Here is a 144179-nt window from a genome sequence, read left to right on the forward strand (position 1 = left end):
CATTAGGGTTTCTTTGACAACTCACAAAATAGTGTTTCTCAACACTTCCCCCACTTTGACATCAAGTGTTTTTCAACACTTTACAGATAGTTTACCTACGGTCTCCGATGTCGCGATATTTCTCACTATCAAAATCAAGTCTGGAAGAAATGGCCAAGTGACTTACACATGCGCACTTTAACACTTAAACAACTGAGCTATGCTGACATTTATCTACTTTTTGTGCTATCTATGATGATTTCTTTGCCATGTATTCCCTCCCTAATAGTCTTTCAAGGATGTCATTGACTAGAAGACTGGGGGCATGGGACATATTTTCTTGATTTCTGCTTGTGGGTATACTTTTGTTTGTCTATAGTGTTGTAAGCATTCATGCTTGTCCTATTCAACACTTTGACTTATAAATGTATCATCCTTGATTGTTTTGCAAGACCGCACTCAGGGTTTATCCTGGCGCTTATGCCTTGATATAGGTGTAATCTTGCTAAATTAAACTTAGGGAATCTAATCGTGTAGTTATCTTGACTTACATGTCTCTGATGCTTAGATTGGATTTCCACATACCTATCTAATATCGATCATATTCATATCCTCATAGTTATACTAGTGATGGTTGTATGATCTCATGATGTCCCTAATAAATGCTCAATGATGAAATTAAGAGTCTAAATGTTATGCACTTCTTGCTGGTAAACCACTTTGCATATTAGCTTGCATTTTAGGTTCATTTTCTAGCTTAGTCTTTCATTCTTGCATATGGGGAGAGCTCTCTTTCTTCATCTTTTTGTGGACATATCAGCTAACTCCTTTCATATATTTCTTTATTTTCTTCTTGTTCATGTCTTTTCACCTTCTTAATCTTTCACTTCATCTCTTTTCTATCTTATCATCACATTATATAAAGTTTTGACCTCTTCAATAATTTCAACGTCCTAGATTCATTTTCAGGATCGAAATCCAAATTCGAGTTCATCTTGATGGTCAAAATTGTCTTTTAAAATTCTACTTTCTTCTGAGCAGTTAGCTGACCTTTTGAGGTCTAATCTCTGAATCATCACTGGGGCATCTTCATTTCTTCATGTCTTCATCATTTTCATACTTCATATCTACTTCAATTCACTGTTTCATGTCTAAAATCACCTTTCTACTCATTTTGACCTAATTTTTATGCTATATCCTTCAAGGTCAACTCTAGTCAAACTGGGGCATTTTATCAATTTCTTATAGTCATTCTTGGGTTCTAATCATTTATCTGTCATTTTGGACATTGCTATATTCTACTTTTCTCATGTCTAGCCAGTTTCTGCATCCCCTTACCTCATTTCAATTTCGATCCCGAGGGGGCAGAAATACTCTATTGTTGATTGTTACAGCTATCTATTTCTTAGGAGCATTTGTTTGACCTTATCACTTGCCCTTGATCTATTCGCTTTGCTAGGTGTTAAAATTCTTTTTTGATCCTAACATCATCTTCCTAATGTTCAGTACTACTGCTATCAGGCTGTGCATTTAGGACTTGCTATCTATTTTTGCATTTCATTCTTTGGAATCAGACGTCTATATCTATCACCGCCTACTTGGCTTTCTATTTTCTTTGACATAATGTGTTCCTAGATCGATCACACATTAGTCAAAGAGGGGCAAATGTAATCACCTAAAAATGGTCATCTAGACTATTAGCCCCCTTCTCAGCATTTTGGCTAAATTAATTTAATCATTTATCTAGACCAAATTGCTAATAATCAATTTATTTGATTATAACCTATAGTTTGACTATGCTATCCTAAGTTCATTATTTGATTAAAAGAACATGTCCCCTTTTAATTAAATAAAATACCCCATTCTTCTAACCCACTTAAAGTGCACACATAAAGTCCTTTTTCTATTTTGCAATTAAAAGAAAAGGCTTTGTGACTTTTGTCTTATATGACAAGTCAACTTATATTCTATTGGTTGATTTGTGTGTGCACATGGATCACTCCTCTTTTCAAATTCCACCATTGATCATCCACCATCTTCATCTTGATCTCTACTGTCCATACATCTTTAAAAAGGAGAGAGCTTTCCCCCTCAATCAATCCATCTTTTGAATATTGTTATGCTGCAGGTTTTCTAACAGATTTCTTTGGAGCTTTGTGGAGAACTTCTATTTCTTGTCTACATTCTCTCATACCATAGCATCTTAGCTTAGCTTTCATTTTTACATGTAGCTTAATCTCACATAGTCTAATAGTTGGATAGTAACACTCTCATCCATTCTTAGAATAGCTGCACTTTTCATATTCATTTTAGCTTAATCTTTAGTTGCATTGCATTCTTGAGGAACTCCTTGAGACATTTGCATTCTTGCATCTTTTCTTTGGAACCTCCCATTGCATGGTTTACTAGCAAGAAGAGTATCTCTAAGGCTCATCTGAGAGCTTTCTTATTCTTGAAATATACTCTCTTGCACTCCATGGATAGGGAGCTCTAAGCCGACATCCGAACATTCCAACTCATGGAATCGTTTGGATAGAAGGGTTTAGAGTGGGACACTTTCGAGTGTACAGTTATCACCTCCTTAAAGTTAAAAAGAACTTGATTCTCTCTTTGGGAAGATAAATTTTGTATAAAAATTCATAAGTGGATTTGTAGAGATTGTTCATCCCCTTAATGATTTACTCAAAAAGGGAGCTAAAACAGAATGGGTTCTAGAGATTAAGAAATTGTTTGAGGATATCAAAGTGGCCATTTCTATGGCTCTAGTATTGGTTAGTCTAGATCATAGACTACATTTCAAAATATACTCTTTTTCTTCAGAACATTCATGTGCTAGGATTCTAACAAAGAAGAAAGAAAAAGAAGATAAAAGATCTATTTCCTTTATGAATATCCCTCTAAAAAATGCCTAGTTAAATTATTCCAACCTTAATAAACAATCTTTTTCTTTAATCAAAGTGGTAAGAAGTTCTACCATTATATAATAAGGAGCAAGGTATATGTGATTGTGTCTGATCTAGTGGTTAAGACATTATTGATGTAAAATGAACTTGGAGAAAGACGAGGGAAATGAATTACAATCCTTTAAGAATTTAATTTAGAGATTCAACCCTTGAGGTTAGTAAGAGGCCAAGGATTATAAAAACTAATAGTGGATAATTAGATAAAGGATGAAAAGAAGGTTAGATTTGATAGTGAAATAGATATGGAAGATCAGAAGAAGATTGTAGTATCTCAAGCTGCTATTGACTAGGATGTAATAATAGATGTCTGGTACCAGGATATTGTTTACTATCTTTCACAAAATCAATACCTCAGTTGGATGAATAGTTCATAGTGTAGAGGACTTAAAATAAAGTGTGAGTCCTACATGTTGCAGGATAGAAAATTATACAAAAGGAACTACAAATAGATTTACCTAAAATGTTTGGGATGTGAGGAAGTAAAAGAAGTTTTAGAATAGTTTCATGATAAGTGTGGAATAGGGCATGTTTCAATAGGAGTAATTGCTCATATGATTTTAAGATTGGGTTATTTTTGGCCCATGATATTAAAATATAATTTTGAACATGTGCCTAGTTGTCATATTTATTAGACCAGTGCTAATAAAGAAAGACATTCTTTAATACCATTATAACTAGTATTTGAGATATGCCCCTTCACAAAGTGGGGGCTAGATTTTATTGGTTCAGTCAATCCACCATCATCAACTAGACACACTTTTATTCTTATATCTATTGATTATCATATGTGTTGGATAGAAGTAGAGATATTTATAAATTGCATGGCTAAGGTGGTTATGGACTTCTTGGAAGAACATATTGTTACTAGATTTGGGGTGCCATTTTGCCTAGTAGATGATAATGGATCAGCTTTTTGCATTAGTACTCCTAACTCAATAGGCACTAGAAAATAAAGTCATTATCAAGTTCTCTTCAAATAATCATCCACAAGGAAATGGTGTAGTTGAATCTATGAAAAAGAACTTGATCACAATAATAAGATGTTTGTTGAAGGAGAATCCTAAAGATTGGCATACACAACTCAAATATGCTCTATGGATAGACTGAGTAAGGGTCAAGAATGCTTTGGCAACATCCCCATATCTGCTAGTCTATGGACAAGAGCCAGTATTCCCACTTAGCTTGCTATTTTGAAATTCATGAGTGGGTATGTTGAAGATGCTAAGTGAGTACAAATTAGATTGATGAATCTTTTAGAGATGGATGAAAAATGGATAACTACTTTGGAGCATATGGTGAAATATCAAGCTATCATCAAGAGGTGGTTTGACAAGAGGACCATGATAAAGTCTTTCAAAATATTTGTCCTTGTTCCACTTTCAGACAAGACAAAAGAAAAGTCAGACAACCACACTAAGTTTCAACACTTGTGGATTGATCCTTATCAGATCACAAAATTTTTGAGAGAAATATATATATATATATATATATATATATATATATATTATATATGTATGTATGTATGTATGTATGTATGTATGTATGTATGTATGTATGTATGTATATACATATATATATATATATACATATATATATATATGTATGTATGTATACATATACATATACATAAATGTATGTATGTATATATATATATATATATATATATGTATACATACACATATATATATATATATGTATATGTATACATATACATATATATATATATATGTATGTATGTATGTATATGTATATATATATGTATATGTATACATATATACATATATATATGTATATGTATACATATACATACATATATATATACATATACATGTATACATATACATATATATATGTATATATGTATACATATACATATATATATACATATACATACATACATACATACATATATATATATATATATATATATATATATATATATATATATATATATATATATATTGCAAGTGTTTTTATTTATGCATGTGTGTTTCATTTCAATTGTGTGTTTTCTTTTAGTCATGTGTTTGTTTTCAAAGTTGCATCAGTCTAGGGGGTAGGTGCACTCAAGATTTTATCTTGGAGTATCTTACTAACTACTCTTTTGGTTTTGCTTTTTAGGAAGAGGTGTTTTTTTGTGAAAACATTTTTATGATTTTGTGTCTTATACCAACTAAGGAATGGATGTTACTTGCAGTAATAGGGGGCTTTCAAGTCTTGAATTTAGAATTGTAGATCAACAAGTTCTCAACACTTTGAAAATTTAAAAATCAATTATCTTAGGTTTTTTCAAACCAAGGTTGAAGGCAGCAAGAGATATTCCAAATCCTCACTATTTCAAATAGAAGGATCTTCTCAAATGAATTGCTAAGATCATTGTTTGGCGTGAGAGTTTCTAAAAAGTTCTTAAAAGAGAAATGCAAGGGATGTACACAAAATATTTAATCTAAGAAATGACACCAATGTCTTGGCCACACAGTCTAAGAATGGTTAGAATATAGAAAAAAAAATTAAAAAAGGAAAGAAAAGTGTTAAGAATGAAGGATTCTACAAAGTTTGAGAAAGGTAATCTAACTATAGGGATATATACTCTAAATAAGTTATCTAGTATCAAAACTATTGCTCCATCAAAGAATAAAATGGTGACATTATGAGATACATAAAGAAAGTATTCAAAGAGTTACCCAGGACTTCAAATAAAATGTGATAACCTGCTAAGAGCTCTCAGAACTAATTCTCTCATCTGATCAAACAAAGGATTCATAAAAAATTTTGTGAAGATTCTTGACAAATGGATTAGATGGGGTGGAAGATTGTTTCCAAGTTGTAATTTTGATAGAACACATTTTGAGATGTCAAAGGAAATGGATACATTAAACATACACTAAACTTGGAGATTCAAGATTCTGAGGATTTAACTAAAAGTGACTTAAAAAATGCTTAGAATGTTTGAGATTTAGTTGGTGTTTGATACATATTAGAAGGAATATTTTCTGATGAAGAAATGTCTTAATCATTTTTTCCTTTTTGTTAGGTCTATTTTTTGTGGTTTCATAATGTACACCCCATTTTGACTAGAAATAGGCACCCACTACTTTATTTTTTTGGCTTTCCATAACCCTAGTCCAGGGTCTGAGTTTTTTTAGGATTTTAATCTATTGTTTCTCATCAAAAGATTGGGTCCCAACTCAGGAACCCAAATCTCAAAAATCAAGTTTTGGAGGGATTAAGTCAATTTTGCAAAGAAGAAAGATGCACTAGTGCACCTACCCAAGTGTGCTAGTGCACCAAAGTACTCAGAAGAAAGCATCACCACTTGTTGATGCAAAGCTACACAACACCAAATGGTGTGTTGGGTCCTAGGTCTATATAACCCAAGGACCCCCACACCTCTTTGCACTATATTCTTTGTCTTCATTTCCTCTCTGATTGACCACAACTACACACTAGTTGAGATGCACATCCTCACCTACTTCCTACACACGAACACAATAAAAAAAACACTTAGAACACTAATAAATGGTGTGCAATTGTGCACCCTTTTTTAAGCAAAACCTTTAAAAGGCTTAAACACTTAAACAAAAACATCCATTTAAGGTGCATAGTAGTGCATCTAATTAGGTGCACTACTGCACACCATTTATTAATGATTAATTAAAAGTATAAAGGTGCACCAAGTGCACTTGTTAGGTGTACCAAGTGCACTCCTTTTGTAAAAAAGTGATAAAATTAGGGTTTTAAGAGGTTTGCAAATAATTAGGTTTTTAGGGTTGTGTTCATGTCAATTTTAAGGTTTGATTTAATCATTTTTCTTTATTATAAACTAATGGACATCATTTTTATGTAGATTCAATGGCCTCCTCATCACCCTCCCTCACCACAAAGATGGTACCAAAGCCTATAGTATTCAAGTTTCAAGGTGTTTTGACCAAGTCATGGTTTCAAGATGACTATTTAGAGATTCAAGACACTGAATTGGGTCACACAGGTTTGGGGGCATTCTTGCCATTATGCAATAAACCCACAGAAAGGTCTCTAATGATATCTTCCTTGATTTGATCAAGATTGGTTCATGCAACATCACATCCAATTTTAGTACAGTCCTCATAATTGGTCATGACACTAGCAAAAAAATATGTTCCCAAAGAAAGGGTCGTGAAGAGCATAACTAGAGAGATCATCCTAGATCTCTAACCCAACAATATAGAGAAGGTGTTCCATCTTCTAATGGTAGATCAATTTATCAAATTAACCTATCACCAAGCTAAGAGATGGTACAAGGAACATATTGATGAAGCTTCTGAGATCATACAGTCATCATATCTCATCAAGGAGACTTCTCTAGGGTGGAAAATTGGAAAAGTCTATATGAAAAGAGGATATATGAAGGAGGATATTGGATATTCAATCATTCTCTTTAGTAGAGTCATGGGTTTTTCATATTTAGGAAATTTGAACATATGGATGGTCGATTTCATTGAGACCATCAAGATAACAAAGATGTTGATTAATTAGGATTAACTCTTAGTGAGAACTTGAGTGAGCAGCTGGTGGTGGTTAGGAGTAATCATAAATTTTACATGATATCATACTTGGTATAATTATTAGCCACAAGAGCAATAGATTATCCAAGGCTCTATAAGAAGGGTAGCATGCAGGATGCAAGTGCATGGCCCTATATTTTATATCCTTAGTTGTTAAAGAAGAGGCTTCCAGAACAAAGCAAGAAATATAGGATCATAAATGATTCTTTCATATTAACAATAATCTAGTTCATAGAGGAGGATTATATGAAAATGACATCAAAAGAAGAAGCTACTAAGATATCAAAGGTTGGAGCCTTCTACATCCAATTTTGAACATTTACATATTTGAGGGTATTAGGTACAACTATCAACCCTAAATAGCTCCCTAGGTATCCTAGTGATAGACTTATTCTATCAGAGATCATTTAGGAAATATTGTCCGCATATGATAGAGTTAGGAAGTAGCACTAAATATGTTGGATAAGGCCTATTACTATAGGATGTTCTAGTGTGGTGCAAAGAAAAGACATTCCATCTTTTGAGTTTCAATGGGAATAGTATCCCTTAGAAGAATATAATTCTCCTCGGCCCTATTTTGATAACATCAAAATAGAGCAACATCTAGTTGGTGAGACATTTCAACATGAGGATGCAATTGAGGATCACTAGATGAATGCAATAGATGACTATGATGTTCACATAAGGGATTATTGTAGGATGGCTTTGTATCTAGAAAAGAGTTATTTGAAGGTGAATATTCCATTGAAGATTGTGCAACAAGATATGGAGGATCTTCTTGTCCATTATTCAACAGGGATAAGATTGGTGATTGGCCTATCATGAATTCCAAGATTTACAAAGAAGAGAACTTGGACATTAATTGTTCAGAGAGGCACATCATCAAATTGATAATGGATTGTATCAAGAGACCTTTCAAACTTGATCCAATTCTTCAAACAATGGTTTTTCATGTGCAAGCCTACCCAACTAAAGGTTTAGGAATAAAGGTCATTGTGCCTACATTTATAACCCAATTGCCAATGAGACCCAAGATAGTACACCAACTTGATAGACTAGTTGGATATTATAGCCTCAAAAGGGTAAAGAGAAGAGGAAAAGAACTTCTCCTCAATGAGCCAAGCCAAAAGAAGAAGTGACTCAAGCACCTCCAAATTAAGGAGAAGAAAATGTTCAAAGGTTGTAGAATGTGGAAGCCACACAAGCTCAACATGATCCTCAAGTGCCACCAACTAAACAAGGCCAGGGAGAAGCTGAGATTGAAATACAAGAAGTGCCTTCACAAGAAGTACAAGCCTCCCCTTCCCCACCTAAGAAGAGAAAGATAAAGACTCAGGTAAGGAGGAGAGAAAAGGTCACTAGGAAATTGATTCCTTTTCCATCAGTCCTCAAACCTATCCCAAAAGAAGTAGAAGAAGAGGATGAGGAGGAGGAAGAGGATAATCTATCTTTGAATTGGAAGACTCATCTTGCAAGATCTATAGAGTTATAAAGGAGAAAAAGCTCCACAATCACATTGCCATCTATCTCTGAGCAATCCATTTAGACTACAACATCAGAAGATGAAATGCAATAGTGGGTAGATGAGTAGGTCATGGATGGAATTGATGTCTTTTCGATGTCATATTTTGATTTCATGCCCATGGGTACTAAATTGGTCAGGGATAAGATAAGAGATATCCAACCAATCAACTTCAATAGGAGGATTGGAGTTAGCTACCACCTAAGACATAAAGACCTAAGGTATCTCCATCATCCCTAGTATAAGCCACTTTTTTGTAGAAAAGGGATGAAATACCCCTCTACCTCCAAGTACTGAAGAAGAATAGGTTTAGGTAGAATAAGAGGAAGAGCTACAACAAGAATCTACTGAGGAAGTGTCAAGAAGAATGGAAAATAAGTGAACATTCTCAAAAAAATTCTCAACACATTGAGGTAAGGACTATGGACTTTACAGACATAGAGACTCTCAATAAAGATCTCATACAAATGGAGAGGACTCAAGAAAGTGGAGATAAGGGAAAGGGCATAACAGAGTAGATTCCTTTATCCTTAAAAGGAAAGTCTTTATTGGAGCATATCCCAAGGTGGCTAAGGAAAGAAGTAATAAGAAATAAAAGCAATAATTCACCATAGAGGAGGAGGATAGGATGGAGTTGATTGAATTCCTAAGGAAACCTAAATCACCCCTAAAGGATGCATGGGCATTAGTCTTTGTCATGAGTGATCAAAACTAGGACCTATTTGCTCATATAGTTATCTCTCCTCCACATTCAAACATTTCCATAGGATTATCAAATAAGGGAGGTTATGCTTGGGAAACCTACCTTAGATACTGCTAAGCTAATGGTTACAATAGAAATAAAAGAGGTATTTAGGAGCTTAGAATAGGATGGGGCAGAATTAATAACACTTTGATAGGAAAATGAGATCCTTGAAGGATATCTAAGAAAAGTTGTTGGTCTCTTAGATCCCACAAACCTTGAAGAAATCTTGAATGCAATAATCAAGAGAACAGATAGGGTTATAGTACAAATGGATCCATTTTTGAAAGCTTGTTAGCAATGGTAGGATAGTTTTGAGGAGAGAAGTGTATAGATTATACAGGGAAATCTAAAGCTATTACACCATATGCAAGATAATATGGATAGGATAGTCACCATTTAATCAAGATTTTAGTCTGATGGATAAAATACATACCTGGGGCAAGGATTTGCAAGCATTACAAGCAATTAAAGGCCAAAGGTATCAAATGTTGATGGAAATATATACGATAGATGAGTGAGATAAAATTGATGATCGGATAGAAAAAATTGTGGATGGAAATAAAGTAATGGAGACATTACGTGTGGAGATTCTCAAGCTCAAGGACCAAACCCAAGAGAGAATTTTAGAAGAAAAGAGGTATTATAGTGATGTGTTTAGACATTTTTGAGGATGATTCTAGGAAAAAGTTGATATTAGTAGAGGTAGTAGTTGAGTAGTTTTAGAAAACTTTTGAGGACGCTTGTAATGATGATGACATTAGGCAAGCATTTAGAATAGAAGCATTGTTAGAAATGGATGTTAAATTTAGAGATTTTGTAGAGACTTGTATCGAGGTGGACAACTATAGGCAAAAAGTAAAAGACAAATATAAAGCCTTATATTTTCCAGATGTGGTTCAAGTCACTAAGGTTATAAAGAAATTCAAGGGTGAATACCTAGACATAACTCTGGTATAAAGGGGAACAAAACCTAGAAGCCAAAATTTCAATTTTGACACTTAGTGAAATTTTGCAATTTTTGTAACCTGCTTCTGAGGGGTACTAGTGCACCAAGTGTGCTGGTATGCTGATTGTATAGGTGCACTTTTTCAGTAGTGTTCTAGAATATTTAGAGGAATTTAGAGTTGTGTCAATAGTTAACTACCAATTCTAAAATTAGAGCTTTCCATACATCGAAAACACTTTTTGATAGCAATTTAACATTGACAGATGCCTAGTAAAGATGGAGCTTCTATTTTTGGCACTTCCAGACACTCCTACATTGACTGATGTCTCTCTCTTTCTTATTTTTTCATGCTTTTTTTTTTTTTTAAGACATGCAAAGGCTCATGCATCCTTGAAATGATGTAAATGTGGATGCAATCTTACTTAGCACTAGTTAGAGAGTTAGTTTGTACATAAATAGATTTGTTTTATTATTTTAGAAGCATATGATTACATAAAGATATCTCTCACTCTCAACAAAAATTGAGGAGAATATTTCTTATAACTTGAGGAATGTAATATGTATTCTAGGCCACCATTATTTTGATGCAATAATATATGCTATTGGTGCTCGCATTTGGAGTGTAGTGATTCTTGCCTAATTGTGTTATATTTTGTGAATTTATGTTCATGAAGTGTAATTGAGCTAATAGTTTTATTGCATTATTCTGATTGTGCAATCTTTTAATTCTAGTGTTTGCTACAAGTTTAAAAATTCCATTGACATACTTAGTTCGAGAAGAGATCACCATATTGTTCCTGCATAGCTTTTTGTCTCACATGAGCACACTTTCCATGGCCTTGTGATTTGATGAAAAGTAAAACATCTTATGATTATTGAATTCTCATCAATGATTGCATCAATGGAGTTAAGGAAGCATTTCTCCTATTCTCATTGGTTACCCATCGATCTTTTCGAAAGCTTAACTCCTAGACACATTGTTTCCCTAGCTTATGTATGTTAGGATTTTACTTTTCATGTTATTTTCTTAAACTTATTGTTCCCCTAGCTTCATTATTTTCTTTACTAACCCCTTGTTTAAATTAGGAATTCATATAGGTTCATTGTTAGATTGCATTCATCATAAAAATAGAAAAATACAAAATTATATTTCATTTTTGTGTGTTTATTTTTTTGAGATAGCAAGAAAATTCAAAATTTTATCTAAATTGTTAAATGAACCAGCAAAGTCCTCCTCATGAATACTCACATTTATCTTCAATTGAGCAGATTCTAGTAGGTTGTGAGATCATCCAAAACCTTGGAGTTGATCATGGATTAACTTTTGAAGAGAGGAGTTCAAAAGGATTCATGCCATTAAGCATTGTGCAAAATGGCAGCTCAACATGTCCTAGATTAAATAAAATTTAAGATTTCACCATTCCAAAATCTGAAACAACCAACCTAAAAGTGGAAACATGAAACTTTCTCAAGCTTGATATCTTGAAACCTCCAAAACTTGAAATTTGAACTTGGTTTTAGGGTCAAGATTGACTCTACCCTAGGTCAAGGTCAAGGTCATCCTTGACCTAGGTTAGGGTTGAGGTCAACCTTGACCCTTCAGGTCATCATTGACCTAGAAAGTCAAAGTATTCACTTTCTTAGAGAAAGTTGTCAGAAAGAGGTTGGAAATAGGGGGAGAAAAGAAGAATAGGGGGGAAATAGGTAGATCCATGCAAAGACCTATTTTAGGCACTTGAAATGACCCCAAACCACTTACTCAGAGGGCTAAAGTCTCTTATCATGGAAGTGATTCCATTTTAAGATGATACACTAACTTATATAGTGTGAGTTGTGAAAAGCTTTAGTTCTAGAGGGAAAGGAAAACTGTCCTTAGAATAAAAAAATTTACAAAATGACAAAACTATCATTATCAAAATTTGCATGAGAAGAGACAAAATTGGCGATCTTTTACTTTTGGTAATAGATTGACTTCTTGATTAGTTGCTTTGTGGTGGGGCCAATTCTATTGTAATCATTTCTTGGACATCCACTACACCAAATTATTAATCTTGTTTCACTTTCTGTTCCTTAGGTTGTGGGACCACCTACTCCTCATGTATTGTACTAGGTTCTAATATCTAGATATTTATTACAATTAGTTTCTCACATGCCAAATCATCAATTTGGGTAGCTATGCTCATTTTTGTAGTTTGTTTCTCTTCCTCTCTTTCTTCTATTTGAACTATTTCATTAGATAATTGCACTTTCTCTATGGCAACTTCTTTGTCTACACTCTCCTTTTCAACAACCATTTACAACAACTATGTTGCTGGGGAATAATATATCATCCACTTGTCAAAAAGTGTGTCATCTGGCTAGTTGAAAGTTAATATTTCTTGCTTTCTCTTCAAGATATCCTTTCCAATCTTCTTTATTTCAACAAAATCTTGTTTGAAAGAGTCAAAAAATATTTTCACTTGTATAATTTCCTAAGTGGTTCTAGAAAACTAGATGTAAGCCTCTTTATTTACTACTTTTTTCAGCCTAATGCTCATTAATTTTTTCAATTCATTTGCCCACTCTTCCTTGTATTTTATCTTTCCTCTACCTTTTAGTGCATGAGGAAAGATATTAAAACTTTTGCTAAGATATTTTAAAAAGAAATTATTTATTACCCTTTGCAACAAGTTCCTCTTATGGTCAAAATCAAGGAGATCATTGGTCTAATCAAATATTTTTCTATCTAATCATTAGAGTGATCAATAATCAAGGAACATAAGGTTGTGATAGAATTACCCTATTGATACATTTACTTAGAATTGGTCTCAAGGTGGATTTATTATTGTTCAAATCATTCCATATTTCCTCTAGTCTTGACAATTCTAAGTAGAAAAGGAGCCAACCTACCTTATCCACTAGATACAAGATCGTATCCTTGATACTATCTTCCTATTGGATTCCTAGTTCCACATGCAGTGACCATATTTTGGCCTTTTCTTCTTCAAGCTCCTAAGCTATATAGAAATATGGCCTTTAACTCATGGGTTGAGTTTCCATAATTGTCATAGTGTTAAAGGGTGACACATAGGGAGGAGGAGCAAAAATTCTAAGTTGGCTAGACTACCTACCTGCTTATCTCTTCCCAAATTGCTTTTCAAATTGTGCAATTTTATTTTCCAATTGGTAGATCTGTCTACCCCTTTCATCATAGGCCTCTAGTACCTTTTAACATTTCTCATTTAACTCAAGGAATTTATTTTTATCATTGGCAAAAACCACTACCCCAAAATCTTCAATTTCTTTATTCATTAGGGTTACCTTCTCACTATCAACCTCTTCAACCTTGTATACCATGAGACTACCCATGTGCTTAGGAATCTAAGACTTCCTAAATTCTAGCCTTGTCTCTTTTTTGGATGAACTACATAACCAAAGCTTTATGGTCATCACTATATTTAACCCCTTTATGAGCCTATACTACCTCATCCTTAATCATGACCTTGGTTTTTGTCTCCTTCCTCACTACATCAAAGATCATTTCATTAGCAATGTCCCATTCAAGTAGTTAAGACTCTTGACTCTTTAAGAAATTGCCTTCCTCATGTAGTGGTTATCTATACAAACTCTTCCATAAGGCTAGCTTTAATCTCCTATTCAATGTTAGAGTCATGATTATTAAGTTGCTCTATCTTTATATTCTTACATTTAGCCTCAAAATTTTCAATATTATTTTTCCATAAAAAATTAATAAAATCTCTAAATCTAACAAAACTTTCATCATCCAAAAATTTCTTTGATGCCTGCTCCACCATAGGATCAATTTATTTTCCCCTAAATCCTCCATAGTGAGGACTAAAAGTGTCATGGGAGGCTTTGTAGGTGTTCCTTCCTCCATTTCTATTATATTCATGACAATATCTCCTTGGAAACCCATATGTTCTAGTTGGTTACTCAAAGAGTCTTCATCATCTATATGTATGGGGGTCTATGAAGGGGAATATCCTCAACCTTAGATGAGAAGCCCTATTCTAGTTTTTGCCTCTTAGTAGTAGGTGTAGTAGGTGGACATTTTGAAAGCTATCTCTTGTGGCCACCACATATCCAACCTTTTTCTATAATTTATATTTCCCTAGGCTTATGACATCTCTGCTAGCCAATCTCTTTTCTATTTTAATAGCTTGTCTAGTTAGGCTTGAGCCAAAATTTCTTTCTTCTCATTTAGGGTTTGCATGAACCTAGAAAAATTATTCATAAGCATGTTTATTTTTATTACCCTAGTATTTTACATCAAATAGGGGGTCATATTTTGGCTCTAAAGCATTAATGAATTCAAGAACCCTAGTATACACTTTCCATTTCTCCTTTCTAACCTCTTATTCTTGCAACAAAAATTCATTTCTAATTATATCTTTAGGAAGATTAAAAAATGTTCATAAAATATATCCTCTGTTCTATCTTTGAACATATCATATGATCCTTCATGATCAATAAAATGGGGGTGGGACACCATCTGATATCTATCTAGAAATTTACCTAAATGTTTCCATCCTCCCTTTGTAATGAAAAAATTGTGGACTATAGTAAAAAAGGAAAAATAGTGCCTTTGGATCTACCCAAGAGCTTTTTCTCTTTCAGTCCTCCTATTTGCTAGAGGAATTATGTAATTCCAACTTTTAGTGGCACTTGATAGGGAAAGACATGGGGTTTCCCTTGGAAACCATATACTCATAACATAGTGGAGATTGAATAATGGATGATGTCCCCCTAGTTGTGGCTAACCTTAAATCCCTTAGCATGATTCTCTGGCTTGATCAATTCCAGTAAGGTTTGAGGAATTCTAGGATTATTTCTAGTCAAAAAAATCCTTAATTTGGAGGCAAAATATCTATCAAACCTAACAAAATTGGCATCATTGACCTCCCAAGTCATATCAACACTCCACAATTAGACTGGTAGTTTCTTTCCATCCTTCTCCAACTTTAACTTCATGATACCAATTAATCTATTGTATATTTCTTCTACTAAATATGTGGTAAAATCAAAAATTGAACTCATGTCATATTGCAGTGTCTAGGAAATGATGAAAAATATGGATCCTTAGATGTGATCTTGCTCATCCATTCTAAAAAGATTGCAGAGGGAGAAATACAATGCTTGTGCCCTAGGATTGAAATATTTCCTTAGTAATGACTCTAGGTTATTTATTGTCACTAGTGGCAAATGCCCTATCTTCACAAAGTGCTCTTTCAGTGGCCCTCTCCTTAGGTATATCTTTTGGACATCATACCTAGCTTATAGATCATCCAAATCAACCTTCTCATGCAATGCATGATTAGGGTTTAATCTAAAAACTTCCCTAATCACATCTGGTGTAACCCTTAAAAGGTTATCTCCCACATTATTTTTGACTACCCTTAGTATTGGGTCGTACCTTTTTCTATCATTGTTAGGAGGTCATCATTGAAGAAAACACTAGAAATAATTAATTTGTCAATGTATAACTCCTAGACATTTCTCAGAGGGGTGTCATGTTTTCTCCCAAAAAACCAGTTTTGAAAAATCTATAAACCTTGAGTTGTTGTTTCAAAAACTCTTAGCCAACTAGATTTATCATAAATCTTAAATGATGTATATGTTCAATCTTTTAACTCACTCTCTAGGCTTGTAAGTTTATAATAACCTACAACTTTAATTTACATTGGCTATGATTTCAAAGGATGTGATTCTTGATAAATAGTCATTTGAAATAATGAGGAAACAAATTAGAAGAGGGTTTTTAGGGACCGACTCTTTCCCCTTAGTTGTTTCATTAGTAGACAAGAGAAATTGTTCTATAAAGTTGTCATGAACTGATGGGGACACAACCCAAGCATAGAATGGACACAACAAGAAAGGGAAAATTTTATTCACTATGTAAATATGATAATACATTTAGTACAGAGAAAATAGACTTCAAAACATGCCCTAAAGGCTTACAATATCATAAATTTGGGGATAAATTCTTCTCCTAGTACCTTCTCTCAACCTCCACTCTGAACTGCCTTTTACAATGCCAGAAATGTTCTTAAATAGACCCCAAAGGGTTAAGGATTAGGAATATATTCTAGAAAGTTCTAGTAGGCATCCACTGACCAAATAGAAGGCTCTATAAGTTGCATTAGAAGTTAGTGCAAAATTAGAAGAATCTAGAAACGGTAACCAAACTTTCGGGAGGCATAACTTTTGAACCGTAGCTCTGATTGACGAACCGTTTACATTTTTAGAAAGATCTCAAAGTGCTCTATAGCCTTATGTTACCAGCTTCACTCATCCCCCATTTTTTGGCCCTATTAAAGGTCATTTAATTCCCCTAACCTGACTTTGAAGCATTCTTAGGATGTCTCTAGAAACGGAAAAACTGTGATAACTTTCAAATTGTGGGGCCTTTTGACCTTATTCTTTTTTTGGAATGCTCTAAATTACAATTAGAATCATCTGACCAATTTACACCTTCTAGTTCACCAAAATGATGGCTCAATTACATATTCTTATTTTTTTAACATTTACACGTATCCCAAAGTGTTCAAATTCTCTATCCTAGAACACTGATAGTGGAACTATGAGAGTTGGAACCTTTATTTGACCCAAATGGGTATCCAGAAATGAAAACACATGAAATAGAAACTAAGTCTAAGTATATTTTTTTTTGTTGACACAGGATTGCCCTTATACATCTGGATGCTCCTACATCATGAACATTTCTATGTTGATAATCTACTTTTCTAGAAAAATCCCATCATGGAGGTGTCTTGTCTAATTTATTCAATTCAGACTATAATTTCCAGATAATCAAGTGTTTCAAACACTTACCCACAAATTTTCTTATTTTACTAGAAAATTCTATCTACAATAATTCATGGCATGAGAAAATGCAATCTAAGCTCTAGTTCTTTTGCAATCAAACTCTCTTTCATTGGGTACTCAATAGTGAATTTAATTACAAGTTTTATGAAAATTTTCTCCACGTGCACTTGCATCAATCAACATAAATATTCTAACAGTTATATTCTAGGTAGTGCCAAAAATTTAAAATCTGGTCATTGATGTGGCCAAGATAAAATAATTCTCTTGTAAAATTAAATGGCTACATTACCCTTTTGGAAAGCTAAACACATGTCAATGAATCACTTTCTCACTTTAGCTAAACTCCATGCAACTTTATAAAGCGAGAAAGTGATGATCATTGATCTGCATTTGATCAACAATCCTAAAAAATCCTAGTTGTTGTTGTATTTCCTTTTTAATTTTGGGCTTACTAAGACTCGTGTCAAGCACTCACATTCTTGCTTTGGTTTAACTTTATGGAACTTCAAATTAAAACTCACCACCTAGAACCTTTTACTAACAACAACCTTTGGAAAATCATAACCTGAGATGGCCCTACCATTTCCACATGTCATCACGTTACAATCTTGTTTTGGTTAAACTCTGTGCACCTTCAAAAAGTGAAAATATGATAAGCATCAATCAAACAAGACATGAAGGCTTCTAGAAAATGAAGTTTTTTGGTTGTAGTCAGTGCCTTCAACCAACTAGAAAATTCCATTTGGACAACTTAGTCTGACACAGTCCTTTTTGTGGCCCACAACTGAGTCTGGTCCCACTATGTCAACATGAAAAGATGTCACTTTCTTTCTTTATTTAAACCTTGGGCATTTTCAAAGTGTGAGAAAGTGACAATCACTGATCTACATTTAATTGATGGCTTGTAAGATGCACTAATTTATACCACTTGGAAACCAAGAAGAGAGGCCCATAGGGACAAGTGTCAACTCATCACTTTATTGCTTTAGTTAAACTCCATAAAACTTTTTAAAAAATGAAAGTGACAATCATCAATCTTCATCTGATCAATGATACTAAAACTAACTCATGTAGGGTTAAGAACTTAAAACAAAACAATTGGCAGGCTAACCCAAGGAAAGCCTAGGTTGAAACAGAGTCATGTGCTAGGGTAAAATAGATTTTTGGAAAAAAGATTAAAAGCCTACACAAAAACTATATAATAAAAGGATTTTCAAAGGTCTTAGGGCTTTATTTAAAATCTTTTCATGCATATTTGAAAACATGGACAATGTCAACCAATTTTTTAGAAACCTAGGGCAGGGAAATAAAATTAGGGATTTTTCTAGGGCATAATCAATCAAAAGACACACAATCCATAATTACAAAAGGAAAACTAGTTTTTTCCATAATAATTTTATAGAATTTTTAACATGTGAAAAACCAGACTAACATATAGATTATGTGATTATGTATGATGAAATATGGTATTCTTTTCATTCTACATTAATGGGGTAGTGTTCCTATAGCCACATGATGAGGATAATGCTAAAGTAGGAAAACTTATTATGAATCTTTATCTTTGGTATGTGTTGTGGTTTTTGTGTGTGCTAATCTCTTGTAGAAAAGGATAAGTTAGTGTGAAAAGAAGACTCAACATTGAAGTGGCATCATTAAGACAATGAACTGCTTTCAAGATTCATAATGGCTCCATCATTTCCAATCAATGGTGGTTGCAATTTTAGATCGAGTCAATTCATTTAATATTTTTTTTGAGGGAAATTTAGTGGTCATGTGTTGCTATATTTTTGTGTATTTGAATGTGGTTTAATCCTACATTAAATGTTTTTATTTCTCTTATAACTGAAATTTATTGTATTCTTGAATGGGAGGATCCTAGTTCTTGGTAGATCAATTTTCTAGTTGTAAATAAATAAAATGGAGTTCATGATTACATATATAGAAAAATGTTCAAGAAATCCATTTTATAATCTAGCAAGTAGTCAAAACAACTTTATTATCTTCATCTTGTATACTTATGTTTTCATGAATGAATGAATGATATTTTTAGATCTTAGTCTTTGAGTTTCCAATTTAGTCACTCTTCCATGGGGTCCCACATGGAAGGTGAAATTAGCTCATGATTAAGTAGGAATTAGACTTAAGCTTTCTTGAATTATTTATACTTTGTCTCTTCTGTAGCCACATGGTAACAAAACCATTGGTTGTTTCATGTAGCATAGGTTCACAAATAGGTTTACCATCTGCAGCATTACCTTAAGTTCCAAGTTAAGTTTTTATTTCCATTCTTAGTATATATTTCCTTCAGTAATCATCTTTTCTTTAGTTCTAATGACTTTAAAGGTAAACTAGAGCATATACTTTGCAGTCACCATTTCAAGTTTATGCTCGCAGATTGATAAATTAATTAAGTTTAGTATTTTGTTTTAAGTAAGATATTAGATGTCATTTAACCATAGAACCATTGTAAAAATATGTTCAATCCTTCATTACTAAGTTATTGTACTAACCAATCATTTTTTGCACTATTTTTGGGGATGGTGTCAATCTAGTTCAACCCTAAATTTATTATGTTAGTTTAAATTCTTCATTATTTTGCATGCATGGAAGAAGAGAACATCTTGGGAGATTCCTTCCTTGCATCATTCAAGATGAACCATTTGAGGTTTTTAACCCAGAGCCTAAGAAACCCCAAGTGAAGAACATACAAGAAGAAGAACCATTTGAGAACATATTCGTTGATGCATATGAACAATTTCCTTCACCTCCATCCTCTAAAGAGTTCAATATGCTATTTTTAGTAAGACATTAGATGTTGTTTAACCATAGAACCATTGTAAAAATATGTTCAATCCTTCATTACTAAGGTATTGTACTAACCAGTCATTTTTGGCACCATTGTTGGGGATGGTGCCAATCTAGTTCAACCCTAAAGTCATTATGTTAGTTTAAATTCTACATTATTTTGCATGAATATAAGAAGAGACCATCTTGAGAGATTCCTTCCTTGCATCATTCAGGATGAACCATTTGAGGTTTTTAACCCAGAGCCTAAGGAACCCCAAGTTAATAACATACAAGAAGAAGAACCATTTGAGAACATATTTGCTGATGCATATGTATTCACCTCCATCCTCTAAAGAATCAAGACAACCCACTTGCCCTTGTTATCTATGTAGCACCATTGCTAGGTCCTCCTCCAAGAATGGCTCAACCTCAATCTCAACATATATTTTGATTTCCTATTCCCTCTCAGTAAGGTAACTAAATTTTGAAGAACATACCTATCACTACATTAACTAAATTCTATGGCCTCATCATAGAAGACCCTAAGACATTCCTCTTTGAGTTTGACATCCTTTGTAGGAGTTATGACTATACAACTTATGCCCACAAGTTGAAGTTATTTCCATCTACTCTAAAGGAAGCTACTCTAAGATGGTTCATGGGGTTGGGTGCCAATGTTGTACAAGATTTCCCTATAATGGGAAATCTATTTCTTTCAAAGTTCAAAGAATACTATAGGGGTTGAAATTTGAAAGGGGATGGCATTTTTAAAATGTTCCAAAAGGAAGGTGAAACCTTCAAAGATTATGTCTCGATGTTCATATTCAACCTACAACATAATTCACAACACCAATTGAATGAGGAATCGCAAAAGCATCTTTTTCTAAAGGATGTGACCTATGGAAGTATTGAGGCCTTAGATCTTATGGTGAGAGGAGACATTAATCAATAAAATTGGGAAAACATAAAGAACATATGTCTGAATTATTCAAGGGCTACTGTGAAAAAAGGTGGGGGATGTAAAGACCTACCACATAAGTATAATAGTGGTTCAAGAATATCTAAGATGGAGATATTCAATCTTCTATATAATTTCAAACAAGATATCATTACTAATGTAGCTACATAGCTAGACACCATGAAAACAAGAAGGAAGAAGGACAAAGTTGATGCCATGTTAGTTGAATACTATCCACATTATAGAGAGAAGAAAAGGAATTGTAGATGCAAGTCTATTACAATCCTAGAGTCATAACCAATGCCTATTAAGCTTAAATTCATCAATGAAAATGGAAAGGTGCCTTACATTACTCAATGGAGGCCATGGGCCTAAATACCAGGTATGCCACAAGGTTGGAAATAGCCTCAATAAGGTTGGAAACAACCTTAGTGAGGGTGGTAGAAACATCAACAAGGGTGGTAGCAACCTCATAATTGGAGAAACCAATCTATTTAGCAGGCCTTAATGCCACCACCTTAGCAACAAGCTCTAATGCCTCCTCTTGTAGCCACTAATACTCTCCCTAAGAAGACTCAGTTGCCAATTTAGTCTAATCCTAATCCCAACAATACCAAACAACTAGTACAAAAAAGCTATGATATTTCCTTGAATGATATCCACTTAAGGTCAAACACCACTCTTCCTTCATCACAAAATCTCATAATAACCAAAGTTAAAGATTCCTCAGCAAAATTGTTAGAAACAATATTCCACGAAGATAACTGAGAGGGGGGGGGGGGGGGGGGAGCGAATCAATTATCCAACAATTAAAACATTTATCTTCTTTAAAAAAACTAAACCATTTAACCAAAGTAAATAGCCACCATAATAAGATGCACATAGACAATTACACTAGATATGTTGACTAGGGAAACCCTTGATTAGATGGAAAACCCTAGTGGGAATGATGCCCACAAGATGATGTACTAATATAAATATTCCTTGTTAGAGGATGGACCCTGTTAGGAGTCTATTACACATTCAATACATATGAGTCCCTATTAGGATACTTTGAATTCCTATTAGGAGATTCCAACCCTATTAGGACTTGTAGTATAATGTATGCAAGAAGAGCCCATTGCCCAAACATGCAATTTCAACTACAAGAAGAGCTTACTGCTCAAACATGCAATTTATTGTTATGTTCTTCTTTCCTCTCTTTTTTCAACTAAACCAACAATTTTTAGACCTTGTAGATGATTTCACTAACCTTTGATCCAAATATCAAACCTCAGATCACTCAACAAAACCTCAAAAATGAAGTTTCCTTCACTTTCACTCTGCTTTGCTCAACTTCACATTCTACTCTTACTGCTTCTTATAATCACTTCACATCCATACTCATGATAAAGGAAAATTTCCTTCCTTTATATCAAATATCAAATTCATAAAAAAATTCCCTGAGTTAGCTATTAGACCTTCTCAATTAATCATTATAGGACTACGTTAAGAACACATTACACTTAGTGATAACATTAATCTTTTGCCTTGAAACTTGAATATCTATCCATACATGTAATATTATTATGAGTGAACTTAGCCACATCATCAAAAACATGTCTTCTTCACATCCTCAACCTTGATTCTCAAAATAACAACTCTGCTAAGAGATATAACAAGTTTAACAAAACATGCCTTTGTAAACTCTATCTCAGAATAGACATCACCAAAACTTACATAACTTCTTCCAGACTTATCATATCTTCATCCAACATTAACTTCATCTACTAGATACTTAGAAGCGTCTACCATAACCTCAGATAATAAGAATACTCAAGTAATCATTTATACCAACTTGATCTTTCTACTATTCTTTTGTCAGATACCATAGAAGACTACTATGTTGAAATCAATGAAAAACTTAGTCATGAATGTAACATATCATCATGGTAACATATCTACAATACTCCCTCATAGGAATATCATTAGCATTCATGCCTCCAACAATATCCCCCTTTGGCATTATGGCAATATAGATGAAAAACATCTAGTTCCAAGAATACCAACAAGATTGTTAATCTTCTTTTTCAAATCCTCTTCATCAATAATTCTCCCCCATTGATATACCTCAATGTGATTTCTGTCAAACTATCATTCCATGTTTTACTTCTTTGAACATGATGTACTTGTTCTTGCTTGTCTTTGCTTCTCCCCATTATGTTCTTTCTCATGATCTTCTCTCATGATGTTTTTCATGCCAAAATTCTCCCCCATTGACATCAATGTCAAAGGTTTCAGAAACCATCAAACTCTACAACAACTAATTCTTACTTAGCTCAAGTGTCCAGATTCATTGTTAAAAACATCCAAGAAGAGTCCTACATGACTCTTTCCATCACAAATACTCCCCCATACAAGAAGCATCAACATTTAGTCTAGACAACTATGGTGCTCTATTACACTGGAATGATGCACTCTTGCATCATCTACTCTAATGTAGGAAGGGACATAACCCCTAGCATACCTTGCAAATACTCAAAAGTCTCTTTGGGAAGAGGCTTAGTGAATATATCTACAATATTCTTTTTAGTACTCACATACTCCAATCTAATTTCCTTTTCTGTAACTTTTTATCTCAACATGTGATACTTAATAGAAATGTAATTGGTCTTTGAATGCAACACTAGATTCTTAGACATATTTATTGTACTTGTGTTGTCACAATGTATGACAATAGGTTTACTAATTTCTATCCTTATATCCTTCAGCATCTACTTCATCCAAATAACTTGATTGCAATTGTTTGCTACTACAACATATTCTACTTCTGCTATACTTTTGGATGTACAATCCTACTTCTTACTTAACAAAGAAACCAATCTTCCTCCAAGAAAGAAGGCTCTACCACTAGTTCTTTTTTTTTTATCCATACTACCTACCCAATCAGCATTAGTATAAGTACTTAGAGTAAAATCATTAGATTTTTCATACCATAATCCAAACTCTAATGTTCCTTTCAAATATCTAAATATCCTTTTCACTATTGCATAATGTGCTTCTTTGGGACCAACTTGGAATATTGTAACAATTCCAACTGCATTTGCTATATTTGGCCTTGTGTGAGTCAAATATTTTAATCCTCCAATCATAGATCTATACTTTTTCTACTCAACAGTAGGTGTCTCATCCTTTGTAAATAACCTGTGTCTAGTTACCATAGGTGTTCTAATGGGTTTGCATGTTTCCAAACCAAACCTTTTCAATAAATCCTTCAAATACTTAGTTTGAGAAATAAAGATTCCTTCTTTATTCTGTACAATCTGTAATCCTAGAAAATATTTTATTTCTCCTATCATACTCATTTAAAATTATTTCTTCATCTCTTTAGCAAATCTGTTACTTTCATCATCATTTCCTCCAAATATTATATCATCAAAAAATATTACCAAAATCATCAAACCATCATCAATTTCTTTCTTGTAGAGATTACTATTTTCCATGCCTTTGTTATATCTAAACGTTTCCAGATGCTTGTCCAACATTAGATACAAGGCTTTGGGTGCTTGCTTCAAGCCATACAATGCTTTCTTCAGTTTGTATACTATGTCCTTATCATCTATTAAAGGACAACCTTTAGGCTATTATATATATGTACACTTCTTCTTTAAGTTCTCCATTTAGAAATGTGAACTTGACATCCATCTGATACACTTTGAATTTATTTTATGCTACATAGGCTAAAAATAGTCTTACTACTTCTATTCTAGCCACAAGAGCATAGGTCTCATCATGGTCCATTCCTTCTTGTTGTGAGTAACCTTTACATACCAATCTTGCCTTGTTCCTTACAACTTCACCTTGTTCATTCATCTTGTTCCTGATTACCCATTTAGTTCTTGATTACCCATTTGGTTCCTATTAGATTCTTATCGATTAGTCTGAGGACTAATTCCCATGTCTCATTCTTTACTATCTAATCCAATTCCTCTTTCATAGCTTGTTTTCAATAGCCACCTTTACATGCTTCATCTACATTCTTAGGTTCAACTTGAGATATCAAATATAGTTCTTTATTGAATTTGCTTCTTTTCATCACACCTTTATCTTTACTTTCAATGATTTTCTCAAATGGGTGATTCTTTATCATATTCTTTCCCAAAGTATGAGTTTCTATCTCAACTCTTGGCTCTACTTAAGGTTCTAAGCTTTGTTCCTACCTTGGATATTGTTCATTCTACAAATCATTGTTAGTCTCAAGAAATACCTCATCATTCCTTGGCTTAGTAACAACATGATCATCTAAATTGTAATAAACTATTCTCTCCTGTATCCTAAATTTTTCATAAATTCTCAAATTTGCACTTTCCATAATAGTTACCAAAGTTATCTCTTCTGATACTTGCTCTACATTAATCAATCTAGAATCATTAACACAGTCTTTCAAGGATATTTCCATACTTGCTCTAAATTCTTTAGCTTTATTAGAGAGTAGATTATTTCTAGCTTGTTTCAATCTCTTAAGACATCTACTCAAAAAATGACCAAATTCTTTACATGTCCAACAAAAAAAAAAAATTCATACCTTCTAGTTCTCTCTTTGTAAGTAGATTAATACCTTCCTTTATCTTTATTTCTTCTTCTAATATGGATTTATCTTGACTTGTGCTAGTGTTCCCTTGTATGTAATAGGAGTCTAGATCTAAAAACTCAATATATAGCTCCTTACACAATTTTGATCTCTTACCAAGAAGCTCCATCTTCTGGGTGTCAAAATTTCCTCCATTAGATTTAGGACTATATTTTTATGAAATAACTTGTCATTGACCTCCCAAAGCTATTAAGCTTATTCTTCAAGGACTTGATGCTTTGATACCAATTATTAGAATCAATAGTCCAACAAGATAACTTGGGGGCGAGGGGTGGGTGAATTAGTTATCCAACAATTAAAAAATTTATATTCTTTAAGCAAAGTTAACCTTTCAATCAAAGTAAACAACAATTATAATAAGCTAAACATATACCATTACACTAGATATGTTGACTAGGGAAACCATTGATTAGAGGAAAAACCTGGGTGGAAATGATGCCCACAAGATGATGTACTTGTTGGAGTTTTAAAACTACTGAGCAACAAACTGCTTCAATACCAAAATGATAATACTTATGCAACTTAAGGATTAGTCATTTCCTATTTTTAGTTATACATGCAAACCATTTGGATCCAACATTAACAAAACCAAGAATGGTTTTCTTCTCTTTAGGCTCTGCAAAATCAAGGTGGGTATACCTAAGGGATGATTTAATCTAACTATTGTTGTATGAAAACTATCTTAATTTCATTTTGATTTTCATACTCAATCCATAAACACACAACTAATTGTGACATTTTAAATAGAATACATCCCACATAATAGATTTGGTCGTAAAGTATTTTGTAGGACTGCAAGTATTCTTTGCAACAGTGGCTAACGAAGGCTAGAATATTTCATGCAAACAAGTATTGACCAACTTTGAAGATCTTCAATTAATAAAAATAAAATTGATTGTAATTATGCATTTGATACCCATTTATGATCTATTTCTCTTTTAGCTAAATTACTTTGACCAATTCCTAATCCATTGGGGCTTAGAGTCTACTACAAATCTATAAATCTAATTTGTTTCCTTACAAAAAATATTATCAGCAATTCTTACTGGAATCCATCATTCAAAATCCTTCCCATTACTATAGCAACCTTATCAAATTCATCAAAGCTCTTACTTAATTCATTGAACTAATAGCAGTGATGAAAAGATATATAACCTAAATGATTGCATTCAATTGCATAAGTTTTTACTCATACAACATCAAGATAACTAAGTAACCAAAAAGAGACAAAATTTAGAAAGAATTGATATGGGGATAACTCATAATTTGTATTCATTTTATTTGAAAATTGTATACATTTTGCAGTAAACTTAGAATGACCATAGGAAGAAACACATAGATCATTTTGTATTAATGTATTCCCATAAACTTATGGAGAAAATACATAATAAAGCTTGTTCAAATTACTTGGACTGAAAACAAACTAAGTATGACTAAAAGCATCAGAAATAGGACCCTTGTTCCAGCCCTAGGATCTCACTTAAATATGCGAGATGCAAAAAGCTTCAAGCATGGAAAACTTGACAAGTGTCTAGAAAAAACAAAACTCAATATAATAGAAAGTTAACTCAACAAAATGCACTTTAGGTAGGCCCATTTGTGTTACATCAAAATAAGTTATTGGCTTTTTAGTCACCACCACTATTCTAAATCCTCTAAATATGCTGCCCTCAAGCTGGTCAATGATGAGTCCTGTGGTATTTATATATCAAACTTTACCTTTGAATTTTCACTATTTTCACCTTGGATGGACAACATTACTTTTATCCTTGATTATTTCTCTTTCATGTCCACATCTTGGGCTTCTATAACTGTAATTGCAGCTAGCTGAACATTCTTGTCCTCTTCTTTCTATTGGCCTTGTGTATTGACAGTGTCAATGATTTGGATCTCATCATCCTGCACTTCATCACTGTCAGTTTCAACTTCCCCAAATTGTTCACCAGGAGCAATTTCTGCCATCCATTTGACAAATAATGTGTCATTCGGCCAATCAAATTATAGAATATCTTGTTGCCTTTTGATAACATATTATGCCTCCTTGTTAATATCAAAAAATTCTTGTTTTAAAGAATCAAAGAATATTTGGGCTTACACTATCTCTTTAGTTGTGGTAGCCCACCATGCATGCCTTGTTTCATTCATAATTCTATTCATACTTAAACAAAATATATAATTAAGTTCTTTTCCCATTCATCTTTGTTTTTCAAATTATTTTTCCTATCTAGGGCATGAGGAAACAAACTAAACTTTTGGCTCTTGTACTTTTTCAAGTAGCGTACTATTATTCTTTGTAAATGAATCCTCCTATTGTCAAAATAAAAAATATTAGAAAAAATATCAAAGGTCTTCTCAATTTGATCATAAGAAGTTTTTATGATAGAGTAACATAAAAATATCATTTCTTTCTTCCTTCTCACCCACTTATTCATAATAGGCTTCAAAGCCTCATCACTGGCTTTCAATTCCTCCCAGATACTAATCACTCTAGCTAACTGATCATAGACTAGTGGCCATTCAATTTTGTCCCCCAAATATGTGAGATCTTTTCTTAATTTATCTTCATATTTTTCCTCCAACTCCTCATGCAATGCCCACAGCTTGCCTTTTTCTTCTTCAAAGTCTTTTTTTGTGTAGTATTTCAGCCTTTCTAGTGTATTTGGTATTTCTATGAGTGGGGTGGATTTTAAAGGTTCAACTAGGGGGTGAGGGTATGTTATTCTTGGTGTTGTAGACATTCCCATTAATTTATTCTCAAGCTCAATTCTCTTTTTCACCTATTTATTGTAAGCCTCCAGAAGTGTTTCATATTTACTTTGTAATTCAAACATGGCCTGTTCTTCCTTGTTAGCAATGCCCAAAACAAATCAGAATGAATCCACATTCCAACATGCTACCTGTACATGAGAAGTGCTAGCAACTCTCCTTACAATTATGTTTCCCATCAATCCAGACTCATCTGGTTGTAATAGTGTGGCTCTAGAATTCTTCTTAATAACCAGGTAACCAATGTGGCTTGATCCTCAAAAAATGTAGTACCGTGGAAGTCCTTTTTATTTTGATCTTGCAAATTCAATTTATTTGAAACAAAATTAAAAAATAAGGCATAAGCAATGTCCTAATTTGGTAACAACAAAATGCTAGATGCCTTCACTATTTGCCTTCCCTCTTCAAGGCTTATATTCTGAAACTCTCTTATCATTTCTTCTTTTGTTTGGTTCTCAATGGAGGCTTCATCCATTTTTAGATGCTCTATTTTCACCCTTTTACACCTTTCTTCAAAATTATTCATGTTTATCCTCCATGCAAATTGCTAGAAAGCCCTAGACTTTACAAAATTGTCATCAGCCAAAAATTGATGACTTGCCTATTCTAACACAAGGTCCAATTCCCTACCTCTATAGTCAACTATTGTTAGATCCAAACTTGGTGGAGGAGGTTCTTGATGGTTACCCTCATCTAATTCTACTTGAGTAATGAAAATGTCTCCCTATGATCCAATTTTCTCAATTTTCTCACCAGTGAGTTGCTCTTCTCCAATCCTTAAAGGGGATTGAGTAGGAGAATATTCCTCAACTTGAGGACTCTTTTCTTTCATTACCTTCTACCTCTTGGGAGAAGGTTCATCAGGTCTCTCCTCTTGGACAATACTGGTGGATCCCATTATTTGTTTGCCCTTATCCACAGGAGCCCTTTTATTCTAAATCACAATATAACTTGGTTTCTTTTGAACAATTATTTGACCAACTCCTATATTGGGAGTGAAAGCCAACCTCCTCATGACCTCTCTGGCCTTATCAAGGTAAGAATCAATAAAAAATTATTTCTTCTCATTCATAGCTTCCATTATTTTAGGGAAGATATTCATGAGCTTATTTACTTTATCAACCTCTATATTAGCATTATCTAGAGGATCATATTTCTGATCAAAACAATGAATGAATTCTAAAACCCAAGAATAAACCCTCCATTTTTCCTTTTTAGTTTCCTATTCCTACAATGAGAATTCATTCCTTATAATGTCCTCTGGATAGTATGAATCATGTTTGATCTGACCTAATTTAATCCTATGCCTCAAAGTTTGATTAAAAAATCCTTCAGTATCACAAAAATGGGGATGGGAGACAACCATTTTATATTGATCCAAAATTCTATGTAAAAATATGTGACCCCCTTTGGTAATCACAAACTAGTGTGTCATAGTGCAAGTAGGAAAAATGGACCCCAGTGACCTTTCAGCAGAAACAAATCCTCCACTCCTCCTAACTACCACAAAACTTTAGCCATTCCTACTTTTAAAGGTACTTGGTAGGGAAAAACATGAGGGCTCCCCCTAAAACCATAGATTCTGAAAATAGTAGAAATAGAGTAAGGAATGATATCTCCCCAATTGTGTGAAACTTTCAAATTATGGGGGTTGTCCATAGGCCTAATGAGGTTCATTAATGCCTTAGGGATCCTGGTATTGTCACTTAATATGAGGCATCTCAATTTAGAAGCAAAATACTTATCAAATCTGACAAAACTGGCATTATCTGCATCCTAGGTCATATCTGCACTCCATAACTAGACTAGCAATGCTTCCCCATTCTCCTCTTTGTTCAATTCCATCTCTTTACCAAAATATGCCACTCCTTTAAACAAGAACATATGCATCAATAGAGAATAGTGCCCAAATGTCTTATGCACTTTCCCTTTGGCAATTCCAACCAAACCAACATGGATTTCTTCAACTAAAAAGGAAGCAAAATCAAAAATAATATCTACACCAAAAGAGGCAATTTGCACCATCATATACATAAGGCCAATAGGCATGGAATCTTGTTCGTTCTCACCAAAAACATGACACAGGGTCTTGTATATCTCTATAGCCCGAGAAGTTAAAAGACTCTTCTTAAAAGGTTCCCTCGAGGCTACAGTGATCACTAGAAAAGTTCCTATTGTGCTAATGTGTGCCCTTAGTGCACCTCCCCTAATCACATCCTTCTTTGTCTTGTATTCATTTTCTAGTTCTAATAGATTAATTGGCACATGATAATTTGACAATGGCTCTAGGTGAAAAACTTGCCTAATTTCCTTAGGATTGATTGAGATCAGAGGCACACCATCGGTTCTTCTCACCACCCTAATAGCTTGGTCATAATTTTGGCAATGGTTTCAAGAAAATCATAATCCATGAAAACACTTGGAACTACTAGCTTTCCCAAATCAAAATTCTAGATGTTAGCATGAGGGGCAAACAAATTCCTTTTTGAAAACCATTTTTTGAACAAAACAAGACCAGTTTGCATAGTTTTTGCATCTCTAACCCAATTCCCTTTGTCATATAGGCCATCAACAATCTTAAGCCTAGGGTTTAAGGAAATTAACTTCTTAACTTGTTTAGGTTCAGTGGTGGATCCTGAGAGTAATTCTAGCATATCATCATGAACATTCCTATCCATATAATTTACTTGCCAAGAAAATGCTTTCTTAGGAGGCATATTGATTGTAATTCATAAGGACTGGAAGGCTACAAAGGTTATAATATGAGTACTTACTTGATTTGCCAAACTTTTTCTCCTCCAAACCTCTTTAATAGCTCATGAATAGGGAGGATTGCTTCATGTCTTTGCTAGGCTTATCACAATATCATCAGTAGGCTCTGGTGCTCAAAAAATGTGAAATCTTTGTTTGTGTGAGACTGGAAATGGTAAAATCTCCTATATTATACTCTATTTTTCTCACATGTGAAGCTTTCATTCATCATAAATGCACAAAATTGAAAAATAGGGTGGCACCATATTTCCTTTTAAATTTGTACCATTGATCCTCAAAAAATCCTACGATCCAGGAAATAAAATTGGGCTAACTCACCTTTCTCCCTAACATGCTTGCAATCAAACTAATAAAATGCTTCCATCTGTACCTTTCCTTCAATACTGACATTTTAGTCTAGGCCCACTAATGACTGGGGACATGTGTCATCAAGTTGCTACCTTGCTATGCATAACTTTCAAGCATCTTGCCATAGCAAGATAGTGATAACCATTGATGCTGCTTTGATTGTGTGGTAGATATTTGATGTGAATCTTACAGGAAATATGGTGAGTCCCCCATTTTCTATCTCACTATACATAATCTTCATGCAACTCTTCATAGCGAGATAGCGACACCAGTAGATTGGAGGTTGATCAGAGGGCATGGAAATTGCATGAATCTTTTAAGTTATGGTGGGACCCATACTCACTACCTCGCTATAAATAAAAAGTGCACATATTTCCAGTGAAATAGTGAGTATCGTTGATCCATGCTTGATTTGACGGTTAGAATTCTTCACATGTTTTATGCATGGGGTGTGGGTCCAAGTTATTGCTGATGCAGAGCTGGCTTAACATGCTAGCATATATATATATATATATATATATATAATTCTAACTTCCAGTGACATCACTCCCCCTTGGCTTTGTCGTGTTGTTGTTTTTTCAATCAAGTCGCTACTTTTCTACTAGGGAAAATCACTTACTTTTAGGTAGTGACATAGTGACTTCTGGAAACCCATCAAAAAATCAATACCAAGAAAATTAAAAATAGAATAATCATAGCTGATTCAACTATCACAAAAATAAAGGCATATTTTGTATGATATCTTCCTCAGGATCCTCAAAATCACTGCCCATTTTAAAAGAACGCCATCTTTTGTAATATTTGAGCACTCGCTATGTCGCTACCAGGAAAATTGATGATTTTCTGGTTGCAAAGTAGTGACCTCTAGTAGATAATGAATCTAGTGACAAAGAACATGCAATGCAATAATTTAAACTTCACCAATTAATATTGTTGTCAGAGAAGATGGTCATGCATATTTATGAAACTACATGGGAATACCATGGTCACATCAACATTTGAAAAATATGGTTTTTTTCTTTATATTCCAAGCACTTGCTATGTCACTACTAGGAAAATTGATGATTTTCCAGTCGTGATATAGTGACTCGCCAAAATATCTTAGGTTCTGGTGAGACCACTTGTGAATTGTTCTATGTGCGTCCTTTTTGATACTGACAACCCTAGGACAGAGCACATGACCATAATGTTTTCAAATTGATACACTTCTTTGGTGCCAAACTACAATTTTTAGTACCATGATAGAGTTTTCTGATGGTCACTACATTGCTATAGTAAATAGCCTTACAACTTTTTATAGTGAGCACGCGACATCCATGGATCCAAACAAGATCCAAAAGTAGGACAAGACCTTTTCAAAAGGACACAACAATGACTTTGAAGTATGTGGGAAAAGAATATTCGACTATTTTAAAAGATTTATGCCTAGTTGATTTAGAAAAGGGCAAGACCTAGGGTTTTACACAGATTCTAAAAGATATAAAAATACAAAACCCAGAACCTAAAACCCTAGGATCAAATAAAAGGACTCACATCTGATTTTCTATACCATGATTTTAAGAGAAGTTACTATGTAAAAATTAGACCAACAGTACTAATATAAATATTCCTTGTTAGAGGATGGACCATGTTAGGAGTCTATTACAAAATTTAATACATATAAGTCACAATTAAGAGACTTTGAATCCTTGTTAGGAGATTCCAACTCTATTAAGAGTTGTGTCAACCCTGTTACAACTTGTAGTACAATGTATGCAAGAAGAGTCTGTTGTCCAAACATGCAATTTCAACTACAAGAAGAGCTCATTGCTCAAATATGCAATTTACTATTATGTTCTTCTTTCCTTTTTTCTAGCAACCAAACCAATCACTATCAAACCTTGTAGACTAGGTCATAAACCTTGGATCCAAATATCAAACCTCAGATCACCTAGCAAAACCTTGGTAATGAAATTTCCTTCACATCCACTCTACTTTGCTCAAATTCATACTCTACTCTCACTATTTATTATAATAATTTCACATCCATACTCATGATAAAGGAAAATGTCATTCCTTTATATCAAATCCATAAAATAATTCCCTGAGTTAGCTAGTATACCTTCTCAATTAATCATTATAGGACCACATTAAGAACATGTTACACTTAGCGATAACATTAATCTTCCCTTCGTACATGTAATATTATGATGAGGAAACTTACCCATGTCATCACCAATATGTCTTCTTTACATCCTCAACCTTGATTCTCAGAATAAAAACTCTACTAAGAGATATAACAAGATTACCAAAACATGCCTCCGTAAACTCTATCTCAGAATAGGCATCACTGAAACTTACATAACTCCATCTAAACTTATAATTTCTTCATCTAACATTAACTACTTATACTAGATACTTAGAAGTATCTCCCATAACCTTGTTTAGTGAGAACACTCAACTAGCCATCTATGCCAACTTGATCTTTTTTTTGTTCTTTTGTCAAATACCATAGAAGACTACTATGTTGACATCAATGACAAACTCAATCATGAATGTAACATATCATCATAGTAACATATCTACAATACTCCCCTATAGGAATATCATTAGCATTCATCCTTCCAACATAAACAAGTGGAATTGTTAGTCTATTAGACCTCTCCTATAGATAAAGAGCCCCCTTTTCCTCATAGGTTGGTAGAATTTTGTTAGCCTACATAAAACCAAGTAGTAACTAATTTTCTTAATTTGCTAAAATAAATGATAGTAAAGATATTATTACTTGATGCTATTAAAGAAGTTCCTATTTATACTAAAGTCATTAAGGAAACATGTATTAAACAACTAGGAAGAAGGAATGAAGGATCCAAAAACTATTCATGTTTTAGGATAATTATCTAATTTGATGTTGGAAAAATGTATTATACTCTAATATTTTGACCCTAGGATTCATCTAGTTAATGTCACCATTCATGGAATGCAAGTTCAAAATGATTTCATTGACCTAGGAGAATCCATAAATGTCATAAAAAAAGAGATATTGTCTCAACTACATATCATTAGTATCTAATAAATACCAACCATACTTTAGCTTGTTGATAGTTCTTCTATCAAGCTATATGGGATGATAGAAGATGTCATAGTCATGTTAAACTCTTGGGACTATCTGGTAGACTTTTTTGTCCTCTTCCCAAAGGCTAACATGGGTGGGTATCCTTTAGTTATACGGTGACCATGGTTAGCTACTACAAATTCCTATATAGGTTGTCAATCTAGGAAGATGACAATATCTGATGGTATCTATAATAAGAACCTAACTCTATATTCCCCTACTTAGCCACTATTGTAAGATGATCAACTAATCTAGCCAAATTTGGGTGATGATGATCTAGAGGTCAATTCCATCCATTAGCTAATGATGATAGACCAAGAGTCATTTGTAGCTTCTTGGGAAGAAGATGAGATAATTTCATCCATTCTCATTAGTGAGTATAGAGTAGAGTCTCAATTGTGTCCCCAAGCTGACTGTATCCTAGAAACCATATTGCCATCTTTGAACACACCTCAGCATTCATAAGCCTCCCAATTCCTTCACTCATTACTACCTTATGGGGTGGATTCTCCTCTAGTTGCTCAGTTATTCATGGTAGATAAGGTCATCAAGGTGGAAGTTGGTCTAGGGAGAGAGTTGAATGTTAGCAATGCTTTATCATCTCCCCATCAAAAAATTGTATTGTAGATACTATAGGAGAATCAATGAAAATTTGATTGGTACTACATGAACATGAAAGGATTGGATCCTAAGATCTGCACTCACAAGATCTACATCAGTCTTGTCCATTAGCCCCAAAGGAGAGTCAATACTATTTTGAGGGATATAGTTAAGAATGAACTGTAGAAGTTGTTAAGTGCTTGTTTTATCTACCCCATCTCTAATAGCCAATGGATCTCACCTTGAGTTATAGTACCAAATAAAGGAGAGAAATGGAGAGTTTTTGTGGATTATAGGGAGCTTCATTTAGCCACTAAGAAAGACCACTTCCCATTTCTATTTATAGATCAAGTTCTTGACAACCTAGCTGGCAAGAAATATTTTCCTTTCCTAGAAGGTTTTAGTGGTTATAATCAGATAGAAATAGCTCCTAAGGACCAAGACAAAACAACTTTCACATGTCCATGAGGAACATTTTCCTACTTAGTCCTACCTTTTGGCTTGTGCAATGCTCTAGTCACATTCCAACAAGTTTTCATAAGTATATTTTCTAATATATATGTTGACTATGTGGAGAATTACATGGATGATTTTACTATTTATGGGACTACTTTTGATGAAACAAAAGAAAACCTAGAAAAGGTACTCAAGAGATGCCAAGACTATAACCCTTCCCTAAATAGTGAGAAATGGTTCATAATGATGGAAGGAGTTGTACTTGGTCATTTCATTTAATCACAAGGCATCCAAGTAGACCCAAAAAAGATTGAGGTAATCAGTACCTTAGCCATGCCAGAGAAGTGGAAGGATGTGCAAAGTTTCCTTTGACATGCTAGGTATTACATAATATTCATAAAAGAATTTAGTCAACTTGCAACACCCCTTTATAACTTTTAAAAATATATATTTTGAATTTTCCTAAGACTCTAATTGTACTACATCTTTCCTATAACTTAAAGAGGTTCTCACCACAACACCAATTTTGAGAAGGTTGAATTGGAAAATGCCTTTTCACATTCATGTAGATGCCTTAGACTATGCTGTAAGAGTCATGCTAGGTCAAAAGATAGACTTAGTTGAGCATGCTATTAATTTCATTAGTAAGAATATGAAAGGTGCAGAGTTCAACTACACAGTCACTAAAAAGGAGTTGCTTGCAGTTATCTATGCACTAAATAAATTTAGGCACTATATTATTGGATATGAAATATTTTTTCATACTAACAACTTTTCTATTAAGCACTTGATGAATAAGCCTGTAGTATTAGGAAGATTGTCTTGTTAGTTGCTACTTATGTAGGCATTTGATATCACAATAATAGATAAGCCCAAAAAGTCTAATGTAGTAGCTAATTTTCTCTCTCGGTTGCATGTCCCTAATGATATTGCAACCATTGATGATAAATTTCTAGGTGAACATCTCTTTCTATTTTTAGCACAAAATCCATGGTATGTAGATATTGCCAATTACCTAACCATAGGAAAGATGCCAATTCACTTCTCTGCTAAAGAAAGGAAGTTTTTAGCTAAAAAGAGCTTTAACTATTCTTAGATTTTAGGATTTATGTTTTATACATGTCTTAATCAAGTAATGCACTAGTGTATAAGGAAAGATGAAACATATGATATCTTATGGGAATGCCATGATGAGCCCTATGGAGGTTATTTTGTAGCTAAATGGATGACCTTTAAAAGATTAATTATTAGGTACTATTGGCCAAGATTACACAAGGATGCAACTTAGTACACCAAGAAATGTGATAAATGCCAATGTATGGGGTGACCCACTAAGTCTGATGAGATATCCTTGCAACCTCAAATAGTTGTTGTACCCTTCAATAAATGGTCGATGGATTGACTTTGTAGGTCCTATTGAACCTTCTTCACAAGGAAAGTCCTATATTCTAGTTTGCACTAATTATATCACAAAGTGGGCAGACACAAAACTAATGAAGCAACCAAGGGATAACAATGTTGCTAAATTCTATTCTAGTCTCTTGTTTTATCTTTTCTCTTTTGGCTATTAGGCCTTCTATTGTCTAAGCTTCTCTACTCTTATTTCTATGATACTTTGTACAAGGTTTTGAGTTCTTTAAAACATGTTTTTATGTAATAAAAAATGTTGCTAAATTCTTGTATAAATTTATTATTGCAAGATTTGGGGTTCCTAGGGAATTGATATCTAATCAATGAGTTTAGTTTACCTCTAATCTGATAGTTTCTTTGATGGAGGAATATACCATTCAACATGGTAAATCATTACCCTACCATCCACAAGATAATGGCCTAGTAGAGGTTAACAAAAAGGAACTAGAAGCCATTCTTACCAAAATAGTAGCACTCCATAAGAAATATTAGGCCATACATCTTCCTAAAGCTCTCTAGGCTTATAGAACCACCTGAAAATCTACAACAGGCTTCACTCCTTTCAAGCTAGTCTATGGTAGGTTAGTTGTAATGCTTGTGGAGGTTGAACATAAGACATTGAGGATTTCTCTAAAGCTTGGTACAGATCTTACTTATTTCCAACAGGAGAAAATTTTGAGTTTAAACAACCTTAATGAATGGCATAAGTTTGCATTGAATAATACATAACTCATCTAGCACCAAAGGAAATAGGAGCATGATAAGTTTATCAAAGATAAAATGTTTGTTGTTGGTGATTGGGAACTTTTTTATGATTCTAAGTATCAATACAATCTAGGGTAGTTTCAAACTTGTTGGTTAGGACCATATGAAATCATTGTTGTATTTCCTAATGGAGCACTCCAATTATCTATTGTTGATCTTGTTTGATTCAAGTTACTAGTCAATAGTCAATGGTTGAAATTGTATCACAAACTATAGAGTAAAAAAGAGTTCTTGCAACAATTCTTTTTTTCCATCAGCAATATCTCTCCTATAGCCTCTAAAAATGAGCCCTTCACTCATTTAAGTTCTTCTCTTTAAAAATTGTTCCCATCACCCATAATAAGTGCTTTCTTCATGAAAGTAGTTTCTCCAAAATAAATTCCACCTCATCATTTCTTTTCTTTTCACCCATCCACTTCATCAATCTCCACCCATGGATGATGACAATAGATATCCTCAACAAATTTTTAGGTTTGTACACTACCCAAAGTATTTATTTCTTTTCTTTTCTTTTTTTACACTTTTAGCTATGCCTCATCACATCTGCAATTATGGGACCAATTGCTAAATTAAGTTGGGGGAGAAAGATATATCATTTTTTTGTCTTATGTATTCATAAAATTATTATATTTTATTATTATATTCTTTTCAAATCTTACTTGTACTTTTTAACACTTCTTTCCATCCTTTGTTTTGAGTGATGTGATAGTCTTTAAAAAACTATGATTTTATTTCACACATATCATGCAAGGAGGGCTAGTACAAAGTCTATTGTTGTGTAATTATGAGAAGTTAATGTGTGATATATTCTTGATTTGCACTCATATTTACTTAAGAGCTAATTCACCAAATACTAGAACCTTTTGCACTAAAATTTTCTTATTTCTTTCCATTTCAAAAAATCCTTGTCTAAGCCTTGTTTTAGTGTGTCTAAATTTCCTACAACATTATTTTGAGGTAATTTGACAACCTGAAGATGGGAGGTGGCCTTACCTGGTATGTACCCAAAGTGTACAACATTTTGTTAAATGATCAAGCTTGTATGCCATACTTCCAAGAAAGAGGGTAGCTTGATTACATTCAAAGGCTCACCAATTGGGATGGTGAGGTTACATTGCAATTTCTAAGTACATTAAAGGAAGGAGTGGCCACAGTCAAGGGATTAAGGGTGCCATTTTCACCACATAATCTGATCTAGTTGCATGCATGAAAGACTAAAAGAAATAAAACATTCATAACACTTTGACACAATATTAGTAACCCAAAAACCTTCCAGATAGAAAGTAAAATTGGGGTTTGGATGATGCCCAAAAGCTTTATGACTGCAGTATAAAGTTGGCCTATTAAGACTTACAATTGATTACTTCTAATGACCTACCCTATCAGGAGAAATAAGGACTATTAGGTCCACCTTATTAAAGAATTCACAAACATACAATGGATTATGTACTCTATTGGGAGATTTTGAATGAGAGTGTTAAGTCCACCTTGTGAAAGGATTTGACCAATGCACCTATTAGGATGAACTAGTGATTGATCTCTGATCTGCAACTTTGATTTGTTGAATGAGATTCCTTGAATCACAATGATCAACTAATTGTGGTAGATAAGTCTCTTCTTTTACTTATACTACTTGTAGCCTTCTTCAATATGTACTTATTTTCTTCTTACGTGTTCACATACTTTCTTACTTCTTACTTTTGGATATGCTATAATACATTACATATATACTAATCCACTTAATTACTTTCTAGAGTTCACTACAATACTAAATTCATCATAATTCAAAAAGTTGGCCCACTATTATAACTTAGGTTTTGAAGAGAACTCAGTGATGTTCTAACACTCAAAAAACATTGTCAACACTTAGTAAACCTCTACAATCATTTGAAATTGAAGCTTAGTCCATACTAATCACTTTGAGTAGTAGGAACTTGGTCATCACTGTATAACTTGGTGAGCACTGAGAAACTTAATAGACATTGAATCACTCAATTGACAATTCACTTTGTTAACACTGTGAGCTTGGTAGACATTGATATACCTAGTTAACACTATAGAGCTTAATTAACACTAATATCTTTATCACTTGCACTAGAAAGCTCAGTAGACTTTGTTATGCTTGGGCAATACTATAAACTATCTTAGCTTCTTGGTACATACTATGAAGTTTGTCTTGAACTGTAGTCTAATTGATTAGCTCGGTAGGAACTGAAACACTTGGTTTAGCACTACTAGAAGTATGGTAATCTTAGTAGCAGTGAAACCAACTAAGTGTTAAGTCACTAATAGAAAAATTGACCTTAATGTCAATAGTACCTTGGTGTATTGTATGCCAATCCCCTTACTCTCTTAATTATTGTGTTGTTGCTCAATCTTTTTCTACAAATCAATAAGTACAAAATGAAGAAGGAAAGGAAGAAAAGAACCATGAGGATCTAGCATGCAACATCATAAATCTATGTGATAATGGTGAATAATTTGATTTAGAATATTCTAAAAATGATGTAATAAATTAGAGCAATATATATCAATTACACCATCAATAAGTATTTTAGATAAAGATCAAGAGGAGGATAGGATGTGTAATATGATATTAGATGTAAATCACATGAATTTGAGGAAAACATCAAATGAAGAGATTGATAGGATCATTGCTGAAATAATAGTACAAATGCATATTACTTAAAATATTAGAAATAGGACTATGAACAATATTGTTGGCAAGCCATCTGGTATTTTCATCAAATATATTACTCACAAAATGAATAATGAAAACAAAAAGAATAGTCCAGTGACTTTAAAGATCAAGGATAGTAAGAACAAGAAGTGGGAACCAAAAAATAAAGTGTAGTTTCAAGGAGCTAAAAATATCAAGGTCAATGAACAAGAGAAGAATTCAAGTCCTAATATTACTAAGAAAATGGAGGAACCTATTGTTCAAGCACTAGCAGTGAGAGGTAATTTTTTAAGCCTATTGTATATGATCTTGTTGATATGATTGTAATGTTGTCTCAAATTACTATCAAGGTTTACTTATCTAAAATGTTTAGGATAGAGGAACACAAGAATAAGGCCCTCTCTTGGTTAGGTGGAATAGGGAGTAGTACTATTATTGAACAAGAACTATTTTTAATGCAACAATTACCAATTGTAATAAAAGACAAGGAAGACAATGGAGTTATGTTCCAAATACCTCATATGTATTTGGATAATTCATCTACAACCTACATAGAAAACATTGACCCATTTTTTTGAGTTTGATTAATTTATTGACAAGGTACATACATGTTTTTTCTTGGTCCTATGATGATCTAAAAGCCTATAAAGAGGATCTCTTTCAGCATGAAGTCCCATTGAAGGAAGGGGCTAAGCCTTTTAGACAAAAAAAAAGACCTATCAATCCAACACTAGCTCCAAAGATGCAAGAGAAACTAACAAAATCAAGAGATGTTGGGATCATCAAGCCAATTATCACTCTTCCTGGGTGTCAAATTTAGTCCCTGTTAGGAAAAAGAATGGTGACATAAGACTATGTGTTGATTTCATAAATCTAAATATCTCTTCACTAAAGGATAATTATGGTTTACCAAATATGAAAGCCATGTTTCAAAGAGTTACTGAATCAGAGTTGATTTCTATGATGAATGGATTCTTTGGATATAATCAAGTAGTTAAGGAATCAGAGTAGTACAAGACAATATTTACAACTTGGGGAACATATGTCTACAACAAAATTCCTTTTGGCCTCACTAATGTTGGTGCTACTTTTTAGAGAGCTATGGATGTGGCCTTTGTAGATATAATTGATAAGTTTTTAGTGGTGTATCAAGATGACTTGACATGATATTTAAAGGATGAAAATGACCACTATATGCATCTTGAAAGGGTATTTATCAAATGGTATTTCTTTGAATCCTAAGAATTGTGCCTTTGCTATTATTTAAGGTAAATTGTTAGGCCACTTGGTAGGGAAAGAAGGAATTAGGATAGACCTTGAAAGAGTAGAAGCTATAGAAAAAATTTAAAAGCCTAAGAATGTAAAGGGGATTCAATCCTTATTTGGGAAAATTATTTTCCTTAGAAGATTTGTTACAAACTTTGCTAAAATAAGTAGACCAATCTCTAAAATGTTGAAGATAAGTTCTAAGATCATATGGGATGAAGAACCAAGCATGACTTTTCAAAAAATCAAATAAGCAATAAAAGATTCCCCTATTTTAAGAGCCCCTGATTATTCTAAGCCAATGCACATATTTTCATTTTCCTCATTCCATATTGTTGTAACAATTTTATTGCATAAAAATGAGGATGGGTATGAAAAACCAATAGAATTTATAAGTAAATCATTGGAGGCTACAAAATTGAAATATGACATAAGTAAAAATCAAGCTTATGTATTGGTCAAGGTAGTTAAGGCATTTAGGTGTTACCTAATGGGTGCTATAGTGATTGTATTTGTTCCAAGTGCTATAATCAAGGACATCTTCTCACAAAAAGAAGTTTTAGGAAGTAGATGTAGGTGGATTAACAAGCTCCAAGAATTCAATATAGATATTTGAATCACTAAGTTGGTGAGAGGTCAAGGGATTTCCAAGCTAATGGTAGAGGCAAACCTTGAAGCATAGCAGATAAATCAACTTGATGGTGATGACATAGATGGATTATGTGATATGGATATCTATGATTGGTATAAGGATATCATATTTTACTTGCAATACATGCAATCTCCACTAGGCTGAAGTGATAATCAGAGAAGGGCCTTGAAGTTATAGGCTATCAAGTATGTCATTGTGAGTGGATAGCTATGGTGGAGAAGTATGGAAGGTGTACTACACAAATGTGTTGATAAAGATTATCCAGTCACAATCCTAAATGAAATGCATAGTGGAGTATGTGGGGGGCATTATATGGCTAAAATAATAGCTTGCAAAGTGATCAGAGAAGGATTTTGGTGGCCTAATATTTTCAAAGATGCATGTGAACTTGTGAGAAAGTGTGATCCCTATCAAAGATTCAGTAAAAAGTTAAATTTTTTTAGAAACATGGCATTGAAACCAATAAAAGTACAAGAATCTTTCCAACAATGGGGATTGGATTTCATAGGAGAAATTTCAACCAAATCAAGTACTCATAACTCATGGATACTAGTGGTAAGAAACTATTTTACAAAGTAGGTAGAAGCTATTCCTACTAGGAATGCTACTAGTAAGGTGGTGAATAACTTTCTACTAAATAACATTGTAACTATATTTGGATGTCCTAAAAAGATTGTGACTAGTAATGCCATATGTTTTAGGTCTAAAGAATTTATAAAATTTTGTGACAAGTATGGTATTACTAGATTAACATCTTCCCCATACCATTCCCAAGGAAATAGGTAGGCAAAATCAAGAAAACAATAGTCTACTAAAGATTATCAAGAGGATCCTAGAAGAAAAGAAAAAGGTTGGGACTCCAAATTTTCATTGGCACTCTAGGCTAATAGAGTAACAATGAAGAAAGTTATAGGATGTGCACCATTTGATCTAGTATATGGAATACAAGTTGGGCTACCTCAAAATAATTTAAGGGGTATGTACAATTTTTCTCAACATTATGATTATGATCTCATTGATGAGATGGAGATTAGGATGGATGACATAATGTAGTTAGATGAGAAAAGAAGAGATGCTTCTGCCAAAAAAAGCATTTTTATGACAAAAGGACAATATCAATAAATTTTTACCCTGAAGATATGGTGTTGTTATGGAATGCTAGATTAGAAGACAAAGGAAAAGATGAAAATTTTGATTTCATTTGGTTAGGACCATATTTGGTTCATGACAATTTGGGAGAAGACTATTATTTCATAAAGGATTTATTAGGTGATATTCTAGAATTGGCAGTTCATGGAAAATTCTTGAAAAGGTATTTCTATTAAAATTTTTATCTTTCCATGAACATTAGTTAGGTATTGTATTATATGTAAATCTATGTACAATCTAGTATTTTCCTATGTGTTCTATTGTTTTCCCTCTACTTGGTAGGGTGTTGCTCTCCAAAGTTGTCAGAAGTTGTAATGTATGTGATCTAATCATCCTAGAAATTTTGAATTCTTGCATGGATTCAAGTTATCCATCATCCCTAGATAGGGCCACTAATTGTCTAATTTTTCACCCAAAAAAATATTTTGTGACTTAGGAAGAAATTATGTTTTAGTTGCTTAGGATTTTCTAAGAATGTGTCACTCCTTGTGAAAAAACCCTAGAAAATTAAAATGTCTCATGTTTTGTTGAGTTTCTCATAAAGTGACATGCAAGTATAAAATATGGAGCATTAAAAACCTTGGTTATAAATTTATTTCTTTTATAGCCATAAGTCCTTTGATCATTTTCATATTATAAGTCAATGTCTCTAAAGTGTTTCTAGTTGTGATGTCATGAAATTCTATCAATTGTTTCATCGCTCTTGTTTGAGATCTAACTATTTTGGAGGATGCAAAGGTGTGAAAAAATTAGGTTAAAGATCACGACATCATAGATGGTAGTGCTAACTTTCAAGCTTGGGTTGTAAAGGAGTGATTCACTAAAGATCATGTGATTTCACCTTTATTTTGGCTTAAAGAAATTTAAGTTGTGAAGGTGTAGGAGATAATAATGATAGTCAAGGTTTGAGCCATTACAATGTCACACATAGTTAAGGTTAACCTATGGTTAAGGTAGTGAAGTAGTGGAAGCCTATAATCATGGCTTCATAAGGTTAAGAGATGAGTCAAAGCTTTAAGTTGTGAGGTTGTGATCAAAGTAATAGTTAACTTCAAATGGTTATTGTAGCTTTGTGTGGTTAAGCTATGAGTAAAAATTTTGAGTTGTGAAGCTGCAAAGAGAATTTAATAGTTAAAAGAAATAGTTATTGTACCATTGCAAGGTCTGAGTTGCAATTAAAGTTTTTGATCTCAAAGTCATGAAATCGAATAAAAGATCATTCAAAGTAGTCATTGCAGCATTGAAAAAGAAAAAAATGTTAAGTCCTTAACTATAGATAAGTTGCAAAAAGGTCAGTCTAAACGGTTTCACTACTTCACAGGTGAAAGTGATAGTTAAGAATGTAAAGAGCTATGTTGCAATAAGATGTCAAATAGTTGTTTGCTAGGTTGTTGTAGTTAATAAAGTAAAAACATAATAGGTCACAAAGATGCAAGTGACAAACAATTGTGAGGAAGCAATAAAGGATAAAATAAAGAGATCAAGCACAACATCACAATCTTGGCCTAGTAGTTAGGAATTCAAGTGATGAAGCCACCAAATAGTTAAGATGACCTTTCTTGCATGATCGTAGTCAGAAATAAAGAAAGATAAGAAATTATGGAAAAGAAGAGATAAAAGGGTGTCACAACTTCATAACCTTTATTTGTAAAAGTATAATTTTTTTTTAAACTGGCCATGTCTAAGATGGAAAAGGAGATTTGAGTTGGAAGTATGAATAGTGAAAAAGTGAAGATATCACTAGCTTTTTAAGGACTTGTAAGATTTCAAGCATGCTAGTTTTTAATGTCATTAATTCCATGCTCAATTTGTAGAAATAGATAAATTCTAAGAAGAATAGAGATTTCATTACCAATTGCATAAGTGTTTGAAATTTTAGAGTAGAATTCGAGTTGTAGAGTGAATTTGAGTGAATTTCTAGCATAGAAAAATTTAAGTTTATCGATATATTTTGAAGAAATGACGTAGAAAGAAGGTGAATTGATTGAATAGGCAAAGATTGAGGAATCTACTTCAAAAAAAAAATCCCTACCCCATTCATAGGTGAATGAATGCAAATTCTACCTAGTTCTTCCAATGCATAGTATATCGATGATCATGTGTTTAGAGATCCCTGTGTGTTTTGTAGAGATGCAAAGGTTCTTGATAGGAATGGAAGTGAATTGATTTTTTTCTTCTACAAAATAGAATGGAGAAGGTCCCAATTTCTAATCCTTAGACTAGAAATTTGGGAAATTTAATTATGCCTAAGGTCTTTGTGGATATTGAACTAGTAAAGACATTGATAAAGTCTTATAATCCAATTAGCAAGTCCTTCCATAGCAAAGATAGAAGTATATTCTTGGCATTGGATAAGGAGACATTTATAGAAGCCTTTGATTTGGGAGGTCCAATTTTATTGCCTATTGATATGGACAAATTGAATGAAAACTTTAAGAATCAGAAGAACTTCTACATGGGTAGAACAATGACAAGGCACATCCCAATGTCCAAGAAAGTGAAAGGGGAAATTACAAAGAAGAAGGAAGTATAAGACCTTATGCCCTCAAAATTATTTCAAAGATATATGCAGAACACTATTTTTGGTCTAAACAAAGCCCTAAGTTTAGGTGGAACTATGAATGCTCTAAGTGGGCATTACATCATAGAATTGAATATCTAGGACACAAACACAAATGTTGGATATGATTTTGTGACCAACATCATTACTAAGTTCCATGATGAAATTTTTGTTGCATAGGAGGGAAAATTGGAGAATTTCAAGTGCAGAGCTTCCACAATAGATAAAGAAAATCACACTATTATTCCTCTCAAGGATACTATGTCTATTTTGAGAATTATCTCTTCCATCATGAACTTCAGTTAAATTGTCAACCCAGGGATGTAGAACTTGAAATGTGTCAACACAATATGTGCACTAAGTTCCTTTAAGTCTTAACATTTATGTTGTAGGAAAGTAAAATGCATGAAAGGAATCTATACTACTGATACAGAACAATAAACATGCTTGGACTAACAAAAGATAATTGTAGAAAACTTTAGAAAAGGAATTCTAAGCTAGTTTACAACTCAAACTTCTACTATCATTGCTTCCCACAAGTGTTGTAGGAACTTTCACTGTAAGTATGTTGCAGGACTAATACATTTAATCTATCTTAAAATAGGAAACTCCAATAAATGAGTTCACTCTACCTAAATCTATTCCACCCCCCAAGTGGACCCCCTTGGTTGGATTCAACTAACTAAAAACACAATAGGTATTCCAAAATCATCAAGTTCCATCATTACTCCTTGATCATGCATCTAATCCTATTAAAAAATGTATAATTATTTGATGAAATCTTCTTTGAGTGTATAGAGGAGTGGGGAGAAATGCTACCTATACAAAGATGGACAAGGGAATGGAAAATATCCTACCCATATTCAAATTTTATTTCTTTTTATAATGACTTTGTGCACCCTATTCTAAATATGATAGGAGTTGTTAATGAAAGGATACTTAGAAGTGTTAGAAAGTTGGTTAATCTGAACGTATGTTTTGATGTGGGGAAATAGTTAGGGCATAATTGGGGAATTTTTTTCTATTTGAATATTATAATATTATTAGAATTGATAGGTTTCCTCAATCACCTCACCTTCTACCAAAGTATGTCCTAGAGAGACTAGGAATTATAGAACTATTTTGGTAGTTAAATTCATTAAATAGAGAATATCTAGACCAAACTATCAAGAAGGGAATATTTTTGTGTATATGTACCAAAGTATGATATTTTGACATAGGGAAGAATGTAATAGAGGAAACTCATGCTTTCCTAAGAAGCTATAAGTTTCCAACTGGGCCTGCAAGAACATATGACCCCTACAATGTAGTCAGAAATGCTTAAAAGAAAATGAGGGGTTATAATTTACCTCCAACAAATAATTTATGGGAGGAGAATGTCATTGTTGACCATTTAGATGAGAATTTGTATAGAGAAAAGATGATTAAATATAAAGATGTGCTAAGTTTTGAATAGGAGATGAAAAAGGCAGATCCATCATTTAAGGGATTCTATTTAGAAGTAGACTACTAGTCTAGGTTTGACAAATGTATTCAAAACTTTGATGAGATATCAACACAAGTACCAAAAGAGATAAGAAAGAAGGTAGATCCTAAGTCCCCTAATGAGGAAATTTTTGTAGAGGTCAGTAATGATGATGAAGATTAAGCCAAAAGTTCAAAATGGGCTTAGCAGAGGAGCAAGAAGAAATCAATGGTGGAGATTCCACAAAAGGCCCAACAGAAAGCCTTGCAGATCCTACTAAGGAACAACTAATACTTTAATACTATAAGGAGAAATTATCTTATGGCTAAAGCCACTGAGGATGAGCAAAGGGGTATAACATTATTGCTATAGGCTCAAATAACTAATGAAAGAATCATTGAAGCCAATGAATTCATGAGTGGTGAAAATTTCATCAAAATTAAAGAATTCAAAAGCTTTTTGTTCAAACTAAAGTAGAATGAGTTGTCTCTGCAAATGAAACCAAGTGACTCTAATGAGGTAATTGCTAAGATGGTACAAAAACTACAAGAGTATGATCCTACTAGTGAAACCATCACTATGGAAGAGGCTAGAGAGCTAATAAAAAGGAGTGGAATGATTGGATTCCCATGATGGGATATCAGTTCCTCATTTTTGCTGGATCAAACAAGGAGGGAGGAAAAAATAATCTCATTTGAAGATGAGAATCAGCAGGGGGAGTTGAGAGGGTCTAGATGTAACATTGATGCCTAGATTGTGAAAATATGGAGTTTAGCTCCAAAGCATAAAAAGCCCATTCTCATGGATATTAAAGAGTCCCCAAAGGGAAATGTCATATTTTAGAATGTTCATTCTACCTCCAACAACCAGATTTATGGGTTGCAAACTTCAGCATCGCTGTTAGGGAAGAACATAATTGATGTCTTATAATAATAGCTAGAAGGAGCCTATGAAAAGTACATCAAGACTAGGAGAAAATATGAGGAGGAAATGAATAAAAACTACATCCTCAAACAAAAGAACCTCTAGTTGGAAAATAAGATGGTCGCATTGAAAAACATTGTCAAATCTAGTATAGAGATTGAAGACAAGGGAAAACAAACAAAGGGCTATGTACCTAACATAAAGGATATGAGAGGCCAAGCTATGGTATTGGGTGAAGAGGAATAAGAGTCTAGTAAGGAGATTGAAATTAGAACCATCAAGAATTCACTAACTCATAAGATAAATTCCTTGAAGTTTTTTTCTTAGAATGTGCATAGCAACTTTCTGGTTTTGCAGGGGGCAATGAATACATGTTTTGAGGCAATTTCCTTGTTTTCTCCCTAGTTCACTACATGGGGTCCTTATACCCAATTTTTTGATAACCTTATACCTATTCTAATATAGAAGAAAGACTTTTCAAAAGTGATGATCATTTCTATCAAAAAATTGGTTAATAAAGCAAAATAATTGAATGGTTTCTTTGTGGACAAGTTACAGTTGATCCAAAATAAGATGAAAACCATTGGAATAGGAACAAAAAAATTTTTATCTTTCCATTTTGGGTAATTATGGAGAAGTAAAGGAATGGCTAGAGTGGTCATCCTCCTTTGAAAACATCTTGAGTCACTCTAGATTTTTGGCATACTGCAATGGCGAAACTAACATTGTAATAGTGTATGATTTAATAGGTATGTTATATAAACTAGGGGAAAAGATTGGAAAGATAAATGTAGAGATTAAAGCCATAAATGATGCTGAATGAAATAAATTCCTTGAAGAATTAAATGGTATCAAAGATGCCACATGGTCTAATGTGGATACTAACATAGCAATATGGGAGGTTATAGCAGGAATAAAGGCTTTACCATCAAGGGAATATGATTGAGCAGTTCAAGTCATAGTTAGGGGTAGTAGAAGATAAAATAGACAAAAAGGCAAGGAAAGTAATAGGCAGTTAGAGTGTAAAAATATTCAAGATAAAGGAATCTAAAGAAAGTACCAGCTACCAATTTTGCAACTATTTCCCCAAATTTTGAACTAATACCAAGAATCTTTTGCAAAAGTAACATGTAGAAATATCTTTGTATTTTATTTTCAAATCATTTTTTGACATGTGTCCTCTCATCTAAAGCTTTTTGCAATCATTTTTTATAAAAGGATTTCAAAGATGTGGAGTAGAGGTCTAAGTCTTGTAGAATTTTAGTATTATGCTAGTCACAGTTGATCCAAGTTTTGCGTCAATTGTATATTATATTTGATTTTGCAAATCTAAGAATAAAATAAAAATTGAATGACTAAGATTGTCATATTTTGAGTTATGTTTTGAGATTTACACCATTGATGTATAGTTTTAAAGGAAAATTAATACAAAAAGGAAGTTATGTCCCTTTTTGATACAATGTGATTTAGAGTATTTTGTCAAATAATACTAAAGAAAAAGCCATAAAAAGCATGCCTTAGTAAGGGTGGTATATATGGGTTCCCCTCAAGAAATTGACCAAGATAAGCATATGATAGGTCAATTTGTAGATGATGAGAAGATAAAGCCATAACAACTAATGGATCACAAAGCATAGCTAAAATGTGAAAGCTATAGGGTCTAGGGTGTCAAAAGCAATGTGACTAGTACAAAAAATGTCTCTTGCACATCCATATAGGAAAAAAAAGGGATACAAAAGGGCTTAGAGAGGGCTTTGAGGTCATTTTCACCCTCTCAGTTGGAAGAAAAGGCTCTAGAGCAAGGAAGATGGACTAACTACCTAGGGAGCAACACCATGGCAAATGAGTGTGTACCTACCAAAAATAGGTAGATGTAGGACCATCAATGAGTAAATGGAGGTCATATTTATGTATTTTATGTTATATTATGCTTTTCACACATTTAGGGATTAGTTAGAGGTCAAACAAAGCCAGTCTGGGGTCCTAGAGGTAATTTAGGGCATCCAAATGGTCCAACTATGTTCAAAACATAACCAAATGTGCTCAGTGTGCACTTGGAATGGCCAATTATACACTAAGCACACTTGGCATGTCCAAGTGTGCCCTAGGTATAGTTGGGGGCCCCAACTATGCCCTAGGATGCTCTAGGCTTTGAAAAGGGTCCAGATGGGCCTAGATCAACCCAAAACTTGGAGCACATGACCATGAGCCTAGGATAATATCAAAACACATGGTAAATTAGTCAAACATGGCTAAATTGGTCAAACTTGGTCAAACATAGAGCACATTTAGGTCAAACCTAGTTGAATGCTAACAAAGAGTAATGCAAAGGGATGGAAAGGGTGCAGATGAGCTTATGAGAATATAGCTATGTCCAAGCCATGTGTGGAGAGGGAGCTAGTTGAGTACATGCCCTATGTATATATGTACAAAGGGATATTAGAATGAGGACCACTAGTATACGCCTAATTCTTCAAACATCAATTGATCACCATGACATAATTCATATGGAGACCATAGAGGGATTTCCCAAGGTAGGATGATGATGAGATCCACCTCCCATACTACAAACAAGAGTGCTATCTAGTAGGGTGTACTTTGATTGGACAATTTGTGATTGCATTGTACCTTCCAGAGTGGGTACATCAATAGTTTGGGTAGACAGGAGGTGTTGATAGGTTTGACATTATTTACATGGTCTAAAGAAGATTTCAAGGAGTAGGGAGCACTAATCAGGATGTAGGTGGCCTACACCCAATTTGAGGAGTTGTAGCCTAGGTTGTGGGGATTAGTGAAAGATGTGGTAGATGTAGGTATGACAACAATATATGACAGGTAGTTTTCTCAGCATTGTCTGAGGTCATTGGTAGATCCAATAGTTTTGTACCACAAGCAAGATCACAAGAAGAGCAAAGTGAGGAGGAGGATGAGGAGGGGGATGGGGAGGAGGATGATGAGGAGAGAGGAGATGAGGAGGAGGATGGGGAGGATGGGGAGGAGGATGGGGGAGTGTTGATGCAGGGAATGATGATGTGGGGGATGGTGATGAGGATGATAAGTGAGATGATGAGGGAGATGAGGATGAGGGATATGATGATGAGGAGGGGTCTGACGAGGAAAATGAGAGAGATGATGAGGATGATATAGGTGTGGATGTAGTAGTGATAGATATAGAGTAGGATCTAATGGATGGCATAGTGGGGATATTAGTCCTAGTACAAACAGAGTTGAGCAAGTTAGAACTAATAGAGGTGATTAGAGGATTGAGAGGTTAGTTAGACTAGTTACAATAGAGAGGGATGTAATGTTAGTGAAAGGGACCAAACTATGGTAGAGAGGGATACATCAATGTGTAGGGAAAATAATATGGTGTAGGAGTCATGAGAGTTTATTAGCAGCATCAGGGATCCTTTCTTCTAAGAGATGACTATGATGATGACTAGGGTGCATGTAGAGACACAATACTAGAGGAATCATTATGAGATGGTGGTGCCACTAGGGTAGAGGGTAGAGAGTGTATTGAGATCAAATTCATAGTGGACATAAAGGACAAAGAGTAGTGTAGAGGTGATGGGACAAATGAGGCCACCATAGATAGTGGAGGGATCATCCTTGAGGCCAGATAGGGGCCATAAGGCTAGGGTCAACACAAGGTGACATGGACATACTTAGGTATAGAGGAGCTTCTCTATTTATTTTTTCTGTTATGCCCTTTCATGGTTCATGTCTATGGGCAATTAGTATTGATGTAAACCATGGCCATGTACTCTAATACTTTTGTGAAACATTTATGATATATACCTATGTTATGATGACTATATGAGATGGACTATGCACTTTTTTTATATTCTTTGTATGGATGTATTTATGCTTTTCTATGTGGACTTTATACAATGACATCATGCATTGATTTATCACATATTATACTTAGGAAATGACATATTTATTTTTGCCACATATTTTTCTCATGAATGAATACCAATGAAATGTAAAATGATATGGAATGAATTCAAATGATATGTAAAATGATATGAATTCCATGTTTATGCATATATGTATTGTGTTGAGTTTTTAGACTTTTGACATATGTAGGAATATAGGATGATAGTGTTTTTGGTGTATCGTATGAGACCATGGCAGTGGATGAAATGAATGTCAAAAGATAGAGGAGACAAGATCTCATTTAGTTAGTATGAGGTGAGGACTTTTTCTTTTATAAAGTGGACTATATGTTGATGCAACTTTATATTGATATGGCAGATGGAATGCAACAAATCATGGCATAAAGGGCTAGAGTGAAAATGCAAACCTTTTGTATAAACAAGCACAATGCAGATAGAAAATGACCCTATCCTTCTTGAGGCATATATACATGCCCTAGACTCTCAAAGGTACATTCAACAAATAGAAAATAAAAGATGACCATGAAGCATCCTTGACCATTATCATAGATTAGTTTATAGCATTGAGTAGCATAGGAACATGATTGAAGAAAAAAAAAATATAAATCATTCACTAAAAAATGCGAGCCAATAGCTATTCTTGTCCATTATTACTTTCCTTTTAGTGTTTTAGGTCTTCAAATAGTGTTTGATAGATTGTTAATGTGGTAGGTTGCCAAGGTACTGAGAGACATCACAATGAGTGAGGTTTGACATATGATGACTGATTTGAGACATTTGACATGTTTCAAGTTGATTATGGTTGATTTGGGATAGTTTTGGATTGATTAGAGATCATTCTAGGTTTATTTGGGATGATTTTGAGTTGATTTGGATGATTTTAGGTTGATTTGGGATGATTTTGAGTTGATTGTAAAGGATTTTGATGATGTCAAAGTGATTTTGGGTTAAGGGGATGAGATTATGAAATTATCTACAATTGATGTGAAAAGGGATACAAATCATGGAGGATATTGTTGAAATAATATCATATGACAATCAAGTTGGCCAAAAGATCAAAATTAGTAAAATGAGAAAATGGGACAAGTTAGTGCAAAAAAGTGATGAAACCATAGACATGAACCATTTTTTATTGTCTACATTTTAAGGGTTAATATGTAACATACTATGAGAAATAAAAAAACTCAATAATCAAATGCTAATAACCTTTTAATCTATAGTAAAAGTCAACTAAAAAAATAAAGAAACATATGTAAAAACTCCCTCTTTTAGTTATAGCTCTTATGTCCTTTTTTCTTCTCCATTTGATGTAGCTCCAACTACCTATAATGCATAAAATTGAAAGAAAAATCTTATTGATGAGATGATGCTATTGAGAATACTAGAAGAGTGATCTCAAGCCTGATGGATGCTAAGAGATGTAGATGTTGAAGATAAATATTGAAAACAAATGTTGAGGACCCTAAGGGATAAAAAATGAGAGCAGTGTGAATCAATTTATAGCCAAAATGCAAGAGGAGAGAATTGAATGAGAGGATGGACACTTGTCAATGCAAATGAGAAACTTGGAATGATATTCCTTAGGATATACATAATGCATATGACACAAGATGCCAAATTTGAGATTCTATGACACATGAAAGTCAACATGCCTAAAAGTGAAAGAGAATTTATGACGTGGATATGCCACCTCAAAGCCACTTGTAGGATTCTATGATGCATAGAATTAAACATGGCTAAAAGTGGAGGAGAATCTATCATGTACACATGACACCTCAAAGCCACTTATAGTAGAGAATTTATGATAATGGAGGCTTATTATAGACATACATAAGGAATAAAATATATGGATTATGACACATTTTAGCCAAGTGTAAGGAGAGAATCTATGACGTAAGGTGTCCATGTGGAAAGATTGTGTGGAATATTCAAATTAAAAATTCATATATCCACACAAATGAAATTAGTAAAATGGAAATTAGAGGCAAAAAATAGAACTTAGGAAACTGAGAATTTCCATAGTTAGTGAAGAAAGATGAATCAATTAATTAACAAATATGAATTAATTGAGAGTTTTAGCTAGGAAAAATAATTTGTAATATGTGATGGAAATGATTGAAATGATATAGGATTAGATTATGGATTATCTAATATCATAAGATAAATTAGTAAATGATTGCCCAATTTGATAACATAAATGTGATAATATCCTTTGATGAAATATGGTGATTATGTAGATTGACTAGGGTGATGACTGATAGATCAAAGCCATGATCAAATTGAATGATTGATTAGGATCGATAACATGCCAAGGACACATGACATGGATTTAGAACATGTAACATTTAACACACTATAAATTATACATTATCAAAATTTATTGATAAGGTTGACCATAATAACATCGACACACGTTTTCAATGTTATTAAATTGGTTTTTTTGATGTCATGATCTGATACTGAAGGACTCAACAATGTTAATGATCAGATGATAAGGATGATAATTTGACCTAGTACTAAGGGACATGATAGTACTAAGGTCAAATTTGACAAGTTTGATAAGATTTGATAGGTTTCCAAGGCACTGAGAGACACAACAGTGCCTAGGGTTTGACAGATGATGATTGATTTAAGAAATCTGACATATTTTAGGTTAACTATGGTTGATTTGGGATGGTTTTGGGTTGATTAGGGATGATTTGGATAAAATGGGAATCAAATTCAAAGCGATCTATAATTGATTTGAAAGGGAATACAAATGATGGAAGATATTGTCAAAAAATGCTCAAATGATAATCAAGTTGGCCAAAAGATAAAAATTAGTAAAATGAGAGAATGGGATGAGTTAGTGTGAAAAGGTGATTAAACTATACATGTGATCCAATTTTGAGCATCTATAGTTGTGATCCTTTCTAATAACAAGATTTCCAAGATGTGGAGTAGAGGTCTAAGTCTTGTATGATTTTAGTATTATGCTAGTTATAGTCAATCCAGGTTTTTTTGTCAATTGTATGTTGTATTCAATTTTTAAAATATGAGAATACAGAGAACATTGAATGACTAAGATTTTCATATTTTGAGATAAGTTTTGAGCTTTATACAAGTAACATATAGTTTTCAAGAAAATTAATACAAAGAGGAAGTTATGCATATTTATGTCTCTAAGTTTTGTCCCCATTTTTATGTATCTATCATTTTGAGATTGAAATTGATTTCTTTTAATTCAAGGAATTAAGTAAATGCTTCCATTAATTGATATGGTTTCTAAGTATATGGGAGGGATATCATAAGAATGAAATTCAGGGTTAATAGCTTACAAGTTTAATTACAAGTCAATTAAATAGGTCTAGGGTTATTGGTCTAACTCTGTATAACAATGGATAAGGAACTAATCATTCATTTAGATGCAAGTTGATATATTTGTATGGTTTTACAATATAGATATAAATCAATTTATTTTTTCCATTTTTGTAATAAAGAACTAAATTGTTGGTCATTCCCTTGTTGTGACAATTTTCTGTGATTTTATAGTGAGTTGTTGTAAATCAACAAGTTGATTACATTTCAAGAAGTTTTTTGACCATATTTCTTCTATAAGGGATAAATATGAGAAGGATAATATTATTGAATAAGTATCAAAGAAGAAAATAAAAGAAGAAGTCAATAAATCCCTAGGTGCACCCACCTTGGCCTTGTAGAGCCTAAAGAGTAGAAAGCCTTTATCTGCTTTATTGAAGTTAGTCCAGATTTGAATGAAGCTTATGTTGAACTGGGAACTAGCTAATACTTAGGAATTTATCCTTTTTCTACATCCTATTACTGGTTGTTGGAACCTATAGTTTCAAAAAACCAATAATGTTTATCCTATATTGGTAGTTCATCAAGATCAAAGATGTGGACAAGACCATAGGAGCTATCGAGATCATCAATGTTGGGTTCAATTTCTGTGGTGCTAGGTTGTGTGTTCTTAGATGCATTTTCATTGGTCAAAGCATTCACATTGTTAGATGAGGATGACTCAATATTAGGGAGGCCCAATACAAATGTCTTGAATCCATGTTCCAAGCTACAAGGTTGTCCTACTATAGTAATAGGCTCAGTAATGCTTTGTTTTTGATATCCTAGGCCACTACATCTTACCCCTTTTTTTGCATGATGGTGAATCCAATCCCATACTTTTATGAGGATATAGAGTTAGGTTCTTGTTCTTCTTTAGCCTTTTCAATCCATGTAGATGTATTTTTGTAAACATTCTCTTCATGTAGGCCACCTCCACTAGTAAAATTCATAGAAGGTTTCTTCTATAATGTAAATTTAGGTCTAATCTTCATAATTGTGGTTTGCCATAGGATTTGGGAGAAAGGGGTAATTTCCTAATTGAAAGGCCTATAACATGGAATACTCAATACAACCTTGACCTTCAATTTTGAGATTTTTCTAGATGTGGTTGTGAATTTGGCAAGATCAATATATTTGGAGGAATCAAGTGGATTTGCCTCATTATTTGTTGGGACTTGGTATGTAGTAGTTCCTCTGAGACTTCCACAAAATTGGAATGGGTCTAGATCACCAAGGATGGTAACCTCTACATTGTTATAGATAAATTTTAAGCACTGGTGGTATATATAAGATACCACCTTTATAGCATGAATCCAAGGGTATCCTAGTATCATGTTGCAATTAATTTTGATATCTAGGACCTGGAATAATGTATTCTCAACAACTAGACTAACTCTTATGGGTAATATGATAACACCCTTGGAGAAGCATTCACAATCATCATAGGCCTTTATTATGATTCTACAAGAGGGATCCACATCTTCTTTAGAGTAACCCAGACCATTTTCAACTTTAAAGGTATCGATATTCAGTCCCACTCCTCCATCTATCAAGACATGACTGACCTTGGCATTATGGATAAAGACTTTGAGATGAAGGGGGTCATTATGGTTGGGTCTATCTTTAGGATTATCTCAATGTGAAAAGGTGATATGTTGTGATGTAGATAGGTTCATGTCCTAGAACTAGGCAACATTAATGTTACCTAGTACTACTAACTCTTTTAAAGCTTAGTCAAGGATCTTCTAATGCTAGGCTGATGCACACAAAAAATCTAGGATGAAGATTTACACAAGGGTTTTTCCAAGCGAGTCTACAAGGCTATAATCTAAAGAAGTAGGATTAGTAGCTCTATCAAGATTCATGGCTCTAGAAGAGGTGGTAGGTCTAACTAGGGCCATAGGTCTAGCTAGGGCTTCAGATAAGGTAATCTAAGTGTAGGGGGTGGCAACATCATAGTGAGGGTCTTCATATTTTAAGGTGAATGTGGATATGTGGGAGTTAGACTCACTAAAATAGTTGGTGTTGTATTCATATCCAATGTGTGTGTAATTAACATTAGCCTAGGATCTTAAGTTTGAACTAGAGGCTTTTCCTTTTTCATGATTACCCAAAGGATCTTTAAATATAATATGATCATAATTAGATGCTAGTAGTGACTGATCGACTATGATCACATTGCCATTGATAAGGTCTTGGATTTCATGTAAAGATGGAAATATGAAGTGGTCTTGTGTCCTTTGGTGTCATGGTAATCACACACAAAAATTCATCCCACCAAGAGGGTTTTGTTGAGGGTTCATTGTTGATTAGAGGTAACTACAAGAAGTTATTGCTTAGTAATTGTTGAAGTGTAATCTCGAGTGGTATCCCTAGGGGTGTAAATTTTTTGTCTTTATTTCTATGTTGTCTTCACAGTCTGTCTTATGTCAAGGCCTTAGTTTTTTGTTGTTGAGGTGGTGTTTGGTTATGATTTTTTATGTTTGCATGGTTTTCAACTTCAAGAGTAATTTGAGGTTGTGTTAAGATGATCATTCATGCATCCACAATACCATCATTAGTTACATTCTTGTTCTTGGAAAAAAAACTGCCTTGTCATTAGACAATGTTTGCATTGGTGTTTTCCTTGTTTATTTTGAGGATGTCTTTATGGATGAGAGGATCTTCAATGCTAGCTCCCTTTTCCTTTAACTTAAAAATGGTGCTCAGACTTTTGATCTTGTATTTATACATTGAATTAGGGACTAAGTATAGATTAACTTGTTGTTCTTTGGGAATATTCAATGTGTTAGATTATGGTGACTGATTAGAAAAGTACTGTACATACTTCATAATTAGTGGCTGACATATGGCCGACATATTATGGCTAATGTTGTAGCTGACATATTATGGTTGACATATGGCCAACATGTTGTAACCCTAAAATGGATAAAATGCTTGTATAAAAGGGTTTAGGGTTAGATATTTTCATTATGTTGTGATGCAAAATTGGTTCTTGCAGTGGTATTGAGCTATAAGGGATTACAGATTGTAATCAAGTTGTAATCACTGGATTGTAATAAGATCGAACTTGTTGTTTGGTGGACATAGCCCAGGGATTGGGTGAACCACGTTAAATCTTGGTGCCTTGTGTTCATTTTTGTGTGATCTATTATTTTTCTATTATTGGTTATATTTGCATGTAGTTTTTATTTCTGTCCATGGTTTATCCTAACAAGAGGTATTAGAGCGAGGTTGTCTTTCAGTTATCCTCTGCAAGAAAGTCTCATGGTTAAGTGGGAGTCTCACGGTTGAGTGGAAGAGATGGCAAATGAGGGTAAGCTGAGGGTTGACAGGTTTAATGGGCAAAACTTCCAGTTATGGAAGATGCAAATGGAAGACTATCTATATCAAAAGGATTTATAGAAGCCATTAGAAGATAAAGCCAAGAATTAGGGAACTATGTCAGAGGCTGAATGGAATCTTTTGGATAGAAAGGTGTTAGTGTAGTTTTTTGTTTTTCCTATTTTGCTAAGTTTTTCCTACACTTTTAGTAATCTCGCTTAGGTTAATAAAGCATGTCTTATTAGGTGAATGATTGTGAGGTGTCACCTTCCTACATGTGAGCATCCATTAGCTATCTTAGGAAGATACTTTTCTATCTTTAGTCTGATAGATGGTTGCTCCTCATTGGTTAGTGTTGCCACCTCCTCCCTCTTCCTAGCCTATATAAGCATGCTACCTGGCTTGTATTTGCATCTCTTATTTTTGCATCCTCTTAATGTTATTTTGCTTCCAGCATTTGCATTACTCTCTTGGAGACTAACTCTATGATGCTATTTTTATTTTGTATCATTTGCATTCATAGTTTAGATATTTACTCTTTGCACTAGTTTTCTGGGTTGTTAATTTTTTCAGATTCTACCATGGTATCAGAGCTTTTCTATGTGCAAGAGTAGATTTTAGTTTCCTTATTTGAGAGATTCGGGAGGGGCAAATAAACTTTATTGTAGTTTTTTGAAAAATGAAGTATGCTCTTCTCTTGCATCTTTGGATGATCCTGAGAATCAGAAAAGTTTTGATAAAAAAAACAATTTCTCTAGGGTTTCAATCTCAAATCTGACAACCAACTTGCATATTTGGAATTTTCAATCAGTATTGCAGGTTCCAACATGCCATTGATGGACTTAGGAAGCTGATCCAGCATTTTCATGTCATATTCTGGTTGTTGGGGTCTTTTTTTAATTTTTGGAGCCATTTTTAACTGTTAAAGGCGTTTGATTTACACTACAGCAACATCTTCTATACATCAGCAAGAAAAATGCTTTCTGGGTTTTGTTCGCAGCCCCGAAAAACCATCTGGATATCTTTTAGATTTTGCATGAAAGTTGTATATTTTTCAAAATCGAGCATGCAAAGCTACAGCCATACCCCTCTCCATTGGCAGTCGCAGATTTGAATGCAGTTTTCAAATGTCTTGTTCTTGCTCATATGGACTCCAATTTTGATGATTCTTGTTATGAACTTGGCTATTTTTTTGTGCTCTATCCACTAGTGGAGTTGTTTTTTGATTTTCATGCATGAATTCTTCAGAAATTGCAGATTTTCAGCCATGACTGTGCACAATTCTCGTTTTGGAAACTTTGGAGGATCATAACTTTCTCATACGACCTCGTATCGAGGTGATTGTTTTTTTGAAAGTGTATGATTTTTTGAGTAGATCACAGTGGTGCTATTTGTTTCCTTGATTATTGTGCCCAAGTTTCACTTTTAGCATATGCTCTTCATGAGGGTTTGTAATGCATTGAAATCAAGACCACTAAGTATCTCTTTCTAGTGGTAGTTGTAAATGCACTAAAATAAAGTGACAAAATCATATTTCTTGGGGGGGGGGGGGGGGGGGGGGGCAGGTTCTTTGATTGAGTAAAAAGGGGGGGGGGGGGGCATTGTTGTGGCTAGTTTCTCTTCTTTTTAGCATTTCTTTGCATTTCTTCACCATGGATCAAACAAATATGTCCATCCTAACTCCATATAATTACTTTGAGTGGAAATCACGAATGATAATTCACTTAAGGAAAGCTGGATTAAATAGGATAACTATGGGACTTGAAACTGAACCTGCTAAAGATGAAGACAAGCCTAAGTGGTTTAACAAATGTGATGAGGCATATGGAACATTGTGTTTGTCTATTTCTCCTGACTTGCTATTTCACATTAAGTCTTTGGATACACCAAATGAAGTATGGACAAAGCTAGAAATATTATTTGGCACACAAGATTCAATGAGGGGTCATATGTTGAAAAATGAATTAATTAGTTTGAGTCCAGGAAATTTCAACACAATCCAAGATTTCTTCACCAAATTGAAATCACTAAGGCTGCAGTTAAAACAATGTGGAATTGAAAAGAAAGATGAACAACTAATTCTTAGTATTCTCTCTAAGTTAAGTTCAGAATATTCTGTGTTTGTCTCTACCTTCTATGCTACTAAGGGTGCACTTGGTGCTCAATTCACCATGCCATCTTTAGATGATTTTGCTATCAATCTCACTCGAGAATAGGAAAAGCTAATCTAGATGGGCACTCTTAAGTCCTCTAAGTCACATGCCTTGGCTGCCAACCAAGGCACAAAAGAACAACAAGGACAAGTAGTAACAACAATAGTAAGGATAAGAAACAAAAGAATACCGAGGAGAAGAATGATCAAATATCAATTTCTTCAAAAGAAACTATTGATACACCATCTTCCAAGGGCGATAAGCCTAAGAAAGAAAAGGTCAAATGTGCCTATTGTAAAAGACCTGGTCATGATGAACATAAATGTTTGCAGAAACAACTTGATCACTTGATATACATTCTTGAGAAGAATAATATCAGTGTTCCTGAGTCTATCAAACAAAGTTCTAATGAAGGGTCTAACAAAGAAAAAGAAAATAGCAAGGGGAAAGGAAAGGGCAAGGCCCTTTTTGTAGTTGCTTCATCACCATCCACTTGGGTTCTTGATTCGGGTGCTTCACACCACATGGCTTCATCTAAGGAAGAACTTGCATCCTTAGAGTCGTGTACTATGCCTTCTATTTTGATGGGTGATAACACTCCTGTTGAGGTGTGTGGGAGAGGGTCTGTTGATGTGGGGGTTGGCACATTCCATAATGTTCCTTGTGTACCCTCATTGTCAACTAATCTCCTATTGGTATACCAGATCACTCACACAGGTTTAGACAAGCGGGTTGAGTTCACTCCTGATTCAGTGGAGATATGTGACTTGCACAATGATTCTATAGCTGTAGTTGGGAGAGCAAATCATCAATCATGACTCTATATGTTTTCTCACTTTGTTCCTGATCCTCCTTTGACTGTTTCACTCATTCACTCTAATGATGTGAGCAGGTTATGGCATGAGCAGTTTGGCCATCTTAACTTCCACTACTTGCATCAACTTAACCAGCAGAGCATGGTCATAGGGTTGCCTTCTACTTTGACATTGGAGTCACTTGGAATACATGATAGATCTTCTAATGGGTTAGATTCACTTGAGCAGTCTTCTACCTCCACTTTTGATGCAGAGAGTGATTCAGAGGACTCACCTCCTTCCTCTCCTAGTCATCATTTACAGGTTGATGATTCTCCTCTAGATTTTCCATCTTTTGGTCCACTTTGGGCTAGACAGACCTTGCAGTTTGCAAGTGATTGGGTTGGGGATCCATCAGACACCAAATAGACTCGTTCAAAATTCTAGGATGCTCTACATATCTTCATTGCTACTACCTCAAATCCACAGTCCTTTCATGAGGCTTCTAGTATTTTTGAGTGGGATACAGCTATGTAGGAAGAGTATAGTTCCTTGATGAGGAACCACACTTGGGATCTTGTCCCTTTTCCTAAGGGAAGAAAACTTGTTCGATGTAAGTGGATCTATCGAACAAAATTTGCAAGCTTTGCTGGAGGTGTAGGATGCTACATCTTTTGGGGGGGCCTCTTCCTCTCACTTGGAGTCCTAATTTTCTTTGGGGAGTCTCTTTTCTCTCTCTTTTGGGGGAATTTTATGTACATGGGTACCTCATCAGGCTTGAATTACATGACCTATTTCTACATCCACCTAAGCTTCGCTTATGGGGGGTGTTAGTGTTGTTTTTTATTTTTCCTATTTTGCTAGGTTTTTCCTACACTTTTAGTAATCTTGCTTAGGTTAATAAAGCATGTCTTACTAGGTGAATGATTGTGAGGTGTCACCTTCCTACATGTGAGCATCCATTAGCTATCTTGGGAAGATACTTTTCTATCTTTAGTTTGATAGATGGTTGCTCCTCATTGGTTAGTGTTGCCACCTCCTCCCTCTTCCTAGCCTATATAAGCATGCTACCTGGCTTGTATTTGCATCTCTTGTTTTTGCATCCTCTTAATGCTATTTTTCTTCCAACATTTGCATTACTCTCTTGGAGACTAACTCTATGATGCTATTTTGATTTTGTATCATTTGCATTCATAGTTTAGATATTTACTCTTTGCACTAGTTTTCTAGGTTGTTAATCTTTTTAGATTCTAACAAAAGGCACTTGGAAGCATTCATTTATGCTTGGCACCATCAGTGGCATTTAATATTACAAAAGTGAAGATGATAAAAGATTTGATGAAAACCCTAGCGACATTGTATGAAAAGCCCTCTACTCCAAACAAGGTATTTCTCATGAAGCATTTATTTAATATGAAAATGGTAGAAGGTGGATCTATTGCAGATCATTTAAATGAGTTTAATACTATTAGTAGTCATTTATCTTCTATGGGTATCAATTTTGATGAAGAAATTAGGGCTCTCTTGATTTTGTGTTTTTTGCCTGAAAGCTGGAATGGCTTGGTAATGGCGGTGAGTAATTCTGTTCCTAGATCTAGTACCCTAAAATATGATGATGTGATCAGTGTTGTTTTGAGTGAGGAAACTTGTAGAAAATCCTCAAGTGGATCTAGATCAGGAAGTGCTTTGAATGCACAAAGCAGGGGTAGAATGACTGAGAGAGGAAGTAACTTTGGAAATCATGGGAAATCAAGAGGAAAGTCAAAGGGGAGGAGGTCTCAATCGAGAGGACCAAATGATTGCTAGTACTATGGGAAACTAGGGCACAAAAAGAAAGATTATTGGAATTGAAAGAAAAATGAAGGAGATAAATCAGATGGAGACAAGGAGCAAAATGTGGTAAGTAATAAATCCGAAGAGGATGCTTTGCTTCTGTCTTTAAAAAGTGTAGATGATTCATGGGTTTTAGATTCTGGTGCTTCATTTCATGATACACCTCATAGAGGTTATTTCATTGATTATGTCCAAGGGGATTTTGGGTTTGTTTATTTGGGGGCTCTACTACTAATTTACAGGGCTATGTTGACTCAAATTTGGTAGGGGATATCGATACCAGGCGAAGTACTATAGGTTATGTCTTTACTATTGGTGGGGCAGCCGTGAGCTAGGTTTCTAGGTTACAAGGACATCGTTAGAAGGATAATTATTTGTTCATAGATAGTCAAAGTGTCATTCATCTTGCAAAGAATTCAGCTCTGCATTCTAAGACCAAACACATACAGTTGTGTTACCATTTCATTCAATCAGTTTTGGAGGATGGATAGTTAAAGTTGGATAAGATCCATACAAATGACAATCCAGCAGATATGTTGAAAAAGGTTGTAACAAGGGAGAAGCTGAACTCCTCTTCAATTTTAGTTGATCTTCTTGACTAAACATGAATAAAAGAACAACAAAGTCTAGGGTGGTTTGATCCAGTGGGAGCCCCATGTGGTAGTGGTCTTGCTATAGGATCAGTCTCCAAGTAGGAGATTGTTGTTTAGTGTGGATCCTGATCAGTCCCCAAGTGGGAGATTGTTAGATTATGGTGACTAATTAGGAAAGTACTTTACATACTTCATAATTAGTTGGGTTTGGGCTATGGCTGATGTTGTAGCTGACATATTATGGCTGACATATGGCCGACATGTTGTAACCCTAAAATAGATAAAATACTTATATAAAAGGGTTTAGGGTTAGGTATTTTCATTATGTTGTGATGCAAAATTGGTTCTTGCAACGGTATTGAGCTGTAAGGGATTACAGATTGTAATCAGGTTGTAATCACTGGATTGTAATAAGATCGGACTTGTTGTTTGGTGGATGTAGCCCAGGGATTGGGTGAACCATGTTAAATCTTGGTGCCTTGTGTTCATTTATGTGTGATCTATTATTTTTCTATTATTGGTTATATTTGCATGTAGTTTTTATTTCTGTCTATGGTTTATCCTAACACAATGAGCATTGACTGACAAGGTTTCTCCAATGTAATAGGAATTTTATGAATGGTTCTCCCATCTTTTTTTTAGTTAAGAATAGATCAAATAATGTCACCTCATTTGTTATGTAGAAGGGGAAGTGGAAGATGAACTTATTTCTAGTTCAAACCAAGATTTGATATTACCAAGTAGTTTCAAGCACCACTCAAGTGTAGTCCCATCGAGAGAATGAGGGAATAGTCTCATGAGATATATGGGCTCATCACTAAGTTTGGTACAAGAGGCATAGAATTCCTTGATGTGGTCAACTGGGTTGCCTTTTCCTCGATACTTTTCAAATCTTGGTGCTTGAAAATGTTCTAGGAATGAAGGCATATAAAATTTTTTGTCAAAGGGATTAGACATAAATCACTTTCTTTGTATAGGACTTGTTTGTTCTAGACTCCCAATGCTTGACTTGTTTGGCTAATTGTTTGAACTATTGTAGTAAATTCTCATTAGAGTGTTGAGTGTTAATCCTTTCTTTAAGTATTTTATGTCTACAAGTAGATCATTGGCTATGGAAAGAACTATATTTACTTGCTTCAAAAATTTCTATATTTGAAGACTCAGGTGATGTGTTGCTAGGTGGTGGAGGTACATTGGCATCTCAAAGACTAAAAGGTCCTTGTTGTGGTACTTTTTTTTATATAGGTTTTTATTGTTGTACCATGGGGTATTGTTGCATCACTTTTTGTGGCTGTTGTTTTACTATTTGTTGGGGTTTTTGTTGAGATACCTCAGTTGGTTGAATGTGAGGCCATATATTAAACTGTTGCTGTGGATTTATCTATTAAGGCCATTGTGGCACATGTTATTGTAGAAAACAATTATTGTTGATAGGAAATTTATTACTCTAGACATCTTTGGTATTCCAACTATTGTTTTAGTTACTCTTGTTGTTTAGCAAACATAGCTTGTTGTTGTTGGAGTTGTTGCTAGTACATCACATGTGAGTTAAGTGGAATTAAACTAGTTTTTTTGTTAGGGACATTTGGTCCTTACACCACTTGAGGTTGTTGTTATTTTTGTTGATGTGTATGTTGATATTTTTTGTACACGTTAGGTGGATTTTGACTTCCTTGCCCCACTTGATTTTGGTGTTGTCCTAGAAGTTTATTATATCCTTTAGAGGTGAATATCATGTTAGGGTCTTTGTTTTGATACTTTTGGGTGTTTGATGTTTCACCTATAGATATCATATTGATATGAAAATGGGCCACATTCCTTTGGGGAATGGGTGAAATGTTGATAAGACTATTCCTTTGTCTATCAGTAGGGGTTTTGTAATGAGTGTTGATGTTTCACATGGTGTACTCATAGGATGCTCCATTGTATTTGATTTCATAATAGTTAGTAGAATTAGGAGCAATGGTACACTTTTTTTATTTTCCTCCAAAGGAAGTACATTTGGAATCTTTATGGTGCAAGTCACCTTAGACACTTCTTGTTATTACACTATTTGATTGAGGTCAATTCTTAACATCCTTTTGGGGTACTTTGGAAGAGTTTTCTTGCCATTGATTGATCAAAGTTCATCACACAAGGGGTTGATATTAATGTGTTCAAAAGTACTTTGGATAATTTCAATGGTTGGTTCTTGGTGAGACCTTATGAATCTTCTCTTTGTCTTTGAAAAAACCAAAGGTTATTTCCCTTTGTCCAAGTCTAAATTAATCATAGATTTTATGTTTTCAAATGTTAGATTATCTTGATATTTATACCTAGGTCTTCCAAATTTGGATTAAATTAGACAATTTCTTGGGCCATCAAGAGTTTAAAGTTCTTTCAAAAAGTCTTGTCTTAGAAATCCCTAGCCATTTCTTTGTCAATGATGTCATAGTTAGTGTCAAAATTTTCATTTGGTTGTAAAGTATCATGTTGTATGTTCGAAGGATTGAAGGTACTTGTGCTAGTTTATTGAATTTTAATGAGTGAGTTTCTTCATCTTCTGGTGTTGTAGGTCCACTTCCACATCTAGATAGTATAGGTATGAATATGGATTCAAAATTAGGGCTCCATTGAACCATTCCATGTGTAGGGAATTTTTTTTGAGGGAAATTCATGGTAGACATGTTGTTGATGATTGGTTGTGTTGTTTCTTGATGATTAGGATTTGGCAGCTACATGCTTAATGGGTGCATAAGAAAAGGTTGTGAGGCTTTGGTTTGATCGATGTCAAGTGTTTTGTGGGGTTTCTTAGTTTTCTTCTCCATTGGATGATCTTTAGGTTATGTTTTCACTTCCAAAAACAAAGGTTGATATAACTCTTCTAGTTTGTGAACTTCTTGTGTCCTAATAAGTGTTGGCATGATATCTAAGCATGCATATGCAATGGGGAAATTTCAATTTTAACTCTATACCTCCCAAGTGTGCACCTAAACCACCAACTGCACCCTTTTGGGCCCTAAGAAAACTAGGGATGCACTATGCACTATCTTAGCACACTTCATTGCATAGCTTTTAGTTTTTCAAGTTCTAGATATTGTTTTTGGCTTCATTTACATAGTTTGCATCTAGTCTCCCAATTGCTCCATGAAACTACCAATTCTACTCTAACTAGAACCAACTACAGTAGGGGCATAGTTGGTAGTGTTTGAGCATACTTGGGGACCTCTTGAGTTTTTTAGCATTCTGAGGTGTAGTTTTCTATGTTAGAGTGTAGTTGGTTCATAGAAAGCTAATGTTTCAATCACAGTCTGCATCTAGGGTTTTAATTTCAATCTAGGACCTAGAGTAGATGTTTTTTGTGTTGTTGATGATCTCTTTGTAGCTTGGGACAAGCAATATTCATTAAAACCTACTAATTCCTTTTTGTAAGATGTTGTTGAAGACCCATGTGCTTGTACAAACTTTGTGTGTGGCTTTCTTAGATTGGATAACACTTTGTTTGGTACTTTAAAATGAATTTTCTCTTTTGTTTGGTGTATATGCATTTTTTAGAACCCTAGGATTTTTATGGACATATAATCTCCCCTCATGATTCATGGAACTTGGGTGCAAGAGAAATTTGTGCAACTTCTTTAGAGAGGCCTACCTTGGAACCAAGAATCACCACTTGGTGAGTCTCGAGGTTGACCTGAAGTGGTAACATTCCAAAGCTAGGTCTACACTCTAGCCACAATAATAGATTCAATATGTTTAATGTTATTTTGGTGGTAATTATATGTGATATCTCTCCTCTAGTACCCTAATGGTGCATCAAACCCCATTCTCGAGGCTAGGAAACCTCTTGTAGAAGTTTACATTCATTCACCAAATGGAGTACTTGAACTAAATATCTTGTTTTAGTGGCCAAAATCCTTTCTATCCACTAGCTTAGGGGATCATCCATGCCCATGAAGACATCCCACATTCTTTTTGTCCTTAGTAGAACAACAATCCCTTGGGAAGTGATGACCCTTGGGAAGAAGATCTTGGTAGCCCTGAGAAGTGAGTGTGTTGGTTCAACTGGGAATTTAGTGTATACAATCTTAAAGCCTGGGTTGTGATGTGTCTTTTAAGTTTAACAATAGTTATTCTTGTTTATTATGTCTTGTGTGTGTGAATAAAATTAATCAAGATAATAAAAAATCTATAAAATTACACCAAAACACACCTTGAATCTTGGATACTATCAAACTTTATCAAAACATTGCAAACCAATTTGTCAAACACTTGAGAAATTGGAAAGATGGAGACTTGTAACCTTAGGAGTCCTTGGCATGATCTAGGTTTCATCCTTGCATAACACATCATTGCATTTGTCATTCTTTAAGCCACATAATTGAATCCTATAGGCCTCATCTTGCATCATTTAGTCCTAATTTTTCATTTCTTAGCATTTATATTACATTCCTTAGGCTTCAAATTACATCTCCTAGTCTTTACATTTCAGCCCTAAATCTTCATCTTGCATTCTTGCATCCCCTAACTCTCATTTTGCATGACTTAACGATCATTCCTCATATCCTAACCTTCATTTTTCATCCTCATTCTAATCATAACATTATCTCCTATCATCTTGGTCTCTGGAAAATCAATCTAGAAGCCACCAAGTCCAAAATGACTCTAGTTTCATACCACTTTACCAATTGTTCTCTAAGTGGCCCCAACTACACCATCAGTGCAGTTGATAATATTGTATCATGACATTTTATAATTTTTATCAATTTTCCAGGACATTTTATGATTTTTATTAATTTTTTAGGACATTTTATTATTTTTATGGATTTGTTCAAGATGTTTTATGATTTTTATGGGTTTGTTCAGGACATTTTATGATTTTTATGGATTTGTTCAAGATATTTTATGTCTTTTATGGATTTTTTTAGGATCACATCTACATTTTTAGGATTTTTTTAGGATCATATTTGAATTTTTAGGGGTTCTTCAACATCATAAAGAATTCACAAATGTTAGCTCCAATATGATATGTGATAAGTCCAATGGATAACGTGTTCTTAGGCACATGCCCCTAGTTTAATTTCAAACTTGAGTGCTATATAGCTTATATGCCCCCAAAAAAGACACAAACTATGTACAAAGCCCAAAGATAGAGTAAGTATAGATTGGTAATGTTTGGATAAGATGACAATAGATATTAACCAGTTCATGGTCCATGATCAAGGACAAGGGATGTCTTGCAATATGAAAGATATGATCAAGGAATGACAAAAGGGGGGGAAACAAGATGGAATTCCAATAGATGGAGGAGCAACAACTAATTACACATGACACTTGTTTGCCAATTTTTCACCATGGTACTTACCCAAAGCACTTGTTTTCCACGTTTTCACTTTTGGATGGAATTTTTTCTTGACTTAAATTTTCATGCCAAGATGCCTATTTTCTAGGTTTTTATCAAGGAATCCATTTTTTCATGACATTTTTCCATTTTTTTAATAGTTTTTTAGAAATTTTAGATAGAATCATGGATGTTGCTGATAAATGATAGCAATGAATTTATTGTCAATGTTGCTAGCTAATAACCTTTGAACCCATAAGTGACTATAACTACGTAGGATTCATTTCCAATTTTTAACTAAAATCAAACCACTAGAATGGCCTCGAGATATACCATCATGTACCATTTATAAGATAGTATTTAATTGGGTCAATAGATGCTTTGTATAGAATTTCATCGATGATGACATACTCAAAGGCTTGTTGGATAGAGGTTTGATTTTGGGTTTTGGACAAATTAATTAGTAGGATTTGGGTATAAGTAGCTAGATACAAGGAAGAACTAGGAGGATTGAGATCAATGACTTCCAACATGAAGGCTAATCAAGAGAGCTCAAAAAGACTTTGTGGTATGTTGAACACTTGAATACTTATATTCATGGCATTAGCTTGTTTATTTTGTATCCTTGGGAGATGCTTAGATTTTTCTCTTTCACAATCTAATGGTTCCTTTTAGTTTTCACCAAGAGACCTATTCTTATTATTATTTTCCTTTGGTTTTAGTTATGCAACTAGAAGATGGAGTTGACTCCCCAAAATATTCCAATGTGTTCAATTCAAGAGAAATTTCTTCTTTATGACCATCAATTGTAATGCCTTCATAGAATTCCAAGATATTTATAAGAGCATCATCTTTTTCAAATTCATAAAATATCAGTGGTCCATGTTGGTCCCAATCCAATAGCTCAATATAACTTGAGGGGATGTCATCATCATTGTTAAAAGGGCTCTAGTAAAAGGTATATATATGGGTATTAGATTCAATGGTATTATTGGGGTCATGTTCAGAGGTTGGAGGACTTGGATCCCAAAATGTTTTGTTCTAAGGTGTAGGGTTGGTTTGAGTGATAGGTGGAGTTATAGAAACATGTTTATTCTCCATCGATGGGCTATTAGAGTTGAAAAAGATGTAGATAAGTGCATAACAACTATCAAGATTATTAGTTTTAGGTTGGGTATCCTTAGATGCCTTTTCATCATTTAAAACATTCACAATCTTACATGAGGGTACCTTAGTACTAAGAGGACTTATTTGTAACAGTTTGAATCCAAGCCACAAACTAGGAGGTCGTCATTTTGTAGTGATAGGTTCAATCATTCCTTCTTTTTTAGATCCAAGACTACTACATCCATCATAGCCTTGTTTTTGCATGATAGTAAACCTAGGTCCATACTTGCTAGGAGATATCAAAGTGGGTTCTTGTTCTTCTTTTTCTTTCTCAATACATATGGATGTATTCTCATTGACATGTTCTTCAAGTAGGCCACCTTTTCTAATAAAATTGATAGAAGTGGAATTTTTTCTACTAATCTTAGGTTTTTGTGCTTGAAATAGTTGTGATTTATCATAAGATTGGGGAGAAAATGTTGACTCCCTAATGTGGAACACTTGAGACATAAAGTATTCTCCACACCCTTTGTCCTCAATCTTCAGATTTTCCTTGGTCTTAGTGGGGAGTATATTAGGGTCAACATATTTAGAGGAATATTTTAGTTGTGCTTCATTATTTATTGGGACTTGGTATACAATAGCATCTCTTAGATTAACACAAAACTAGAGAGAATTTGGATCACCAAGGATGGTAACCTCCACATTGTTGTAGGTGAATTTCAAACACTAATGATATGTAGAAGGCACTACTTTCATATCATGAATCCAAGGGCATCCTACTATTATGTTGCAATTCATTTCAATATCTAGGACCTAGAATAATGTATTCTCAATAGTCGGACCAACTCTTATAGGTACTATGATAATGCCCTTGGAGAAGTGTTCACCATCATCATAGACCTTTACTGTAATTTGATAAGAGGGATCCACATCTTCGTTAGAGTAACCCATACCCTTGATAATGTTAAGGGTATAGATGTTCATTCCCACTCTTCAATCTATAAAGACACATCTAACCTTGGCATTATGGATAAAGACTTTGAGATGAAGGAAGTCATTCTAGTTAGGTTTGTCTTTAAGAACATCTCAGGGTAAAAATGCGATATGTTGTGATGCAGATAGGTTCCCAACCATGGCTTGGGACTAGGAAACATCAATGTTTTATGGTACTACAAATTATTTTAAAGCTTGGTCAAGGATCTTCTAATGTTGGGGTGATACACATGGAAAATCTAGGATGGATATTTGTGCAGGGGTTTTTCCAAGCTAGTCTACAAGTTTCTAATCTAAATAAGTAGAATCAATAGCTCTACTAAGGACCATGGGTCCAACAGAGCTGGTAGGTATAACTGGGTTCATAGGCCTAATTGGGCCTTAGGTAAGGTAATTTGAGTGCAATAGGTGGAAAAATTACAATGAGGGTCTTCATCTTTTAAGGTGAATGTGGATATGCAGGAGTCAAAATCATTGAAATAGTTGATGGTGTAGTCATATCCAATGTGTGTGTAATTTGCATTAGCTTGGGAGCTTGAGTTTGAACTAGAGGCTTTCCCTTTTCCATGATTACTCAAAGGATCTTTAAACATAGTATGATCAAATTGGATGCTAGTAGTGGTGGATCAACTATGATCACACCATCATTGATAAGGTCTTGGATTTCATGTTTAAGTAGGAAACATAGAGTGGTCTTATGTCCTTTGGTGCAGTGGTAATCACATAATTTTTTGTCATCTCACCAAGGAGGTTTAGTTGATGATTCATCTTTGATTGGAGGTAACTAAAATAAGCTATTACTCAATAACTATTGAAGTGTAGTCTTTAGTGGTATCCCTAGGGGTGTTAATTTTATTTCTTTATTTCTAGGGTCTCTTCATAATTTTTCTTGTGTTAAGGCCTCAATTTTATGTTATTAAGGTGGTGTTTAGTTAGGAGTTTGTGTGTTTGTATGGTTTGTCCATTTAAGATTCATTTGAAGTTGTACTACACTAATCATTTATGCATCCACAATGTCGTCATTGGTTTCATTCTTGTTTTTGGAAAAAAAATTCACCTTGTCATTAGAAAAGTTTGTATTGGTGTTTTCATTTATTTTTTAAGGATGCCCTTAAGGAAAATAGAATCTTCAATGCTAGCTCCCTTTTTCATTAACATGGCAATGGTGCTTGGACTTTTGTATATTGAATCAAGGGCTAGGTTTTCAATGTACAAATTAATTTTTTGTTCTTTGGGAATATTTAGTGAGCATTAACTGACAAGATTTCTCCAACATAATAAGAATGTTATGAATGGTTCTCCATTTTCTTTTTGTTGAGCATAGATCAGATAGTGTCACCTCATTTTTTATGTTGAAGGAAAAGTGGGATATGAATTTTTCTACTAATTCTGACCAAGATTTGATATTACTAGGTAGTTTGAAGTACCATTCAAGTGTGGGGCCATCGATAATATGAGGGAATAGTCTCATGAGATATGTGGTCTCATCACTAAGTTTGGTACAAGAGACAAAATTCCCTAATGTGGTCAATTAGGTTACCTTTTCCTTGATACTTTTCAAATCTTAGTGCCTTGAAATTTTTTGGAAATGGAGGCATATGCAAAATTTTGTCAAAGGGATTAGGACATAAATCCTTTTTTATGTGTAGGACTTGTTTCTTCTTAACTCCCAATGCATCAAGTTGTTTGGCTGGTTTTTTGAACTATTGTAGTAAATCCTTATTAGGGTGTTGAGTTTTAAGCCTTTCTTTGAATATTTTATGTCTATGAGTAGATCATTTTCTATGGCATTAACTATGAAGACTTGGGTGATGTGTTGCTACATGGTAGAGGTATGTTGGCACCTAAAAGACAAAAAAATCATAGTTGTGGTACTTATTGTTGAAATCACCTAAAAATGGTCATCTAGACTATTAGCCCCCTTTTCAACATTTTGGCTAAATTAATTTAATCATTAACCTAGACCAAATTGCTAATAATCAATTTATTTGATTATAACCTATAGTTTGACTATGCTATCCTAAGTTCATTATTTGATTAAAAGAACATGTCCCCTTTTAATTGAATAAAAAACCCCATTCTTCTAACCCACTTAAAGTGCACACATAAAGTCATTTTTTTATTTTGCAATTAAAAGAAAAAGCTTTGTGAATTTTGTCTTATATGACAAGTCAACTTATATTCTATTGGTTGACTTGTGTGTGCACATGGATCACTCCTCTTTTCAAATTCCATCGTTGATCATCCACCATTTTCATCTTGATCTCTACTATCCATACAACTTTAAAAGGGAGAGAGCTTTCCACCTCAAAGGATCCATCTTTTGAGTATTGTTATGCTATGGGTTTTCTAATAGGTTTCTTTGGAGCTTTGTGGAGAACTTCTCTTTCTTGTCTACATTCTCTCATCCATGGCATTCTAGCTTAGCTTAGCTTTCATTTTTACATGTAGCTTAAATCATATAATCTAATAGTTGGATTGTAACACTCTCATACATGTTTTAGCATAGCTACATTTTGCATTATCATCTTAGCTTAGTTTCCATACTTGCATTGAATTCTTGAGGAACTCCTTGAGACATTTGCATTCTTGCATCTTGTCTTTGGAACCTCCCATTGCATGGTTTACTAGCAAGAAGAGTATTCCTAAGGCTCAGTTGAGAGCCCTTGAACTTGAAATACACTCTCTTGCACTTTGTGGATAGGGAGCTCTAAGCCGACATCCAAGCATTCCAAACTCATGGAATCGTTTGGATAGAAGGGTTTAGAGTGGGACACTTTTGAGTGTACATTTTTGGTACCCACCGTGAGGCATGAATCAAGTTTTTAGCTTGATTTTCTTTCATTTCTTATCTCTAATTTTTCTATAGTAGCATATTGGATCTAATCAAGTGCTTTTGTAGAATTATGACTTTGGTTTTAAGGCCAACCCATAAGTAGATTGGTTTGAAGGCCAAAAATCTAGTTAGTTTAAAGATTTGATCATATCTTTTAAACCGCTCAGATTTTGGTTCTGATTTTTTTTTTTAGGTTGGTTATGTGTCCAACATCTCTCAGTCCAATTTTTAGAGCATTTTAACATGATTTGCGGGAGTTGAGATTTTTTTTTTTCATAAAAAAGTCATTTCTGATCGCAAATCAGTGTAATTTTCATAAAAACTTACATTTTCAAATTTTTTTTTTGAATTCTAAGGGGGTTACTTTCTAATTTTGAGGTCATATTAAGGATCAAAAACTTGCTTTGATAAATCTAGCCTATTTTGGAAAAATGGGTCTCTAGGGCACAAATGAAGAGATTTTTTTGAATTTCTTGCATTTTTGGAAAGCTCTCAGATTTTTAGTAGGGGTCTTTTCTTTTCATTTCTATTTTTGGATCCAAAATCATAGCAAAAAAGTCTAATCTTTTTTACTAGGTCAAAAGAAAAGAGTAAAAATGAGAGCATTTGTGATTAGTTTGCACTTTCTTTGCATACACTTGATTGGAAGATAACTTGGATATTTGAGGCAACTAACCACTTTTTATTGTAGTATTTTATGTTATTTCACACTAACTTTTGGTGCCAACAAGTTGTGATTGTAGGTTGCCATCCTTGTGAAAAAAATTGAAACATTGCATAAAAAGAATGCATGTCAAAGCTTCAAATGCACAAGGACTGCTAACGATTGTTTGCAGCGCTGCCCAGCAGATAAAAACCCAATTTTTCTTGTTCTTTACTTTTACATGTGTGGCATATACTAATTTTTTGTTTTTAGGCACATTAAAACTTACAATTGAGATCTTTTGGTGATAGGAGAGTATGCTCTTCACTGTTGTGGTGAGTCAAAAATCTTGACTTACCATTTGGATTCAAGAGTAAGAGGCAACTGAATCTTCTTGGCATGTTTGGGAGAAAATGATTGGAATAGGAGAGTATGCTCTTCACCCTTGTGGTGAATCAAAAATCTTGACTTCCAAAAGTTGATCCACTCTTTGTGTAGTTTAGAATCCTTTAGAGGTCCTGCTCTCGGACAACCTGAGAGGAATGACCCAAGTGAAGACAAGCAGATTACCTAGCTCTTCTAACCCACTATAAACTCAAGGCTATCAAGGACACAAAACCTTGGTAGATGTAGTGTTTATCTTCATCTAGTGTGATCGCTTATGGGATTTCAACCATAGGGAGATCACTAGGCAAGAATGCTTAAAGTACTCTTGTGGTCACAAGATTGGTTACTCATCGCAAGGTGAGGTGTCCTGTAATTGGGAGCAAGAGGAACACTATGAATGGAAGCCCTATCTAAACACCCTAAGTTAGTAACTACCTTTTTTAGCCGGTCAACTTCTTGGTGCAAGGATCAATCCTAGTGGACTACTCGGATCACCCCAAGATTTTACACTCACCATATTTGTTCCCTTGGTTGTGCTTATGGAACTTCCATGAAAAAGCCAATATCTCTTGTGGGAAACCACTTGGTGTGAGGTGAAGGAGCATCAAGCATGGGCCAAGTTGTTGAGTAATGAACTATGACTTTAAGATAGATTGCTTGGTTACTATTTTCGATGTGTTGACCTATGTTAACATTCTTACAACATAAACATTTTAGTAAAATTGCTAGGAAGGTTGTTTTGATATCACAAATGTGTGTTGACAAGGTTGTTTTTACCCTTGCTCAATTGTTTTAAGACATGTTGAAACACCTACTGTTTACAAATCTTGCTGATAACCGATACAAACTGGAAAAAAATATTGTCTAACTTGAAAAACCATCTAATTGATGAATTGAAACAAACACTTTAAGTCAAAAATTGATCTTTTTGTGCATAAAACTAGAACTCTTTCACTTGCTTCCTAAGAAAGTATCACTTGATCTTATTTCTTTTTGCCAAAATAGTGTTTGCAGTCAAATTTTTTTGGTCTAAGGTATGTCACATTAGTCTCCCTTGATTCTAGTTGTGTATTAGTGAGTTAAGAATTTGTCCTAAGTCAAAAAAATGGGTTTAGTCTATTGAATGTAAGTCTTGAAATATCCTTGATGAATCACTTCTCAAAATCTTGTTATTGTTCTATTCTAGCTATTTGCTATTGAGCTTCTTTCACACTCCCTCAGCTCGAGTCACCAGTGTTGTATTCTCTTGAGCACTATTTGACAAGCCATCTATTACACTTTGACAAGTGACTAGTCCTGGTTGTAAAAGCTTCAAATTTGACATACTTCTCTTTTCCTATTAAACAAAGACAAATCTTTACATGTCGATAACAACTAGATATCAATTTGGTAATAGTGATCATACACCTTTCATTTTCAAGCAATTGGAAACATCACCCAAACGTCCTTGCAAACAACCTTGTGATAAGAATCGCAAATTTTCTCAAACACAAATGGCCAACGTTTGGCACAACCCACTTTATAGTTTTAAAAATCCATTTGGAACACCCTTTGAGACACCCAAGGATACAAGTGGTATAGTCACTATGGTGCACCCTAATGAAATTAACATCTCTTAGAAGAACAAGCATGTGAAACCCAAAAGACTTTGGAGGCTATATACACTATGGAAAGAGAAAACCAACAAGTCGACACTGACAATCAGGCACACTATGAAGGACATAAAGGAACTTGTCCTCAAAATCCTTTTGATAACAATGATGGCAATTACATGCCACCAAGGACTCCTAGAACTACCATTGGCACATGTCCTTCACCACCTAAACCATCCCATCATGATAGTGATGAAGAAGTAACTAGTGAAGATGTGATCAAATTTCAACAAGATGGCTTTGCCCAAAAACTAATACATAGAGCTTGAGAGGAAAATGGAGACCAATACTTTTGATACATGGCAGCTAGGGGATGGAAACTCCCTCAATGTTTTGATGTTGAGCATATAATTCCAAAATAAGAGCCCACTAAGGCTGAAATCTTAAGGGAAGAAATACAAGAACTAAGGAAATCATTTGCACAACTGCAAACTTCAAAAGAGCCACCTAAAACATCATTTGTTGAATCAATTTGCGCTCTTCCATTTGATAGGAGTCTATACATGCTGCCATTTCCTAAGGATATAGAGGTTCATAAGTATGAAAAATATGATGGAAATGGTGACCCTCATGACCATGTGAGACATTTCTATGCTATTAGCATGGACTTTATGCATGAATACACTTTTCTTATGCATTTGTTTCCTAGAAGTCTAAGAGGAAAAGCTATGGAATGGTTCACAAAACTAAGTCCTCCTCTTAAAAAATTTGATGAACTTGCACAATGCTTCATCCAAAAATATTCATACAACATTCAACATCCTGTGACTGTGCTAGACTTATGCAACATCAAACAAAAACTAGGAGAATCTTTTGCAATATACCTTCAACAATGGAGATATTTATACTCTCGGTATCCTCAGCAAGTGCCTGAGGTTGAAAAATTTGACAATTTTGTCAATAAGCTTGTACCTAAGTTATACATTGATCTACAAAAATAGTTATTCACATCCTTCAACACCATGGTGGAGAGTACAAATCACATTTAGGATGTTGCTATCAAAAGAGGTGACATTTTTATAAACAAAGATAAAACTAACAATGGGAATGGTAAAGACAAAGGAAAACCTTGGAATAAGAACAAGTACATTGTCAATGATGGAGTAGTGGACACTCCTAAGACCAAGGAACCTGTGTTTAACCTTTCTAGCACCATCTATGCTACGAAACAACAAGAAAGTTCAAAACCACAAACATTTGACAAGAGCTCTAAGTTTACCAAGAAATGACGTGTTTACACACCTATGGTTGAGCCTTATGAGGTGGCTCTGAAAACTTTGATTGTGAACAAACTGGTTACTTTATCAAAAAACTCTCATCCTTATGATCCACCTATCAGACCTCCATGGTGGAGAGAAGACCATACTTGTAGTTATCACTGAAGCAAGGGTCATAACACTGAAAACTATTTTAAGCTCAAAGACATAATTCAAGATCTCATTGAGGAAGGAAAAGTTCCCACAGATGGCCTCATTAAAAATGTTGACCACAAATCTTTTAAACAATGCTTGCTATAATATGAGAAGGGTGAAACCTCAAGAGCTTCCAAAAAGAATCATGACACCAAAATTAGTTATGCTTATGCTAACACTGATAATGTTATAAGAATTCTTGAGCCCATTGAATACATATGTATGGCAAGCTCCAACAATGACAACTAGCCAAATTATGATGTTGAAGATGAACAACCAAAAGTGGTCTTAAGGACACGATCCACTCCTCAAGAATTTACTAATACTAGACCCAAGGTGGTACTCTGAGTGGCTGAGCCTTCATCTTCTCAAAGTGAACCACTTAATGCTGTTACTAGGGGGCAATCTAAGGTTGTCCTAAAAGTTGCTCATGACCCTAAAAATGCTTCATCATCTAAGAAACCAATTACTTCCAAGATCTCCAAGTATGATCTTGTTATCCAACTACAATGCACACAAGCACAAATCTCCATTTTTGAATTGCTAGAGTTATCTCCTTTGCATAATGATATCCTTGAGAAAGCTTTACGCTCTGCCAACATTCCCACAAATATTGATGTAGAAAAATTCCAAGCTATGGTGAACCACATCTCCTCACCTCACTATCTCACCTTTTCTAAAGAAGATGACCAAGCTCTCAATCATCCCCATAACCTTTCTCTCCACGTCAAAGTTCAAATCTTTCATACTCGCATCCATCGAGTCCTGATAGACAATGGTGCAAGGTTAAATATTAAATATTATCTCATTTAGTGTGATACAATAGTTGGGCATGTCATAATTTTCCATTGACCCTAGGCAAAAGATCACCATAAAAGCCTATGATGAGGTTGAATGCTCTTCTAAGGGTTTAATTGTGCTACCAATTAAAGTTGGTCCAATAGAAAAAGATGTTGTCTTCCAAGTCCTAGATATACCTCTCACATATAACTTGTTGTTGGGATGATTATGGGTTCACGACATGCAAGCGGTGCCCTCTACATACCATCAATGCATCAAGTTCCCATTCAATGGTACTGAGATAGTTGTCCCCGGTGACAACTCGATGTCCATTAACACATTGTGAACTGCTAACATGCTAGTCCCACATAACTACTCTTCTCATGAGATAGCACCATCTTTCATAGAGTGTGAACAAAAACTAAAAATGATGAGCCTTGGTATGGGCGAGTACACTTTGGACTCTATTGCTGCCTTACCAACTTCCCATCGGTCCTATGGGAAACCAACTACCACAAAGAAGCCTTCTGCTTCTGCTATGACACTTTTTGGCACTTTTGTGCAATCATCACTACCTCTATAAGTAGAGAAGGAATAACATGCCATTAAGGACTAGATCTACAAAGAAGAGGAAGACAAGGAAGTTACACTGACTACTCCTATTTCTCCTAAAATATATGGAAAAGGCTATACATTTCTAACAAAAATGGGCTGTCAAGGCCATGGGTCCTTAACTGGTCATAAAAATTCTCTAGTTGAACCTTTAAGTCACACTCAAGGTCATGATACTCAAGAAAATTTTGGTCTAGGCTTTGGGCTAGACAATGATACACCAACATGTGATCAAAGATTGCCCACATCTAACGAATCAGAGAGTGATGACCCTCCCATAATTGTGACCACTTCACAAGATGAAGACTTTGGCCCTCTCACTTCCCTCCTTTGGGGAGAAGGAATTTTGACTACTAATAATAATGAGGAAGCTTATACCTCCCAATAATAGGAACAAGAAGAATCTACTCCTAAGGTCACGAATAGAGGATGAATCAGACAGAATATTGCTCATCTCAAAGCTAGAGATTAGAGTACAAATTCTCATGAGTATGAGTGGGAAAGTCTCTCAGACACATGTTGTGAGCTAGGGGTGGATGTAATTCATGCCTATACAACCCAACCAAATGTAGTTGAATGGTCTAGTATAGGGTCAGATGAGTTTGACTCACAACATGTCTCAATGGATCATGCTAGTTCCTCTAGGTCTATTCCTGAGCTAGACTCCTTTGTGACATTCTCTATAGGATCAACTTCACAAGTCACCAAAGATGACTCCTTCCATATCAATCACATTGAAACTTCTACCTCACTATTGTTAATTCACCCAAATCTCATAGATTGGTCTCTTCAAAATCAAAGACCTGAAATACGATCTTTCCAAAATGACTATGAGATCGCTTGTTACCTGAATGCCATTTAACTTGTCACTTCTTCCACTAGAAAACCCATAGTTAACATGAAAAAATTAGATATCAAGTACCTCAGTCAAAAAATTAAAAGAAAAAATAAGTAGTCAAATGGCAAAAACCACATTGTGGTAGTGTTTGATCCTCAAAAAAGTAAAATAAAGGTGTATTTAATGGTGAAAACCTCCCTGAGGCACCTACAGATGAGGTACTTGGTAGTATACCAAGCTATTTCTAGGATAGATCTTCAATTCTCATTGAACCTATGCAGCCTATCAACTTGGGTATAGAAGAATGTCCTAAGATTATTCATGTAGCTCAGTCCTTGTCAAACAAAGAAAAGACATAATTTGCTCAATTCTTTCAAGACAAGAAGGTCAACTTCACATGGACATACTCTGATATGCCAGGGCTTGATACAAATCTCATCATGCATCACTTATCAATCTCACTAGATGTTAAGCCTATCAAATAGAAGTTGAGAAAAATGCATCCACATGTGGCCCTACTGGTCAAGGCAAAGTTAGAAAAACTCTTAAGTGCAAACTTCATTAAGGCCATTGATTATGTGGAGTGAATTTCTAACATTGTACCTATCTCTAAGCACGACAAATCCATATGAGTTTGTACTAATTTTAGAGATCTCAAAAAAGTATGCCCCAAGGATGACTTTACACTACCAAATATCAATATGATAGTGGACATGACTGCGGGTTATGAGATGTACTCGCTCATGGATGGATTTTTTGGGTATAACCAAATCAAGATAGCTCTAGTAGACCAAGAAAAGACAAATTGTACATGTGCATGGGGTACCTTTTGCTGGAATGTCATGCCTTTTGGGCTTAAAAATGCTAGCGCTACATATCAAAGACCAATAACAACCATCTTTCATGATATGATGCATAAAAACATGGAAGACTATGTTGATGAAACACTAGCTAAATCTAAAAAATGAGACACACATCTCGGAGACCTTAGTCTGATATTGGACCGTATGGAACAATTTCAACTTAGGCTAAATCCAAAAAAATGTGTCTTTGGTGTCACTTTTGGGAAATTGCTAGGGTATATCATTTCAGCAAAAGGCATTGAGGTTGATCTTGAGAAAGTCCAAGCTATCTTGGATATGACTCCACCAAAAAATACCAGTTAGCTTAGAAGTCTACAAGGGTGTCTACAATCCATAAGAATATTTATCTCTCAATTGGTTGATAAGGCTCAAGCTTTCAATAAAAATCTGCATAAAGAGTCTACCCATATTTGGAACGGTGATTGTCAACAAAGTTTAGATCAAATCAAAGGCTACTTGGCAAAACCTCTAGTTTTGATGCCACCCATTCTGGGAAAACCTTTGATTTTGTATATTTTAGCTATGAATTCTTCTCTAGGAGCACTCTTAGCCCAAAGTGATGAGACGGGTAAAGAAAGAGCCATATACTATATTAGTCAAACTTTTGCAACTTATGAAATAAACTATATAATTATAGAGAAGGCATGCCTTGCTGTAGTATTTGCCTCTCAAAAGCTTCAACATTATATGTTGGTGCATACAGTCCAATTGATTGCTAAGATAGATCCTTTGAAATATTTGTTAAGTAAAGCTGCACTTACTAGTCATTTTTCTAAATGCATGATGATTCTTTCTAAATTTGACATTCAGTATGTTGAATGTAAGGCAATCAATGGATAGGCCATAGATAACTAGTTGGCTAACTTTCCACTTGAAGATACAATGCCTATGGAAATTGAGTTTCCAGATGCCTCAATCATGTATATTACTGAGAGGACATGGATGATTTTTTTGATGGGTCTCATACTCAAAATGGAGCCAGAGCAGGTGTTTTGTTTGTTTCCCCTTACGGTTATACAATCCCAAAGTCCTACAAACTCTTGTTCCCATGTACAAACAACATTGCAGAATACGAGGCACTCACAAATGGAATCAAAATGGCTCTTGAATGGAGAATAACTAAATTGCATATCTATGGAGACTCTCAACTTGTTATAAACCAAGTGAAAAATAACTATCAAACAAAAGATGGCAAGTTGATCCCTTATAAGAAGTTGATAGATGTTCTAAGGAACTATTTCACTTTTGTGACATTCCAGCAAATTCCTACAGCAAAAAACAAGGCTATTGATGCTATGGCTACCTTAGCATCTATCCTCCAACTACAAGAACATGAATCACGATTTGAGTTCTTGGTGGAAGAACTACGTCATCTAGCCTATGATTCTTTAGACAACCAAGTGATCTGCACTATTGTGGGTCATGATTCCTCCTACTATGCGGCTATCTTCTCCTACCTGCATGATCAGGTTATTCTTGAAACCCTCACACACAACCAAAAATGCCAACTCCTCCACAATACTTCACATTACACCTTGGTCTTTGGTGACTTGTATAGGAAAGGTCTAGACAGAATGTTGCTTAGGTGTTTAGAGCTAGAAGAGTCTGAGAAGGCACTTGCCAAAGTCCATGATGGCATTTGTGGGGCACATTCTAATGGCCTTGCACTTGCTCAAAAATTGCATAGGACGGGTTATGACTTGCCCACCATGCAAGCTGATGTTGTGCACTATGCGAAGTCCTATTAGAAATGTCAGCTCCATGGCAACTTGTTACATGCTCCTAGGTGAGAGTTAATCCCTTCTATGACATATTGGCCATTTCAGCAATGGGCCTTTGACTTGGTAGGAAAGATTCATCCGAGCTCATCCAACGGTCATAAATTCCTCATCACATCAATAGAGTATTTCACTAAATGGGTTAAAGTTGTACCATTATCTGCTGCTATAATAAAACATGTTGCCCTATTTATACTGAATCACATCATTTGCCAATATGGTATCCCATCCTCTATTGTTATGGATGCAGTTCAAGAATAAGGACTTAAAGCAGTTGTGCAAAAAGTTTTGAATTAAGCAACACTAATCCTCTATTTACTATCCCCAAGGGAATGGCCAAGCTGAGGCCTCTAATAAAACACTGCTAAAAATCCTACACTGCACAGTTCACAAGTTTGGGAAAGATTGGCACCTGGAAATAAATCTGGCACTTTGGGACTATAGAACCTCTATTCGTACTCCTACAAGGGCTATGACCTTTTCTCTAGTCTATGGCTTTGAGGCTGTTCTCCCATTAGAAGTTGAGATGCCCTCCTTGTGAGTCTCCTTACATGGGTTGATAATTGATGAGGACCATAGAGCTATGCAAGCACAAGAATTAGAGACTCTTGATGAACACTGTAAGGCTGCTTTTGTTCACATGAGGGCTTATCAGAAGTGCATGTCTACTCAATATAACAAGAAAGTTCACCCTCATGAGTTTCAAGTAGGTTAACTCATGCTTAGAGAGAATCCAAAAAGTTAGCAACATCAAGAGTAGAAAGGGAAATTTGAACCTAACTGGTTGGGTACTTACATTATCACAACAAAATTCAAGTTTGGTGCTTATCAGTTGTCTACTCCTAAAGGCGAAGAGCTTGTAGAGCCTATCAACATCCTACATTTGAAGAAGTTCTATTCTTAGAGGCTTGCTACTTAGTTATCTTGTATATATCTATGATCCTTAAAAAAATCCTAAAAATCAAAAAATGTCCTAAAAAATGATCATCTTAGTGAAAACCTAGCAATAGGCACTTTGATGTATCACCAAAATTTTTAAAAAAATTTAAAAAAATTGAAAAAATTCCTAAAATTTTTTTTCAAGTGGTGAAAACCTAGAAACAAGAACTACTTGAGACCCTTGCACCTATGTCTATCAGTCTCAATCACCTATTTCACTACACATTTCCTAGCTTGGAATTATTTCTTGTCCTCCTCTTGGGGGAACAACTTCTTATCCTATTGAGGTATTCTTGTGCATTAGGGTTTCTTAGACAACTTACAAAGTAGTGTTTCTCAACACTTCCCCCACCTTGACATCAATTGTTTTTCAACACTTTTCAAATAGTTTACCTATGGTCTCCGATGTCACGATATTTCTCACTATCATAATCAAGTCTTGAAGAAATGGCCAAGTGACTTACACACACACACTTTAACACTTAAACAAATGAGCTATGCTGATCTTTATCTACTTTGTGTGTTGTCTATGATGATTTCTTTACTATATGTTCCATCCCTAATAGTCTTTCAAGGATGTCATTGACTAGAAGACTAGGGGCATGGGGCATGTTTTCTTGATTTCTACTTGTGGGTATACTTTGTTTGTCTATAGTGTTGTAAGCATTTATGCTTGACTTATTCAACATTTTGACTTACAAATGTATCATCCTTGAATATTTTTGCAAGACCTCACTCGAGGTTTATCCTGGCACTTATGCCTTGATACAGGTGTAATCTTGCTAAATTAAACTTAGGGAATCTAATCGCGTAGTTATCTTGACTTACATGTCTCTGATGCTTAGATTGGATTTTCACATACCTCTCTGATATCAATCATATTCATATCATCATAAGTTATACTAGTGATGGTTGTATGATCTCATGATGTCCCTAATAAATCCTCAATGATGAAACTAAGAGTGTAAATGTCATGCACTTCTTGTTGGTAAACCACTTTTCATATTAGCTTGCATTTTAGGTTCATTTTCTAGCTTAGTCTTGCATTCTTACATATGGGGAGAGCTCTCTCTTCATCTTTTCATGGACATATCGGCTAACTCCTTTCATATATTTCTTTACTTTCTTCTTGTTCATGTCTTTTCACCTTCTTAATCTTTCGCTTCATCTATTTTCTATCTTATCATCACATTATATAAATTTTTGAATTCTTAAATAATTTTGACGTGCTAGATTCATTTTCAGGATCAAAATCCAAATTTGAGTTCATCTTGATGGTCAAAATTGTCTTTTAGAATTCTACTTTCTTCTAAGTAGTTAGCTAACCTTTTGAGGTCTAATCTTTGAATCATCACTGGGGCATCTTCATTTCTTCATGTCTTCATCATTTCCATACTTCATATCTACTTCAATTCACTATTTCATGTCTAAAATCACCTTTCTACTCATTTCAACCTAATTTTTATGCTATATCCTTCAAGGTCAACTCTAGTCAAACTAGGGCATTTTATCAATTTCTTATAGTCATTCTTGGGTTCTAATGATCTATCTATCATCTTGGAAATTTCTATATTCTAATTTACTCATGTCTTGCCAGTTTTTGCATCCCCTTACCTCATTTCAATTTTGATCCCAAGGGGGCAGAAATACTCTATCACTGATTACTGCAGCTATCTATTTCTTAGGAGCATTTGTTTTATCTTCTCACTTGTTCTCAATCTATCTACTTTGCTAAGTGTTAGCATTCTTCTTGAATTCTAACATCATCTTTTCCTAGTGTTTAGTACTACCACTATCAAGCTATACATTTAAGACTTGCTATCTTTTTCTACATTTTGTTCTTCAAAATCAGATATCTATATCTATCACCGCCTACTTGGCTTTTTTATTTTCTTTGACATAATTTGTTCCTAGATCGATCATGCATTAGTCAAAGAGGGGCAAATGTAATCACCTAAAAATGGTCATCTAGACTATTAGCCCCCTTTTCAACATTTTGGCTAAATTAACTTAATCATTTACCTAGAGCAAATTGCTAATAATCAATTTATTTGATTATAACCTATAGTTTGACTATGCTATCCTAAGTTCATTATTTGATTAAAAGAAAATGTCCCCTTTTAATTAAATAAAAGACCCCATTCTTCTAACCCACTTAAAGTGCACACATAAAGTCCTTTTTCTATTTTGCAATTAAAAAAAAAGGCTGTGACTTTTGTCTTATATGACAAGTCAATTTATATTCTATTGGTTGACTTGTGTGTGCACATGGATCACTCCTCTTTTCAAATTCCACCATTGATCATCCACCATCTTCATCTTGATCTCTACCGTCCATATGACTTTAAAAGGGAGAGAGCTTTCCCCCTCAAAGGATCCATCTTTTGAGTATTGTTATGTTGTAGGTTTTCTAATAGGTTTCTTTGGAACTTTGTGGAGAACTTCTCTTTCTTGTCTACATTCTCTCATCCATTGCATTCTAGCTTAGCTTAGCTTTCATTTTTACATGTAGCTTAAATCATATAATCTAATAGTTGGATTGTAACACTCTCATACATGTTTTAGCATAGCTACATTTTGCATTATCATCTTAGCTTAGTTTCCATACTTGCATTGCATTCTTGAGGAACTCCTTGAGACATTTTCATTCTTGCATCTTGTCTTTGGAACCTCCCATTGCATGGTTTACTAGCAAGAAGAGTATTCCTAAGGCTCAGTTGAGAGCCTTTGAACTTGAAATACACTCTCTTGCACTCTGTGGATAGAGAGCTCTAAGTCGACATCCAAGCATTCCAAACTCATGGAATCATTTGGATAGAAGGGTTTAGAGTGGGACACTTTTGAGTGTACAATTGTGATACTTGTTATGGTATTGATTGTGATTTTTGTACCATGGACTTTTGTTGCATCACTTTTTGTGGTTGTTATGATGCCATTTGTTGTGGTTGTTATTGAGATACCTCTGTTGGTTGAATTTGAGGCCATGTATGTGACTTTTTTTGTGAAGGTATCTAATGAGTTTTTTGTGGCACATGTTGTTGTTGAAATAATTGTTATTGATAAGAAATTTTTTTCTCTAGGTGTCTTTAGTATTCCAACTATTCTTTTAGTTTCTCTTGTTTCTTAGCAATCATGGCTTGTTGTTTTTGTAATTTTTGTTGGTACATTGTATATAAGTCAAGTGGATTTAGATTACTTTGTGCATCAATGATGTTAGGTCCTTGAACCACTTGAGATTGTTGTTTTTGTAGATGTTGATATGTTTTGTACATGTTAGGTGGATTTGGATTTTATTGTGCATTATCAATGTTGTTTCCTTTCCCCACTTGAGGTTGTTATTAGCTTGGAAGTCAATTATGTCTTTTAGAGATGAACATCATGTTTGGGTATTTGTTTTGATATTTTTGGGTGTTTGATGTTTCACCTTGAGACATCATATTGATATGGAAATGGGCCACATTTGGTGTAGGGGAACTTAATCCACTCCAAGAATACATGGGCAACTACAGGGCTCCAACCATGAAGATGAATCATCCATACCATGGTGAAATCAACTATGCAATCTTTAAACCCATCATGGCATTAAAAATGCAAAATTATGTAAATCCCAGGTCCTAAAGGCCCAAAAAGAGGCTAAATGGTCATAAGGATGTAAAAGGGATCATATTAGGATATGTTAGTCTTTAATAATGCTTAATAAGACCATCTAAGTCATTTGGAAAGGTTGAATTAGTCTAACTGATTTTTAAAGCCAAAATTTGTAATGTTGTAAATTCAAATTTTTGAATTACAACGATTAGTAGGTTTTAGGAGGGAAAAGTGTTTTAGTAGTTTTTTAAGCTTTTAATCATTCCTATACCAACCATGGTTGGTTGGGAAAGTTATTTGGAAGGTTATATATTATAGGGAATCCATTTGTATCCAGAAGAGAAGTGATTTTGCATAGATTACACATAGATTTGATAAGGAAGACCTCTATTTTTCCAAAGTTCATGTGTTTTCTTATTTCTTTGGGTGTTATTTGAAAACCATTGGATCTTGGATGAATAAAATACATTGTTTCATGTTTTTATCTTCCATTACACACTTGGTTTGAAGTTTCAATAGTTTCTCAATTCATACTGTGCTGACTATCATAGCATTGTTCAAATTTCCTTGACAGTTTGATAATTTTTGTTGTGGAATGGTCATTCCATAAATGTAAGGTCTATTTATTATGTAATGATACTATCTAGGCTTTTAGCATAGTCTACTAACAATTTAACATTCATTTGTGAAAGAGTAGATAAGTTTCTTAGTGATCATCATGCTAATTTGAGGATTTTAGATTGAAATTGGTAGGTATGTTAAAACAGTAGCACTTTAGCCTTAAGGAGGGGATATTTTTGTGTTTTATTCTAGTTATATATATTTAATTAAAGGTCTTACATTCTTTAGTTCTTGGAGAAAGCATTGGAAGAGTGTATATTGAAGAATTCCCTAGTCCTTAAGGATTTTGAAGTGTAAATTGGGGTTTTTGTACTTGCAGGGACTATAAACTCAAATTGATTGTAGATTCCTCTAATTCAATCCTTTTTATGAAACTTTTGAAATTCCTAAGATCTGGAAGTAAGTTTGACTCCTAGTTTCTTTGCAAATCCATCATTTTTGGAGGCTTAAATTGTTGATCAAACATTGAAACAAGGATTGTTTTCCAAAGTAACCCTATATTCCTTTTTGATATGTTGAAATACTAAATAAAGGGTATCTACAAAGGTAATTGGTTTTCTTGGTGTTTTGGGATATTTAAGTGTTATGCAATTTAGGAGCTTGTTGGAGACCTAATTGGTGAGACTACTAGGCCTATCTTATGCATTTCCTAGTTTATGACCAAAATGAGTTTGGGGAAGGGTAAAATTAGTTGAATCATCTTATGATTGATGTCTTGAGGCTATTAGGATTTTAGTAAAGGTTTTGGAAAAAAATTTAAGTGTTAGTGGCATTAAAGGTCATTACATTGGATTGGAACTTGTGGATTTTTGCAATTTCCTTACTCTTTTTTATTAGGCCATCCCACAATAGCCCTCTACATCAGCACTCCTTTGGAGAATGACTAAAATTTTGATAATACCATTCCTTTATGTGTCAATAGAGGTTACTATAATTGATTTTTCACATGGTATACTCATAGGGGGCTCCATTGTATTTGATGTCACAATGGTTGGTAAAGTTAGGAGAAAGGGTGTACTTTCTTGATTTCTTGCAAAAGGAGGTACTTTTGGCATCCCTATGGTGCAAGCCCCCTTAGGAAGTTTGTGTTGTTGCATTATTTTATTGAGATCAATTCTCAATGTCAATCTTGTTGTTATTGATTGATGGATTAATTCATTTGAAAGTACTTTGGAGAATTTCAATGTTCGATTCTTGGTGAGACCTTATGTGATCTTTTTGTTTGAAAAATATGAAGGTTGTTTCCCCTTGTCCAAGTCCAAATTAATCATGTCTTTCATGTTTTCAAATTTTGGATTTTATTTATATTTATACTTGGGTCCTTCCAAATTTGGATTAAATTTTATGATTTCCTGGGCCACCAAGAGTTTAAAGTTATTTTGCAAAGTCTTGTCTTGGCAAGCCCTAGCCATTACTTTGCAAGTAATGCCATAGTCAGTGTTAGAATCATCACTTATGTGTAAAGTACTTTATTTTATGTTCAAAGGATTGAAGGTACTTTTTCTAGGTTTGCTAAATTTGAATGAGTAAGCTTCTTCATCCTCTAGTGTTGTAGATACACTTCCACATCCAAGTGGTATAGGTACAAATATGGGTTCAAAATTAAGGTTCCATTAAACCATTCCATGTGTAAAGGAAGTGTTTTGAAGGAACTTCATGGTAGATGTGTTGTTTATAGTTTGTTGTATCATTTCTTGATGGTTAGGTTTCGGTGGATACATGCTTAATGGGTCCACAAGAAAAGATTATGAGGCTTCAGTTTGATCTATGTCAAGTGTTTGATGGGGTTTCTTAGGTTTCTTTTTCCTTGGATGCACTTTAGGTTGTGTTTCTACTTTAGAAAAGAAAGGTTGATATAACTCTTCTATTTTTTGAACTAATTTTTCCCTTATAAGTGTTGGCATGATACCTAAAGATGCAAATGCAATAGGGAAATCTCAAAATGGACTCTATGCTTCCAAAGTGTACACCTAAAATACCAATTGCACTATGATAGTACTGAGTACACTCCTAGTGCACTAGGGGCCCAAAAGGTATGCAATTGGTAACCAAAAGGTATGTAGTTGGTAAGTAAATATGTTTGGGTGACAAATATGCAAAGTGTGGATGATCTAAATCTTTTTAGGTGTTTTCTAGGGTTTATTGATGTAGTGCAAGACATGGAAATATAGTTTAGGGTTTTGGAAGATAAGATGAACTTCCTAATTACCAAGTGCTCTCTAAAACTACCAACTATGCACCTAAAGTCTATATTTGGTAAAATAGGGGTGCAATTGGTGAAATAGGGAAAAACTTGATAATCTGGAAGTGGGTATACAAGTATGAATATTTTTTGGATTTTTACAAGTTTTGGAGTGTTATGCAACCTAAGGAAGTGTAAAATGACCTAGGATTATGATATGTAAGATGTAAATGACCTAAGGGAATGATGCATACATGTAAATGTGAATGACATTTTGGATTTTGACCAAGGGGATGAAGATGATTCTAAGGTATGCAAAATGTAGATTAGGGTTGGATTGCAGACTTGGGAATAATGGTAAAGGTTGATGTATGAAAATATGGACAATGAAAAGGGAAGTATGTTAAGGTTGATAATAACATTTATGCTATGCAAGATAGGGATGTGGGATCAAGCAAGGTGTTATTTTTGATAAGTGATTCAGTCAAATCGATCATTGGATAAGTTGATAATGTTGGGACTCAAAATTGAAGCCCTAATTTTGGGTATCGTCCTAAAAATTGAGCCTTACGAGTGCATTTAATGCATGTGTATCTAGCTATCATGTTGAGGCCTGTGGAATTTTTAATTTTTATAACACTTTGCATTTAGGATATCCATGTGTCCCATGAAGATAAATTTCCATTCCAAGTAATTCTGTGAAGTTCCATTTTGAGCAATTTTCAAATTTTCATTTTTGCTTAAGTGTCAAGTAGCAACAAGAGGCCTAGTTTGCTATTGAATATCTTACACCCAATTATGTTTCATGACTCACAACTTTGGGAGTGTTTATTATGTATATCAGAGAACCTAGTTTCAAATTTCAAGTCATTTCGATATGTTTTGACTAGTTTTTGAATCCCTCAAAGTTGGTTGTTTACTATTGTCATGTTGATGCAAATTGTTTAGAATTCTAGGAGGACCTAATTGAACACTAGATGACATAAACATCACCCACCCTCCTTTTCTAAATACCTAGTCATTGAATATTGAAGAACGAGAATCTTAGTTTCCATGTGTAAACATGAACTTGCTACTAAAGTTGTGATGTTTGACCACCTTCCCTTGGAGCAATGGAAGGCTACTTCTAGTAGTAAACATGCCAAAAATGCATAAAAAATAGGTCAAGCATTGTAGATAGATGATTGATTGATCACTAGTGTTCTCAACTCCTCCTCTTTAGATTCATGATTGATAGTTTGGGCATCAAAATAGTTGAGAAATTAAATAGACAGGGAAGCGATATTTGTGGAATGAAAGTGTCTAGAGGAGGCTAATACCACACTTATGGTTGGAAGGAGAATTAAGGTATACTGGCCTTGGCTGCTATAAGGGTCTGCAAAGAGATGAAGGAAGCCACTTTCCTCCATCTATGCAAAGGGTCCAATTTGAAACAATCAAATGTATGCCACAAAATTTTGAAATGCCTTTTGTAAAGAATCTAAGAAGGTGCAAAAGAACATGTATGTGTTGAGTAGAAGACACGACAAAGGGACAATGTTTGCTCTTTTGGGAAGGGCATACATGGAAAGGTAGTAGTGTTGGGATAGAGGAGTATATAAAGTTGTGTTCAAAGCCTTTGGTCAAGATCCCAAATTTATCTTAAGAGGACTACTGGTGGCTACAACATTTTTTCATATTAGAAAGAAGAGGATGGGATTGTTGTGCAAAGATAGGCATTTCCATTATCTCATATTGAGTGGGAGGAGGTTATTCAATGTGTTTTAAACACAAACCCTCAAATGATGAATTTCTAAAGCATCAATACTTTATGACAAGGAGTACATGTGTGAGGGGTGTACACTCGAAAGTGTCACACTCTAAACCATTCTATCCAAATGATTCCATGAGTTCGGAATATTGGGATGCCAGCTTAGAGCTCCCTATCCATGGAGTGAAAGAGAGTGTATTTCAAGTTCAAGGGCTCTCAGATGAGCCTTAGAGATACTCTTCTTGCTAGTAAACCATGCAATGAGAGGTTCCAAAGACAAGATGCAAGAATGCAAACATCCCAAGGAGTTCCTCAAGGATGCAATGCAACTAAAGATTAAGCTAGCATGAATATGAAAAGTGCAGCTATTCTAAGCATGGATGAGAGTGTTACAATCCAAATATTAAGATATGTGAGATAGATTATTGCAAAATAGAAGCTAAACTAACATGCAACATGAATCTAAGCTAAAATGCTATGGTATGAGAGAATGTAGAAAAGAAATAGAAGTTCTCCACAAAGCTCCAAAGAAACCTGTTAGAAAACCTGCATCATAAGAATATTCAAAATGAGGATTGAGGGGGAAAGCTCTCTCCCTTTTAAAGATGTATGGATGGTAGAGATCAAGATGAAGATGGTGGATGATCAACGGTGGAATTCAAAAATAGGAGTGATCCATGTGCACACACAAATCAACCAATAGAATATAAGTTGACTTGTCATATAAGACAAAAGTCACAAAGCCTTTTCTTTTAATTGCAAAATAGAAAAAGGACTTTATGTGTGCACTTTAAGTGGGTTAGAAGAATGGGGTCTTTTATTTAATTAAAAGGGGACGTGTTCTTTTAATCAAATAATGAACTTCGGATAGCATAGTCAAACTATAGGTTATAATCAAATAAATTGATTATTAGCAATTTGGCTTAGGTAAGTGATTAAATTAATTTAGCCAAAATGTTGAAAAGGGGGCTAATAGTCTAGATGACCATTTTTAGGTGATTACATTTGCCCCTCTTTGACTAATGTGTGATCAATCTAGGAACACATTATGTCAAAGAAAATAGAAAACCAAGTAGGTGGTAATAGATATAGATATTTGATTTTGAAAAATGAAATGTAGAAAAAGATAGCAAGTCCTAAATGTACAGCCTGATAGTGGTAGTACTGAACACTAGGAAAAGATGATGTTAGAATTTAAGAAGAATGCTAACACTTAGCAAAGTAGATAGATCGAGAATAAGTGATAAGGTCAAACAAATTCTCCTAAGAAATAGATAGCTGTAACAATCAACAATAGAGTATTTTTGTCCCCTCGGGATCGAAATCGAAATGAGGTAAGGGGACATAGAAACAAGCTAGATATGAGAAAATCGAGAATTTAGAAATGTCTAAGATGACAGATAGATGATTAGAGCCCAAGAATGACTATAAAAAAATTGATAAAATGCCCTAGTTTGACTAGAGTTGACCTTGAAGGATATAGCATAAAAATTAGGTCAAAACGAGTAGAAAGGTGATTTTAGACATGAAACAGTGAATTGAAGTAGATATGAAGTATCGAAATGATGAAGACATGAAGAAATGAAGATGCCCCAGTGATGATTCAGAGATTGGACCTCAAAAGGTCAGCTAACTGCTTAGAAGAAAGTGGAATTTTAAAAGACAATTTTGACCATCAAGATGAACTCGAATTTGGATTTCGATCCCAAAAATCAATCTTGGATGTTGAAATTATTTAAGAGGTCAAAACTTTATATAATGTGATGATAAGATAGAAAAGAGATGAAGTGAAAGATTAAGAAGGTGAAAAGACATGAACAAGAAGAAAGTAAAGAAATATATAAAAGGAGTTAGCTGATATGTCCACAAAAAGATGAAGAGAGAGCTCTCCCCATATGCAAGAATATAGGATTAAGCTAGAAAATGAACCTAAAATGCAAGCTAATATGCAAAGTGGTTTACCAGCAAGAAGCGCATAACATTTAGACTCTTAATTTCATCATTGAGCATTTATTAGGGACATCATGAGATCATACAACCATCACTAGTATAACTATGAGGATATGAATATGATCGATATTAGATAGGTATGTGGAAATCCAATCTAAGCATCAGAGACATGTAAGTCAAGATAACTACATGATTAGATTCCCTAAGTTTAATTTAGCAAGATTACACCTGTATCAAGGCATAAGTGCTAGGATAAACCTTGAGTGTGGTCTTGCAAAAATAGTCAAGGATGATACATTTGTAAGTCAACATGTTGAATACGACCAGCATAAATGCTTACAACACTATAGACAAACAAAAGTATACCCACAAGAAAAAATCAAGAAAATATGTCCCATGCCCCCAGTCTTCTAGTCAATGACATCCTTGAAAGACTATTAGGGAGGGAACACATGGCAAAGAAATCATCATAGACAGCACACAAAGTAGATAAACATCAGCATAGCTCAGTCATTTAAGTGTTAAAGTGCATGTGTGTAAGTCACTTAGCCATTTATTCAAGACTTGATTCTGATAGTGAGAAATATCACGACATTGGAGACCATAGGTAAACTATCTGTAAAGTGTTGAAAAACACTTGATGTCAAAGTGGGTAGGGGTAGTGTTGAGAAACACTATTTTGTGAGTTGTTCAAAAAACCCTAATGCACAAGAATACCTCAATAGGCTAAGAAGTTGTGCCCCCAAGACGAGGACAAGAAACAATTCCAAGCTAGGAAATGTGTAGTGAAGTAGATGATTGAGACTGATAGACAGAGGTGCAAGGGTCTCAAGTAGCACCTATTTCTAGGTTTTCACCACTTGACAGATTTTTTCAGGACTTTTTTCAATTTTTGTATTTTTCAATTTTTCAATTTTTTTTTGGTGATACATCAAAGTGCCTATTGCTAGGTTTTCACTAAGATGATCTTTTTTCAGGACATTTTTTGATTTTTAGGATTTTTTTCAGGATCATATATGATTTTTTGGATTTTTTAGAATAATTTAGAGATCACCAGTTCTCAAGCAAGATCACATCATTTTCTCCCAATGTCTAGCAAGGTATAGGACACGATGGAGAAACAAGTTGATAGATAAGCAATGATGCATAAGAAAGGAATGTGAAGCAAGTGAAAGTGATCCTCAAGAACTGACTCCTCAAGAGTACCCAAGCTAGGGAAAGAGGTGAAATAGTCATATGAAGCATATTTTGGATAAGCAATGGAAGTAATGAGAAAGATAGCATGTAGGATAAGTGGTGAAGCCAATAAGTGCGATAGCATATAAGATAAGCAATGGAAGCCAATGAGTAAGATAGCATTTAGGATAAGCAGTGAAGCCAACAAGTGAGATAGCATGAAGTGTGTAGTCCAAAAGAGTAGCCATGTCAAGGGACCTATGAGAACCATGTTTCATTTATTATGATCAAGACCAAGGGGTCAACTAGATAGTATAGCAATGGGATAGAGAAATAAGAATAAAGCTCAAGATGGAGGCTATGAGGGAATGAGAAAGCACAAATAGAGAATCTCATGGATAAGATAATCAATATGCAAAGATAGCTCAACATTGTCAAGATAAAAGAGAGAAGAGGGGATAGATGGATGATGAAAGAATTACGCATGATGCCTGTTTTCCAGGTTTTCATCATGGTACTTATCCAAGGTGCCACAAGAAGTAGTTTTCACCAAGGCACATTTTCTTTTCTTTTTTTTCTTTTTTTTTTGTTTGAATTTTTTGAATTTTTAGAAAGAGCTCAAGCTTTTTGAATGTAGATAGTGCTTCTATAGGAAAGATAAGCCATGATAAGCCAAGACCATAGAAAGGTATGCTCAAAGATGTTGATAGGGTGATGAAAGGGAAATGGTAGTAGGAAGAATATATGGAGGATAAGAGTTCATGTATAGAAAGGAGGTGTAAGCTTTAGAGGATTTCATGTGGGTAGCTAAAATATTGGACAAGATCAACATTGACACACACCTTGAAGGGTACTGGAACAATGGAGGAATCATGGATGAAATAGCTTGAGATTTAGATGTATGAGGTGGTAGAAGAGATTTGGAAAAAAGTGGAGTGGAAGGCTTTGGAATAATTTTTGGAAAATTTTTGGAAGAAGATGGAATGGAAGCCTTTGGAAGCTTGAATGTCAACTTTGAAGTATTTTCAATATTCAAGTCTTTTAAAAGAGACTTGGGAATCCATATAGCTTTAGATTTTCCTTTGGATACTTCAAAACACATTTCTTCAATAATGGGTTTAGGAACCCATATTTTCTTTGATTTAGCTTTTTTAATAGTGGACCTTTGTGGTCTCTTTTGTGCATTCTCCTTCTTAGCATTCACATGTCGATTAGATGGGACATAGTGATCTTCATTTTTCAATGGATTCTTATGTTTATTCTCACTTCCAAAGGACTTGGGATTTGTGGATGAATGAGGATGATATGACTGGTTTAGATGTATAGATGGGTGAAAAGTCATCAAGGATGAGTGTCTTTGTGTATCTTGAGGTATGATGGGAGAGCTAGGGAATGAGCTAGGAGTGAATGTAGGAGATGGAGGAACATAAGGCTCCAAAATGGATGGAAGGTTTGAATGCTTTAGCTTAGATGGATAAGGACCAAGGATAGATTTAGAAGATGCAAAGGGATAGTGGGAAGGGATATCAACATCTTTAGAACGAGCAACATGGTCAAAGCCATCAATAGACTCATAAGTACCTTTGATAGGAACAACATTTTTAATAGAAGCACTTGAAGCTTGAGCACAATTTTGAAGTGGATGTGGAGAAGTAGAACATGAGGGGATGCTTTGATCTTGACAAGTAGCTTTGGATAGCATATGAAGAGAACTTTTCTCATAATTTTTAGTAAGCTCAAGGGAGATAATGGAAGTGGTATCTTCATCATACTTAAGAGGTGGACAAGTTATAGGATATGGAGGGCAAAAATCTTGAAAGAGATGAAAGGGTGCTTGATCTTGATCTTTCTTGAAATTTATAGCTTTTTCTTTTTGAGAGTCCTCTTGACATGGAGCCACTTCTAAGGACAAGGGAGAATGAAGAGTGAATGGAGTAGTACTTGGATTAGGCATAGTAGTGCATGAAGGTTGAGGATGTTTAGGATTAGTAGCATGGAAAAGGTTTGCAGCCAAGTGAAGGCTAGCTTGAGTTTCTTTTAGAGGTAGCACTTGAGGATACATGTAGTCAATGTGGAAAGCATTAGGTTCTTTATTGGATTGAGGCAAGTTGGAAAGCTTTGAAATGTTGGGAGATGTACGAGTGTTGGAAGAAGTGGAAGATGTAATGGAGCCACTACTAGACATAGGTTCATCAATGTAATCTTGCTCAAGAGAAGTATCCTCAACACATGAGTCACTAGAGGTTCCAAGATCAACAATCTCATCATCAATGAGATCTTGGATTTTATGTTTCAGATCTATACAATTAGAAGTAGCATGATCATTAGATTGATGATAGGCACAATAGGTATCCAAGAACAGATTTCCATAGGAGCTAGACTTAGGTAACATGATGATCTTATTGCCAAGTAGTTTTTGCAAAGTGTCATCATAAGAATCTTCCAAGGGAGCAAAAGTTCTATTAGAAGTATGTATAGGATCTTCTTGTTGTTTCTCAAGTGAATAGAATGCATTCATGTCTTCATCATTATCTTGGTCAAAGATAGGTCCATCATGAAATTTTGGAATAGGCTCAAAGTAGGTATCACTTGCTTGTCCTCGAAAGAGGTCTTTAGATCTAGAAGATGAAGACTTTTGATGTCTTGAAGTAGAGCATGTAGACCTAGAAGAAGAGGATGACCTCAAAGAAGGTGACTCACATGCATGTAAAGACCTTAAGGGAGATTCATGTAATGATGCAATCTTGTCCTCTAACCTTTTCTCAAGTTTAGACTTTATTTTTGTCATGCACTTAGAGAAATGAAGGTAAGAAAGATCATTTGTCTCTTCTAGTTCTTTGTATTGTGCATATAGATCTTGAAACTCTTTAGTGACATGGAGGATATCATGATCATCTAGATTTGGTTGAAGTTTGGTAGCACAAGGTTTAGATCCCATAGTTTTAGATGCAAAGCCAAGCATAAAATAGTCTAGAAGATAACTTGATGTTGAAACTATAGGAGGTAGAGTGTTCACTTGCCAAGATATTAGAGAGAGATTAAAGCGACTTGTCAAACGATATGTCCAAGAAACTTATGACATGAATGACTCAAGCCAATAGCTAGGCAAGATGCCCAAATAGCCAAATAGATAGAGCAAGCGGGGTGACAAGTGAACAACTCTCCAACCCAAGAGTGTAGTCAAGAAATCAAGGAAACCATTTCAGCAAAAGGATAACTAGCAAGCAAACATAGACCATGAAGACAAAAAGACCAAGAGCACTAAGACCAAAGAGTCAATTTAAGCATGTTCAAGCACTAGAGACATATAAAAGAAAAGTCAAATGATGAAACCCCCCTTAGCAAGAAACACAAAAAAATGTTTGCATTTGATGTTTTGACTTGGTTGACAAAGTTTGACAATAGTTGATAGCATAGCAAGTTTGATGTTCAAAAGCAATTTCTTTCCAAGCAAGATAGTGACACATGGAGTAGTCTTCAAACAATCAAGAAAGGGACAAAGCAACCTTGCATGATACAAGCATATGTGAGGTCTTAAAAGAAAGTCGTATAACTATCATCATGTGTATGTTTCAAAGATTTTCATAGGGGGATCACATAAAGAAATTTTGGACCTAGCATGTGGATCAAAGAGGATGATGTGATAGTATGGCTAGACCAATTTGACCAACCACAACATGTCACATGGTGCCAGCTAGGCTAATCACAACATAACATGTGGTATGTATTTTGAGGAGTGGGTTACTTGGCAGTTTCAAGATGGACACTCTAGATGTCGATACATGGTGAGATTTGATGGTTGGCACATTCCTAAATTTCAAAGATATAATGTCATTATAGAATTTAAGAAAGTGTTGTTGTGACACATGGTGATCAACATGATGTAGCAGCAAATGGTAGGGATTCATTAGATTGTGACTTGTGGAAAATCTAATGGATGACACATTCCCACATTGTGAAATTGCTTAATCATTAAGGAATATGGGGAAGAACCTTGCTACCACATAGAAGTTGGCCTAGGTGGCAAGGATAGATTATTTTAGCCAATTAAAGGATGCCACTTGATGATGGTGCAGTAGGGCACCTAATAGGTGATGATGTGGCATAGTGATCATGCAGTAGGAGATCCAATTGGAAGCTGCCACATGGTAATTTATCAAGTGACAAGTGGTAGACTAGTGGACCAATAAGAGTGTGCCAAATGGTAGCAAACTACTATATGATGGTGCAAAACCTGACCAATCACATGGTGACACATGTTGTAGGTGGTCAAACTAGTTTGACCCAAATGGAAATTGAAGGAAGAAATTCACAATGTAGAAAAATAATTTTTTATTTATCTTCCTCAAAAAGGCATGTACAGGGCCATTTTAAGTTAAAAGAGGTTATATACTAAATTTTAAACTTTAGGAATGGATAAATGTCTTGAAAAGAAATGTAGATCTAAGAGCCAAGATATGAACCCAATCTTCAATTGGACATTTTGGGCATCTTCAATATGCTAATATAGGACTATCATATACCATTGGAATCAGTAGAAGATGAACTTTCCAAATAAGTCTTCAAAATTTTCATAGGTATTTACCAATAAAAGATATAAGAAGTTTTGTGTTTTCTGGGGCATTCTCAGTCAAATGGGCAAAATTCATCATTGAGTATCAAAAATAGTTAGAAAGTAGACATGAAAGTTTGTTGGCTCTAAAATTTAGAGGAAAATGACTCTAAGAGTTGGTTTTTGCCTCTAGAAGTCATCTAAAGGGTGTTTTTGCCCTCGTTGTAAAATCAAATCTGGTATCTTTTTAGTTGCATCTTCTCAATCACTGTGAAAATATTTTTCATGTATTTAGTAACAACAAAGAAAAGATATTATTTGCATTTATAAAGATAGTAGAGAGATATTCTACATCAATAGATGGAATTCTTCCAAGTAGACAAATGAAAGCATTAGATTTGATTTGGGATTGTTGCCTTTCTATTTAGTCTCTTCTTTTGTCTTTCTATATGGTTGGTTCTAGTTCTTGGATGTTTCTCACTACTGTGATACCACAAGGATGGTTCCAAATAGGTTGAAATTTCTATCATGACTATGTTTCCACCATTTCTTCAACATTCTCTCTTGTATGAATAGCATTAATGAAGCTAATATAGATAGTTCTTATCTATTTTGTGGTTTTAGGAGTTATTTACATGCATCTTGAATGTATAGTTTCAAAGAACTAAATATAATGAACAATAATCTTCTTAGTTTCATTCTGATTCTCATCTCCTATCTCTATATTTTGCAATTTTTTTTTGTTTAGGGACAAAGAATGTAGACCCTTTTGCACCCCCTTAAGGTTGTATGTCTTATGTGTTTTTTTATTGGAACAAAGAGCCAAGTCAATGCTTGATGTATTTGATAGGGTTGTTGGTTATTTGAGAAGGATATTTGATGAGTATGATATCTTTATGAACATTGATGTCTGATTCAAAAAGTGATAGGATAGATCTGATATCTTGATGTATGGAATATGTCACTAGTATCATAGATGTATGTGTGTGATTTATGGAACTTCCCAATAGATAAGGCACTAATCAACTACAAGATCAACATGTTTCTTATTTTTGCACATTTGTGATTTGTTGAAATCAAATTTATAATAATCCATTTCCCTTTCTATTTAGGAGCTAAAAGGATGCCCTCACTCATCTTTTGGATTTCATAGGATTTGCAATTTTCTACTACACATCTTTGTTATTTCATAAGTATAGGAGAAATAAGGGTTTTATCTTCTTTGCATGTAGATTTAGTTGTATGATTTTGACACTAGTATCATATGAAGAATCTATAGGTTCACCTGCCTAGGTTTTTTAGATCCTAAAGTAGAAGAAGGGTCTAGCCTTATAGTTGGCTCTATTGTTTGAATGGGTATGGTGTAGATGGGAAGTAGTTTCCCCTAGATGTATTTTGTTCTCATTGGGATTTTTTAAACATAATGTTTTGAAATGATAATAGATTGGATTTTGATATTTGAATAGATGTTAGGGTTTTGGACTATGCAAGATGAAGTGATCATGCAACTAATGTTAATTAGAATGGCATTTAGGGATACTCAAGATATGATACTGCTATGACAAGGGTATATGCAAGGTTTTGAACTTAAGAGAAATCTTTAGAAAATATTAATCTAAGAGTTTAACCTTGTGAACATGGACTTTGGATCTTGACCAAAAGAGATAAAAAAATCAAAAAGATCAAGTTCATAAAAATGAAAAGGTCATATCCATAAAGACATAGATAGATTTTGACCCAAGAAAAAAATAAATTAAAAAGGATGACAAAAAGACTATGCTCAAGATCCATCATCCACAAACATTAGGAGATACTTTAGGACTCATACTTTGTTCTAGTTTTTTACTAAGTTCAAGGGATTTTTGGGTTCAAAATGAGGTTTAGGGGGAATCAAAATGAGGATTATGTTGATTAGATATGAAATATTAAAGTATCCTAGCATGCAAAATGATGTTCTGGGATATGTTCAGAATGAGGACCTATATAGTCTTCTAGAGGTAGTTCAAGGGTCCCAAAATGAAATCTAGAGGTCCAAAATGGTCATTATAGTCACCAAGTGCACTCTAATAGTACCAACTATGCTTAGGGTGTAGTTTTGGAAATTTTGAGAAAAGTTGGTAGTTTCATAGTGCATTTGGGAGGCTAGGTTGAAAGTTTATTGATCCTAGACTAGATGATTGTCAAAATGTTATACCAGAGACATAGTTGGTTGGGGATGATGTTAGGATCATATTGAAGATGAAAAATGAGGGTTATGACTTGAGGAATGAATCCTAAGGAGTGAAAACTAGGGTTAGGATATGCAAAATGAAGTTCAAGACATGATCAGCATGGGGGACCTATCCAGGCACCTAGTGGCACTCTTAAAGTCCTAAAATGATATATGGAAGTCCAAAATAGGTATTTTGAAAGCCAAGTATGATTAGATGGAGCAAAATACACTCATGGTTTAGTTTAGGCTAGTTAGAGAATACTTGGTATTATCAGAGCACGATTGCTAAAGTGGTTCGAAACTAGAGTGATTTTACACTTTATGGTTTCCAGATTATTGTTTCAAATGACTAGTTTATAGGGGAAAATGTTATGATTAGAATGAAGATGAAAATGAAGGTTAAGACATGATATTTATGGCTAAGATGTGAAAAATGAGAGATAGGGTATGCAGCAATGCAAGTTGGGGGATGTAAGATGAAGATTGAGGGCTGAAAGTTAAAGACTAGGAGATGCAAAATGAATCCTAAGGGATAAAATATGAAGGATAAGGAATGCAATATGAGGACTAAAAGATGGAAAATGAGGCCTATAGGATGCAAGTATGAGGCTCAAATAATGAAAAATGCAATGGTATGCTATGCAAGGATGAAGCCTAAATCATCCCAAGGACTCCTAACATTACAAGTCTCCATGTTTTCAAAGTCCCAAGTGTTTAACAAAAGGTTTGAAATGTTTTGACAATGTTTTAATTTTCTAATAATGTTTGATAGTATCTAAGGTTAAAGGTGTGTTTGGTGTGAGTTTTTAGATTTTCTATTATCTTGATTAATGTTATTCACACACACAAGACACACTAAACAAGAAAAATTATTGTTAAACTTAAAAGACACATCACAACCTAGGCTTTAAGATTGTATCCACCAAATTCACACTTGAAACAAAGTTTACCAGCACTTATCTAGAGTGGAAAACCTAGAATCTTGGAACCATAGGCTCCCCCTTATAGTGCACTCACTTCTCAGGTCTACCAAGATCCACTTCCCAAGAGTCATTACTTCCTAAGGGATTTTTTTCTCTACTAAGGACTACAAGAATGTCGGATGTCTTCATGGGCATGGGTCACCCCCTAAGCTCATAAATTGAAAGGTTTTTGACCACTAAGATAAGGTGTTTAGTTTGGGCACTTCATTCAGCAAGTGAATGATAAACTTCTACAGAAAGTCTCCCAGCCCCAAGAACGAGGCATTGATGCACCAAGAGGATACTAAAGAAAAGCCATCACACAACAATATCATCGTATTGGCATTAACTGTATCAAGTCTATTATAGTGGCTGGATTGTAGACCTATCTTTTTCCTATTACCACATCAAGGTTGACCCCTCCAACTCACCAAGTGGTAAGTCTTAGTTCCAAGGTAGGCCTCTCTAAAGAAGTTGTGAGGGGAGAGGATACATCAATGAAACCCCTAGGGTTCTAAACAATGTGTAAATGCAAAATAGAAGAAAAATTCATTTTAGAGCACCAAACAAAGTGTTATCTAATATAAGAAAGCCATACACAAAGTTTAAATAAGCGCATAGGTCTCCATCAATGTCTTGCAACAAAGAATTAGTATTTTTTAAAAGATATGTCTTCTCCTAATGATCAATGCATACTACAAAAAAATCATAGTAATACAAAAACATCTGCTCTAGGTCCTAGAATGAAATTAAAACCCTAGATGCAAATTCTAATTAAAATGTGACCTTTTTATGAATCACCTATGCCGTAACAATGCATATTGCACCCTAGAAGGCCAAAAATACTTAGGAGGTCACCAAGTATGCTCAAACAATGCAAAATATGCCCCTAATTCAATAAGGGATAGTTAGATCATAGTTGGTAGTTTCATAGCACAATTGGGAGACTTGGAGCAAACTGGGTGAAATAAGGTCAAAAAGATACCAAGAATCATGCAAAACTAAAACCTATACTACCAAGTGTGCTAAGATAGTGTAAAGTGTGTTCTTGGTGCACTTAGGCTCTAGAAGGGCATAGTTGGGAGTTTTGGAGCACAAGTGATCAGGTTTGAATAACTAATAGAGGTTATACTAACTTCTAGTCCCCTAAAATAGCTTCCTAAAGGTCTCAAGTGTGCCCTGACTATCGAGAAAAGTGCACACTTGAGACAAAAAGCTATAGAAATACATAAATGAAAGACAAAAACATGTTACTAGGCCTCTTGATCAAAGTATGTGTGATAAGAAACAAAAGATAAACATTTTACTCCTTTGAATGAGCTCCTTCCTTGCACCCTACAAGCACAAAAAAAAAAAAACAAAAAAAAAAAAACCCCAAGTTAGAATCATGATCTTCACGTTAGGTTCACTAATTATAGGATTAGAAAATTGGTAGGAATCTAGCATAATATGAGAAACCACAAAAATAAATCAAAATACACTAAACTCTTATAATATACCATGAAAACAAATTGAAATATAAAGGAAATATAATAAATGAAACTCCATCTTCAACTATATCTCCCATGTTTTCCTTTCTTCTCCATTTGATGTAGCTCTAATTTCCTATAGTTCCTATACAATTAAAAGTAAAGACTAATTCTATGATGATTCTATTGAGTACTAGAAGCATAGTTTTAATTTTAATGGGTTGTAAGGTCTCTAAAATAGGATAAAGATGGCTCAATTTATAGCCAAGGTCCAACAGGAAAGAATTGAATGAGAGGATGGACACTTATAAATTGGAATGTGCAACTTGTCATGATATTCCTTGGAGTATCTATGACAACCATGATACAATATGCCAAATGTAGGATTCTATGATGTATGAAAGTCAACATGGCTAAAAGTGGAGGAGAATATATGGCGTGCATATGACACCTCAAAGCCACTTGTAGCCAAGATTCTATGGTGATGTGGGCTTATTATAGACATGTGTAAGGAATAAAATATGTCAAAAATGATATATTTTAGCCAAGTGTAGGGGAAATCTATGACCTATCATGTCCACATGTCAAGAATAGGTGGAACATTTGAATTAAAAACTTGTGCATCCACCTAGATAAAAATTAGTAAAATGGAAATTAGAAGTTGAAAATAGGACTTACAAAATTTCAGAATTCCCATAGTTTGTGAAGATGAATCAATTAATTAATGAACATCAATTAATTAAGAATGTTGGTTAGCAAGAATAATTAGTAAACATGGGATGAAAATGATTGGAATACCTCTTAGACAGCCTCGTGTAACATGGAAACAATATTGAAACTGTGGGACTTTGCAACTTGAGATTGAGCCTCTAGAGAAGGCGGGCTTCCTTTACTATCAGGATGCACCTAACTAATTCTTGAGAGGAAAAGGGAGAAGGAATGGAAGTAAGAAAAACTACCTAATCTAATCTAGAGGGTGATGGGTCTACTTATTTTCCAATGAATGCACTAAAACTTAATAGATCTCTCAAAATATAGCATTATCTAAACCTTTTCAATCTCTATATCATAAATAAGCCAAAGATAACATAATCAAAGAAGGAATACAATGGATTCGCTTGATCTAATCAGTCACCAAGTATTAACATGATTATATGATATTTCAATTGTCAAATATATTCAGTAAGAAAGCCTACAAGAATGTGCACACACTTGGCTAACAAAGAATAGATACAATAAAGAAGATCTCTATTGAGCATAGGCAAAATTACAAAAGAGCTCTGAAAATTAGAAAAGAGAGAACCCTCAAAAAAAAACTTGCTTTTATAGTTCAAGCATAATTCTCAATTGCTTCACAATTTCATTCATGCATTTAAGATTGTTAGAGGATGATTCGATGAAATCTAGGTAATAGATTGGATCTAGTACACCTTCAGAGTCATGGAAATTATCAACCCTAACTAGAAGAACTCTGATCCTAACATGAAATGGTGCCATTAATACAAAAATTCCCTCAAATGGATAACTAGGGGGTAAGCAGCATGTCTTTCATGTCCTTTTAGCATGGCCATAACTCTAGAGTGGTTGGGATTGATAATGAAGATTAGATCATGCAGAAAATCCATTATTTCTCCCCTATTGGCTTAACAAATCAGAAAAGTTAGCAAGTTAACTGAGTCATGCAACCAAGATGAGCCACATTTGCCACCTCATGTAGTCTTTGAGTGCTAACCTCTAAAATCTTATGATCATCACATATCATAAGATCTCAACCCTTCTTATCATCCCTTATGACCATATGCTTCTACATTGCTATGGTAGCTAAATATTGTAACATCAACAACTCCCAGAATTAGCTTCATGATCTTACACCAAATCATAAATTTTTAGCATAGAAAATTTATCATGACATTTTAGCTCTAACTTTTTACCCTTGCAATCTCATGATAAATAGGAACTGAAGAAAATGGGCTCACCTGGATATGTGGTGGATTCTCACTATGCTGCTATAATTAAAGATCGATCATTTTCCCATAGTAACATAATGAGAGGCATTGATCTTCCTCCATCTAATGGCTAAAAAAAAATTGGCCCACCTCTTTCATAGTTAGCACCTTGGCCAATGAAATGGTGCTAAATTTTCAATGTGCCCTAACATATCCATGATGTGCTAATAGGCATCCTTTGTGGCTCTGATAGGAAAGATATCATTAAAACTACATGTTGAGACCTCACTTTCCATATTTTCTAAACTTCTTGCATCTTCAAAATGAAAAAGAATAAGAATCATTGATCTTTTAGCATTTGATGACCTAGAAACATGCAACCAACTTATTAACTATGCTAGAACCTAGACCAATTAGAACTCACCTTCATGCCAACCTGTTTGCCATTGATCCACCTCACCCATGACCCATAAGGAAAATCAGATCCATAATCCATGTCTTGCATGCTCACTTTATCACATCATTTAAAATCCTTAGATATTGAGAAAGCAAGAAAGTGACAACCCTCAATCCTTTTTTATTTGATGGTGGATAAAACATGGGCCCACAAAGGAATATTTAAAATGCAAAAAAATAGGAAAATATATAACCTAAGGTCTTGAAAGATTTATTTTCATGCCATAATATATGAATTTTCAATATGTGAATGATTGTTAGACCTTTTTCCAAATATGAAATATCAATTTTGTGGGATGGTAAAATAGCTAACAATTTTGGTCACTTAGAGGGGAGGCTAGCCTACTATGTGTTGACTAGTGACCTAAAGCATTTATTGGGCTATAGATTCAAAAAACATGAAAACCCACCCAGAAAAACCCTAAAATTGTAGAAAGACATGCCCAGTGAACATCAAAATTACTCTCTACTTGGAAAAACTCAAGAAAAAATCCTCTGTAACTTCAACAAGACTTCAAAATTTTGAAGCCCAACTATCTCACAAAGAGATAACCTATGCCTGATACTTCTTAAAAAATAGGAAAGAACTAAAATAAAACTAACTTTAACTACATACATAAAATATCCTAATCGTATTTAGAAGTAGGGCTTGAGATAGATCCCGTTGACTGGGATTGGTAGGACATTACCATTAGGTCTAGATAACTGAAAGGCATTTGCATGTTTGCAACAAGTGATCACATAGGGTCCACTCCATAATGCATCAAATTTTGAGTGCCTCCTTGGATTTTCCCTATCTACATCCCCCTTGAGAACAAGATCCCCTTCCTTGAAAACCCTAGCCTTGGCCTTCTTGTCAAAAGTCCTTTTCATCTGCTCCTAACATGTTTCCAAGGTTTACATAGCTTGTTGCCTCTTTTCCTCTATCTCAATTGATTCTACCATCCTGATTATCATGGGGTCATATTATTCTAGCTCCAATTGATGAGTTAGTGCAAGAGAGGGGAACTCTAATCAGATAGAAACATTAGTTTCCTTTCCATACACCAGCATGAATGGAGAGTTCCCAATGGCCCTCTTAGGTGTAATTTTGTCAACCCAAAGGGTTATCTTTAACTAGGCATTCCAACACTTCTGATTATCTTCAATTGTCCTCTTCATGATTCTGATGAGGTTCTTGTTAGAGGATTCAGCCAAGCCATTACCTTAGGGACAATAATTTGATGAGGTGCTAAGATATGTTCCATGTTCTAGAGCTCAAGCAGATATGAACACCAATAAAAGATTTGGCATTATCAGATATAATTTTGGAAGGGACACCAAATCTGGTTATAATTTCCACTAAGGTAATCAACCACACAAGACTCTATTACATCCTTAAGAGCCATTACTTTTTTCCATCTTGTTAAATAATTTGTGTCAGCTTGGATCCACTTGTGACTAGCACTAGAGGGTGGGTTTATTGGACCAATACAATCCAAACCCCATTGAGTAAAAGGTTGATCAACCTGAATGGGATGGAGGGGAAAGGTAGCCAATCTTTTCTTCCCAGAAAAGAAAGAACATTTCTCACATTTCCTTACCCACTTATAACATTCATTAAATAAGTTTGGCCAATAATAGCTAGCCCTCATTATCTTTATGGTAGTAACTCTAGCTAAGAAATGACCACTAGCAGGACCATCATGAAAATCTTTTAGCAACCTATTAACCTAATTAGTCTAGATGCATCTTAATAGGACTCCATCAAAATCTTTCCTAAATAATATTTCATCCTCCAAGACATAGGGAACAGACTGTAACCTAAATTATCTCCTCTTTATTATATTTAAGTCTTGAGGATACCTTCCTTCTAGAAAAAGGGTTTTCATGTCATGCAACTAATTATATTAATCCACATTCCTTGTTGGTTTCTCACCCTAAATCAAGAAGGTAGTCTCCTTAGGTATCTCAAAAGATGAAGCCATCTACTCACAAAGTCCTTTACCTCGTACCAGCTTGGTGATCCTGATATCAAAGTCATATTCCATAACCTTACTAATCCATCAAGCCCTTTTCTCATTAATATCTTTGTTCAGGAGGAAGTCCTTTGCACGTGCATGTGGAACTAAAAGTTGGATTTTGTTATGAGACAAGAGATTCCTAAACTTTTTTAGAGCTCTTACAATAGTAAGGACTTGCTTCTCTATATAACTATATCTATCCTCATAATTATTGAGTCCCTCATTAAAAAAGCAATGGTTTGTTTCAAATTCTCATCATTCAACTATTTCAAAACTACTGATATACTATATTCTCCTCCAAAGGAGTAAAGGATGAAATATCTATCAAACTTAGAGTTAACAAGAGTGGGGGCTAAGGTAATTGATTTCTTGATTTCTTCAAAACTAGCTTTCCCCTCCTTATTCTAGGTGAAGGTCAAATTATTTTTTAACATGGCAGTATGAGGTTTGACTATGGAAGTAAGGTTTGGAATAAAAATTCTCACAAAATTAATCCTACCAAGGAAACCTTGCAACTTCTTCTTATGAGTGGGACGTGGGAGAGTGAGAATTGCTTCTACTCTCTCTGGATCTATTGTTAAGCCATCTCTTAAAATAATGTATCCTAGAAGCTTCCCCTTCTTAGTGGAAAACACACATTTCTTTGGATTTAGGGACACACCATATTCTCTGCATCTAACAAACACTTGCATCAAATGATCAAAGTGATTTGTTACATGTTCGAAAAAGATAGTTATATCATCAAGATACACTAACTCAAATTTCTCCATCACAACTTTGAAATCCATCTCCATTGCTTTCTAAAATGTGGCACCTACATTAGTTAGTCCAAATGGCATCTTACAATAGGCATAGGTACTCCAGTTAGTGGTAAAGGTTGTCTTATGTCAGTCTGACTCCTAGACAAGTACGTGATTATAGCCTAAAAAACCATCAAAGAAAGAAAATCTTTCTAAACCACTAACCTTGGATAGAATCTATTCGAGAGAAGGAAGAGGGTGATGGTTTTTAAGAGAAGCCCTATTCAGGTCTCTAAAGCCTACAAAAAGCCTAATTTCTCCACTCCTCTTCCTAATTGGGACAAGATTAGCTACCCATGAGGAATGTTTAATAGGAAAAATGATATTATCCTCTATGAGTTTTGACAACTCTTTTTTCATTAGTGGCTCAATCTTAGGATTAACTAGCCTTTGTTTCTTCCTAACAAGTTTGGTATCTTGGTTCAAATCTATTGTATGCTGAAATAAGCTTGGGTTAAAACCCTTTGATTCTTCAGATGTCCATGTAATGGCATCATTAAATTCTTGACATAACTTAATAAAAACTTCATGTTCAATTTTAGTATATACCTTTCCCAAGTTGAAGATCTTTCCATTAGCAATGATGATGAGTCTATAGTCATCCTTACTTGCAGTCATATTTCAACCCTTGCTCATTACTTGATCATCATAATTGAAAATCCATTCCAAGGTAATGAGACCCTTATGTAATTTTTTAGAGTTCAAATTCATGATCTGGTCCCCATATTGACTTTGGAGTTTGGATTGATTTTTAGCAAATAATTATGCCTCATTTTGCAAGGAATTTACAATTTGTGCATCAAATTCAAACACTTACCAATTTGTGCAATTATTAGGAATAGCAAGCCTTAAAAAAATTTTGATTTGTTGCTCCTTATCATCAGCAACCTACCCTAGTATGTCATAGTGGACACCAATGACTACAAGCCTATCAGCATGTTTATTCTTGTTCTTTGGAATGCTCTAAATATTGAATGCCTAAAATCCTTCAAGAATATCCCATACTCTATGTTTATATGACTTAAGGATGTTTTTCTTTGTGATATTCTAGTCCTAACTTGATTTACAATCAGCTCATTTTCCCTATATACCTTTAAGAGTTTAACACCTCTCTTTTGTCCCTATTGGAGACCTTATATTAGGGCTTCATATTCTACTACATTATTTGTGCAACTAAATTGGAGCCTATAAGAAAATTAATACTTCTCCAATTCATGAGAGATCAGTATAACAAAAGCCCTTGAACCATTTTTGTTTCTTGAATTTTCAAAGAACAACTCCCCCAATCCATTTCTATCTTCATTCGCTTTAATGAGATTGGAGATAAGAATAGCTTCTTCAAATATACAATAGGTTCCAAAACCTATCTCTTTGGCTTCCTGTACTGGATCAAACTGATGGGCAATAGCCCATTCATCCAAAAGTAAATTAGGGACCTCTACTAATGAAGTAGTAGGAACATGGAATGTGTACACTTCTTCCTCCTCCCTAATTGTACAATTCATTTTTATAGGGCTTGGGGTATAAGTCTCTATGTGGTTAAGGGCTAAAGTTACTACCCTTAGGGAAGCTCTTGCCCCATATCTTTGCATAAAGAACATACATGACCAATCTACTACAACTTGACCCCCTATTTATGCAATCAAGTCTCTAAAAAGATAGATAGCAAAATAAGGTTCTACCTCTGTTATTGATATGTCTTAGGTTATCATGCAACTAGGACAAGCATGTAATGTCATCTCCACATTTTTTAGAACCCATATAGTCTTGATAGAGCTACCATCCAACTAAAGGACATTCCTAATCATGGGCTCATACTTGATACTAAGGAGACTAGCCACACTTTTAGATATTACAAAACTACTAGCCCCTGAATCTATCATACAGTTGTGGACTATTTTATCTCCTATGATCAAGAAAGAATATGAGGGGGGAGGCCTAATTTTTTTACATATTTCTCCTCCCTTTATTGGTTACACCAAGCTTGTTACATTATCTTCTCTAGGTAGTTGATCCTTAGCCTCTATGTTCTCCAACTCCTTCTATGGTAATTCCTTCTATAATGGTATGGTGGAAATGGTATCCCACATTGAGAAATTGACATTAGTCCTTTTCATTTAATCTACCATATTAAAGGAGTGTTGATTACCTTGGTTGAAGCTTTGGGGATTGCATGGGTAGGTGGTTGAGGCTGAGTAACCTAAGGTTCAACAAGGTCCTTGTTACTTTTGTTTTTCTTCTTCTAAGGATTAGCATTGGATTGAGCATTCATTACTAGAACATAAGGAATTAAATTTAAAGTTGAAGCTTTATTGGGTGATAGGGGCATATTATCATCAATATTTCTCCTTTTACTTCTGGTATTTCAAGCTATAGCATCATGACTGGCATGAAAATGTTCCTCTAGTTGATGGTTCATAAAAGAACAATTGTTTTGCTATTGTAAATTAAAAACATTAGTAGGCTAACTAACACTATATGGTTTCCCTATGCAAAATAAAAATTTTCCTTCTGGTACATGCAACAGCCATAAGAATAGTTGGAAGAAGGGAAAAAATCTTGCTCTTGAGAAATTTTTTTTTGGAGAAACAAGGTTCTATCCTAATTTGTATTAGTAATAGAAGCGTGACCATTAGATTTATTTTGATTGTAAAGGACATAATTTTGATTCTAATTTAAAGGCCTACTATTCATAGGGGCTTGATATTGTAGTTGAGGAGCCTTATTCAATTGAGCTTGTTGTCTCTCCAAAGTTAGCACTTTATTGCTCACCTTTTGAATCACAAAGAAACAATCCTCCAACTTCTTATCTTGAATTTACAAATTTTGTCCAATATCCTACATTAAGGTCTTCAACACTCCTACCTCATTAGATGATGTGGAAAATTGAGGGGTTAGAGCAAGGGGTTGTAATGTGGAAGATGTGGGAATAGGGACTATTGTTGGTTGATAATTTGGCATATCAGGAAAGAAATGCATATGAGGCCTTGGAGCTAGCTTACCTCCTTGGATCAAAATATTCTCTTCCCTTATAGAAATTTCATAAGTATCTGGTAGAGTATCCCTTCCCATAGTTTGGATTGTAGTTGTAATATCACTATCTAGGGTTCTTAGATAATTTAAGAAGGCATTACCCAAGGTAGGCTTCACTAAATTTGGTATTCTATCCCATGTTTTTTGGAATCTATAGTTGAAATTAGTCATGTATTCATAGGGTGCCCTCTTAATAGTGGTTAACTACTCTAAAAGAGAAAGATAATCACTTTTATCTTCAAAATACTTGCATAGGGCTGCTCCTAACCCATACCAATCTATTATAGAGTTATGAGACAATCCTCTATACCATTAAAGTGCTTTCCCTTTTAAAGATAAGGTTAGAAGCCTAACTACAACATCATCATTAGATATACCATGAATGCTACAAAAATTTGAGACTTCTTGAATGTATTCTATAGGAGAAATGGAGGTTTCACCAATGAAATTAGGTATAATTTTGAGAGCTAAAATTGGAATATCATGTCTTTGAGATATAAATAGGGGACTTCCACCATTAAAGATGGAGAAATCATGAGCTCTAGCCATGTAAGAATGTGGCCTTTTGATATGAGCAGATGGTATTCTAGGTTGAGATCTAACAATAGGAGGAGTGGAGATATTTCTTGTAGGTGTATGGATTTCTGTTGTACTCCTAACTAGTGATAGAGAAAATATAGTCTTCCTTCTTCTAAGACTGGAAAAAAAAGCTCTTGGTATTGGAAATTACCTCTAAAAGATTCCCTTCTTTCAACTTTGGGTATAAATTGTAGTAGCTTTGGTCAGAAAACCAAATGTGAATGACGTAAAGTCACCAAGTGCTTTATGGAAAAGAGCCTCTTGAAGGCCTGGAATACTGAGAACAACACTATCTTCTTAGCATCAACTTGAAATTCTTCCCCTTTGACACAAGTAGACTTAAAATCTTCTAATATGAGAGGCCCACCAAGAATGCCAAAAATTGTAGACATAAAAGCTTACACCCTAGCCTAAGGGAATAATTCTTAAACAACCTTGTGTAACATGGAAACACTATTGAAAGTGTGGGACTTTGCAACTTGAGATTGAGTCTCTTGAGAAGGTCAGCTTCCTTTACTATCAGGATGCACCTAACTAATTCTTGAGAGGAAAAGGGAGAATAATGCATGTAAGAAAAACTACCTAATCTAATCTAGAGGGTGATGCATCAAATAGTATGTGGTTCTACTTCTTTTCCAATGAATGCACTAGAACTTAATAGATTTCTCAATATATACCATTTTCTATACCTTTTCAATCTTATCATAAATAAGCCAAAGATAAAACAATCAAAGAAGGAATACAATGGAATCACTTAATCTAATCAATCACCAATGATGAACATGATCATATGATATTTCAATTGTCAAACATATTTAGCAAGTGAGGCCATAGGAATGTGCACACACTTGGCTAATAGAGAATGGATACAACAAAGAAGATCTCTATTGAGCATAGGAAAAATTATAGAAGAGCTCTAAAAATCAAAAAAGAGAGAACCCTCAAGAAAACAACAAAACATACTTTTATAGTTCAAGTATAACTCTTGATTGCTTCATAATTTCATTCATGTATTTAAGATTATCAGAGGATGATTGGATGAAATTTGTGTGATAGATTTGATTAGGTATGCCTTCAGAGTCATGGAGATTAGATCACATAGGAAAGCCATTACTTCTCCCTTGTTGGCTTGAAAAATCAGCAAAGTTAGTAGGTCAACTAAGACATGCAACCAAGATGAGCCACATGGACCAATAGTTTTAGAATTTTTTGCCACCTCATAGAGTCTTCAAGTTGTAACCTCTATAATCTTATGATCATCACATATTGTAAGATCACAACCCTTCTTATCACCCCTTGTGACCATACTCTTATATGATGTTATGATAGCTAAATATTGTCACATCAACAACTCCTAGAATTAGCTTCACAATCTTACACCAAATTGTAAGGTCATAGCATAGAAAATTGGTCATGACATTGTAGCTCTAACTTTTCACTCTTGCAATCTCATGATAAATAGGAACTAAAGAAAATGGGCCCACTTGGACATATGGTGGAACCTTTCTATGTCACTATACCTAAAGATTGATCATTTTCCCATAGTGACATAATGAGAGACATTGATCTTCATCCATCTGATAGATAAACATAAACTAGCCCACCTCTTGCATAGTTAGCACCTTGACCAATGAAATGGTGCTAAATTTTCAACATGCCTAACATGTCCATGTTGTGCTAACAAGATTCATTTGCAGCTCTTGTAGGAATGACATCATTAAAACTATGTGTCAAGACCTCAATTTCCTATATTGTCTAAACTTCCTAAATCTTCAAAATGCAAAAAAATGAGAATCGTCATCTTTTAACATCTAACAACCCAGAAACATGCAATCAACTTACTAACTATGCTGAAACCTAAACCAATTAAAACTTTCTCTTATGCCAACTTGTTTGGCATTGATCCACCACTTTTTCATCCCACAAGGAAAATGGGATCCACAATCCACATGTTGCATGCTTGCTTTCTCGCATAATTTAAAATCCTCACATCTTGAGAAAGCAAGAAAGTGATAACTTTCAATCCTCTTTGATCTAATGGTGGATAAAAAATGGGACCACAAAGGAATATTTAGAACATGAAAAACTTAGGAAAATATATAACTAAGGTCTTGAAAGATTTATTTGTGTGCCCTAATATTTGAATTTTCAAAATTTGAATGACCTTTAGACATTTTTCCAAATATCAAATATGAATTTGGTAGGAGGGAAAAATAGCTAACGAGTACTAAGGTCAAATTTGATGGGTTTGATAAGATTTGATATGTTTTCAAGGCACTAAGGGACATGATAATGCCTAGGGTTTGATAGATGATGATTGATTTGACATTTTTTGGGTTAATTGAGGTTGATTTGGGATGATTTTAGGTTGATTTGCAAGGATGATTATGGGTTGTTTTGGGATGATTCTGGGTTGATTTGGGATGATTTTGGGTTGGTTGGATGTGATTTTGGTGATGTTGACATGGTTTTGGGTTGATTCTAGAAAGTTTAGATAAAATGGGAATCAATTTCAAAGTGATTTGTAATTGATGTGAAAGGGGATATGAATGATGAAGGACATTATTGAAATATAATCAAATGATAATCAAGTTGGCCAAAAGATCAAAATTACTGAAATGAGAAAATAGGACATGTTAGTATGAAAATATGATTAAACCATAGATGCAAACCATTTTTGAGCATCTACACTAATAAAAAAAATATAATAAATATCAATAAAAAATCGACCAAAGCCAATACCACATACCAAAGTCAACAACCAACTACCAACTTCAAAAAAAGCACCAATTCCAATGAAGAACAACCATTGAAACAATAAATACTTCTAAATCAAAATGCCAATCACCAAAAGAATAATAAAGAATGAATAACTAATACTCATCAATCAGTACCAACCTATTGACATTATGTTGTATTTGTCATTAGTGACAACACTTATTTGATTCTGAATGCTTAGTGAGCTTATCACTCAATCTACAATTTATATTGAGCATTCAATGGTTACCTTGTAAGTTCAATAGTTAAGCAGTTCACACTGAGCATTCCTGAAGCTACCAAGTGAATGGGTAGTTCAGCAGTGTGTACCAAGCTTGCAGTATTCACCAAATAGATAGTGGTTACCAAGCTTCATAGTGTCTACTGAGTTATCAGTTTGTGTGATATGAAGTCAATTTCTACCGAATGATGGATGTGTATTGTTTACTGAGTGATAGTAAGGTAAACAAACATTTTAGTATTTATTGAGTGACACTATATCTATCGAGTCTCCAATGGTTACCAAGTTCTAGGCTATGTTGTGTGATTAGTATGGACTGTGCTTCTACTTCTATTGAGTGCATGACAATGTTGAGTAATGTAGTGGATGTTGAGTATCAAAAGGTCACCAAGTCAGCTTGAAGAACCCAATCTACTGTTTGGCCGACTCAGTAATGTTTTGTTTACTTGTTTTTAGCTGACCTTGCAATTGTAGTTATTGAAATGGTATATATGTAATGTATTGTATCATTTGCAATAATATGATAATGAGTATGTTAAGGAATGAAGATGTGATGTTTGAGAAGAGAAAATGTAAATCAACAACAGAGCAGAGTATTCAGCAAGGTCATTAAGGAGCAACAAAGATATATTAGTCACAAGAGGTGATTTGTATTTCAAGATATACTTAGCAATCAAGTTGTAAGTCAAATCTACTATTTCATTGTGATAGGTTAATCAGTTTTCCAAATCCTTTAACAGGGTAGACTTAACAGTCTTTGTCTAAATCTCCTAATAGAGTGCATACTTTAGTGTATGTTTGTAAAACCTCTAACAAGGTGGACCTAGTAGTCCAAATTGATCTTAGAAAGGAAGATCATCAAAAGTGGTCAATGTAAGCCCTAATAGGCCAACTTTATACTGCAATAGTGAAGTTTTGTGGGTATCATCCCCACCCCAATTTTACTTTCTATTTGGAAGGTTTCTGGGTCACCAAAATATTGTGTTCATGTGTTATGTATTTTATCTTTTCTCATGCATGTAGTAGATTAGAAGAATGAATGGTGAATTATTTATATGGTTATGTGTTGAATTGATTTAAAGTTTTTATGGTTACTAATTCACCCCTCCTCTCTCAATAACCTAGATAGTCTTGATTATTTCCAACAATTGGTATCAGAGCATTGTGGTTCTTAGGATAAAGTTTGATAGCTTGAGCAAAGATCAAGGACAATGGAGATATTCAAACTTGACAAAGCTATTGAGAATGAGAAGTTAGATCTAGAAATGGCCATAGCTCAACCCAAGGAGGCAAAAGAGCATCTTTCCAAATTCCTAAAAAGAAGGAAGGAACTTGCAAGACAAATGAAATATTATCAGTGTGTTGAATAAAAGATTGAAGACTTTTTCCCATCAAAATGTTTAGATGAAGCTAATACGCAATCAAAGAACTCCTAGCAAAGAATGGCTCTCTGCAAGAAGAGGTAAGAAAATTGAAAAGAGAACAAGAAGTTCAGTCAATAAGAATGTGTGAAATCTTGGAACAAAGGAATAAGGCAAGTGAAGACTTGGAGGCAAGGAACAATGAAAATCAAAATGAATCCCTTCAGCACTAAATTCTTATCAATTAGCTCTCCAATGCAAATGAGGAAATCATGAATCTAAGATCTAAAAATGAAAGTTTAAGGAATGATCCAATCACTGAAAGATAGATCAATGAAAGATTGGAAGTTGATCTAATCTCTAAAAAGAAACTCAATGAAAGGATGATGAAATCCCAAGCAAACATGGACCAATTAAATCAACAAAGTGAGCATAATCTTCATAAGTAAAAAGGTAAAGCAAGACTTGGTTACAAAGAAGAAGGTGAATCTTCCAAACAAGGTGCCCAAAGGAATCAAAGACCTACTTTCAATAACTATTGTAAGTTAGGTCATACATCAAACAAATTTTGGACCAGTGGAAAAACAAAATTCAATGAAAAATGCTACAATTGCAGTAAACATGGTCATAAAGCTAATGAGTGCAAGGAGAAACCAAAATTTGAAGGTAGATGTCACAAATGCAAGAAACAAGGCACAAGGCATCTAAATGCAAATCCAAACCATTCAATCCAACTGAACAAATTGTCAAAGCAATATTTGGTTGGGATTATAATACTTGCTGCAAATGTCACTATTATGGAGAATATGGACATATTGGCATAGACTGCACAAGGTATCACTTAAGAAAGAGACATTCAACCAGTAAGATGTTATACATGCATTGAAATTGGTCACATAGCTAAAAATTGCATGAACATAGGAAGATTTGAAGATGATAAGAAAGCTAAAGCTAATAATATCAAGAAGCAGATAAGATAGCAGTGGATTCCTAAATCTACCGAGTAGAACAGTTCAAATGATGGAAATGTCACTCAAGAAGTGGGTGATTCCACCATTTCCATTTAGATTCTTCAAGAAGGGACTGCAACTTTATCTTCAAGCTAAATCTAAAGTAGTTCCAAATGGAAGAAAGAAAAAGATCCAAATCAGTATATCAAACACAAAGGATCACATGAGTTTAGTTCATACTAAGCAAGGTTAGCCATAGACTCAACCAAGCTAGGTCAGGAGAAGTATAGTTTAATTTGATCGCCAAGTCACAAGTTTTTACCAAGGTAGTGAGTGGATGACAGTCTGTCACACACTATGTTAGTATGGTACCTAGAATTAATGGAAAAATTTTATCAAAAGGGGTAGAACTTGTCTCCATTTTTCATCACATCTTCAATATTCATAGAGCAAAGAGATTTCCAAGTGCACTCAAGTGATTCCAAGAGATTTCAAGTGAATTTGTAGCTAAAGAATTTTTTCAAAAATTTCTTTCACTTACCGATTAGTGATGGAATCCAGAAGCACCAGCAGTAGTAAAGTGAAGAGGGGTTCAGATATGTTGGTTAAGGATGTGGAGTGGAAAGTGCCAAATTTCAAGCTAGTTCTAGCAATAGTGGAGGCACTTGACCCTAATGGTGCACAATCCCAAATCCCACCAAAGATACTATTAATTAATGATATTTTCACTCATTTTAAGTGTTCTATTCAATAGATAGGAATCCTAGAAATGGATAGTGCTTTAGAGGAAATGTGTGTTGATGGCTCATTGAAACCCCAGCACAAGCACTTAGAAACAAAAGGGTTGATACATCTCTCACACCTACTAAGGAGTTTTTAGATAAAATGGATTAGGTATATTCTTAGTCATGTACACAATGGCCAATTATGGTTAGAATAGCCGATGTTGATTACCAAAATGATGATTCACAAGATTATTGGCCTTCCCATGCTGAGCAAAGAAAAATTTACCAAAACCCTAGGTTGGGATGAACTCTAGAAGAAAACCCTACCGAGTGGGATATTAGAGTTTTAAAAATTAGTATTATTTCTGATGTGGAGTTGAGATTTGGTATTCATGTAATTTCCCACAAGAGTTACAGCTCTAGTTGATTGAACAACATGCAATGTGAGGCAGTGGACTTAGCATTTAAAGTTGTAAAGAAAAATGTGGAATCTGACCTGTCAAAGTTACTACTCAAATGATTGAACAAGAATATGGACAACATCTTAACTTCAACGAACAACCCTTGTAAATTTTGTTCTTTGTTGACGTGTCTATTCTTCTATGTACAAAAATTATTTCCATCCAAAGGTTTTGTTGTGTGGAGAAAGGATGTTCCCATTTTATACCAGATAAATGAGATTATTGCAAAAATAGGTGTAAAATTTGACAATATAATGGACAATTATTTTGAAGATTTTAAGGAAAGAATGAACAAAAAGTTCAGGATTCCTCCAAAACTTTTGAGGATTATAAAGATAATGTGTGTTTTATGGTAGACTGTGATAGAGTATACATTCAAATAGTCAGGCCTTGAGTTGCATGGTTAAAACCTCTTCCTTATGAGGTCAATATTTATGAAACTAGGGACATCATTGAAGCATTGGTGAATGAGCTTGTAGACCTAAGCAACCAATTTTTGGTACTTATGATGAGGCAAAATAAAAAATTGAACTGGAGATAAATCTACCTCAAGCAATCAACAAAGGCAAGAGGAAAATTGCAAAGATGAAAACTACTAGTAGCCCTCTAATGCTTACTGAGGGAAAAGAAGAGGATGAAGAAAGAGAAGGAGAAGGAGAAGAAAAATAATCAAAGAAGGAGGTAGAGCTAGATAAGAAGAAAGGGAGGGTTATCATTGATATACCTCAAAAGGCCTCCATAGTTGTTTTCACCAGGAGAGGCAAAGGCAAAGGTAAAGGTGAAGTAATGTTTAGCAAGCCCCCACTTACCTTTCAAGAAAGACTAAAATAGATGGAAGAAGGAGTTGGCATTACAAACTTCAAGGCCCTAAAGTTTGAAACAAGGACTGATGCCGAGAAGATGTAGATTGAGAAAAGTGGAAGTATTCCCCAGACCAGATTGCTCTCCAAATCTCAAAAGAATTGTTAGTCAGTTTGTAGCCAAGATGGGAGTCAGTTGTACAAATAGCCAAGGATATTTATGAAAAATCCTTGAAGAAATTATTGCCTTACCTTACTAATGCAAGAGTAAAGGTAGCCATGAGAAATAATGAAGGTAAATTGATGATCAGATTCCACATATGTTTGATTCTAATCAAAGATATTGAGCATGTTGTAAGAGATGCAACAAACATGTGGAGAAACATCTATCATCTGCATAAGCCTAGTGATGATCTATTTGAAATGAAGGATGATGATGGTGATAGTGATGATGAAGAAAATGATGATAGTGATGATGAAGAAAATGATAACACTCCATGTGCTATTATTGATGTTGAAGACTATCAGGCACTAAGGGATGATGATGAAGAAAAAGAGGAAGAAGTTGATGAGGAAGACAAGGAAGAAAATGAAGAAGATGATACAATGAAAATTGTAGCAGAAGTCATTGCTTCCCCTCCTCACTCTGCACTTAAGCTAGCAGGGTTGGAGTTAGCTTCAGTAGGATTGATTGCAACTACATCAAAATGATCGCCTACACCTCCTACCTCACAACTCCAATTATCTTCAATGAAAGTGTCAGTCACTTCATCTACCAAGTTGTAGCCCTCTTCATCAGCTCCTAAACAATATACTTCAGTAATATGCACAACTACCAGTTCACAAATTGTGTCAACTTCTTCTACTCATTGTTCAGTAAGTTTGCTAGTTTATTCTACAATTTTGTCTACTATAGCTTTAACTGCACCAATTTTTGTTCTAGTTAGCTCTTCAGTTGTAAATACTCTAGTTTGTACATTACTATTGGTACATCATTTTTGGGAAGCACATCAATTTTGGATTCAGCTAGTACTTCTTTCAGTTTTCTTTTAGTTCGACCCATTCAAGTCTTTTCTACTAGTCCAACTACTTAAACTATTGTTTTTGTTTCTAAGTCCAAGGAAGTAAGAATAGAAGTAAAACCAAAGACTCCTATAAAACTTCTACTTATTGGGAAAAAAATTAATGAAGACATAGATTTGGACAAAGAAATTATTATTCCTAAGATAGATCTGGACATTATCACAACTAATGAAATGAGACTAGTCAGTTAGCTTTTAGAGCAAAAGGAAAGGAAAAAGTAGCTTATAGAAGAGAGAGTCAAAGAATTTTCTATAATTGAGAATGCCAAAAATATAATCATTGAAGCTATAGTTTTTGATGTTGACTCCTCTCAACACATTTTGTTACAATTAGAAGAGGTTTTGAATAAGTTCAATAAGGATACTTCTGACCAAGAGAAGCTCATTGAGAAGGTAGAGAAGAAATTTGACAATAAGGTTCTTGAGCACATTGCTCAGCACATTTTAGTAAATTAGGTAGAATTATCTACAATTTTGAGCAACCTTGATCAATCCTTCACAAATATAACATCACCTTTTGGCAAGCTTTGTGATGTTACTAAGTACACCAAGGATATAAAAGAGAAATTGAATAAGATTGATGCAGACATGAAGGCTAGTGCTCAAAGGTTATAGCTTGATCTGAGTTCAAGCTCATCACATCATGTGAAGGTGAAATTTTTGTAAAAAATGTAGGCGAAGTTACTTAGAGAGGAAGCCAAGATCAGGTCTACATTGATTGACATCCAAAATATGATCCTTCTACTTATGGACCCAATGCAAAAAAATATTGCATGTTCAAAAACATTGGTCCAAGACAACAAATTTTCAGTAGCAGATCATATGATTAAACTTTCTACAGAAGATCAAGTGGCCCTCTCCACTTGCAAAATTTTGCAAGATAATTGGGATAAGGCATTGGCTCTTATTCTCAAGGTACACTCCAAATTTCTCTCACATTTTGATGTCTCTATTTGAATATATTGTATATACCCTTTGGCATTATTGTCAAAAGGGGGGAGTATGAGATGAACAAGGGGAGAGAACATGGGGAGTAAAGAGACTTGTGGAGAAATCAAGGAAGAAAATAAATTTATATATGTATATATAAAAGCTATGTATACATTATGCCATATGTATGGGGAAATATGTAAGATATGTTTATACAATAGCTTTACAGAGATCAATTTTGGATAATCAAAAATTAGTATGTTAGCGTACATAAGTTTTGGCTCATAAGTGTTTTTGTCACTAATGCCAAATGGGGAGATTGTTGGCATTATGTTGTATTTTTCATTAGTGACAACACTAATTCAATTCTGAATGCTTACCAAGCTCATCAGTTAGTCTATAGTTTATACTGAGCATTCAGTGGTTACCTTGTAAGTTCAACAATTAAGCAGTTCACATCGAGCATTCCTGAAGCTATCGAGTGAATGGGCAGTTCAATACTGTATACCGAGCTTATGGTATTCACTAAAAAAATATTGGTTACTAAGCTTCACAATGTCTACCAAGTTATTAGTTTGCATGATATGAAATTAATTTCTACTGAATGATGGATGTGTAGTGTTTACTAAGTGACAACAAGGTAAACGAAGGTTTTAGTATTTATCGAGTGACATTATATCTACTGAGTCTCCAATGGTTATCAAGTTTTAGGCTATGTTGTGTGATTAGTATGGACCATGCTTCTACTTCTACCAAGTGCATGATGATGCCAAGTAATGCAGTGGATGTCAAGTATCAGAAGGTCACCAAGTCAACTTGAAGAGCCTGAGTTTTCTACTATTTGGCCGACACAGTAATGTTTTTTTTACTTGTGTTTTAGTCAACCTTGCAATTGTAATTATTGAAATGGTATATATGTAATGTATTATATCATTTGCAATAAGATGATAATGAGTATGTTAAGGAATGAAGATGTAATGTTTGAGAAGAAAAAATGTGAATCAGCAGCAAAGCAGAGTATTCAACAAGGTCATTAAGGAGCAACAAAGATATATCAGTCACAAGAGGTGATCTGTACTTCAAGATCTATTTAGCAATCAAGTTGTAAATCAAATCTATTGTTTCATCCTAATAGGTGAATCAGTTTTCCAAATCCTTTAACAGGGTAGACTTAATAGTCTTTGTATAAATCTCCTAACAAAGAGCATACTTCATTATATGTTTGTAAAACCTCTAACAAGGTGGACCTAGTAGTCCAAATTGCTCTTAATAGGGAAGATCATTAGAAGTGGTCAATGTAAGCCCTAATAGGCCAACTTTATACTGTAGTAGTGAAGTTTTGTGGGTATCATTCCCACCCTAGCTTTACTTTCTATTTGGAAGGTTTCTGGATCACCAAAATACTATGTTCATGTGTTATGTATGTTTATCTTTTCTCATGCATGTAGTATATTAGAAGAATGAATGTTGAATTATTTATATGGTTAAGTGCTGAATTGATTTAAAGTTTTTGTGGTTACTGATTCACCCCTCCCCTCTTAGTAACCTAGCTAGTTTGATTATTTCCAACACAGCCACCAACAATAAATAACATCCACTAAAGGATATTACAAAATCCATAGAGGAAAATTAGGCTACATATTAGGGAGTTTCATCACATGGTCAAACTACTTGAGATACCCTAGACTAGTCTCTCACTAGACCTCATATGCTCAAGTGTTCAATTACCTTGGATTGGTCATTTTGCACCCTAGACCATCAATGTGACCCATGTGGAAGCAAAATATCCTCTCATGAAGATGAGGATTATTATTCATACCTCAATCTAGGTATTATCCCACTCTCATATTTAGCCTATAAAATCACTCAAGGAATGAGTGAAGAAACATCTCTAATTATCTTTCTAATGTGTGTCTAACTATTTTTTTTCTATTAGATATAAGTAAAAGTCATGATAAATTCATACCATCATAATTATAAAGAGTCTCTAAACATAACTAGGAAGTTTACGATTTGTGGTCCATACAAATAAGCATTAAAATATTGGACCAATCAAAATTATGAGTTTGATATTTCAAAAAGAGGACTAGTATGTAAAAACTATCAATAGAGATCTCAATTCTCCATCCAGGTTGTCTATGGAAGATGATGCAGGAGCATCTAGTGGTGTAAGGACAATCCTGTATCACCCAAAAATATGCTTAGAAATAGTTTTTGTTTAATATTTTTTCATTTTTGGATACCCATTTGGGTCAAATAACGGTTCCAACTCTCAAAATTCCACTATTAGTGTTCTAGGTTAGATTTTTTAAACACCTTGGGATATGTGTAAATGCTAGAAAAATAGGATTATATAATTTAGCCATAATTATGGTGAGTTAGAGGGTGTAAATTGGAGGGATGGTTATATTTTTAATTTAGAACACTCCAGAAAAAGAATTAGAAAGTTATTGTGATTTTTTGGTTCTTAGAGAGCTCCTAAGATCACATCAAAGTTAGATATGGTACATTAAATAGCCTTGTATAGGGCTGAAAATGGGGGATGAGTGAAGCTGGTTAATAGAGATGTAGAGTACTTTGAGAGATTTCCAAAAATGTAAATGGTTTGTCAATCAGAGCTACGGTTCAAAAGTTATGCCTCCCAAAAGTTTGACTATCGTTTCTAGATTCTTCTAATTTTACACCAACTTCTAACATGATTTTTGGAACCTTCCATTTTGGTAGTGGATGTAAATTGGCATATTGTATAATGTATTCCTAACCCTAAACTATTTGGGGCTTATTTAAGAACAATTCTCGCATTGTAAAAGCAGCACCTAGTGGAAGTTAGAGAGAAGGTATTGTGTAGAGGATATCTTTCTCCAAAATCATATTGTTGTAAGCCTGTAGAGAATTTTTCATTGATAATAATATTTTCCCTTTTCTTTTGTGTTCATTTTGGTCTTTGGTTGTGTCTCCATCAAGTGGTATCAGAATGAGTTTTCCTGAGTGTGTAGACAGAGCATCGACTGTGAGGCAGTTTGCACCAAGACTATGTGGTTGTGAGTTTGAGTTAAGAAGATGCCTCCATGAAGAGAGCATGGTGGAAGTGCTAGAGCTATTAATCTTGAGGAGGTTAGATCCCTCCAAAGGCAAGTTCAAGCCTTGCAAGAGGAGATCTGTACAGGACTGAATGTTTCCATAGGAAACGAAAGTGAGGAAGAAAATGAAGAAAAAGAAATAAGATAGGAAGGGGAAGGTGAAGGGAAAGTCCTAAATCAGGAAAAGGAGAGGCTTTTTAGGGCCATTTCTAAGCTTGGAAAAAGACCTAAAATTGATGTGGGTATGTTTTTAGGAACCCTAAACCCAGATGAGTTGATCGATTGGATCAATGAACTAGAGGAGTATTTTGAGTATGAGCATATCAAAGACCCTAAGAGGGTTAAATTTACGAAGGCCAAAATGAAAGGCCATGCCAAAATTTGGTGGCAAGAGGTTCAGTGGGAAAGGAATAGAAGAGGAAAGGAGAAAATCACAAGGTGGATCGGATGGTGGACAAACTAAAGAAGCAGTTCATTCCTGTTGATTACGAGCTTGATTTGTTCAAGAAAATGCAAAGGTTAAAACAAGTAGGAAAATTTGTCTAGAAATATATAGAGGAATTTTATCAACTTCTTATTAGGGTAGGGCATGTAGAAGCTAATAAGGAGAAGGTTGCCCATTACCTCTGTGGGTTACGACCTAGCATTTAGGAGGAGTTAAGTCTGGTTAGAATGACTAACATTGAAGAGGCATACCAATTTTCCCTATGAGTTGAAGAGAAGCTAAATAAAAGGTTCAAAGGAAGGCAAAGAGGGTGTGGTCAAGGAGGAAGGGGTGGTAGTAGGTCATCTAGAGGCCGAAATAAGACCCAAAAGAAAAATGAAGATGTGGGTACTAGCAAAAACTAGAGAAATGAGGGTTTCAAGTGCTCCTATGATCAAAACTTTGGAGATCATGGACAAGGATCAAAAAGAGGAGAATTTCATGGTACCTATTTTCATTGCAATGAAGAAGGTCATCGTGCCTTTGAATAACCTCAATGACAAGGAAGGACAAATAGGAGAGCTGATGGTAAAGCAAGGGTTGCTCATGTGGATGAAGATGCATAGTCATCACATTTTGAGGATGTAGAAAGAGGAGAGGTTCTCATAAATGAAAGGTTCTAACTAAGTGGTGAGACTGAACCTGGACAAAGGAGGATTTTTCTTTATACCAGGTGCAAGTGTGAGGATAAGTGTTGTGATGTGATTATTGATGGTGGTAGCACTAAAAACTTGGTGTCTAAAGAGATGGTCTCTAAGCTAAAGCTCAAAAGGGAGAAACACCCCCAAGCCTATCAGATTTCTTGGGTGAAGGATGATCATAAGGTCCTAGTTAGTGAATAGTGTTTGGTGAAGTTCAAGATTGGGAGTTACTGTGATGAAGTTCTCTATGATGTTATTCCAATGGATGTCTGCCATTTATTGTTGGGAAGATCGCGGAAATTTGATAGACATGTTGTACATGATTGTTATGCAAATACATACTCTCCAACAAAGGATAGAGTTCACCACAAACTAAAGCCCATGATAAGGGAAGGTGGAAAAGTATGCAATAGTGTTAGGATATGTCTTGTTGATATATCCAATAAGCTTATGTTGTAGCAATTTTTTGTAAACCACATCCAAAGGTTCTCCCAAGGGTGTATAATCTCGCTTGGGGTATCTTTTCCATGAGTTTCTTGGTTTTTCTTAAATGTTTTATTGTTAGGGGGAGGTTTCTTAGCATTTTTGGCCACTTTGAAGCCATCTGTGAGATTAAATGCCACTTTAGCAGGTTTGGGTGTGACATTGTCAATGACTCCATCATGTACAATTTCTCGGTTCTTGTTGACATGTTTGGTTTTGTCCCTGTTGGAAGTAGAACCTTGTTTTATGTCCCTCTGAAGAGTGAGTTCACCTTTCTTAACCATAAATTCCTCGATGTGGATAGCTTGTGTGATCATGTCTTCAAAGGTACGTGGACCTTGAAGTTGGACTCTATATCCAAAATTAGGTAGGAGGTTATCAGTGAAAATGTCAAGCTTCTCCATTTTTGGAATTTTACGGGAATACTTAGTGTATAGTTGTCTCCACCATTGGAGGAATGTGAGAAAAGGTTCTCTAGCTTTCTATTTAAGGTTGCATAGATCTCAAATATTAATAGGGTGTTGTATGATATGACAATATTGCTAAACAAATAGATTGGTAATTTCATAAAAAATCTTAATACCAGGAGGTAAATGTGAGAACCACTCCAAAGCCTGACCACCTAGGCTTCTAGGGAATACACGCATGAGGTATGTTTGATCATGTATAAACTCCATAGAAAAAGCACTAAATTCCCATAAGTGATCTTGGGGATCAATAGTACCAAAGTACTTGTCATATTTGGGTAGCTCTACGCCTCATGGAAAAGGTGGCATGTTTATGCTTTTGTCAAATGGAAATGGACAAAGAGCACCCAATGTGTATTCTTTTTGGGTTTCTCTTTCTCATGCATCATTTGAGCCAATTGGTCTTGCATAATTTTCAATTTTTTTTGGAGTTTAGAAGTCTCATTTTCTTCTTTAGGTGTGATAATGGTTTCCACATTGAAATGAGAGGGTAACTTTGCTCCCTCTTGGGAAAGTTTGAGAAAGTATTTTTCTTTCTCTTCATTGAGTAGGATTCCCATGACCTTTTGAAATTTTTTGTCTCTTTGACATTTTTCTATTTGTTTAGGGAGTATTTCTACTTCTTCCTATTCCTCATCAATGTCATGGTCTTTCTCTTTCTCTTTGTCATTCCTTGGTGGTTCTTGATGTCTACTATGACTACCATGTTCAGGTTCATGATTAGTCATTGTAGGAACGTGTTTAGTTTTAGTGTGTTGCATTTCAAAAGGTCCTTTGAAAAAGGATTCAAACATTGTGTTTGGTAATATAGGACCCCTACTTGTCTCAGTATCCTCTTAGTATAAAGGATTCCTAACTTATTGTAAGTTTATGGAAAATTTTTGTTGAATTTGAGGTGACTTGGTAGGTGAGGGAGATCATTAAGATGCCTCACTAGCCGAACTAGATATAGATTGTGTAACAAAAGGTAAGTGACCACTACCATGATTACAACCCCTCGCATGACCTCACTTGAGTCTAAGAGGTTAAAACACATTGTTGCTTCTAGTTGCGATCATCGTAGACAAGGACAAGAAGCAAGAACCCAGGCAAGGACTGCAGTAAGACTCAATCTCAATAGGGTAAGAAAAGAATGATGTATACTAAGGCATGAGTAGTCTAATTTGAAGGCTAGAATAGCCAAAGGTTATGACTATCACAAAACAGAGTATGACAAGCATTAAGGAACAAGAATCTAGAGAAGTAAAAGATAAGACTAGTAAAAATGTGGATCACAAATCTTTGGTTCAACTAAATATCACTATTTGGGACTGTGCACAAATAGAAAAGGACAACTTAGTGTAGGAAGTTGACTAGACGGAGGATGTAGATTGGTTAAACAAACTAATTTGATAGTTTTAGAGCAGGATCTTGTGTGAATATTCTCTGTGAGCCATGCAAAGAAGTTCAATGGACCACGAAGAATCATGACAGTGGTTTAATTTCGCACGAGGACTTTTTTGTCTCATGTGAAGAAATGACAGGAAAACTCAAGATAGATGAAATATCTCATACAAGTATACACAAGATCTTGTGCGGAGATCTAAACCGGCTCGCACAAAAAAAAATTCTTGCACGAGAAAGTACAAGTTTGTGCACAAAAATCAAGACCAAATTAGCAACAGTGTTGGATTTCGAAGAGATTTTGACAATTTTAGACTATTCCAAATAGATTGCTGGTAAGTTTTGACAGATAATAGGTAGATTGCAAGGTTGATTTTCAAGTTTATAAAATCACATTGGAATTCAAGAAAGAAAAAGTGTTTTTCACAAGACAAGGGAAGCAAGTAGTAGTCGAAAATAGTCCTACTAGGGGCAAAGCAACTCGATAGGATAGGGGAGTCTTTACCTTTGTTTGTTGTAGATAGTTTTGGACTTGTTTATGACTCGAGAAAAAACACACTTTTATCCCTAAAAATAAAAAATTTTAGAGAAGGAAAAACCTTTGTCCCACATCTTATGTGCATGCATGTACCTCACATAGCTATGTCACCCCCTAGAGGGCACCCGTGTTTTTGGTATATTCAAAGGACTCAATAGTATACATTGAATGAGTGCCCTTGTGGCAGGGGATGAGCACATATACCACCTTCAAATGTCTAGTACCATGCCTATGGTGAGTTCTATAGGAGAGATTCTTCCCCCTCCTTGCACAAAGATTATGCCTCCTTTCGAAGGTGAATCGGGTGGCCTCTAACTAAAAAGTTTTTACTTCGCTTCCATTCATATTAATTCCTGGTTGCTCCACAAGTGGAGTTGAGACTAGCAGTCCACACTAGAATCTAAAAGTACACACTACTTGCTTAACAAGCCAAGGGTCGATGCCGACCAAAGCATAGATAGAGCTTCCCCTTGATATGCGATATCAAGAATCAAGGGGAAGAAATTAATCCAGCTTTGGAGTCTTTCGCTCTACAAAGCATCTTGATTATAGTGAGTTGGAATCTTCGACGAAAGGAGTGTGCTCACTTGGCTCATTCCTAGAGGTTGGATCACTTTGGTAGGCCCTCTAAAGGATTCACTCAGACTAGTGGTTTGATCACAAGGGTCAAAGTTTCTGATTTCCGCCAAGGGGAAAGAGCATACTCCTCTACCTTACTTTCTCGCCCAAATATGCAAAAAAAGTTAATTTACTGACTTAGCTTAATCAATCTAGACTTGCCCTTTCTCAAGATTATGATTCCCTAAAAGGAAATCATCATCTCTTCACAGAAAAGGACTTGTACTTGAGAACCACTAAGTTGCTTGCCTTCTTTAGAATGTCATCTTTCAGAAGCATCTAGGTTTCTTATTCACACTTGGTCATGACCTCCAAGTGGTTAAGAGCATAATCCCCTATTCTTCTATCTTGCACCCTAGGAAGTTCACAAGCCCCTAATTAATCTAGTTTTAAAAGAAAGAAAAGAAGACATATTGTTTTGTGGGTTTTAAGTATAGTCTTCAACAAATGTGTCTTCAGCAATCATTTTGCAAGCAAACAGTTAGTCCATGTTTGAGAGTTTGTATAAAGGAGTCTTCAAAAAATCATCCTGCAGACAACAGTTAAGTTGCAAAAGATCAAAAATATAGATTCCAAAAAGAGTATGTTAAGGAAATTGCAAGTGAAAATTTTTAAAATAGAGGTTGCTATTACAAGATCTTGCACGAAATCTCTAGCAGAGCCGTGCAAAATCTTTTTATGGCTTGCAAAAAGAAATAAGGTGTGGCATGAAGATTCACATGCTTGAGCACTTTCTCATGCAAATCAAAAAGAAACTTTGTACAAAGATTTAGAATCCTCGCGCAAAAATGAATTATCTCACGCAAAGATTCCAAAATCTATACATGCAGAGAGCTTAAAATTAATTTTAAAAAATGCAGAGGAGGCCTGAGAAATTGATTTTCTTGGCCCCACAGTGGGCCCCAAAAATGTACCTATGAAATGTGGGCCTCTGAACCCCAAACACACTTCGACATAGTCTTTGCCTATGGAATCATCTTGGAATAAACATGGAATAGTTCATCCAAGAAGAACCAATAGAGAAACTTTTCGCTTTCTATCTAGAAGGATTTTTCCTAATTAATGTCCTCAGATATGAGGTGTAGGCAACCAGACCCTCTAAGAATGAAGGATTTAAATGCAATTAAGCCTATATGATATGTAAGTAATCTAGATGAAGTGCAAGCAATTAATCTAAGAAATAAAAGACATTAAGCTAAATGTATACATTCTTATTTTAAATGAGAATTTAAAAGTAATAGTAATGTGAAAGCTAGAAAGAAAAATGAGTATTTAGTTCGACAGCAATTCAACACTATTCAAATTCCAACCTCCATAATGAGGAGTTAGGCGTCTCTTAAATAGAACATGAGAATCCATAAACGGTTGAGATCAATTCAGATGGACAGACAAGATTGAAAATAAAGTTCAGTTATGATGGAAGATTCCCAAATTAGAGGGAGTTAACTAGCTCAGATTTGAGTGTAAGAGTCAATCAGCTTAGATAGACTTCAGTGTGAGAGCAAGTGATCTGGGTCACTTCTAATTCGATTACTAGTTATCTAGGAATTTCCATTTTGAACTACAGAGGAGAACTAGGAAGAATATTTAATTTAATAAAATGAGATATGCTCTCATAAATACCTTTTATTTATTTAATTAAATAATATCATTTAATTAATTAGAGACACATTTTCTATTTAATTAAATAACTTCATTTAATTAATTAGGAATGACTTCCTATTTAATTAAATAACTTCATTTAATTAATTAGAAATAACTTTTCCATTTAATTAAATAATTTTTTTTAATTAATTAAAATAGGCATATTTATTAAATTAAATAAATTTAACCCCATGGTACATTAGCCTTAGGAGAATTTAATTTAATAAAGTATGAATATTTTAGATTAAATTAAATTTAAATCAAATAAGTTTAATGTGGCTAATATGAGTGAGTACTATAGGAATTAAATAGGAAAAATGATGAATGCAGATTAGGGTTTTCTGCATTTGACAATTAAGTCAAGTAGCGAGTAGCAGAATGAGAATTGCCTAGTGACATAGGATTTTAGAATCGATTAGAAATAGTCTAGAATTGGTTGAGATGGAAATGAGCCAATTTTGAGGTAGTACATTTTTCCCCTCTTTGAATGAATGTGCAAGTAGCACATTCAATTCAAAGAAAATTAGAAAGCATGATGCGAAGATGAGATTGGTTTCGAAGTTGATGACACGGAGACCAATCAATAAGCTTTTAAGGACTATCTCTAGAATAGAGCTTAATCCCAAGGAATCCAAGCAGAATACCTAGATACTTAAAATTGATAAGCATTTAAAAGATTATCTCCAAAATAGAGCTTAACCTTTAAGGATCCAGATAGAAGAACTAGATACCTAAAATCGATAAGCATTTAAAAGATTATCTCCAGAATGGAGCTTAACCTTTAAGGATCTAGATAGAACACCTAGATACCTAAAATTGATAGCATTTAAAAGATTGTCTCCAAAACAAAGCTTAACCTTTAAGGGTCCAGATAGAACACCTAGATACCTAAAATTGATAGCATTTAAAAGATTGTCTCCAGAATGGAGCTTAACATTTAAGGATCCAGATAGAACACCTAGATACCTGAGATTGATAGCATTTAAAAGATTGTCTCCAAAATGGAGCTTAATCTTTAAGGATCCAAATAGAACACCTAGATACCTGAGATTGATAGCATTTAAAAGATTGTCTCCAGAATGGAGCTTAACCTTTAAAGATCTAGATAGAACACCTAGATACCTAAAATTGATAAGCATTTAAAAGATTATCTCAAGAATGGAGCTTAACGTTTAAAGATCCAAATAGAACAACTAGATACCTAAGATTGATAAAAGATAGCAAGATCGAATTATAAGTCATAGAATCATCCCAAAAATAAGGCTTGATCCTGAGGAGTCAAGGTTTAGACCATCCCAATACCTTTCCATCAAACTCTGAGAAGATTTTTTATAAGATTACTCAGTTGATGAAAAGATAAGATAGATAGAAAAGATGTTAGATAGGAGGGAGCAAGATGCCCCAAGTGATGAGATGCCCCAAGTGACAAGGACATAAGATAGGAACAAGATGTCCCAAGTGATAAAGATTCAAATCGATTTGAAATGCAAGTTCAATGATGTAATCATCCTACCCTCTTGAGAACAAAATCAAAAGATGACATAGCAAAAGTATGATGTTAGGAGAATGATGAAAGATACAAAAGAAATTCAAGGTTTAGCAAAATATAGAAGAGATCATAATGATCAGGAGAAAATATGAAGAGATTAGAATGATCTTAAGAAAATTGGAAGTCAATCCAAAGTAATTTCAAGGTCCAAAAGACCAAGTTTGACTAAGGAGTTGACCAAAATAGAGCATAGTTGACTTTAGTTGACTATATCCAAAATGAGTTTTGAAAACATGAAGAATGTAGAGTTGAAAGTATTTCAAGAATTGCAAAGTATCAGAAAGATTTGAGCTGCACAAGCATTTGATCGTGTTGGCCCCCAAAATTTTAAAACATGTTCTTGAGGCACTTAGGTGTGTCAAATTTTGAATTCAATCCTGAAAATGGATTTAGAATGGTCAAATTAGCCAGGGGTGATTTTTGCACAAATTGAAGCACTTTGAAAAATTAGGTCAACGGCTATATAAGTGCTCAAGGGGTCATTTTTAATTCATTTGTGCTTTTTGTCCTCTAGTGAATTGAGCTCTGAGAGAGACATGGCAGTGAACATGAGATATCATCATTTTGAGTGCTCTAGATGACACAGTTGGCCAGCAGACTATGAACCACCGGTGAGTTATCGAATTTCCACCTTTGTACTTTCACTTTTACATAGTTTGAGGTCATTTATTACATGTTTTAGCATGTTTTAGGGTTTTCAAAATGGTCTTCATGCAAGACTATCCTTTCTTGCACGAATATTTTCTCTTCTCATAGGAAGAAACAGGGTGCGTTGTTTCTTAGCACGGGTCGATGAGGTTTCTCGCATGGGAGACACCCACCTCTCATGCGAAGAACAAGATTCTTCACACACAAGAACTTTGTCTCTTGCACAATGAAGAGATTCTTCGTGTGAAAGAGGGAAACTTCATGCAAGATCTTGAGATCTTCATGCAAGATACGAAGATCGTCATGCAAGAATTCATGACAACAGAAGTTAAAATTTTCAATTTTGTACGTAAAATTTGCATTTTTATTAGCTTTTTTTTTCCATTTCATTCTGGTATTGATCATTTTCTTGTCATTTTTGTTTGTGTGTGTGCAAGAGGTCTTTGACAATATCTCATTTAGATCACATTATCCACCATATGGAGAGTTGTTATAGAGTCTCGATGATGCTAATCAGGCACACATTGCTCGATTGGGTTTGTCCTCTCTATGTTGGATCCCAACTGTGATGGTGAATCATGGCTTACTCATAGCTTTGGTGGAGAATTTCCATTCAGAGATGAACACCTTTCATTTTCTAGTGGGGGAGATGATGATCACCCTAGAGGACATCTGGAGGATCTTACAGATTCTTTCCATGGAGCTCGAGTGGTGTATGATACAGTGTCTAGAGCAAGTATAGAAGCACTATCTATTTTTTTTGGGAGAGAGTTGTAGAGAGGTTGAGCCATCAATTAGGATGAGCTTATGCATACATATGGATAGACACACATGATGGCATCTATGCTAGCTATCTTTTTGAGCTATTTTCTAATGCTTGATAGAGGACAACATGGGCTAGAGTGTGGGTAGAGTGTGGGTGGGGGGTTATGCTTTGCCGAATGGTGGAGGCACCTGAGATTTTTTAATGGGGTCAGTGTATGCTAGCCCACTTATTCCATGAGATGCATGAGATAGTCTTCCATGAGAGGAAGACTATGGCTATTGGAGTGTATGTGTTGCAGATCTGGGCATGGGAGCATCTTCTCATATATAGGCCTATTCATGAGGATGCCCACGAGCCGATGGAGTTGTATATCTATAGGTATCAAGGGCATATTACCCAGGTCTTCTTAGGTAAGATAAAGCACTAGAGGACATTTCTCAATGACCTGGTCTCCATTATATGGTGTCCCTGGTGAGGGACAGAGGATTGGGATGATGCCCAAAGAGATTTTCCCTAGATGTTTAGCTTGCGGCCATTTTTGGGTAGGACTATGCAGATCATAGAGTAATTTGTGATTTTAGAGGTATGGTAGCAGTATGACTGACCATAAGATATCTCATAGGAGTATTGCACCTACGCTTGACTACAGAGGGATGTAGAACAGTGGTGGCCTCCATGTTTGGATCTAGGCTGATCCATGATAGATGTGTGTAGCCTAGCTACATTATAGTGGGACTACCTTCTGGAGGTAGAAAATGTAGGGATGAATCCTGCCTATCAGGCACATTTTATTAGCCATCCATTCTCATAATTTATTGATCCACTAGGGATGGAAGATCAGGCATAGAGATAGGTGCCTCAATAGTAGGAGGTATAGCCACAGCTACAAGTGTAGCCACAGATTGAACCATAGGTCTGGCACTAGGTACAACAGTTGCAGATTCCCCCATGGTAGATGGGATTAGACCCAGGTGTCGGGGGTAGTGGGATAAGACATGGTTAATGGCAAAGGTAGAGGATAAAGGAGCAGGCCCCATAGTAGGAGGCACCACAGCAGCAGGGACCACCATAGCAACAGGCACCACCAAAGTGATAGGCACCTGAGATGCTTGATGAGGATATGCCAGATCAACCTACGACTAGGGTGTAGGACACAATACAATGCTAAAAAGAGAAAATTCATTAGGCATCCCAATAGTTGGGAGATCTACAAATACAGGTAGTTTTCTATGACTCACAACTAGTGGAGCGGCAGTGAGAGATCAATAGATGGAGAGAGCATGCCAAGACTATTGAGTAGAGAGTAGAGACACTACAAGATGAGGTTCAGTTATAGTCAGCTCAGGTAGCCTACTACTTTGTTGCATATTCGGTAGTGATACCTAATGAGGCTCTCCAAATTTTTCTCTTTTCATAGTATGCACGAGAGTTGGGAGGTGCATGACCTCCTGCTAGACTTGACATGCCACCACCTCCTCCTCCACCTGTGATTCCTCTTCTTGCTCCTCCTAGAGACAAGAGCACAAGGCAGAGTTAGATGTTGTGTGTTTGGCTATTGATTTTGATCTCTAGCTATGTATTGATTGGTGTGCTAGAACCATTTTGTACCATTTTGATTGATAGCACTCCAATAGTGCACATTTTTGTACTAACCCATTTTTTGAGAGATATACTTATGAGATATTTGAGTTGAGTAGTAGTGTACATGTCATTGTCTGTGTTTGTTTCACTTTGATGTACATTAGATTTCAATATGATGATGATGAGATACATGTTTACTTTGATATGAATGCATATGTATTCTGATGTGATGTGATGTGATTATGAGCATGTAGAGTAGATATTATGAGTATATGGATGCAATGCATATGGAAATGGACTGACATCTCATGCAGTGTTGTGTGTTTTTGCTTGACAGTGATAGGTATTCCATTGAGGAGCGCAAATTGATGAATCAAATGCTTGTACAGCCATGGAAAAACCTGATATGTTTGAAGATGCTCCCAATCCTTCATCACATGGGGGAGAAATAGAATCACAACCAAATTGCATGCATATGCCAGTAAAGTATGTAATGCAAGACTAATGTTAAATGCAACCTAGGTTTGGTTACCAAGCTTCGATGATTTAACATCACTAGACATAGAACAAAGCTCGTATGTTATACAATTCCTATTGACATTGCAATCATGGGAATATGAATAGAACATATGTTATACGTTTGTTAGGATTAAATGTAAGCATTTGAGGCACAAGAACCCAAAATGACCAAGACATTTTTCCCTTTTAATATAGCAAGTTAACATAAGCATCAAAGCATAAATGCTAGGATGACCAAAATGTTGCTTGCATGATAGACACACCAAACACATGGGAGATCTATCTTATGCTAAGTATTCAGTATTTATTCTATCCACAATGACCTTTGCATTTGTAACCTAAGATAGAAGTGTGCTAGATATACTTGCAGTGACTCATACATTCACTTAGCAGGATGAGTATCAATATTTACTATAGCATGAAGAGATCACTCCAACAAACAAGGAGAAGAATCAACATTATTGACATATTCATATAAAAGGAGTCAAGGTACAAATGACCATCTAATACAAGATGGTGGCTCTTATGGTGTATATGCCTTTTATAGGAATAGGTCAACCTATTGGAACTAAACCACAGACAGAAAGCAAAGAAAAGATCATGCCCCCCAGTCATTACTTCTCTAGTTGAAGATGACATCATCAAGTTTCTCAAGGAGATATGATAAAGAAAAAAAAAGCAAACAAAGAAAATGCTCTGCATATCCAAACAAGTATATCATTTTTGAGTTTAATATTTTTTGGATTGATGTCAAGTGTCAGTGTCTAGAACATGTTTGAAAGAAATCTCTTCAGTAGGGTGACAATAGGTGGCAAACATAGTCATAATGACTGGTGACTAAGGTCAAAGAAGAAACTTCAAGATGAAGAACCTAAAGTGGACTGAGCGACAGTAGATAGACATAGCCAAGAGGACTGGTGACTGATGCAAGAAAGATCTTCCATAAAGAAATCTAGAGACGTGACCCAAGCAATAGTAGGCAGACACAGTTGAAACAACTGGTGACTATTGCAAAAGAGATTCTATGAGGAGAATATTTGAAAATGAGGGACACTGGCGATAATAGGTAGACGTAGTGAGGATCACTGGTGACTATCGAGAGAGAGATTCTATGAGGAGAATCTCAAAAATAGTGACACTAGCAACAATAGGCAGATGTAGTGAGGACCACTGGTGACTGTTGTAATCACCTAAAAATTCTCATCTAGACTATTGGCCCCCTTCTCAGCATTTTGGCTAATTTAATTTAATCACTTACCTAGACCGAATTGCTAATAATCAATTTATTTGATTATAACCTATAGTTTAACTATGCTATCCTAAGTTTATTATTTGATTAAAATAACATGTCCCCTTTTAATTAAATAAAAGACACCATTCTTCTAACCTGCTTAAAGTGCACACATAAAGTCCTTTTTCTATTTTACAATTAAAAGAAAAGGCTTGTGAGACTTTTGTCTTATGTGATAAGTCAACTTATATTCTATTAGTTGACTTGTGTGTGCACATGGATCACTCCTCTTTTTGAATTCCACCATTGATCATCCACCATCTTCATCTTGATCTCTATCATCCATATGAATTTAAAAGGGAGAGAGCTTTCCCCCTCAAAAGATCCATCCATCTTTTGAGTATTGTTATGCTACAGGTTTTCTAATAGGTTTCTTTGGAGCTTTGTGGAGAACTTCTCTTTCTTGTCTACATTCTCTCATCCATGGCATTCTAGCTTAGCTTAGCTTTCATTTTTACATGTAGCTTAAATCATATAGTATAATAGTTGGATTGTAACACTCTCATACATGTTTTAGCATAGCTGCATTTTGCATTTCATCTTAGCTTAGTTTCCATACTTGCATTGCATTCTTGAGGAACTCCTTGAGACATTTGCATTCTTGCATCTTGTCTTTAGAACCTCCCATTGCATGGTTTACTAGCAAGAAGATTATTCCTAAGGCTCAATTGAGAGCCCTTGAACTTGAAATACACTCTCTTGCACTCCGTGGATAGGGAGCTCTAAGCTAGTATCCAAGCATTCCAAACTCATGGAATCATTTGGATAGAAGGGTTTAGAGTGTGACACAATTTGAGTGTACAACTGTCTCAAAGGAGATTCTATGAGGAGAATCTCAAAAAGAGTGACACTAAAGGGGAATGCCCTCGAGCTGTAACAAGACTCAATCCATGGATACATGAGCAGAAAGCAGGAAAAGAAGGAAAGTGAAAGCATGAAAGAAACTACACAGAATAGCTAGAAGATGTGCTACAAGATGGAGCATTGGGAATAAGAGGTGCCTATTTACTAGGTTTTCACCTTCTTGGCAGGATTTTCCTTTTTTTGCTACCATGATGCATGTTTCTAGGTTTTCATCAATGGCACTTTTTTTGTTTTTTTTAATGTTTTTGTATTTTTCTCTTTTTGAATTTTTTTGTATTTTTTGAATTTTCACTTTTTTTTATGTGTTACCAAGGCACCTATTGCTAGGTTTTCACCAGGGTAACAATTTTTTTTAGGACTTTTTTCTTATTTTAAGGATTTTTTTCAAGACATATAGATATGTACAAAGAGCTTACTTGATATTAGATCAACTGTAAAACTGTTTCAAGTGGAGAGTGTCGATAGGTTCTTTTAGCACTTCTCCCTCAGTTGTGGAAAGTTGATAAGTATCGGACCCATATACTACAATAACGATCTACAGAGTGAGCTAGTTTGATTCAAACTTTCCTTTTTGTACTCGTTGTTGTTGATTCTTAGGGTTCTCTCTCAAGACGAGATCACCTAGCTGGAAGTCACATAGCTTGACCCTTCCAATGTAGCTTCTTGCCATTCATTGTTGATATGCTTGCAGATGTTCACATGCCACTTGTCATTGTTCATCCAGTAACACAAGCTCTTGAAGCTGAGCTATCCTGTAGTCAACATTAGTGATAAGGCCCTTCATAGAGATTCTCAAGGTAGGAATCTTGACCTATATTGGAAGCACAACATCCTCTCCATACACCAATGCAAAGGGAGTCATGCCTGTTGGAGTTTTGATACTTGTCCTATATGCCCACAGGGCTAGATTCATCTGGAGATGCCAGTCTCTCCCTAATTTACTGATTGTGCAATGAAAAATTTTGAGGATCACCTTATTGGATGCCTCAACCTGGCCATTACCCTGGGGGTAATAAATGGAAGACCAATGTTGTGTGATTTTGAATTTTTTGCATAGTTCCTTGAGGTCTTAATTCTTTAATTGTCCTCCATTGTCAGTAATGATTGAGGATGGCACACCATATATGTAGATGATGTAGTCTGTGATGAAAAGTGCTACAGTTTTTCCATTAACAACTATGAGAGGTATTGCCTCTACCCACTTTGTGAAATAATCTATAGCCATGATAATGAACTTATGTTCATTAGAGGAGGTTGGGTGGATCTGTTCCACCAAGTCGAAGGCCCATTGTTGAAATGACCATGTTGTAGTAGAAGGAATTAGCTCTATGGCTGGAGCATGAATTAGATTCCCATATAGCTGACACTGCTTGCAAGACCTAGCATACTTGATAGCTTCTTGCTCCATTTTGGGCTAGTAGTAACCAGCACGAAGGATTTTGTGAGCTAGTGTTAGGCCATTGGAATGAGCTTTGCAAATGCCCTCATGAATGCTAATTAGTGCGCATTTAGACCCTTCAAGTTCTAAACACCTAAGGAGTGTTTCATCAAGACCTCTCCTATATAGATCATCAGCAATAATGACATAATGTGAAGCATTATGGATTAGGTAACATTTCTCATTCTAGGTCAAACCTTCTAGAATTGTTTGATTATGAAGGTAGGAATAAATTTGATGCTAACGAGATGATTCTTGTCCTATAATAGAATAGATCATCTTAGAATCAGGGGTGTCATAGGCTGGGTAGTGTAACACTTCCACCAAGAACTCATGTCAAAAATCATTTTTAGGCATTTGTAGCAGGGAGGCTAGAGTAGCCATGGCATCAACTGCTTTATTATCTGCTCATGGAACTTGCTGGAAGGTGATGTGTGCAAAATACTTCTTTAAGTCATCAACCATGTGCTTGTAAGGAATTAGTTTCTCATCCTTTATTTGGTACACATCATGAACTTGGTTGATGACAAGCTGAGAGTCACCAAAGATATCAAACTGATCCACTCTCCATTCAATTGCAATTTTCATGCCATTGATCAAAGCCTCATATTTAGTAACGTTGTTTGTACAAGGAAATAGAATCTTGTATTCTTTGGGAAATGAGTATCTTTATGGTGTAATAAAGAGTAATCCAGCACCTGATCCTTGTTGTGTGAAGGACCCATTAAAGAACATAACCCATGTGTGGTGCATGAGTGTCAGAATTGACTCATCTGGGAAATCAATGTTCATTGGCAGAAGACTCTGTATGGGTGCATTAGCCAGTTGATCTGCAATTGCTTGGCCCTTGATAGCCTTTCGTTCAATGTATTGGATGTCAAACTCACTAAGTATCATAACCCATTTAGCCAATCTTCCTATGAGAGATACCTTATTAAGCAAGTACTTTAGTGGGTCTATTTTAGCCACGAGCCTCGTAGTGTCTCAACTTTTCGGAAGCAAAGACATCTGCCAAGCAAGCTTTCTCCATAATTCTATAGTTTTTCTCATAAGAGACCAGTGTTTTGCTCAAGTAGTAAATAGTCATTTCTTTGTTGTCATTGTCTTCCTGAGCCAGAAGGATTCCCAGAGACATTTTAGTTACTAAGATGTATAAAAGAAAAGGCTTCCCATGAATGGGAGGCATCAGGATTGGTGGATTGACAAGATATTGTTTGATCTGTGTTAAGCTTTGCTCACAATCCTAGCTCCAATTAAATTTTACACCCTTATGTAAGTTCTTTGTGAAGGGTTGTGATCTATCTGCTAATTGTGAAATAAACCTGCAAATAGATTGGAGTCTTCCTAGTAGTCCTCTCATTTGACTGATGTTCTGAGGTGGTGGCATGTCCATTATTGCTTGTACTTTCTATAGATATACCTCAATTCCTTTTGTAGAAACAATGTATCCTAGCAACTTCCTTGATGTGACACCAAATTCACATTTCTTAGGATTGAATCAAAGACTGAATTTTTCCATGCGATCTAGGATGGGACTCAAATCTTGTAGATGAGTATTGCATTTAGCACTTTTGACCAAGGTATCATCAATGTAGTCCTCCATGGTTCTATGCATCATGTCATGGAAAATTGTAGTAACAGCTCGCTGATACATAGCACCAGTGTTCTTCAAACCAAATGGCAGCACATTCCAACAAAAGGTTCCCCATGCACATTTGAAAGCCATTTTCTCCTGGTCTTCTAGTGCAATTTTAATCTGATTGCATCCAGAAAAACCATCCATAAGTGAGTGCATGTCATAGCCAATTGTCATGTCCACGATCATATCAATATTAGGGAGTGAAAATTTTTCTTTAGGACATGCCAAGTTAAGATCATGGAAGTCAGTACAAACCCTAATAGATTTATCATGCTTGGAAACTAGAACAATATTGGATATCCATTCAACATAATCAATTGCACAGATGAAACCATCTTTTAGGAGTTTCTCCAATTCTTCTTTGACGAGCAATGCAACATGAGGATGTATTTTTTGAAGCTTCTATTTAACTAGTTTGATGCCTGGCACTATGGACAAGTGATGCATGATAAGATCGAGATCCAATCCTGGCATGTCAGAGTATGTCCAAGAAAAATCTATTTTCTTTTCTTTAAAAAAGGCAATGAATTCTTCCTTCTCTTTAGGTGATAGTGACTATGCCAGATGTACCATATGAGGATGTTCTTCTATGCCCAAGTTAATTGGCTACATCAGCTCTATCAACACTGATGATCTCTCCTGAAAGTGACTAGGAAGTACATTAAATATCTCATCTGTGGGCACCTCAAAGAGGTTTTCACCCTTGGATATGTCTTTTGTTTTTACTTTTTTGGGTTTTGATATTGCCACAATGTGGTTTTCACCATTGGACCTTTTGCATTTTTTCTTTTTAATTGTATGACTGAGATATTTGATATCAACCTCAGTCATGTTGACACTCTGCTCATTGGTGGAAGACATTACAGGTTCGATAGTGCTTAGGTAATAGGTGAGAGCATAATCATTCTAGAATGTGGGGACTTTGTTAGATGCATTGGGGTTCTAGTATATAAGCTTGGGATGTGTGAGTGAGAGAGTAGTGGCTGGTTCAATTGTGTTCACAGTATAGTCATTAAGTTCTTGGACTAGTAATTCAAGACCTATGATGACCTCATT

The sequence above is a fragment of the Cupressus sempervirens genome, chromosome 1, assembly GCF_028749045.1.
Source record: "Cupressus sempervirens isolate cs-2001-9-10 chromosome 1, ASM2874904v1, whole genome shotgun sequence".
NCBI classification, from domain to species: domain Eukaryota; kingdom Viridiplantae; phylum Streptophyta; class Pinopsida; order Cupressales; family Cupressaceae; genus Cupressus; species Cupressus sempervirens.